Source organism: Epinephelus fuscoguttatus, linkage group LG18, assembly GCF_011397635.1.
Source record: "Epinephelus fuscoguttatus linkage group LG18, E.fuscoguttatus.final_Chr_v1".
NCBI lineage: Eukaryota > Metazoa > Chordata > Actinopteri > Perciformes > Serranidae > Epinephelus > Epinephelus fuscoguttatus.
In genome coordinates, this window is record NC_064769.1 from 36,596,350 (window position 1) to 36,724,512 (window position 128,163).

The 128,163-nt window shown below is 41.9% G+C and overlaps 4 protein-coding genes across 9 annotated transcripts; 2 read left to right on the forward strand and 2 right to left on the reverse strand.

Moving 5' to 3' along the window:
- Positions 1 to 27,801: 27,801 nt before the first annotated feature.
- Positions 27,802 to 54,298, reverse strand: mzt2b (mitotic spindle organizing protein 2B). Of its 5 annotated transcripts, none has more exons than XR_007447770.1 (6): positions 54,193 to 54,298; positions 53,761 to 53,949; positions 53,505 to 53,671; positions 50,308 to 50,445; positions 47,794 to 47,994; positions 27,802 to 32,056 (listed from the first exon to the last, which is right to left on the reverse strand). XR_007447770.1 is itself a non-coding variant. In XM_049560098.1 (6 exons), the coding sequence occupies exons 2-5, from the start codon at positions 53,934 to 53,936 to the stop codon at positions 47,849 to 47,851; spliced, it is 627 nt and encodes a 208-aa protein (XP_049416055.1). In that variant the 5' UTR covers positions 53,937 to 53,949; positions 54,193 to 54,298; the 3' UTR covers positions 27,802 to 32,056; positions 47,841 to 47,848. The 5 variants fall into 5 exon arrangements, 4 of the variants coding, with proteins under 4 accessions (XP_049416055.1, XP_049416054.1, XP_049416056.1 ...); XM_049560098.1 differs by having other exon boundaries at positions 47,841 to 47,994; XM_049560097.1 differs by lacking the exon at positions 27,802 to 32,056 and having other exon boundaries at positions 46,077 to 47,994.
- Positions 54,299 to 56,059: 1,761 nt separating this feature from the next.
- On the forward strand, positions 56,060 to 63,880 carry trim23 (tripartite motif containing 23). 2 transcript variants are annotated; one of them, XM_049560071.1, is made up of 11 exons: positions 56,060 to 56,289; positions 56,973 to 57,135; positions 58,996 to 59,117; positions 59,199 to 59,477; positions 59,560 to 59,742; positions 59,826 to 60,041; positions 60,127 to 60,261; positions 60,358 to 60,487; positions 60,584 to 60,694; positions 61,965 to 62,089; positions 62,275 to 63,880. In XM_049560071.1, exons 1-11 carry the CDS (start codon positions 56,191 to 56,193, stop codon positions 62,452 to 62,454), a joined length of 1,743 nt encoding a protein of 580 aa, XP_049416028.1. In that variant the 5' UTR covers positions 56,060 to 56,190; the 3' UTR covers positions 62,455 to 63,880. The 2 variants fall into 2 exon arrangements, with proteins under 2 accessions (XP_049416028.1, XP_049416029.1); XM_049560072.1 differs by lacking the exons at positions 56,060 to 56,289; positions 56,973 to 57,135; positions 58,996 to 59,117 and having other exon boundaries at positions 59,215 to 59,322; positions 59,394 to 59,477.
- A 59-nt stretch (positions 63,881 to 63,939) lies between these two features.
- ppwd1 (peptidylprolyl isomerase domain and WD repeat containing 1) lies at positions 63,940 to 73,026 on the reverse strand. Its single transcript, XM_049560070.1, has 11 exons — positions 72,551 to 73,026; positions 72,323 to 72,425; positions 70,584 to 70,687; positions 70,285 to 70,405; positions 69,721 to 70,168; positions 69,448 to 69,638; positions 68,269 to 68,458; positions 68,003 to 68,184; positions 67,833 to 67,914; positions 67,561 to 67,743; positions 63,940 to 64,152 (listed from the first exon to the last, which is right to left on the reverse strand). Exons 1-11 carry the CDS (start codon positions 72,681 to 72,683, stop codon positions 64,009 to 64,011), a joined length of 1,881 nt encoding a protein of 626 aa, XP_049416027.1. The 5' UTR covers positions 72,684 to 73,026; the 3' UTR covers positions 63,940 to 64,008.
- A 203-nt stretch (positions 73,027 to 73,229) lies between these two features.
- Positions 73,230 to 118,074, forward strand: cwc27 (CWC27 spliceosome associated cyclophilin). Its single transcript, XM_049560074.1, has 14 exons — positions 73,230 to 73,538; positions 73,875 to 73,971; positions 74,938 to 75,050; positions 75,217 to 75,360; positions 75,510 to 75,608; positions 75,716 to 75,819; positions 76,049 to 76,118; positions 77,926 to 78,005; positions 78,085 to 78,121; positions 78,202 to 78,365; positions 96,656 to 96,759; positions 108,108 to 108,217; positions 108,332 to 108,438; positions 117,516 to 118,074. Exons 1-14 carry the CDS (start codon positions 73,497 to 73,499, stop codon positions 117,676 to 117,678), a joined length of 1,434 nt encoding a protein of 477 aa, XP_049416031.1. The 5' UTR covers positions 73,230 to 73,496; the 3' UTR covers positions 117,679 to 118,074.
- Positions 118,075 to 128,163: the final 10,089 nt, after the last annotated feature.

Genomic DNA, 128,163 nt, shown 5'->3' on the forward strand with positions numbered 1-128,163 from the left:
CGCTGCCTGTTTTGGCGATATATCGGTCGCGCTTTGGAAAGCAGAGCTAGATGGTAAACAAACATGGCAGCACACCGGTAAGGTAAGACAACACGTTTACATGTTGTTTTCTATATGTTCTCTGACATTTATCCTAACGATATGAGGCGGTCTTTGTGGAAAAAAAGCTTGTTTAGTGGACTAACTTTGCACTTGAAGGTTGCCCGTTCACTTACGTTTTAACAGGTCTGACGCTACTATGCGCCCCGGCTGTATCTAGGCTAACGGCTAACATGCTAACTATTATTTTTATGTCACTAGTCACTTGAAACAAATTTAGGATGATAGGAGACAGGTTGAAATAAACCGAAATTTCCCTTTAACTGAGACCAATCAGCTGGTGTACACCACAGCAACAGTAATCCTAGAGATGCATGGCTACAAGATGAACACCATGAGCCACAAAGAGCGTTACCCTGGAGGCCAAGATCAAGACGACACAGAGAGAAGTGTGGAGACGAAAGGGATAGTTCGGAAGTAGACGAAAGATACAAAGGGCTGAAAGAGAAGCTAGAAAAGATGAGCGGAGTAAAGGCAACAATGGTGCCGGTGGTGATTGGAGCACTCGGGTCCAGCAGATTCCAGGTGCAACATCCGAGGTGTCTGTCCAGATGAGTGCAGTCCTAGGAAGAGCTAAGATACTGAGCAGAACCCTCAGACTCCCAGGACTCTGGTAGAGGACCCGAGCTTGAGAAAGACACACCATCCCTCCCCTGTAGCTAACCCTGTTTAAGATGTTTACTCTGACCTTTATTAAATTAAATCAACTACAGCACAGATGCATATTCTACAGGTCTTGTGAATCATTTCATAGATTTTCAAGTAATTTACGCTTCACATATTTAGTGTCTTTAAAACTCTGAGGTCGTGATTGACTCATGCAAACATGCCCACGTGTGTTTGTGTTAATAAACTCACTGGTGGTTGTGGTGGCAGCAGAGTTTAAAGGACAGGTTGTGTTGAGGTGTCAGTGGTTTCACTTTCTGCTGGGTGCAGGTGTCACTGCCATTTGGGGTTTTGCTGCTAATAAATTCCTTTTCAAACTTTTCAGCTCAGATGAATACATCATGTAATATCTGACAAAGCGACGCCTCTCTGTTTGTCTGATCTCTGCCTCTCTGCAGAGCTTTTTTAGAGATGCAAGTCCACTCAAAGACGGGCCACACAGATTTTTGGTTGCCTGTGATATGCTCCCGTCACCTGTGCCGAGTCAAAACCCAAAGTGGGCCAACTTTTATTTAACTCCAGTGGGCCAGTAATCTTGACTCTTCATGTATCACGAACCCTGGTGATGCCAGAGCTACGTCTGCAGTTTGCATTCTTGCAATCATTTATCTTCAGATCTGTATTATAACCTTCATTTTCAATGCCTTGCTTTATAATATGCACAGTTTCTGCTGCTATGTGGCTCCATGTGATGTTTTCCATAAACATTTATACAAAATACCGCTCAGTCCAGACAAATGTTGAACTGTAAATCCTTACTTTGCATCGAAGGCGGCCAACATGACAGGACAGTAAAGAACTCTCCGCTGTTTCTCGTCATCTCGTGTGAGAGATTAGAGAACTAAATCGACTGGCTGCTCATTTCAGTTGACTTGTGTTGCATAAAGCTGAAAAACGATGACAACAGCATCATTGTGGCGCTTCACAAGTAGCACGTACTGTCTAAATTAAAAATGTGCGGCGCTCGTGCCACATATCAAATGTGCAGCATTGTGTGGCTGTTTAAAAATGAACATATTTAACATTGTGTAATACCATTACTGCTTTGCTGACATGCAGAAATGAGTGTGCGGCCTCACAGCGACTGCAGCATGCTCAGTCAGTAACAGACACTGTGGCCTCTTGACTGAGGTTCAAACTAAACTAAAACTTTCCTCGACATGTCACAACTGGAATCATTAAAGGACCTTACAGACAGTTTAAAGGATATTCTATATTTTACTTACTGACAGCAAATCAGATTAAAAGTCTAAAATAAACAATGAATTGATATGACAATTATGTCTCTGTGCCATAACCCAAAAACTACTAAAATCACACCAGTGAGCCGAACTGTTGCCCAGGGTGACGTGTTCTTTCATCACCATGACCACACACATACACCGTCCTGCTGACATAAACACTCACTAATGCACCAAATCCACGACTGAAAATAGTCCCCAACAGAAGCACAGATTACTGATTTTGATTCTTTAAATGAATTTTGTGTCACAATTTTCCCTAACCCCAGTATTGTCATTTATAAGCTGTATTTAAACGCTTGATAAATGGTTTATAACACTCCATAAGGCAATTGTAAGCAGATATAAGTGCGTATTCATTTTAATACTTTTTATTTATGAACATTTTTTACATTTTCAACGGGAATAAACACAGAAACAAAAAATAACATAAAGAGCAGTAAACATCTCTCTCCATTAGGGATTCACCGATCTGATATCTCGATTGAATATTGGCCCCGATATCATCAAAATAGATGGATCGAATATCGGAAAATGCAACCTATATGTAGCCTGGTCAAATTTAAAATAACCCAGGACACAAACTAATTTACGGGATCTTTATTTCTCCGAATACTCTTTAAAAAAACAAGAGAGTAGTATTAAATTATCTTGGAGAGTTCAATTTGGTTTAGGTTTAACAAAGATTTCATTCCCAAACAAAAAATGGACATCTTCAGGCATGAAGAGCCTCACTTCAAGTAATATCTTACTTCTCAAAACTCAAAGGATTTCACCTATCTCGGTAAACAACGTTTCTGACTCAAAGTGCACTAATGCCAGTGCATTAACAACTCATGAACAACTTTATGTAAATACACGAAAATACATGAGAATGCATGAAAATGCATGAACAACTGTAGCGGTAGCTCTTCTGCTAAACAAAATAAAAGAAATAAACAAAATTCACATAGTTATTTCCACAGAACATGAAACATTAGTACATTAATATGAAATGAAATCATACAGCCCATTAATACACTTACAACACTTTATCTCTGTACTAACTCAGATACACATTATGTGGCGACAGGCCGTCAAACTCATGCAGCTCTACACACGAAAATAAACATCATTTTCAGTAAAAATGCACAACTAGTGAAAGTTTCCCAGCATGAACAATAGCAAAATGTAACTCTGTAAACTGAATTAACAATACTTTCAGCATGTATTAACCTTGTTGACATCTTAATTACTTACTCCGCGACCGAGCACATGTACTCAAAATCTGTAAACATCCGAACGACTACGTCGCTATCTGCGGTAAATATTACATGTTACACTTCTATACGATCTCAAAAGTGACCATCTGTCAAGCGTTTCATACAGAAAGTAACATTTTAAACATATTTACCCACTCGAAAAACAACAAATATCCCTTCTGGTGAACAGGTGAGTCTCTCTCTCCAAGCGGACGCTGCTCATCACTTCCTATTTCTGGTCCGCGATTCTCACTCTCTCACGCGATCTCCTATAGAACACCTCACAGTCTGGGGCACAGTGCCATCTAGTGGCTTTAGTGTGAACTCTTATTTCCACTTGGCTACATATACCTGAGGGGATCCTTTCCCTTTAAATCTATTGCGACGCAAGCTACGCCATACGTAGGGTTGGGATCCGGATCCAGTTCTTCTTTGGAACCGGGTCCAAAGTTCTGGTTCCGGAACCGGTTTCATCACATTTGGAGTAACGGTTCCTGCAAACGGTTCCTAGATTGTAAAAAAAAAAGAAGTCACGTGCATTTCCATTAGAGTGCCGCACGGGTTGCATATTTCTGTCCAAATCTGATCGAGCCCGACATTATCTAATGACTGAAGCACTGAGTTTGTGTCACACAGTTGTCATGGTTACAGGCTATTTAACAGACCAGGCATGCGCCGTGGGTGCTCAGCGGAGAAGGAGATCTCCGTGTTTGAGACGGGAGCAGGCGGCAGGAGGTCCGAGGCTTCCAGCGAGAGGAGAGGTAGAAACAAACAGCCAATGTGTCTGTGTGTTGTGTTCAGGTGTTGTCACGTAAATGACAGTGCCCAAGCATGAATGCATATAAGTATTTTTTTTATTACATTGCTGTGGTTAATGTGAGGTAACAGTGTTACTGTAGAAATCAGAGAATCACTTTTTGTTGTTATATATTCTCAGGGAGATGATACAAGCTCTAAATCTGAAATACACACCACACACAAATGTGTATTTTCATCTAATTGTACTGTGCAACAGTTAGAATAAAGTTTTTGTATTTGTATGATTGCATTTGTGTTTATTATATACTTGTTTAAGTACAGCAAGTATAATGAATATAATGTAGGAATCGGTAAGAGGAATCGGACCGTTAAGAAGGAATCGGTAAGGAACCCTAGTCATACGTCATGGAGCGAAGGAGAGAATCTGCTGTGTGGAGGTATTTCACACTATTTCAACTGCTGTTGCACAATTGTTTATTTTTGTTAAATATAAATAGTTCATTGTTGCATTAATCTGTCATTAATAGTCATCAATGCCTGGTGCCTCTAGTCTTTTCTGTTCTACATGTAAAGGTATATAGCTTTTTAGGTCAACCATGGTATCGGATCGGCATCGGGTTTTGGCTGATACTCAAAGCCACAGCATGGGGATCGGGATCCAAACTGAAAAAGCTGGATCGGTGCATCTCTACTCTCCATCTTTGTTAGCTACTACAACCCACAAACAGCTAAGTGCTGTTTTATGTAACCAGTGTGGTTAGCTAGTTGACGAAAGTCTCAAGTGATTGGAAGAACTTTTGTAAATGTGTACGGGATGAGTCAAACTTTTTTAAACTGTTTTATCTGTTTTTACAGAAATAGAATAAACAAGGATTTTGATGTAAAAAATACTCTGATTCTGATTTTTGACATTTATTTGGATTGGATTTAAACTGGGAAAACGTATTCCTCATTTCATGGTGACTTTCAGCCCAAACATTAGATTTTACAAACCATAACCAAGTGGCTTTTGAGCCTAAACCTAACCGAATGTTAACCACAGGATTGTTGAGACGTAAAGTTTTAACGTATCACGCAAAATGTAACGGTTGGTGATAATATAAAATATGTCTTTATAGGAGAAGCTTCAATGTCTGACAAATATTAAACATTAATAAACACACACATGACATGACACAATGACAACAAATATAACAGGTCTCAAGTTTAAAATAAGAAACATTTATCGAACAGTAAAAAATACTAAAACAAGATGGAAAGTTGAGGTAGAACAGGTAGAATATTATTATTATTATACATTCATGCATTCATATATCGGCCAGCCGATGTATCGGTCTATCCTTAAAATATACCTGTATCATGATGAGTGAGACGACATGGCACATCCCTAATTTACATACATTTCTGCATCCTAACATCATGTCACCTCCTACATCTGAGCCAACAGATGAATTAAGTAAACAGCGAGCAGCACAGTGACGCCTTCCCGCCGACATTGAGCGCACACTGTTTGTTTTCTGTGGCCTGAATCAAGCCCCAGTGCTTCTTAAGGTAAACACAGCCATTGAAAACCCTCGAGAGGCGCGTGTCCATCCGGAGCCGCCTCCTATAGAGCCTTCCTGCCGTCGACCACATACAGCACATCACATTCCTGCCCTCTCACGGATGGCGGCGTGCGTCACCACAGGCTTTTCTCTGCCCTGCTCAAATGATTGGGCTTCTAATCAAACGTAATTTAACTCACTATCTCGGCCCTCTTCGCAGCCCCTCTCGCCCGCACTCACTCTCACCCTCACCCACCCTCACCCCTTCCCCACTAGCCCCTAGCCCAGGGCCTGTTGCCAAGGCAACCGGCATCTCATTTCTAAAGTGTCAGTTTGCATTATTGTCTTCACGCTTTCCAGCAATAACCTCTCCCTCTCTCCCTCTCTGTCTGTCTGTCCTTCTGCCTGTTTGTCTGTCCCTCTCTCGCAAATAGACACAAATACTTATACACACACACACACACACACACACACACACACACACCAACCCCCTCCTTTCTCTGTCTCTCCCTCTCTCTCATTGTACACTGTGTATCCCTGCACTTTACCCTTTATATATATTTTCAATGCAATCCACTTGAATTTCCCGTCTCTCCCGCTCGCACACGCACGTAAACACATATAATATCATGCATATAGTAACTGTGTGAAATACATAACCTCTCCTGCTGAAGACAGAACACACTGCACATGTTTTCAAAATAACGGGTTAAATAAAAAAACACATAACGCCGAAGATAACGGAAAATCAAAGCAGTTTTGTTTGCAGAGGTGGAAGCAACATTTACAAATACTGAGCAGGGAAGTAAAGCAATAAATCTTAAATCATATATATTACACAAATACAATACAGTGCCTTAATTTTCTCTGGTCTGGATCACTGTAATGTTCTGTATCTGGGAATAAACCACTCCTCTTTATCTCCGTGCAGTTGGTTCAGAACGCTGCTGCTCGACCTCTAACTGGTGCACAGAAACCAGACCACATCACACCTGTGCTGGCATCCTTACACTGGTTGCCACTCAAGTATCGGTCTGAGTTTAAGGTCCGACTGTCTCTCGCTGAGCTCCTCTGACCCCTCTCCAACACCAGCGACCCTCAGACCAGTTCCTCCTGGCAGTCCCGCCATCCAGATTAACTCACTTGCTCCATTACAGCTCACAAGGTTCACTGACAAAACAACTGTCTTATACTAAACACGTTTTCCAAACAAATACACCATGCTAACGTTATTAGCACAAGCCTATGGCATTTTACATTGTATAAATTAGCCTAGCAGCTAGCAGAGATTTCCTCTGCTCATATGAAGCCAGGATAAATCACACACAGGACTTAAAATGCTATTTTTGTGGAGGCTTTATTGTCTTCATAATTTATTGTTTCTTATCTGTGAAATTAAAGTAAATCAAAGCTTTGTTTCCACTGAGGGAAATGGTTTCAGCTCACAGAAACAGACAGGAGGTCTGCGTCACTGTGACGTGTAGTTACATTTCTGGGGAGGTGCACGTCAGGCTGCGGCGTAGGCTCTACGTCGACATGGAGCTTACACTGTAACTACGGCATCGATTCAAAGCAGACGTATAAGTTCCACGTGAGGGGGAAGGGCGATGGTGCATTTGCAGTAGTCGCCACAAAGCTTTGGAACAGTGGACCCTTTTTTCTGTCGACACGTTTAAATCTAGGCTGAAGATCCACGTGTTGTCTCAGGCCTTTGATCATCCTTCAGGTTTCTGTTTTATCGTTCATTATTTCATTTTCAGGTCGTATTATTCTGTGCTGTGTTTGTTATTTCTCTCACACTTTGCTTTTACTATGTCGTGTTATTCTACTTATTTTATTTTACTGTACAGCACTTTGTTCAACTCTGGTTATTTTTAAACGTGCTTTAAAAATAAATTTGATTTGATTTGATTAAATAAACACAGGTTAAGAAGAATAAAGAGCCCATTCTATTCTTTATGGCGATTAATGAAGGATTATTTTGTTTTTGCCCTCGTAGTTCACTGACAAGGTTTGTACTGTAAATAAGCTCAACTATCAAAGCTGGGAAATTGTTTCTAATGAAAGAGTGCAGATCTTAACTTTGATTAACTTTTTTCTTGAATCTTTTTCATACTGTATAGATATTGTAAATTCTTGTGTCATTGAGAGTGTTGGACGCGTTACTAGTGACCTCCGCGACCACGGAGGGCTCGTCTTTGGTGGGGTGTATTTCCTGGAGCTTCATGTTGTATTGTCGTAGTAGCCGAGGTGTTTCAGAAGGGAGGTTTGAGGATGTGTTTTTTGCAGTGGAAAGAGTTTTAGTCCGACCACCTGCAGCAACATTGTTCTTGTCATCTTCTCTCCCAACAAAATCAAAGTAATGGGAATATTTCCAGCCGGAATTACACATCTCGTCTGGCCTGGGAACGCCTCAGGATCCTCCGGAGCTGGAAAGCGTTGCTGGGGAGAGGGGTGTTTGGAATACTCTGCTTGGCCTTCTGCCCCTGTGACCTGGCTTCTGATAAGCGGTTGAAAATGGATGGATGGATGGAAAAAAGAAATCACCGACATGGGCAGGATTATGTCAGTTAGAGGTTCTGAATGTCAGTGTCGCGTAATTCAAATGAAATCAAATGTTCAGTTTATGTCCCGGTTCATCACAAGCGATTTATCTTGATGTGATAAATTTGACAATTCAAAAACGTCTATGCTAAACCATTCCGTAGCTTCAAGTGGCCAGATTTCTTTTGATTTGAATACCCGCATACTTGAAATAGCAGAGATTTAAGAGCATCTTAGAGTTCTACAATAAATGGCCTTTAATTTATTTTTAAACCAATTCTGAAATGAGTCGAGAACCAAAGCAGCCAAAACACAATAATAAAAGTAGACTATCGTCTCTTAATTAGCTATTGCATTAATTATTCCATTCATATTTTAGGATTAGGATGCTGTAAAGATGACTGACTTACATCATGCAAGGTTTACCTGCTTTACAACAATATTAAACTCATGTAAAGTAGTTATTGTACAAAAGTGAAATGCACCCTGAATAAACACTGCCTTACATTTTTTAAAAAGGCACCACAGTTGAATTAAACACCATCTTAAGCCTACTTAATAAACTGCAGTAAATGTCAGTGTGTACACACAGTAGTGGAACAACATGATGCTGCAGAGTCCTTACGTCCACACAAACAATAAATCCCTCAGTTTCTATAAACAGCACTTTGCAGCCGGCGCATGCAGCTACATCAATCAACAGAAATACACTGTGCAGCTTCACTACAGTAACCAGACAAGAGGACAAAACTCAGACAATTAAACAAAAATAACCCACAATAAATAAAAGGTGTGTGGACACCGCGGCGGGTGCAACAAGCAGCCACATACATTAAACAGCCTGACACTTGTTATGGAAACAACAGCAGAATAAAACATCAGCAAAGCAACAACACAGAGATGTTTGAACAATATAAACTGCACAGCGGCTGCAGACACATGCACACTTCTTGCACATGTGCTGGGGAAGCTGTGATGAGAGCAAAGCTGAGGAAGAAGGTGATCTACAGCAAAGCTGCTCAGGAGAAATCTAGCGTGGTTGACGCAAGCTGCTCAGAAAAAGTAGCTCACAAACTACTTTGTGAGGTCGTAAACTAAAAAATTACCCCAGTGCAAAGAATGTCTGCTTTGGTTTGTGTACAGTGTCTATCAGTCAGACACCTGCCTTCTCTGAACATTGATTAATAAACAATAATAATCAATACTTCTAATTAAATTACACTTAAAGGTCCAGTGTGCAGGATTTAGGGGGCATACTGACAGATAATAATAATCACCTGAAAATAAAAATCATTGTGTTTTTGTTACCTTAAAATGAGCTGTTTATATCTACACAGGGAGCAGACCTTTGTCTATGGAGATCACCATGTTGCACCGCCATGTTTCCAAACACTTGCTGCTTCTCGAAGTAAAGGAAGGATCGGCTGAAGTTCAAGGAAGCTACGTCACTGAATCTCGCTGAAGGACTGTTCCAATGTCAAGGATCCTTTGAACTCTACTGAGTGCAGAGTCCTTCCTTCAGAGAATCTCCAAGGATGCATGTGTGCGCATACATGAAGTGCCCACAATTCTTTGCTCATGATTTGCCAGGACTGAAAGCAGGGCCTCTCCAGTGACGCACACCTGGGCCTTCCCTAGCCTGCTCCAATGTGTGTTCCTCGAGTACTGGGATGTAGTAATGCCTGACTTGGAAGGACCCGTCCCACAGAGTAAGCATCCTTGACTTTGAAAAGCACTGCGTGGCTTTAGATAGGGCCGTTTGCGTTTTCGCCAGAGTAGTTAGCAGCCAATCTGCAACAAGCAGTGTTGGAAAAACAGAGTTTTTGACATGGAACTGTTTCATTGACAGTTTTTACTAGTTTAAATCACCTGTTTCCACAGCAGCCCAGAACAGACAAACCACTCGGCCATAGTGATTTGCACAGGGAGCATTGATTAACCGAGACGGCCCGCTTTAGATTATTTCCTGTATCTGTAACGTGGGTTTTCAGGAGACTAGCAGCTCCCCTGAGTCTGTTCATTTCAATAAGAAAAGTAAAAGTACAGATTATGACCGTCTCCTTCGCCCCATAGTCACTGAAGTACATACTGGACCCATTTCTCACGAGCCCCAACCCCTCTAAACATTATTTTTCAGGCAGACATAACAGGAGAAACTTTACTTTGCTCAAGACATGTCTCTGTTCTAGCAACACACTCTGACAAGATCTGGCAACAACTGACGTGATCTGACACTCAGTTGATATCAGACATTAAGCTAGCAGATAAAAACCAGTGTCAAAATACAGAACATTATTTTGTACTGTATATAGTGTTGTATTGTTTTCAGTCTGATTTCATCGATCCACGCGACATTTGCTACACTTCCAAACGACATGGGGAGACATGGGGGAGAGACGACCACGCCCACTTAGGAGACCAGAAGAGTATACCATTCAGCCGTTTGGCTGCACCGAGTAGTGTCAGCTTTTTTAACGTTTAACTGCTTTATTTAGTGTTTTTACTGGCTTTATTCACCTGGTTCATTTGTTTTGGAGAGGAAGAGACCTCTGAGGACAGTTTGGATCCCTCTGTAAACCTCCTGAACATCTGGAACTTAAAGCCTCAGGGTGTAAAAATGGAGAGTAACAGTGACGGTAACAGCGGTCAAATTCTAGATTGCAGGGTTCACTCGTGCTCACTCGCTCACCCCTCCCGTCGGGTAAGTGACGGTGGCCTCGTAGGACAGAAAGCCTTGTGCAGACAGAGATGGCATCATCCACAAGTTTTTCGAGTTTTTCAGGAGTAGGCCTATCTGGCGATGAGGTGAGTATTTATTTAGGAATCTAAACCATGTTACGATGTTGTAGCAACCCTGCAGTAAATGTTCTGTTATAATGTCAGTGTTCTGTGAGTTAATGGCATGTTTGGGATTGAATGAGTATAGGTAGGGGGGCGGGGTGCGAGTGTGACGGGGATGAGAGCTGTGTGAGTGCGCGTGCTGGTGTGTGTGTGAGCGAGCTGGAGGAGAGAGCAGGAGTGCACAGTTGGAGTTACAGCTAAGTTCTTGTTTGTTGGTTGTTTTGGCGTAGTTACGGCCAACAGTAATCTGTACTATTCAGTAATAAACGGTGGTTTGCCGAATAACTGCGTCATCCTTTCCACACGTCCTGGCGGACGCTACAATGTGTTATAGCTTACCAGTGAGATATAGGTTATCTGTGAGATATAACGTTATGTTAGGAGTGTTTTATCTCTAATTGTTTTGGTAACACGAGCAAGCATTAGCACAGTAATGCTAAAATAACACGTTTATATGATCGTCACGGCACAGTGCGGCAAATATAGGTTGGTACGATTATAATATATGCGTCTCCAGAGTGTTCTTCCACAGGAGTTCTTTCCACCTGGAATAAGCAACGCTGATATTCACTCGCGTTTTGTCCCGTCCTCGCTTATCTGATCTTTTTCTTTTATTTGCTGGCGTGGTTTCCCTCTTACGGGGCAAAACATATGTGTGGTCCTCCATTTAAAGTGCGACAGAATCATAAAAGTACAAAGCAGGTTCACGTAGAAGCGCCCCAGATTGATCTTCACCTTAACCGTCTCCAGTGACGGCAAGTTCTAGGTAAACGCGAAAGGCGAAGCGCGTATATCCCTTTCAGCCACTGAATTCAACAGCCTCCAGCAGACCGCGCCCTGCCTGTGTATAGATAGAGAAATCATTCTAAGCCTATGAGAAAGCTTCCATTTGTATGTGAATTGCATTACACTTTAGCAAATATATATTTATGAAAGCAGTAGTTGATATTTGCTAATAAACAACCATGTAAATTACACATTGCAACTTTAAGTGATCAGAGAAAAAGGTGAGCACAGATCAGCAGGTGCTGGGCTAGCGACCTGTCTCAAACAAGCCAAACAGTGTCAGAGAAACACAAATTTGTAACATGAAACTGCATTATTCAGTGTTTTAACCAGTTTAAATCGCCATGCTCCTGTTTGGGAGAGGAAGAGACCTCTGTAAATGATTTGGCTCCCAGCAAAAACCTGCTGAATGTCTCAATCAAAATTAAGGTGAGCACAAATTAAGTTATCAAAGAAAAGGGATGAGCACACATTAGCAAGTGACATACAAAACAGTGTCAAAGAAGCACTGATTTGTAATGTGAAACTGCTTTATTCTGTGTTTTTTACTAGTTTTAATCACCTGGTCTGTTTGTTTTAGAGAGGAAGAGACCTCTGTGGATAATCCAGCTCCTGATAAAAACCTCCTGAACAAAGAACACTGAAGGAATATTAACTGGGAGAAGTTTCAGCTGGTTGCAATCTGCAGTTGTCACCGCTAGATGCCACTAAATCCCCCTAAATCTTACACACTGGACCTTTAATATATTCAAGTTTAGTTTGACAAGTTCTGCCTGATGAATGCATTCACAGCGATCAGGATGAAGCAGTGGCAAATAATCATTTTATGGCACAAGACTGTTTGTAGTTTCAGTAGTTAACCACCCAAAAACAGCAGAAAGGTCATTTTAACTACTTGAATCACTTTGCAAGTATGAATGTAGTTAAACTACCAACATCCTGCTGCAATATGCAGGCTAGCTACACTGGGCTACTGCTTTAATTACATGTGACGTCAGTCCCCAACACTGGTGGCGACAACAGTTGAACAAGTGTTGTTGTTACTCACCTGTCTGAACGCCATCCTGTGAGTCCTGTGCGCCATGACATCCTCCACAGTCTGCTCCAGGTGCAACCTCTCTGCCCAGTGCAAAACATAACCAGTCCCCTGCGCCTCTCTGTCCCAGTGTAACCAGTCCCCTGCGCCTCTCTGTCCCAGTGTAACCAGTCCACACGCGGCACAAAGGCCTCACTTAAGGCAAAACTTCTCCAGTAACCGCAGGAGTCATCACGCACATTACGCGCCAAACCAAACTCACCTGTTCGTTACGCAACGCCGTGGGTGTGTTTAATTTGTGTCACATTGCGTGCCAGCCGGGCGGGGTTTGGCATTAACACTGCTTAATTAAGGTGAACGCAACCCTTCTGATCACAACCACACTCCACACTGAACACCAGTCCTTCATTGTATTGCTTTAATGTGTGTATTATTTGAACTGTTCATCACAGGCAGCTCCACCCAGGCCAAACAATACAGTTAGTGCAGGTTTAATCTTCCTCTCAGTGGAACTGTATTTTCTTATTTTTGCCACCATCACACACATTACAAGAGGAGAAGAAAAGCATTCTTGATTTGAAAGAAAATACTGATTTTTAATTCCAGGATGAAAGTTCAAGGTGTTGGTGCTTGTGGATGTCAACGCTCAGGCTCATGGTATTCACCACTTAATGCATTAGACAGAGAGAAAGAAAAGAAAGCATGAATATATTTGAGCTTCTTACAGATTTCGTACACGTTTCAGATTCATCGCAGACAAAACATGCTATTTTTTAGCACTTGCATTTTCTCATAAAGACCAGTTCACTCTTCCTGTTAAATCTTGTGTCAGTAAATTGTGATTTTATCTCTCATGTGATGGAAATCTCTTTAATCCTGTGTGATTCATGAGGGGAATGATTTGCTGTAGGCTTATTACAGTACGACTGTTTCTGCGGCTGTATTCTCCCAAATGTGTCTTACACGTAAACACAAACAGCTGTTTTATTTAAAACCCACTTCACTCCATTTAACATACAGACGCTTTAAAGGTGTCGCTCCTTGGTGGCCTTCTTTAAAACAACTTTTTCCTCTATTTAAAGTTTTTATTTTCCTCATGCCGTACAGATTTTAAATCCACTTGAAGCAAATTTGTGATTATGTTCTGTGTAAAGTGACCAGCTCATCCTGAAAGCTGCAGATCTTCAGTGTCCCTAGATCACGGGTTGGCAGCATGCAACTCTGGAGCCACATCTAGCTCCTCTCCAGCTGCTCTGACAAAAATGACATGGAAGTGAATTTAACATTTATTTTTAATTAATCTAAGCTGTAGGCCTAAGGTGATCCTGACAATCTCCATTTGGAAAACTGTGTCGCCTATACACTTTATTTTTTAACATTTTGTAAACTAAAGTGTGTGTCATACGTCACACAGCCTGGCGCTTTTTCCTGTAGATTTTGCGGGACTTCTGTAGCTGTGGTTAGTCTTGAGTCTCTCTCGCCAGGCTAGCTGTTGGATTTCAAATCGAAAAAGGAAATTTAATTGTGCTTTGACAAATTTGACATCATAAAATGTGTCGTATTGTAGCAAGGCAAAAAGGAACATTTAATTGAAGCCATTTTTTAACCACACTCACGCCGTAGAACCACAGCAACACTTCAAAGATTTTCAGATGGGTTTAAAACAGTAAAAATGAGCTATATGGCTTATGGAAATAAGGAACTCTGGACGGCACTCTGTCAGAAGACTCCAGAATTCCTCCAATCATCATGCATACACCGAGCGTCCTCTCCCGCCTACCACTCCATTAGGTCCCAGGGAAGCTGAGCCTCCCTGTAAGTGACGTCACATTTATCCAATGACCGTCTCGCTTTGCTGCATGAAAAAAACCCACTCAGCGCTGTCTCATAGGAATGCCTGGAGGCTCCGCGTCCACTGTGCTGACATGAGAATGTATGACAGGGAGGTCGAGTTTGAAAACTGGTGATAAACAGCTGATGTTTGAACATCATAGTCATGATGTGAAACGCATCCTAGCGCACGTTTAATGCAATGTAAATTCTTATTTTAATGTAAATTCAATAGTGCATATTTGACCATTTCTTCTATGAAATTTTAGGGGAGGTTCAGCCTCCCTTGTTGTCTCAGAGCAATCACCCCTGGTTGATACGCATATTAAGGCCCTGACACACCAAACCATCATCAAAGAACTAGCGGCAACGAAGCCAACTGTTGTGTCGTCTACATCGCCTCACGTTGCCTCACGTCGCCCTGTGTCGGTGCATTTGAACACACTACACAGACTACATCCGACGCCCAACCAGCACGTACGTTCTGCGCCTGCGTGAGAGGAAATATCTCGGGAAACGGAAGTCTGAGGAATGCATGAGATAAACTAAAGGAGCTAGCAGTTGCCTAGCATTTTCACGCCACCCTCGCTCGCCACACATGGTTTCGTATAGCTGATAAAATGTCTGATAAGTTGCAAATGGCACTGGCATTGTCAGCCCTTCTTTTGCTTGTGTGCCCTGTGGACTTTATTGTTTGCTTTCTTTCGTCATTTCCGTTTCTCTTCTCGTGCACTGATTTGCTTAGCTGAACAGCCAGTCAGAGTGATCTCTCTCACTCACTAGCTCCGCCGCTGATTCAACATGCTCAATCAGCCGAAAAGCCGCTGACACCGACACGGGAGTGCCGACGGTGCGGGACACACCGCAAAAACTAGGCCAACAGACACTCACCAACGGCCCAGCTTTGGTCAACAGCCGGCCGTCGGCTTGGTGTGTCAGGGCCTTAAAGATTGCCGACCCCTGCCCTAGATTATGCACGACCTGGGCTGCGATCAGCCGAGACAAAAGGCTGCAGAACATTTACTTAAACAGACGTTGAACATCCTGTTGTGTTACGCAAACACACTGCCTTTCACTAAGATGGAGCTTAATTCAGTTCAATATAAAGGAGCTTTATTGGCAAAGGAAACATACTCTCACACTGACAAAGCAAGCGTGAAATAAAAAATTGTACGTACACTCCAGCAAAGCCCGTTGCACACTGTGTTGAGGAAGCATGTATGTGATGGCCGGGCCCACAGAAACACCAAAAGTTGGAGTTCATGTCAACATTTCTCCCGGCAACTGAGCTGACATGCTCTGACCTTACACCCTTGCTTTGGAGAAAGACAAACTCCCCAAAAAATCCTTAAATGGGGAAAAACAATGGAAGAAACCTCAGAGGGAGCACCAGAGGAGGATCCCTCTCCCAGGACGGACAGACATGCAAGACATGCCGTGTGTATAGACCGTCCAAACAACAAAAATTATACATAGAATATGAAGAAAGTGTATTTGAGAGGATGTCATGCAGCGTCCAGCTGTCACCTGACAAAAGGTAAAGCCATACTCCTTAATATGCACAATGTTTGAGGCTTTCATCGACATTAATGCCAGAAGAAAAGGGAGAAAGAAATCTTTTTAATGCTCCGTCTTACAGTCATTCCTCTGTGGTGTTAAAATGTTGACAATTTCAAACTGATGAATGCAGTAAAGAGGCTCAAGGCAGAAAAATGCCAAAAATGTAGTGTGATGTAAAAAAGAAAAGGAAAGGTAATGCAGGCATTGTGTGTGAGAGTGTCACCAAACGTAATGAACAAGTGCTCCCCGGGTGGATGCTTGAACGTGGTGAGGTGCTTCCACAAAGTGAGCACCGCTTCATAAAACAGTTATGTAAAGTGTGTTTTTGAAGGTCTTAAGTGAACATTACCTGTGATCTCATTCTCATTAGAAACTGAGAACATTCTGAAGTGTTGATAGACTCCGCCGTCTGAAGATGTGTGTGTATGAACATGTGAGAACGCGTCTGATGTCAGAGAAGAAGAAGAAGAAGAAGAAGAAGAAGAAAACCCTGTTCCTCCTCCTCCTCCTCCCCCTCCGCCGCCGCTCACTGTCAGCTCCCAGCATCAGCTGGAGGCAGGCAGACAGGAGATGAAGGATGCAGGAACAGAGGAACTCTGATTTCTGCTGGATGTGTGAAGAGTGCAGCCACAAGTGAGAACACAGAGGAGATGTTCACTGAACGCCACGCTGTGACATGTCACATGCTCATAAAGGCCTGTGGAAATTAAGTATAGCCTATTTACACCTTTGAGTGATCTTTATATTGTTTGAGTATTGACGCTTTTAAAGCTGTGGTGGCAGCAGGTGTCTGAATATATTACATGAAGACACGTTGTAATTGTTGTAGTGAAAGAAAATATAACAAAAAGTTGCCTCAGTTTGGAGGAAAGAGAGAAGTGCAGTTGCTCAAGTACAAATATGACGTATTTGTACTTTTGTAATTTCTGTTGTATGCAACTCAATAATTCTACTGCCAATATTGCACTTATTACTGCACTACTGCTTCTGCTTTAGTTACTTTTCAGGTTCAACCCAGTCGGCGAAATACCTGTGGGTATTATATGTTTCTGCAAACCATGGACATGTTACATTTGTAGGTTACTGTGTAATGGATGCATCTCAACAACACTGTCCAAATCACATGACCAATTTATAATGACGTAGCACCAAGATGCAGCCTCACTCAGTCTCTGTTTCAACTTCAAACTATATGCCACTTTTAAATTGTGTCTGTTCGCAAGCAGAAAAAAACATGACACCCCCTTTCCTATTGGTGTTTTCAGAGTGATTTTAGGTCCAATGTGTTAATACAGTATGTCATAATTTAAAAATTACTGTACAGTCACACAGGCGAGGTTGTGCTGAAAAACATGACACCAAACACGGCAAGCAGAACAGTTTTTAAGGTGAAATTTAAAGGTAAAATCAAAAGTATAAGAAAACGGCCAGTTATACCCTTGACCCCAAAGAGTTAAGCACAGAAGTTGCTTGGTTATGGTTGGGTTTTGTTTTGGCTTCAAATAGCTGCTTTCTGTGGCACTATGCTGGCAGGAAACGCAGCGATGTCGTAGTAAAATAACTGCTGCTTTCGTGGCACTATTCCTGGTTGAAAAACAGCGATGGATGATTTTAATGTTTCTGATGTGTTGAGAAAATTCTCCAACTTGGTAAGCTACATAAACTCTTCGCAGAGATTTGTGCCAGCCCAGGCGCCAGAAGAAAAATGGACGTTTCTGCAAACCACAAATACGTGATATTTGCACTTTTCATACGTATCATATTAACGTGACGGCGTACATGAGCGGATTTTGTCATTGGGAAGTCGAGGGGATGCAGGATGGCGCGTCACCTTGGCGAGACAGCTGCCAAGATGCAGTCCACTGTTTGAGATTAACTAATAACTCAACAGGCTGTTTTTAGCAACTCTTCACTGAGTTTCCTGCCGGGATAGTTCCATGAACAGCAGTTGTTTTTTACCAAGGCATCGTTGCGTCCACGTGTGTTTCAGCGACTCATTGCTGTTTCCAGCAGCTTTTTCAGCGCTAAACATGGATGTTATTTAGCGACCTGTTACTGTTTTTCCAACGGGGATAGTGTCGCAACATTGGGTTGTTTTTAACTGAGACATCTCTGCATTTCCATTAGGGACTGTGTCTCCAAAATCAGGTATTTTAAGCCAAAACAAGATCTTTTCCCACCCATACCCAAGTGGCTTTTGTGCCTGAACCTAATCTCACATTAAAGATATATTATAGGGGATGTTTTTAAAACAATGTATGGACTCATACAGACTCATGCTAAACACACTTAGGAGCCACTCTCACTGTGTGGTGGTGTGTTATTCTGCAGAGACTCTGCCCTCTGCCTGTATTTTCTTCTTATTTTCTGTGCAGGGCAGGGCAGGGCGTTTATGGCCGTGTTCCCCCACTGCTCTCAGGTGAGGTCAGGCCTTCATAAAAATGTAGCGACCAGGTGCCAGACCATAGACGCAGGCATCCAGGACACATGGAGCCAAAAAGTGCAAATATAGCGAGGCAAAACACTAAACAAGATTAAATCTGGGGTTTGTTTCTACTTTACTGGCGAATGTGTTACCAGACACTATCCAACAATCCTGCATTGAATACCTTCAAAGTTTCAACACATCAGCTACATAATAAAGTGCAAATGTTTTGTATCTGTGGTTTGCAGAAACGTACAATGCTAACATTTATTCTTGCAACTGGGTCGTACGTGGTTCTCACAGGACAGCAGCGCCTATAGAATATGGTGCATCGCTGTAGATTAAATTAACCAGCAGTGTATAAAGGAGTTAAACTGAGCACAGCCTTAAACATCTACAGCAGTAACATGACACATACACATTAATGCAGCTGTAATATTAATCCAAAAACATATCAGACAGAAGAGGAACATTTTACTACAATGAATACTTTTACCTTTCATACTTTAAGGTTTCAAATGCAGGACTTTAACTTGTAATAGAGTGTTTTCACAGTGTGGTGTTCGTACGTATACATAACTAAAGGATCTGAATATTTCTTCCATCACTGTCCTGTTTGCACCTTTGTTCTTTTACTCTGCTCCATTTCAGAGGAGTTAATTTCCTCCACTGTTCTGATAGATGCAGGTGCTAGTGCTGAATCCCAGTAATGGATTAATAATTTAAAGGGGCGCTCCAGCACATTGACACATAAACATCAGTTCACTGTACATAAGGTAGCTAAAATAAATGTCACCTCAACTGGAGTAAAAATCTACTGACACACTTTGAGAGGAGCTATTCTGCACGATAAGCAGTGATACAGTGGAGGGGATACACAGGTATTCGGGGTGTACCCACCCTTTTTATTTAATCTACAGTATACCCACCTATCAGCCAAAAAGCCACTGGAATATCTAGGAGAGTAAACCCACTTCCTCCTCGGTAACCTGCCAATCTACACAGTAGTACACCCACCTCATCGGCTACCACAACACCACTGATAATAAGCACTTTAATTTAATATTTCAAGTATAATTGTTGATAATATCTCTGTGTTTAAGTTAGTTTTTTTTAAAGAAGGTATTTTTATTGATACTTCAATAAGATAAGACAAACACAGAACCAGCAAGGACAGAAATCAACCCAGAAACAATCAGAGAAAGCCAGATGTTGTTTATTAAATAGCGATGATGTCAAGGTGATGAAGGAGACTCCGCTGACACTGTCTTGCTTGTATATAGAAAGGTTTATTACAAGAAGTCCAGCGTCAAATCAAGCACCTAGGATGCCTGAGAGAGGGTTCGAAGCCAATATGAACTGCTCTGAATAACAGCTCCAGCTACCCTGCCTATACAGGTTGGCTGTTCTTGTGAGACAAAATGAGACAGGTGACAAAGAGACAGTCAAGATGGAATCCAACCTTTCAACCTAGCTTATCCGTCCTTGACCTGGGCCCCTGACTGATCATATCAGACCCAGGACATCAAAGAGGGTGAATTCACCTCATGTGGGACATTTTTTGCAATTCAGACTTCTGGTCTATATTGCGATATGAAGCAAACACTTTCAATATACATCCAGTACCATTCTGAAATCCCCAGGTTGTGATCTAATAAAATCAAAAGAAAAAATACTGATATTACATTCCTCAAAGAAATGCTATACATATCAAAATTCTGATTGCCAAGTTGTCTCGGGCAGTCAGCATTTCCTAATGTGGGACACTGAAAGGTCTGTTTAAAAGTCACCTTAACTCACATCATAAATGCTAATTTTCAAACGTGTCTGTTTACTAAAATAACCTTTAATGTTATTGCTGTTAATGGCAAATCAAACAACAGAAAATAAAACAGATTGGGTTGTAATAGTGCTCCATGTTTTATTCCATAGCCGTCTACATGCCTACACACCTTTAACCGTGCGTTGTAGCATGGATTTTGGGACATTCCAGGCCCTGCAACCTCAGCTGTGGGACTCCACCAGCCCCAGCAATCTCTCTGACCTCTGCTATGGCTCCCCTCATTCTGTCTTCCCTCCAGTGGTTGAGCTTTCTTTCCCTTCTTTCCCTTGTTTCATCTCCCTGCCTTACTCGCCTTTGCCATTGTGACCTGAAATACATTCCATTTAATTAATCAGTAATGTGATATCCTGTGCTAACTTCTGAATTTAAACATTTATCATGAACATTATTAAAAAAAAGTCTGAAGTTAGAAACAAAAAAATCCTAAACCATTTTAGCATTTGATACAACGATACAGCAACTCCCAGTTATTGAAAAACGTTTGCTCTTTATTTAAAATATCCCAAATAATGCATTATAACAATAAAATCATGTAAACAACCATTGCTATTGCTCAGTATATTCAACTACACACAGTTTGTTTGGAGCTGTCCCACATTAGGCAAACCATGCTGTCCCACTTTAGGGACACATGTTCCCTGAAGTTGGACAGTAGGAATTTTGATTGAAATTCTAAATATTAAGAATATTTACACCACATTAGGATATTTTGTGATGCATAAACATGTTACAAACACATTCTGATCAACAATTAGCAATATTGTTGTTTTTTAAAGAAATGTATGCCCTTAATATCAGCTTTGTCTGAACACTATGTCACTAACCTCTTGGTGGTCTTTACACAGAGTGCTTCCTGTCTGAGGGCTGCCCCGCCCCAACAAACGATTGGACATTTCAGATGTCATGTAATTTTGATCATGTGATATCACAGCCTGTGTGAGCCCACAGTTACATTAACCTTCTTTTGCTAGGGGAAGACCTGTCCCTGCTTTAGCTTAAGTGTCCCACATTAGGCCAATTCACCCTACCATGTAGAACTTCAGACACTACACAGACCAGCGAAAGGAAATAAAAGACAAAAAATTAATTAATTAATGAAAAATCATTTAAGAAATATATACACATAAATATAAAAAAAATAATTTTAAAAATATACATACATAAAAAAAATCAATAAAATAAAAAATAAAATAAAAAAAGGACGACAAATTAATTAACTTTAGGGGAGTATTACATGTTTCATCACAATTTTTCAACGTCCATATTTGCTGTATATATTACCGTCACTTGTAATGGAGTATTTTTGCATTCTATTTGACACTGATGTGCTCCTGTATACACAAACTGCGTATTTGCTGTGACAAATAATTGATGCACATGTCAGAGTAAAGACGTCCTGTAAGGAAACCTGACACTCTGAGACTCTGTTTAACGTCCTGACGTGAATGACTGTATTTCCTCTACGAGCTCGTCTCTGCCGTCCCGTCCAGGCCATCCAGCCCACAGAGCAGGGCTGAGCTGTCCGAGGCCTCCCAGGACCTGGAAGGTTAATATTTGAAGGAAGGATGGCCCATAAATATGAGCAAAGGGACTTTTAATTAAATAAGCACTTCTTAAATATTCTCCTGGGCCTGCTGCTTTTGTTTAAAGATGATTGATTGACTACTATCTCTCCAGGCAGGACCATTAGTTTCGCCACTCCCCGCCATACTCCATCCCTCCCCATCTTCCCTCTATTTTTCCAGCTCTGCCAACATCTCTCCTCCCTTTCTCTCTCAATTACCTTCCTTCTCCTTTTCCTCCCTCCTTTTTTCCTCATTCATCCCACCTCCTGCCTCCCTTTTTTGTGTGTGAGCGTTCTCCGTGCGTCTGCTGTCACCTCCCCTTCCTTTTCTCTTTTCATCAGTCCTCGTCCCTGAGCCTCTCTCAGGAGGCCCATATTTCTCCAAACTCATGACAAGGTAATGAGGCCATGCTAAATCCTACCACGCCCTGGAGCAACATCAGAAGGTGGAGGGGGCAGGTCGGCCCCTGCCCGGCCCCGGCTGCCTCCTCGTCTGCCTCAGCCACTCTGCCAGGCATCTGTCGCCGCCTGTACTCTAAATAAAACTTTCTGATCTGCAGAACACACACACACAAAAAGATTCCACCTCTTCATCCTGCTCCTCTCTTTCTATTTGTCTTTATCTCCTTCAGCTCTTTCTGTCTCTCCCTTCCCTCCTTCCTCTGGAGCTGTGCTGTAGCAGCAGTCTGCCATGCTCTGCTGATTTCTAGCTGGAAGATGGGGATCGGCGGGGGAGCTCAGTCTGGCTGTGGGCAGCTGAGCCATGGACAACACACACACACAGAAACACACACACACACACACACACACACACACACAGAAACACACACAAAGAAACAGGTAGAAGCTCAACGCGAGGCCCAGGTATGAGAGGAATTGTGGGTGTTATGTGTCTGTGGACATTTTCACGTTGTCATGCTGCAATAATTACAACTTACACTGGAGGTTCTCGGTGTGTTTGCTGTGTGTGCGTGGAAAGACCTTGATCCTTCCCTATAGGTGACACGGCTGCATGTGGGAGGACATAGAGTACATCACAATGTTGTATAATTCTTTGCAATCTTCAGTGTAATTCTACATTTTTCCACAACTTTATATGCATTTTCTCTTGACAAAGGGTCCATCAGGGTGTCATGCTTTCCTTCTCGTCGTCACCTTGAGGTAAAATAATGGCTTTGAGATTCTGTGGACTTTTATACAACAGAATTTCACATCTGTTTTATATATATATATGTGTATATTATACGTAAGGAAAGTGCTGCAAACAGACATCAGTTACACCCAAATAGAAACTGTGCATTGTAGTGAAATTAATTAGAATTAAATCCAGTATTTTCTGATTTCTTGCTATAGCTGCGTTCACACACAACAGTAGATGTTTGAGATGTTTTGCAAGCAATAAAGCACCTTTATGTGATGAGAATATGACAACATAACGATTATTTAAACATGTCAGGCAGGAAAATCTTCAAATCTGCCGTCCTGCAGCAGCTCAGAAACCAGCCTGCACTCATCAGCGCGTATCGATCATGTGAACTGAACAACATGTTTACCAAACACTTAAATGATACCACTGCAAACTGAAATGCAAACAGAGAGATTGACACGGATTGGTCGGTGTGTGGGATGGAGTGACACTCCACAGAGAGGAGGAGAGCGGAGAGAGGAGGCAGGAGAGGTGATGGTGTGATAATGGAGGCGGTGGAGAGAAAACACTTGGAGGGTGCACGGTAGGATATAGAGACGATGGCTGCACTCCAAGTATTGGACAGAGAAGCAGGTAAAGTAGGCTGCAGGTGAATGGAAGAGGGGGATTGTGTGTGTGTGTGTGTGTGTGTGTGTGAGTGTGTGAGAGGGAAGGGGGGTAGGCAGGCATATTAAAAATGCAGCAGTGGGGAGCAGGCCGGGGATTCACAGTAATTAGATGACAAAACGGCGGCGGGCTGGAGATGAGAGAGAGGGGTCACACACAATGCCACTGCCGCCGGGTAATTTGTAAGTGTCAATCACTAGCCTGCCAGGGGAAAAGCGAGAGGGAGAGAGGGAGTGGGAGGGTGAGGAGAGGAGAGGAGAGGAGGGGGGGTTAGTGTATAGAGGCAGGAGGAGGCGAGGAGGAGGAGGGCAGAGATAGAGGGAGTGAGACAGAATATGAGGGTGCTGGCGGGCTGCAAGAGACAGGAGGGAAGGAGGTTTAAAAAAAAAAGAAAGTCAGAGGAGACAAGAGGAGAAAGCGAAAATTTAAAGATAGAGAGAACAGTGTGAGAGCTGAGGAGACAAAGAGAAGAGGTGACATCCTTTTTTTTTTAGTATCTGAGATTCAGCTTAAAATAATAAAGTCCTGAAACGTGGTCTGTTGTTCTGTCGTTACAGACTGAAGTCAAATATTCTGTAACAGCGGTGTTACACTGTGTCATCAGACAGTCAAACATTACTCTGCAGACTAACACACACACAAACACAGTCACACCAACCAAGAGAATAAGTACTGGCAGTGTGTGTTACATGTGTACGTTATTACGAAGTGGAAACACTGAAACGTAACACTGTGGTTAGCATGTGGTTAGGTTCAGGCGCAGAAAGACACTTCATTATGGTGTGGAGAAGATCATATCTTGGTTTAAGATACCAAGGTTTGAGGACAGAAAACGCAGCAATGTCTCTGTAAAAAAAACCATCCGCTCTCACTGTGCTATCCCCGCTGGAAAAACAGCAACAGGTCGCTAAAAAACAGCCACATTTGGCGGCTAAAAATCAGCTGGAAACGCAGTGATGAGTCACTGAAACACAACCGGTTTTGTTGTGGTCTGCCCGAATGTCACGCCATCCACCATCCCCTGCACTGCCTGGTGACAATGTGAGCTCATACACTACGTCACTTTAGAAACGTATGAAACGTGCAAGCGTAACGTATCCTTGCTTTACAGGAATGTACTGTGCCAACGTTTTTGTCTGATGACTAGACAGTTTTTCACTCCTTTCCTGTCCAGATAAAACCATGAATCTCAAAATTAAAAATCAAAACAAATATATTTTCTACCGGATACGCTGAAACTTTACATTTCAATAAAGCTGCGGTTAACATGTGGTTTGATTTAGGCACACAACCACTTAGTTATGGTTGGGAAAAGATCATGTTTGGCTTCAAATACAAGGTTTTTGTGGCGCTATCCCGGCACAGAGACGGTGGCAAACAACCACTTTTTGTGGGACAACCCCGCTGGAAACGCAGGAATGTCTTTATCAAAAAACAGCAGCTTTTTCTTGTCACTATCCCAGCAGGAAAGGCAGTGATATCTGATTTAAAAACAACCACTATTCATGACCCTATCCTGGCTGGAAACTTAGCAATGTCTCCGTAAAAAACGTCTTTTTTTGTGGCAATATCTCGGCAGGAAATGCAGCAATACCTTGGTTAAAAAAAAATCTTTTTGTGGCACTATCTCACCATAAAGGCAGAGATGTCTCACCAAAAAAAACCTCACTTTTCATGGCACTACCTCAGCAGGAAATGCAGCAATGTCTCTGGGAAAACGTCTTTTTTGTGGCAATATCTCGGCTTGAAATGCAGCAATGTCTTGTTGAGCTACAACCACTTTTTGTGGGACAACCCCACTGGAAACGAAGGAATGTCTTTATCAAAAAATAATAGCTATTTCTTGTCACTATCCCAGCAGGAAAGGCAGTGATATCTGATTTAAAAACAACCACTTTTCATGGCCCTATCCCGGCTGGAAACTCAGCAATGTCTCTGTAAAAAATGTCTTTTTCTTTTCTTTTCTTTTTTGTGGCAATGTCTCGGCAGGAAATGCAGCAATACCTTGGTTAAAAAAAAAATCTTCTGTGACACTATCTCACCATAAAGGCAGAGATGTCTCACTAAAAAACAACCACCTTTTCTTGTCACTATCCCGGCAGGAAATGCAGCAGTGTTTTAGTAAAAAATGTCTTTTTTTGTGGCAATATCTCGGCTTGAAATGCAGCAATGTCTCATTGACAAACAACCACTTTTTGTGGGACAACCCCGCTAGAAACGAAGGAGGGTCTTTATCAAAAAACAGCAGCTTTTTCTTGTCACTATCCCAGCAGGAAAGGCAGTGATATCTGATTTAAAAACAACCACTTTTCATGGCCCTATCCCGGCTGGAAACTCAGCAATGTCTCCGTAAAAAATGTCTTTTTTATGGCAATATCTCGGCAGGAAATGCAGCAATACCTTGGTTAAAAAAAAATCTTTTTGTGCCACTATCTCACCATAAAGGCAGAGATGTCTCACTAAAAAACAACCACCTTTTCTTGTCACTATCCCGGCAGGAAATGCAGCAATGGTTCTTCACCCCCATCACTTCATACAAACCTCACACAAACAATCCAGAAATATTAACCCTTTATTCTAGATGTGACTCAGATGACTCTCTGGGTAACTGAGTCCAGCCTTAAAAATAATTGTGCCATAAGGCTCAAATCAAATCAAATCAACTTTATTTATATGGCACTTTTCATACAACAGTAACACAAAGTGCCTCACAGAGGTTAAAAACAGTAAAGATCCAAAACAGAAAACAAAAAGAAAAGAGAAAACCCAACCCTCCCACCCCACATAGAGATACGTAAATATACATATACGCACACACACACACACACAAGCTATCACTAAAGAGACATGGCCTAGCACCGAGACCCGAGGCAAGGAAAAAGCCACCTCTGGGGGCCGTCCGCACCGAGAGGGCCCATGGTCCACGGCCACAGGGAGCGCCGCCATAGAGACACCCCGACCCGGGCAGACATGAGGCCCCACACCGAGGTGCAGTGCCCTGCAGCCACCCAGGTCAGAGCGGTCTCCTGACGGCACCCCCATCGGGAGACCAGGAACAACTCTCAGTGTGGTAGGCCCCCATGAGGAAACACTGGAGCTAAAAGCTGAGGGACTAAAACAGTAAGATAGGATAAAAGGTATAAAAAGAACCAAAAAAACAAAAAGCTATTTAGCTCATAAAATTGAGTTAGTAGCTAGGTAAGAATGATCTAAAACAGAGACATAAAATGCATCCAAACTAAAGCCTATAGGCTAACTAAAATAACAAAAGATAAAGGTTAAATGAGATAAGAACGTAAAAAGAGGAAGGGTAAGAATATAAAAAATAAATAAAAAACACAAAATTTGTGCACAAAATTCGCTGGCCATTGCTATAAAATATATTGTGTTGAAATGGAATCCAAATGTTCCCCTCCCAACTGGAATGCAGCTTTGTGAAATTAACAGCTGTATATTTTACATTTTACAAGTCACGGCAGCCCTTTGTGGTTTATATAGGAAACCTTTCATTGCACCAACATGCCTGTGTCTCTGTGTAGCTGTGCTGTACTGAGCATGTGATGATCCTTGATGTAGACGTCGTCTCAATGTTTGTTCAGTCAGATTATTTTGTCATTCTGCATTTTATTTATTGGATTTTAATTTGAATTTGTTTAGTGTTAACTGTCTTGTTTATTGTTATATTTTGGTTATTAATGTGTTCGGCCTCAAAATTTGACAAAAAAAAGAAGAAAGGAAACGCAGAGATGTGTCACTGAAAACAACTGCTTTTGTTGGCACTATTTCCTGTGGGAACATGACAGGTCGCTAAAAAACAACTGGTTTTGTTGTTTGTTGGTCTCCAACAGTGGTCTGCAGCTTGGCAGGCGTCACACCATCCACCGTCTCCTCCACCTCCTGATGACAGTCAGCTCATACACTACGTCACTTTGGGAATGTTGATATGAAACACGTGAAATGTACAAATTCAACATTTCTGTGGTTTGCAGAAATGTACAGTGTACATATGTACATACTGTCTGACATGTCTCTGGTGATATCTGGCCATCCAGATAATGTTTGGTTTTATATCTTCAGTTTTCAAGATTTCTGCTTCTGCCTAGGACAGTGGAGAGAAGGGATTTTTTTGTGTGGCGCTCACAGCATTGAAAATCAAAATATTTCATGTAGGAATGTAAAATTCAGCAACATGTTTTTCCTGAAACGGTTTCCCACTCAGTCAGGACGATCCACTATTAACAGTTTTCATACAGGGACTAATGTTGTCACGATACTGGAATTCAACTTCAATACAATTCTTTGAAAAATATCACTATTCGATACCGTGTTTGATATCAGAGGGAAAACTGACATTCAGGGGAAACAATTTGAAATTTATTTTACAAGATAAAAAAATAACAAGGCTATAATGACAGCGATGACTTTTCTTTTCTTGGTTGGCAGAGAGCAGGAAATATGAACAATAAGAGAGAGCCAGGGGAGCGAATATAGACAGGGCAGGCAGAGTGGTTGTACTGGGGCCCATGTGGTGAGGGGGCCCATAGAGACAGTGGGCCCTCAGACTATGTGTCAGGCACAGAATGGGGCCTTATGTGTGACTGCCACCTTAGAAATACGCCTGTGTTCAGAGAAGAACTCTCATTAAATTAGGAACGCAAAATATCATTTGAAACAGCTCACAGCATCTATAACAAAATTAAATGCTTATTCCAAATAAACCACAAATAAATTTTAAATTAAAATGAATAATTTCTTATTTTCGGAGGTTCTTTTTGTCACGTACAGATATGCAGTGATGTTATCCAGTGTCATATGATGAGATGATATAGCGTGCACTGGGGCCTCCTGCACGGGTCCACCCTTTCATAAAAGTCCCGCGTCACATAATAGCTAGTTCTCTGTTCTTGAATCCCAAATCCAGCGGAGGAGACGTCTCTTTGACTGGATGGTGAAAACATTCAATCACGGCCAGGTTAGGAAACATGTTAGCATGCTCCTTAAAGGATCCGAACTCCATGTAGGCTGCACCTCATCCTCGGGCTGCAAGGTTTCATGGCTGGAGTCCTCCACGTCGGTGACCAATGAGACCACGGGGTCAAAGGTTCCACTTGTGTCACTGACTTTAACAATAAAAGGAACTGTGGCTTGATAATAGTGATTTCGATGTTAGAATATTACACACATACTGCACATCTTTTTTTATTCGTTTTATTCTCAGAAATAAATAAGAAATACAGTTGTGTTCTCACCACCTCATCACACCTCGGGCAAAGCACAGCTCCTGAGTTGTGACCCACTTGTGACCCAGTGGACAGGGGAACAGAAGAGGTTGAGGAAGTCCTGTATTTTTTTCCTTTATTTACTTTATGAGCAATTAATACACTTGTGTTTTGTCCTGTTTACATGTTCATGTTCATGTTTTCTTGCGTCTGTGAACTTATCATTTCCAAACTCTTTCCTGTAAAATGAAATGAACGTTGACACTGCAACATGATATATGTCATTTCATCTTTGGGCAGTTATTGAGAATCTATATGCATTGATTAATCGATATTTCGATACTAATAGGAAGTACTTTTTTTATATCCAAGAACAACATCTAAAAACAAGTAAGGTAGGAAATAAAACATGAACAATAAGGCATCATCTTATTAACACCTACAGAAGCATATTGCATTCACTTGACAAACAAAAAAAAGCCCTGTTTTTTATTGTAATTTTTTTCTGTTTTTCGGAGTAATTTATTTATTTTTCTGTTTTTTTGGTGTAATTTTTTCTGTTTTTCGGAGTAATTTATTTATTTTTCTGTTTTTTGTTGTAATTTTTCTGTTGTTCTGAGTAATTTATTTATTTTTCTGTTTTTTGGGTGTTTTTTTCTGTTTTTTTGTGGTATTTTTTTTCTGTTGTTCTGAGTAATTTATTTATTTTTCTGTTTTTTTGCTGTATTTTTTTCTGTTTTTCAGAGTAATTTATTTATTTTTCTGTTTTTTTGTGGTATTTTTTTTCTGTTGTTCTGAGTAATTTATTTATTTTTCTGTTTTTTTGCTGTATTTTTTTCTGTTTTTCAGAGTAATTTATTTATTTTTCTGTTTTTTGTGGTATTTTTTTCTGTTTTTCGGAGTAATTTATTTATTTTTCTGTTTTTTGTTGTAATTTTTCTGTTTTTATGAGTAATTTATTTATTTTTCTGTTTTTTGGGTGTTTTTTTCTGTTTTTTTGTGGTATTTTTTTCTGTTGTTCTGAGTAATTTATTTATTTTTCTGTTTTTTGTTGTAATTTTTCTGTTTTTATGAGTAATTTATTTATTTTTCTGTTTTCTGGTGTAATTTTTTCAGTTTTTTGTGGTAATTTTTTTTCCTGAACGAGGAGACGAAATACTTCAAAATCTGGCGAGAAGCTCCCACCTGGCACCTGCAAGTGACCCCTGCATCCATGGTGACTCCCGCTCATGGATGTATTTTGCATCTGTGCTCCTGCTCCTAGACACTTTCAACTACGGGATCAATAAGGGTAAGGCACGTAGTTAGGAGATTCAGGAGATGAAGACATGTCGATGTCTGTAGCCTTCTCTTCCTCTAGAAATGTCATCAAACGACCCCATATCTTATCATAAGTAGAATATTTAATTGTAAAGGTTTTCTAGGACAACAGAGTGAGACAGTCCAAGAAGCCAGGTTTGTAAACTTGGTCTCATGGTGGATTTCCAGCATCTGGCTATAGTGTGTTTTGCTTGTAAGCAGTCGAGTGTGATTTTCTTATCTGCCTTGCTTAGTTCACAATTCACGGGATAAGATTCAAGGACAGTTTGGGGCGTACAGACAACCTGACACCAAATATCCAAAAGCTCTATCCAGAATGCCTGGGCTATTTTGATTACATTTATTTTACATGGTTGGAGCTACAAACATTCTCACTGTCCACTTATACTGGAGTAATTTAAAGTGGTGGTTTATGGATTGTGTTTGAGCTTTCAACACATTAAGCCAGTCTTCCAATGAGATTTCGCTATTTAAATCCTCGCACCATGCAAGTCTCTTCATTTCTGAGGAGCTCTGGGAGCCGCCCATGATTGATTTGTACGGTAGAGTCGTGAAATCAGGTCCATCAGGAACTACTTTTTTAGTTGAGTAGAGTTCTGTGGAGCATTCGGACATTGTTTCCAAGAAAGGCATGTTTTTGTTTTGTTTTTGTTTGTTTAATCTTCCTTTGACGAGCAAAAAAAATCTGGTCACCTCCATTGTGTTGGAGTAGGTTTGATTTATTAATTGATTTATTATTGTCTCATGTATAAATAATATGCCTGGCCAAAGGGGCTTACAAGACACCGCATCCATAGCAACATAAATGACTAAACAAATAAACCATCTGATGTTTTTTCCAAGCTTCAGAAACATTTAAACTAAACCATTCTGTCATCAGTGCGTCAGCAGGAATCTCAGAACGTGGGCAAATTAAAACACCTGTTTAACGTTTAAATGAAAAGTTGGTAGAAGATGAGAGGACGGCTGACGTCAGGAGTCCCAGGCCCGGTTCAAAAACCACAACACTGCAGTCACGTTGTTCCTCCAGCAGCCGACTGAGACACCAGGAAGCCCCTGCCTTCATTAATAAACTGTCAGGTCTCAAATTAATTGCAAACTTCTAAATTCAGGTGCGACGGCGTGGACACGTTCAAATCACCCAGGCACAAAAGGAGCTGAGTGAAAATGGCATTAACCTTAACAGGATCAGCAGTGTATGTAAATATTCATCATGTTATAGGGTAATTGTATGGCTTTTGCCATGTGGTTTGACAGACAGGTGAATGTGCGTGTGCGTGTGTGTGTGTGTGTGTGTGTGTGTGTGTGTGTGTCTGAGAGAGAGCTCTTTCAGGCTTTTCAGAGTGGGTACAATGGGGGGAGTTGTTGGCATTATTCCAGAGAACCAGTGTGTGAGGAGCCAACACAATGGGCAAGCAGCACAGCAGACTGTCGGGGTGCACGGCCAACACATGAACAGGACGCTATACGGTGCAACCCTACACACACACACACACACACAGACGAACCACGATAAAAGCATGTGGCAAAAAATGCACATAATCTGCCTTTACACATGCAGAATGCTCAGGTTGGTATTGTGTCGGCGAGTCAAGGCCGTGACATGACGTGACATAACAGCACTGACATATGACGGATTCCTCAGGGGGATGCTGTCCTGCACAAGCACTGCGTCCTTCAGCTGCAGCCACACGCACACCATCAGGTGAATACACACAGGCAAGGCTGAAATATAGTAACAGAGAAACAAAGTTTGAATCTTTCTGGGCCAACTCTCATTAAACAGAAATTAAAACAAAGTCAAAATAAAACTTCCACGTAAAAAAATAAACTCAGACAAAGCTCTTAATTGCTGCTTGCTCCTCTGCTGCATCCATTTGCATTTAACAAGCAAACAATCGTGCGACAGAAAAAGAAAGACAGAAAATGATTCAACAGGTTTTAAAGTTCCTAAACTGTAAACTGAAGGTGTATTAATTAAAAATGCATAATTAAAGGCAATTAAAATTTTCACAGTTTAAACACAAAGAATAGGAAAATTCACGCAATACAGCTGAGACAAAGATAGACTGGTAACCTCTGCTTCTGCCTTAATTAAAAGGAATCCGTAACATGCACACAAAACACCTTTGGAAGTGTCTTAATTGGGAAATGATTAAACTCCTCTTTTCTTCCCTGTTTATTCTTTAACCGACAATTAGCAGCTCATAATCCACAGCGCGGTTATTGTTACCTCTCCTTCTTTTAACAGCTCTCACACTTATTCTTCCCCGAGTAACAGCACACTTCAGATGGACTTCATCATGCGTGACACAAACCCCTGAACACCACGAGGAGAGTGGTTTGGAAATACTGAGCTAGAGAGCTTCTTAGTTTCCTGTTGAGGGTTTTGGACCTCTCTAGAAGCAGAACTTAAAGGGACAGTTCACCTAAACATCGTAAAAACATATTTCTCCACTCACCTGTAGTGCTGTTTATCAGTCTAGATTGTTTGTGGTGTGAGTTGTGAGTTGTGAGTGAGATGTCTGCCTTCTCTCCACTATAATGGCCCTTCTCAGCAGGCTTGGTTTGGTTTGCAGGGATTTGCATTTCCATTACAGCAGGGCTACCTTCTTGAAGGTGTGTCTTTAACTGATGACGTTTAAAAGCAGAGGGCTGATCGACAAGTCCCCTGTTATTTTAGCTGCATGTGTTTTTCCACAGCAGAGCACGTAGAAGAAGTTCACCTGTTGGAGGTGAGCTGTTTGCAGAGGTGCAGTAAGAGCCTGTTGTCTGCAGCTCTTCATCAACATCTCACTGTGGCCCCTTTTAAACAGGAATTGTGCAAATTTGCAGGAAAGCCCAATCAGTCTTCTTTCAGCATTGGCAGTATAAAAACAAAATCGGGGAGTGCAGCAAAATGGCACCTACCTACTTTTGTTTATACAGAACGTGCCTTTTTCGGGGCAATGGGGGGCGTGAGCAAGTAACAAAACATGTAGCTCAGCGTGTGACGTAAACAGTGACGTGGGAGGGACCAGCCGCGGCTGGTCAGTCCTTCAGTGATTCTCTCATAAGTCGGCCCGTCCTTCACCGTCCCCGTCATCTGACGGTTAATGGCCTCTTCGTTTGCGAGGGCAAGGAGGGCGCGCAATTCCTTGTCTCCCCAGTTGCTCATCTTTACAGTGTCTGTCAGGTTTGTGTTTCCCTCTTGCTACTAGCTGCTCGCTAATTCCTGCTATCAGCTGTTTCCTGTTTATCCACCGCCAGTGGCTCGCACGTGCGGCGTCATCAACAGCTCCTCCCACAAGTCTTCAACAGCCCCTCCCGTTGTGGAAGGCCGCCTCGGTCTGTTTAAACTAAAAAGGTTCCGCCAATATGTCTCGAGGCGGAAAATTCGCTGGCAGTGTGAAAGAGGCTACTGTGGCTGTTTCTGCTTTCACTCTTCCTCCCTGCTGTATTATTAGACTTGTCTTAGACTCACAAGTCAGTCTTTAGACGCTTTGCTTAACTACAGACTGATGACTTTCTCCCTGATTTTGTGTTTAGATGGGCGGATACAATTTCAGAGTTTAAAAAAACTCCCTACGTTGCAGAACCAATAGTAAATCCGCAGGGCGGTCCTTCGGTGGCTCACTGAACTCTTGTGCTCGTAAACATAGTCCCACTGCGTTAAAAGTTTTAAACAAAGTCACTGTAAGTCCTTCGTTTCCACAATCTTGTGGACTGAGCACACGTTTGATAAAATGGAGGTAAATCTCTCGGCATCCATTTTCAAGCTGGGACGAGAAAAGGGCGAGCGCACATTTCCAGGAGGGCGTGTCCTTTTCAAAAATGCAAGAGGCGTTGCTTTGTTGCCGGCCGTTTTCTCCGGTGTGTTAAACACACTTTAGAAAGGAGTGTCCCCAGACTATCAGAAGGCGGAGATCTCTGATTGTCTGGTGGCGAGACTAGACTTGTTTTAATTGAAGAAAAGCAGCTGACCAAGCTCTGCTAATTCAGTGATAAACACATTTCATTTCCTGTAGTTTCTTCACAATAAATGCCCCCAGTCATTTTGTTATGTAAAAACTTTTATTGTGAAGCAGCAAAATAAGGAAATGTTGAGTTTTCGAGCAGCAACTTCACACAACTTCTGACACGGCTGACAGCGAACATGAAACAGTAAAATAAATCACATATCTAAAGTAAAAACAGGACGCAGGAGAGAAACTTTAAAAAAGCCTGGCTTTTGGACCTACTCTGCAGAAGGTCCATCTCTCAACATCAATGTCTCTTTCCAGAAATCATGACCTGGTTACTCAAGATAATCCACAGACCTTGTTGAGAGCAGTTTCATGTAGGAACTATCTTCTTTCTACCGAGCTACACCCACCAAACGGATTGCTACGCAGAAAGAAGGGCTCTCGTAACAGTGCAGGATGTAAACGTTAATGGCGTCCTCCTCGGCTGAGCTGTAACGTTAGCTAGCTCAATGGTGCTAGGTGAGCTAGCAGTAGATGTACTCTTCCTTCTGCGCAGTGATACAGTTGGCAGGTGTAGTTCGGTAGAAAGAAAATAGTTCCTACATGAAACTGCTCACAACAAGGTCTGTGGATTATCTTGAGTAACCAGGTCATGATTTCTGGAAAGAGACACTGATGTTGAGTTTTTCAAATGTATTTTTTTGGCACTTTGAGCACCACAAGCTGAGAGAAGGCAGACGTCTCTACGGCTGATACCTCCAACACTCTGCTACTCACAATAAAACAATCTAGACTGATAAACAGCACTACAGGTAAGAGGAGAAATGCGAATTTTTTTATTTTGGGTTGCGCTGTTCCTTTAATACATCATCCATGGTTGGAACTGAAGCCATGTTACAAACTATTTTTGGAGCCTGCTCGCTCAAACAGAAGGTTGAGGTTAAACTTCTTCTGTTCCACAACCTCAATCAAAATCCCATTTCCATTAATAACTACACTAATAACTAAAAGTTCAGCCTTGAAACAGCAACAGTATGTTGTGTGGCTCGCTTTATGTTAAGATAAGGACAGTGGTTTTTTTAAAAAAGGATCTAGAATAACTGTTTGTACACTCAACTCACACCAGAACAATCTAGGTTTATAAAAACACTACAGCTAAGAGGAAAAATATGGATTATTGATTACTGTCTATATAATGTATAAGCATTTTACTGTTGCATTACAGTTGAGTAAGTTCATTATATGTGCTATATGTAAGATAATACTTTGTAAAGTACCCAGCTGTCAATAGAGTAAAAAGTACAATATTTCCTAGAAAGGTCAGGGCTAAGCTGATGTCCTCAGATTCTAAAAACACCCCTGGCTGACCTGCACGAACTAAATTTCCTTCACCTCCAAGGCGCTGGGCTAAAAAGCAGAAACCCCAGAAACAAATATTTCAAAATGTCGGCCTGTATTTTTTATAGTTTCGCTGTACCGACCCTTCGAAGAGGAGCCAGCTGAGATCTTATGACTTGCTACAAAAGGTCCCACTTTGTGCTGGAATGGGGAAACAGGTACCTACTGAAGGTAACATAAACAAATGAACCTAAATCTGACAGTTGATGTGGAGTCACTGAGTCAAACAGCTGTGTCACACCTCATACAGTCACTACAGACGAACCGGACTACAGTGATTTCAGAAAACAATTAATCTAAGACACACCTCGCAGGCAGCTGTGACGAGTGTCTCGCCTTTTGTGTATGAGTGTTTACGTGTGTTCAGCTGTGTGTGTGTGTGTGTGTGTGTGTGTGTGTGTGTGTGTGTAACCTGACAGCCTGCCACACAATAGGGGTCCAAGTGAGTGTGAACTCTATTCGCTTCCACAGCTGCCATTAACAGACGGAATGAACAGCCTCTTGCTAATAAAGTGAATAAATAAATAACGCTTAAGAGGCCGTGTTTACCTCCTCAGTCTCTGTCGATTAGTGCTACTTAAAAAAAAAAAAAAAAAAAAAAAAAAAAAAAGGCAGGAAGAGCTTTGGGTGGATTAACTCCTGTCAACACAGTTTACATTTACCTTGGTAATTACAGTCACTCTGGTGGATTGTTGTCAGATTATGGTACGCTCAGTGTTAAAGGCCGAGGCTGGTGATATTCTGTATACTTGTTCTTGTGAACAAATACAATAAGATCAAAACCAACAATGTGTCCGCTTCCACTGATAGTTCGGCTCGTTTGGAGCGGTGTGAACTCTCATTCGAATTCTGGTGCGGATCAAACCAGCGAACCCTGGTCCGCTTGAAAACTAGGGGGTCTCTGTTCACTTGCAAGTGAACCCTGGTGCGGTTTGCTTACAGTGGGAAATGCAAATGGACTATCCAGCGAACCAAAGAGAGGAAGTGACGTAAGTGCATTTTGGGTAGGAAAAAACAAAACAAAAGGCTTTCAGGTTTCTCAATACCAAGTACGGATGGAGTTCGGACTTGCGCACATGGGGGTTCGGACTTGGCAAGTTCGACTTGTGAGTACAAACTCCCAAGGATGGCTGCCATTGCCGCTGGTCTGTGAGAAATGCATCCTGGGATACCTGGCTGTCAAAAGTCCACACAAGTCACCTCCCGATGCATCCCCGATGGAACGGGCAGAGCAAGTTCACATCTGGGCATTTGGACTGTACTTGGTTGGATGCAGGCTTTGAACTAGACCAGTACTTGGGCTGCGACTGATGACGTTTCACAAGTCCACAAGAACACAATTACAGGCAAGAACGCAGATTGAGAAAAGCCGAAAGCCAACAGCACGAACTGGGAGAAGCAGAGGTAAAAAAAAAAAAAGGAGACGTTGGAAAATGTCTCGTGGGCAGACGCGGAGCAGTGAGGAGGTGCAGGCACTTACTGATGTATGGTCAGAGGACTGTATATCACAGTTGCTTGTGGCTACCCACAATGGATTTCCGTTTTCAGTCCTGGCCAATCGATGAGGCAGCTTTTCTTCCTCCTCGTGCTTTTCTTCTTCCTGGTCAGTGGTCGTTTCGGGCAACACCGCCCCCAAACGAGCAGCTGCTGCAACTGCGTGATGAAGTCCAGAAGGTTTGGTCTGCTTTAAAAAGTGCAGTGTGAAAGTGAACCAAACCAAAAGGTGTGAATTTTTCTGGCATTCCCCGTCCAATCAAACCGAGTCCCCCAGGGTGTGAATGCGCCCTTAGTCCGTCTCTCAATACTTTCTGACTTCCTGTCTGTGGCCCATTCATTCCCAATGAAGGTTAGGCATCAGGTCTCTTGTAGACGCAATCTTGGAGTTCAGGCAAACAACTTTTAGGTTAGATTTGCTGGCAAACCAATGCACACTAACAAAAATGTGTTCAGGGCACACAATACTCTTACCGCTTTTCTACCAACATGGAACTGGTTCTGTTCTGGGCTCTGGTTCCTGCCCCTAATTTTGAACCGCTCAGAGCATTTCATCCAAAAATAAATTGGTTCGGAACCTAAAAAGTTGGTTCTCAACTAGCACCAAAAAAAATAGCAGGTTTTCCTTGACCTAAGGTGCAAACTGTGACGACATCAGTGGGCATGCCATATTCTACAGGTTGGACACAGAGGATTGAGACGTCAAGTGAGAAACTGAAAAAAAAAAAAAAGCACGCAGTGGTCTCATTAGTTTGTCCATGCTTGTTTTTTGGGTAACAACAAATATTCGTAATAACAGAAGGTAATCAATGCGATCCGCCATCTTGCTACTACTGTTTACTTCCATTGTACATTGTGCGACACCCTCCATTGATGATACATCCTTGATTACAGTGGTTCTCCTCAAAACTGGTAGCCTGGTTCCAGACCATAGACCCCGCCCACTCAACTGAGTAGGCTCGCATTAATGGTCTGGCATACTTCAATGAAGTTGCGATTTATCTCGTCCTAACGATGGACGGACCAATGAACGCCGGGGGTCTAGCAATTAGCCAATCAGCGCCACGCTGATGTCAAGCTGTATGCCGGTGGGTAACTGGTGAGCATAGCAACAATGGCGACTGCTACAGATCCTACAGACCACATTAACGATGCTATCGAGGTATTTAACCACTACTTGCGTTAATGGAGGACCGAATTAAGGAAGCTGCTAAACTGGATTTAACGGCGATGCAGCTGGGCGTGCACGACGACAGGCAATGCTCGCTTGTTTTCGGCACCCCCGAGGCATGGATACTAATGACATCAGATTCTGGGTGAGTCGTTGATCTCTACTGATTGGTTAGGGAAAAATCAAATTCCCTCCCCCTTGTAAATCGCCTTCAACGGAGGCAATGTCAGACTGAAGGTTCTGGGAGCTTCAGTCTGACACTCAGGCTACAAAACTGGTGGAAACATAAGCTGGTTCTCTACTGTAGGTAGCACCAAGACTCCAAGAGTCCTGAATTAAACTGGTGCAAGAACCAGAGCTGATTTAATGGAAAGGGGTCTGTGTGTGACGCAGGATGTAAGACACCACCTCTGGGAGTAAGACTAAGTTTTTAGGGAGTCCCTGGGATACAGAGATAATAGCAGTTACAAAAATATCACCAGAGTTCACTTTCAGTTTTTCAAGCTGTCGTTAAAAGTGTTGTTAAACAAACACTTTATAAAGGTCCAGTGTGTAGGATTTAGGGGTACTTATTGTATACAATATTAATATCTGTGTTTCCAGTAGTTAATAATCACCTGAAAAGAAGAATTGTTGTGCCTTTGTTACCTCAGAATGAGCTGTTTCTATCTACATAGGGAGCAGGTCCTCTTCCACAGAGCCATGTTTCTACAGTAGCCCAGAGCGGACAAACCAAACTCTGGCTCTAAAAAACAGTAAGTCTCCAACATGCTTGGTACACAGGAGAGGTTTTGTTTCTGCAAACTCACGGCTATAACACTAAATCCTTCACACTGGACCTTTAAGTGTTTGTCAGCCGATGCAGGTGATTCTAAGACGACTGGGCAGATGTTGGTGTACAGTGGATGGAGGAGGTGTGGAATGAGGGGATGAAGAGGATCCATCTAAGCTCAACTCATGCCAGACTGCAGCTGATTCAGTTTGGTTCATTATTCCAGTGCTATCTGTGAATAGATGTAACTTCACAAAAGGTGCTCTTGGTCATACTTTCTGGTTTTGTCCTAAGATTGATCCTTTTCGGCAGGATGTCTTCTCTTGGTATTGTAATAGTTACGACATTCAGATTGAACTTGACCTGTTCATTGCTCTGCTTGGTTGTTCTGAAGCTTCTCCTGCTCTGTCACATTCTGTACAGACGTCCCTGATGGTTGGCATGTCAGTAGCAAAGAGGATTGTTCTTAAGGAATGGAAGGTTACCAGCGCTCCCTGTTTCTCTATATACGACACACTGAGTCTGTATGATAAATCTGAGAGTATTTGCTGCCCAATAATGAGGCACCTTACCATCTAATAGCTGACATCCCTGCTAAGAGTCACCATGTTTTCTTATTCTTGGCCATTTTTCCTTTCTGTTTAATAGGCTAAACACTGTACTTATTTCAGTCAAGTCTGTTTTTTTAGTTTAGCTTACTATAGAGGCAGTTGTGCAAGTGAGTATTTAAAGGTATACTGCGTAGAAAACAGTCTATAGACTCTAGAATCTGTGTGTCAGAGCCACTTATGCACGTACTTATATTTGGTAAAAATATCTGTGTTGATTTGATACATTACAGCTTATGATGGTATTTAAGTTACACAACAGTTTCTGTACACAAATAGTTTAAAGTCGTGGGCTGCCAAGGTTACATGTATATTTACTTCACTTATGTGAGAAGTATAATAACTGGTACTATGTGATGATGTATAGAAACAGGACATTGAGTCTGTAGCTGACAGTACGACATGTAATTTTCGAAGGACTTAGCCTGCTGTTTTGTTTCCTTTTTTGTGTTCTCACTAAACCTCGTTCAGTTTTTTCCCTGCCTCATGTGAGAACAGAAAAGGAACGGAAACACAAGTCAAACTGAGACACCTCACAAACTAAGTGGCTCAGGAACTGTGGTTGGCTTTTAGTTTTATTTCTGCTGGCGAGCGTGTTCGTGAACAATAACGAAAATCCTGCGTAGTACACCTTTAAAGGAACGGTTCAGCCGAATGACAAAAAACACTTAGCACTCATCTCCTGTGGTATCTAACCACGCAGATACTTGTGTGTCTGAGATATCCACATCGGATTCCTCACCTCATGCCAATAGAGGCGAATTTGTTTGAGAGAGCGCCGTATCTAAGGTCACTGATGTGATGCATTATATCTGGAAATTTGGGGTTTCAGAGAGCCTCAAATTTAAATTCTACAGGTGACATTTACACATACTTTAGGCAGATGTCAGTTTTTTAACAGCAACAACATAAGTAAGTAAATGCAGGATATTTCACTCCAGTATATTCAGTGTGGTTTTCCTTTTCGTTCAGCCTTATGTGTTAGAAATCTTTTCTCAGCATCTCACGTTTAACTCAAGGCTGCAAATTCCTCGTAATTTCGTAGTTAGTTTACTGGAGAGAATTACGTCATGTGCTAATGACATTAATTACAGGTGAAACAGACAAAGCTATCTGTTATGCTGGTTTGATTTGTAACGTTAGTTGTGTTATAAGCTGCTCCAGTGATTTTTCCCCTCAAAGACCTGCACCATTTAAATACAACCCGCGGAAAATATAATTGAACACCGCTCTGAATAAATGAAAAGGTGAAAAAATTCAAGTAATTAAAACATTTTGGGGACTTTCTTTGTGGGGATTCTGACTCACGACCTCAGTATTTATAAAATGCCGGCTATGGCCCTCTTTCAAAAGGGTACATTTTGAAAATTAAACAGCAACATTTGTGTCCCTGTTGCTCTGAATAATCCACCGAACATGCTGAAAACACTTTTAAAAAAGCCACTGTTTCGTCTGTACCAAGTTGTTCAGGTTTAAACTGTGAACTGTGAGGTCTGTGGATGATCCAGACTCACGCAGACATTGTGTCTGGAAACAATTGTTGCTGGTGAGTTCTTCACAAATCATTCATCGGTAATGACGAACAAAAATGTGAATTCACCTCCATTGTGTCGAGCTGGCAGCTGAAACCTCAGAGATGGATATTTCAAAACCTCAGAGGATAAAACAGGGTTCTTATAGCTTAAGGCAAATTTGATTTAAGACTTTGTAAGACAATTTAATTTCACTCGGAATGAAATTTAAGACTAATTATACAGTAACCAAAATTAAAGGGGAAAAAAAAGAACTGCCATCGATTACTAAGAGTAAAGGAGAATTTTGCTCGAATGTTTATTGAGACATAAAACATAAATTTTCTGTCTCCTGGTGGTAAGGCTGTAGGTTTCATTTCAACACTGTGCAGGACATATGAAATGCAGCAGAAAATGTTGAGCATCACATCCTTAACTTCCTGCTTTCTGATGAATTTTTATGCACCAATTTCTCTTTTCTGCATCAGGTAATGGTGGTAAAGTCTTAAATTTGGTGAAAATAATAGTCCTCTGTGTCTTTCATATTCTTATTGGGGGAGACAAATGCACATGTCCCCTGCGTCCCCTGTAAATCTAGATCATGTGTAGCGGAGACAAGTGGAGAACAGAACCGGCGTTTGTTGCGTTCTCTTGGTGATTTTGTGTTTCTCACTTCACACGTGGGACTGAACTGCCTTGAGTCCTAAAAACCTTTTGCACAAAACACACCGAGCCTCACATGCATCGCCTTGGTTTCAGCCATGCACTAAAATCTTGGTTAAATAAGCCATTGTGATTGAATCTGCACTTCCTCATGTCGTCCAGGGGACAGTGACAGCTCGCTGGAGACAGTGGATCCTCTGCTCTGAGCATCCTGACCAAAACCAAAATATGAGTGTTGTTGCTTCCACTATGCTCATCTGCACAATGTTAATGTGAGCAGCATTCATAAAATTTATTTAAAAATAGATGCTGCCAATTATTTTAAGATTCATTTTGTGAATCCTACTTCTCATGTCTTCACATTTTTAAGACCTTTAAAAGATTGATTTAAGACATTTTATTACAAGTTAAGGCCTTATTTTTAGATGAATGAATTCAATGCCAGAAAAATGATTCCTCAAATCCTAAAGATTGATTTAAGACATCTTTTAACACCAATTAAAGGAACAGTGTGTAAAGTTTAGGAGGATTTAGTGGCATCTAGTGGTGAGGACTACAACTTGCAACCAGCTAAAACTTCTCCAGGTTCAGTGTATCCTCATAGAAGGGTTTATATGATATCCTACAAAAATGCACACACAACAGTTTGTATGATATCCTGTGAATTAGTCTCGCCACCAGACAATCAGAGATCTCCGCCTTCTGATAGTCTGGGGACACTCCTTTCTAAAGTGTGTTTAACACACCGGAGAAAACGGCCGGCAACAAAGCAACGCCTCTTGCATTTTTGAAAAGGACACGCCCTCCCGGAAATGTGCGCTCCCCCTTTTCTCGTCCGCAAGGAAACAAACACACAGAGAGCTTGAAAATGGATGCCGAGAGATTGAACTCTGTTTTATCAAACGTGTGCTCAGTCCACAAGATTGTGGAAACGAAGGACTTACAACGACTTTGTTTAAAACTTTTAACATAGTCGGACTATGTTTACGAGCACAAGAGTTCAGCGAGCCACCGAAGGACCGCCCTGCGGATTTACTACTGGTTCTGCAACGTAGGGAGTTTTTTTAAACTCTGAAATTGTATCCGCCCATCTAAACACAAAATCAGGGAGAAAGACATCAGTCTTTAGTTAAGCAAAGCGTCTAAAGACTGACTTGTGAGTCTACCTGTGAATTAGCACCCCACAAATGACGTTACATTCTTGACGTACAGTTACGTAATTAATGTAAAGTCTCAAGTTCACACTGTTACTAACACGCATCACCAGGAGAAAGTCCACGTTTGTGTGACCCATCCACCACCCCAACCTGCATCCTTCCTTGTTTACTGCCGTCAGCGCAGTGGTCACATGATCGCAGCCTTTCAAACACTTGGGTGCATTGCTCCTTATAGGAAAATGTACAAACAGTTTATAAGAGCAGGCTGCCTGGTTAGTATTCCTTCAGAGTTCTTTGTTCAGGAGGTTTTAATCGAGAGCCAAATTATCCGCAGAGGTCTCTTCTTCTCCAAAACAAACGGACCCGGTGATTTAAACTGGTAAAAACACTGAATAAAGCAGTTTCATGCTATGGCGGTGCAACATGGCAATCTTCATAAATGAGGACCCGCTCCCTGTGTAGACAAAAATGCTCATTCTAAAGTAATGAAAATTAAATGATTCTTATTTTTAGGTGATTATACACTACAGAAAACATATTATATTCCATTTCTGCCAATCTTAATCCAACACACTGGACCTTTAAGGCCTTATTTTTAGATTAAAGAATTCAATACCTTTTAAGACTCTGTCAGGATCTGCAGGACTCCAGATAAAACCCAAAATATCTGCATGGCTTCATACCAAAAACAGAAAAGTGGGGGAAAATCTGTGTTCTGTAATTTGGGTGAAGTGACCCGCGAGAGATGTCGGCTCCATTACTGCTTTTGGAGGAAATAACAAACAGTAAATAAAGTGATGTTTACGGTGTTGGAGGTGCTGATCCAGCTCCAAGAGGAAGAATGATGGAAGAGGAGGATCAGCGTGAAAGTGTTTAGCTGGTGGTTGAAAGACTATAGTGTGTAGCAGAGAGTATAGAGAGTGAATGGAGATAGAGACAGAGGATGGAGGGAGGTGGAGGGGGTGCTGCTGGCAGTGGTGGTGGGGGTGCAACAAGATGGAGAGAGACTGCCTGCACATACTGTCAAGGCAGTTAATATAAGGTGTGGAGATAAGGCCCCACAGACAAACATTGACCAAATCAGGCATTTCAGCAGCGCAGCCCGAACTGTCAGTCAGCCTGAGAGACAGACCAACAATCAGCACTTTACCTCTGATAAGGGCTCTACTGGGCGCGTGCAGGAAATAGCCAATCTGCAGCCAGCCTGGCAAGGAGGGTGATGGCGGGGAGCGGAGGGCGGTGTGATGATGGAGAGTGAAGGGGTTAGAGGAGGGGAGTGAATGTAGAGAGACAACAAGTGAGGGAAAGTGGCCTATAAATTTAGAGAGAAATGTGGACCAAGAGTTCACAGGAAAGGATAATACCCGAGAGAAAGAGGACGGACGGAGGGAAGGGAAAGAAAACAGGATGATATTCCTCCACACCCCACCCTGAGTGCTCTCACAGAGAAAGAGATTCAGGAGGGAATATAAGTGATGGGGGTAAAAAAAAAAAAAAAAAACAGAAAGAGAGAGGTGTGATATCGGCTCCTAAAATAGTGTCTCTCCCCAGTTTTTTGTCACCTGGGAACAGCTTGCACAGAGAGAGTGTGAGAACTTGGTTTAGACCAACACCTTACATTAATGATTTGCCAACAGCTTTGACTAGCTCATTATTCAATGTGCTGTGCGCCTTGCCTCGCACACAATAGCATCATTTCATCGTCTCTATTGATTAATGGTGCATACAGTGTGCACACGCGCGCAAATTCCTATGAGTGTGTGTGGTGCGCCTGAGTGAAGGATAACACTCCCTATTTAATGGAGGAGTCTGCACTAGCCATGAAATTCCCTCATAACAAAATAAACACATCCAAAATGCTGGAGTGGATGCCTATGGAAATCTGAGGTATAGACGAGGGCCACGCCGGAAGCTTGGATCCACACTGGCCCCTGTAGGCCCCGTCGTGTACTGCAGTCTGGGAGCAAGTTTGTGGAAATAAATTCCCAGCCGTTTACCTTTGTCAAACACATTTAGCTTCCTCCAAGCAAAACAGGGGAGAGCACCAACAGCTGGCGAGTATTTATTTTCGGAAGTGGAGTCAGAGGGGTGTCTGGGCTTCCTTGATCATGAACCAAACTGCCATTACCATGACCACTGATAACAGTAGGAATCGTAAACAAGCTAATCACCGAGGGCCCTATTTGTATTCTCATTTGTGTTTGCATGCACTGCTGTGCAGGGGGAGGGCGCAGGGAAGCGGGAGAACAGGCGAGGGGCGGCGGCGGAGGCGCGGATGGAGGGTGTGGTGCGAGCGAAAGGGTTAAGTTCCCTCCCTGGCTGCATGCTGCTTTCTCTTGCTCTGTCAAGCCCCATTAAACCTGCTACACCACAGCAATAAGGTGCCATCAATTACAGGCACGCTGCCATCAATGCAGAGCGCAGAGGAGAGGAGAGGCAGGAGCACATAAACAGGACAAACGGCCACATAAAAGACCTGCAGCTACATAAAGCCCTGCAGCCTGCCTCATAGACAGCTAAACACACAGCAGCTCCCCGCTCTGGCTCTCTGTGCATCGCCTGTGAGCTATAGCATCAGTCTGTTTGTGAATGAGAGGACGCTTTGTCTCTAATACACACAAAATGCATTCATTTTTAGATTCACTTTCATTCATGATAGCAGGCAGGAAAAAGATTTGGGCACAACTGGGTGACAACAGGAAGTGCAGTGTGCTTCTACTGCCCCCATGTGACGGCAGTGAAACACCTCAGAACAATACGAGCATGAGCATCACATTCCAGACTTGAAAATACTAAAAATCTATCCACCCTTTATAGTCAGACCCAACTCCATCTCACAACCAGAGGAGAAAAAAATCAATTAGCCCATCACAGCGAGAGCATGATCAATAGCCGTGAGCATTCTTGAAAGTGATGCTTACAAATCTGTTTCATCTCCATGGCAGAGTAACCTGCATTCCTCAAGGCTCTGACTGAATTATCAAGCATTCAGCGAGAGAAAGACGGAGCAGCTGTACTCATTCAGTGCCGGGCGATGAAGAAAGACAGACCACCACTATGCTGAGAAGATCTGTGCAGGTAATTGTTTGCAACCAGCAAAGAGAGAAAGAATCTTTCTTTGCCTTTTGCTGTCGTGGTGTCTTTAAGATTACCGAGTGGAGCAGCTTGACCAAGGTTCTCAATGCAAGTTGGAAAATTGCTTTTGGCCGTTTAGAAAAAGGAAAGTATGACAATACAAATACTGGAATGTCTTGTGTCCTGTGACAAAAAATGTTCATGTTCATAAATTGGGGATTTTTCCAATGACGGGTGGATGTTAAAGGGACTGTTCATCCTAAGATCAAAAAAATATTTTTCCTCTTACTTATAGTTTTATTTATCAGACTAGATTGTTTCGGTGTGAGTTGCCAGGTGTCCAAGATAACGGCCGTAGAGATGTCTGCGTTCTCTCAGCTTGTGGTGCTCAAAGCGCCAAAAATACATCTGGAAAAACTCAACATCAATGTCTCTCTGGTACTCAAGACAGGCATTGTTAGATGCAGCTTTATGTAGGAACTATTTTTTTTCAACTGAACTACACCTGCCGACTGTATCACTGCGCAGAAGGAAGCGCGCATCTACTGCTAACTCACCTAGCATCTCTGAGCTAGCTAATGATACAGCTCAACTGTGGAGGACGCCATTAATGTTTATATCTCGATGAGCCTCTTGTCCATGAGTAGGTGTGCAAATTTGTAGGTTTGATTTTGGGGTGAACCGTCCCTTTAAAGTTGGATTGATGCATCCTTGACAAAAACAAATCACCAAAAAGGATCAAATCTTGCAGGTATGTTGTTATCGGATTTATTAAACATGAATCATTATATAAAAAGTTGCACACTGAACACAGGCATTTCAACATTTTTAGTAGAAAACCTAATTTTTTTTTCTGTCGTTCTCGTTAAAGTCACATGGCAACAAAAGCCTCTCCTCACTTACAGTAACATCGGCCAGGTGAGAGTGACGAGATGCTTTGGACTTTCTTACATCATGTTAGAACTTTAAAGGATTGGTTTACCAAGATTACAAAAAACATCTGTGGTATCTATCTAGTCATGCTGGTAGCTTTTATTATATTCTCTAAGGTTTAAAGTATCTGGTTTCATTGCAGACCTCACTGTGAACAGTTTTTATTGGAACTGTATGTTGAGCCAAAGAAACAGTCCCTACGAAGACTGCTCACAGTGATGTCTGTGGATTATCCAGAGTTGCCCATTAAGCCTGAGGTGAAAGGCAACTAAGGTACTTTAAAACCACAATTTGCGTAAAAATCATTCTTGTTTTCAGAGTGGTATCTCACGCAAATGTAAACACACAGATATGATTCACATATTTTTTAGATTCAGTGTGACTTTGACTCTCCGAGGATGTGATTAACTCTGAGATGTCTCCCGGATAAATGTCCATAAATCTACTTTGAAGTCAAAGAAAGATGCTCCTTATAACTCCCAAACTATCCAGCGATACTTAACTGTACACTCATGGGTACACTGCAAACAGGCATATTTTAATGGCGCCAATTTTCCAAAGAAAATTCAGCAGCAGTGTCAGACTTTGAAGATGTCATTTCAATGCTGATGCAACAATCAACTCAAAACCAAGGCAAATAAAGCCAAAGTTTCAATGTATTTGTTGTATCTGTTGTCTTTGTAATTTAGGTGAACTAACCCTTTAAAAAACGTCACACAGTAAAACATACAGTTACCTTAAATATAAAGACAGCTACATATTTACAGGTGGTGTCATATTGACCTGACGGCTCATGTGGAGTTTATCTGTGAGGACGAACTACTGCTGCCGGAGCTCTTGGTCTTCTGCCCTCTGGTGGCGCTGGGCTGCCGCTGCACTCGCTGGCTGGAGGCCTCCCTGCTCTTCTCACTGTGGCTCGCTCCAGCTTTACTGCGCACTGCTGACACAAAGTGAGAGAGAACACACAGCAAGTTAAAGGAGCAGACGGATGTTTGGTTACTGTGAGTGTTGGTTTGAACGCTCCAAACAATGTGAAAATGGAAATGGGCGATGACATGCAGTTCACACAGAGAAAAGGAAATGGTTCTGGTTTCTTACCTTCTTTTAAATACAGCTGACAGAACTGCACATTAACTAAAGCAGAGACCACAACGTGACCAGAAAGAAAAAGCAGATATGAACTGAGATAATTCAGTGTGTTTCCAAAGACTTTAGGCGAGACTATGAAAGTCCTGCTTCCCCTGAAGATCAAGCTGTTTGAATTCAGTTTTGCACCATCACCAGCAAACGTGGCGAAGAGGAACCATAACACTGACGCGCATGAAATTATTTTTGGAATTTGTGAATCAATTCGAAATCACAGAACTTATAACGTAATTTCTGATGTTATTTTATTTTTGGGGTCAGTTCAATGTTCCCTCAACATCATCAGAGTCAGCTCCTCCATAACTGGGTTAGGGTTAAAATCTGTCTCTAACTATTTGAGATATTGTGCTGATAATATTGATGAAAGACAGACAAACAAACAGGCAGGGGGGAAACATAACCTCAAAGGTGGAGGTATGTGGGAACTTAGGGACTGAGAGAACATAGGAATGAGAGAACATAGGTGTTGAGGGAACATAGGGCTGAGGAACATGGGAACATATGGACTAAGGGAACATATGGGTTGAAGAAACATGGGACTGAGGGAATGGGGATTGAGGGAACACAGGGCTGTAAGAACATAGGGGTTGAGGAAACATAGGCCTGAGGGAACATATGGATAGCAGAAAACAAGGCTGAGGGAACCTAGGGGTTGAGGTAACATCGGGCTGAGAGAACACAGGGATTGTAAGAAACATATGGCTGTAGGAACATGGTGGTTGATGGGACATTAGGGCTGAGGGAACTTGGGTGTGAGGGACCAACGGGCTAAAGGAAAATAGGGCTGAGGGAACACAGAACTGAGGGAACCTAGGGGTTGAGGGAACATATGGACTAAGGGAACATATGGGTTGAAGAAACATGGGACTGAGGGAATGGGGATTGAGGGAACATAGGGCTGGAAGAACATAGGGATTGAGGGAACATAAGGCAGAGGGAACAAAGGCTGAGGGAACCTAGGGGTTTAGGTAACATCGGGCTGAGAGAACACAGGGATTGTAAGAAACATATGGCTGTGGGAACATGGTGGTTGATGGGACATTAGGGCTGAGGGAACACAAAGCAGAGAGAACATTGGGTGTGAGGGACCAAAGGGCTGAAGGAAAACAGGGCTGAGGGAACACAGGACTGAGGGAAACCTAGGGGTTGAGGGAACAAAGGACTAAGAAAATGAGGATTGAGGGAACATAAGGCTGGAAGAACATACGGGTTGAGGGAACATAAGGCTGACAGAAGATAGGATTTACGGGAACATAGGACTGAAGGAACCTAGAGGTTGTGGGAACATAGGGATTGAAGGAAAATATGTCTGTGGGAACATGAGGGTTTGGGAAACATGGGACTGAGGGAACGTGGGGTTGAGGGAACACAGGGCTAAGAAAATGAGGATTCAGGGAACATAGGGCTGGAAGAGCATAGGGGTTGATGGAGCACAGTGCTGACAGAACATAGGGTTTAAGGGAACATAGGACTGAGGGAACCTAGAGGCTGGGGTAACATAGGAATTGAAGGAAAATATGGCTGTGGGAACATGGGGGTTCAGGAAACATACAGTTGAGAGAATATAGGGGTTGAGGGAACATAGGGGTGAGGAAACAGGGATTGAGGAAACATAAGGCTGTAAGAACATAGGGTTTAAGGGAACATAAGGCTGACAGAACATAGGGCTGAGGGAACAAAGGGTTGAGAGAAATTATGACTGCAGGAACATGGGGGTTGAGGGAACATAGGAGTGAAAGAATGAAGACGCACTCCTTTTTCTTTTTACCCCCTAATTGTGAAGCATTCTGTTTCAAATGAAAATTAATAACATTGTGCAGTGAGTATGTCCACTTAAGAGACAAAGAAAGAAAAATTCAAATTTAATTCAAAGAGGACATGTTCTATATTTTCCTAGTCCACACACACACATGCATGTGCACACACACACACATGCATACACACATTGTTTCCACCCAGCATCATTATGAAATGAGCACAGCATGTAGTTGAGGCACAGTCCTGCTCCACACACTGAAGTTAACATACACAACAGTTATAATAAAGAAAGGCAGGCAGGCGGGCGGGGAGATGGAGGTGGAGGACAAAGTGCAGCAGAGGGGACCTTGAGAGTGAGGAGAGCTAGCGTCTTGGGGGCCGTAGACCACAATCTTAGTGTTGACCCTTGTGGCTCTGGGGCCAGAGGCTGAGGGGGGAGCTGCAGGAGGCTTAGGGCTCTTTCCAGAGACCAAAGAGTCCTCTTCTTCAGTCAACAACAAAAAACAGAATTCAAGAAGGACAGAACAGAAATTAGAAAGCAGGGAGACATGCGCACAGTGAAGATCAGCTTGTGTTATGAGTGTCTACTGAACATCCTGGGTCTTCATGTAGTTAGTGAGGGGATTAGGTGGTGCAGAGTGCAGGACAACAACATCTACTACAGTGAGTGCAGCTACTTAAGTGAAGGTGTATGAATATTTCACACGATTGAAGAGGGGAGTGAGAAGCAAAGAGCACAAGAAGAATAAACAGAGCGAACTGAAAGGTAGAAAAACATTTGAAACAGTCTTAAAGTTGTGTCCTCCTCTACACTTTGATATGAAAAGCTTTGAGCCGGTGCTTTGAAGACTTCAAGCTCTTTTACTCTGCAGAAAGGGATCTGTGCACACACACATTTACCATTTACCACAGTTTGTTTTTTTCCTGCTCAAAGCTTCTATCTAAAAGTTTTGAGACGACCAAGACTGGTTATTTGATGGGGTGCTCGACAGGTGATTTGCAGCTGTACATGACAACTGCAAGACCAGCAATATTTTTCACATCTGACATTTTCCCCTACCACTGCAGAAACAGCACAGGTGTAACTAATAAAGCCCAGTTCAGAACAAAGATTCACGATGAGACAAGTTGAAGCAAGCAGCTACTTGTAACGCTCCGTTCTGCAGCGTTCTAAAAACCTGCTGGTTCACACCGATGTAACTAGATGAGACGGTGTATCATCTCTAGTCAACAACTCTCTGTCCTTCCGTTCTGATTTGCAGCTTTTCAGACTTATTTTGTGGCTGAATATAATTTGTAGCTTCTTAAAATCTGAATGAGGATAGTGATAGTGAGATACTGGCTACAGTGATGAAACAAAACCAGCATCAGATGGACTGTGTTCACAATCAGTATGCCACAATAATATAAATATCCAGCGCCAATTCATCAGTCAATAACAAGAGTGAGGGGGTCAGCAGCAGCGACCCACCGTCTGACACCGGCACACCATGAGGACGGAAACAGAGGGAGCACCTCAACACCTCAGAACACGCTGTCTGAGGTCATTTTGACTTGACCAGCAGACACTACGAGCTGATTGGCTGCTGAAACAGGTGACGTGCTTTAAAACCAGCCCCCAGCAAGTGACCAGCTGAGTTGCAGGTGACATCATCAGCCAGCTTGAGTCGAGCTCAGAGCGGCCAGTTCACACTGCTGCAACTCTTCTCTGCAACCTCGGAAAAGGTTTCATCTCTCTGTGAATCTTTGGTCTGAACTGAGCTTAACATGAATGAAGGTTCCATCCCATTTAGGTGTAAAAGTGAGCAAGCAGGAACTGGAATGCCTGAATGGAACACAGCCATTATTATCGTTATTATTAAACCTGTGCAGCAAAGTCAAAATGAGAGAGGTCATGTTACTTGTGTGCTACACCTGTAGCCTCCATACTAATTACAAAGGGGAAACACTATAATTTCAACGCTAAGTTTAGAGTTTTTTTAAACTAATGATTTTATATCACCTAGTTTAGGACCATTAGCACCCCTACTGTCTGCGTCCATGTTATGCGCAAAAATAATGGTAAATATATAAATATATTTTATATTCAAGGTCATGGAATATGACTTTATAAACTTCCCAAACACCGAATTTGAATAATTTCAAATTAAGTTTCATGACCTGTTACAAAATTTTCCACCTCTGTATTGCATGCAATAAAACCCAAAAACAAAAAACAAACAAAAAAAAAAAACACAGCCCTGTGCAGTCATTTACATCATGTGTCAAGAAATTACCAACATCCATGTCAACCGACAGAGAAGGCAGCACTTAAAAAGCAAATTTTGTGTTGGTGCACCATACTGAAAAAAGTTAGGCGCACCAGTGCAACCAGTTTAATTTAAAGTTAGTCAGGAGTGAATGCGAGGAAGTGTCGGTGAAGATTCTCAGTCACCCAGGTCATGGTAATCATAAGTGCTATACTGTAGGCAACTGGACTTGCTTGAGTTTCTTGAAGACGTTTCGCCTCTCATCCAAGAAGCTTCTTCAGATCTAAAGCACCAGTCTCTGCACCAGTCCGTTAAAACTGAAGAAGCTAAGGATGCACCGATCTGATATCTGGATCGAATATGAGCCCCGATATCATCATCATCATCCTTTCCCTTTAAATCTATTGTGATGCGAGCTACGTCATGGAGCGAAGGGGAGAATCTGCTGTGTGGAGGTATTTCACACTATTCCAACTGCTGCTGCACAATTGTTTATTTTTGTTAAACATAAATAGTTTCATTTTATCTTAGGAGAGAACTGTGTAGTCATCAATGCCTGATGCCTCTAGTCTTTTCTGTTCTACATGTAAAGGTATATAGCTTTTTAGGTCTACCATGGTATTGGATCAGTATCGGGTATCGGCTGATACTCAAAGCCACAGCATGGGGATCGGTATCCAAACTGAAAAAGCTGGATCGGTGCATCTCTAGAAGAAGCCTCCTGGGTGAGAGGTGAAATGCCTTCAAGAAACTCAAGCAAGTCCAGTTGCCTATGATAAAGCACTTATGAATGGGAGGGAGTGATTTCAAACACAATCAAAGGACAATGTGACATCATTGTTATTACACCAGGGCTTTCCAGCTACCGCTAGCCAAGCTGTGATGAAAAAGACCTGTTGTGCGCAGGTATACCAAGTCTAATGACACCTCACCCTCCTAACCTTCAACAAATGATGAAATGAATGCTGCAATTTGGCTGCTTCTGTTTAAAGGCCCCAGTATTATGCATACTGGCTCACTACGATGCTATCATGGCTTACTGGGACACCTGAAGAGAACGTCACTGATTTTAATGTTCTGATCTTTTCCTGTTAGATTTAGTTTGCTGTGAAAAAGGCCCATTAGACCTCTGTTCCTGACTGTATGGGCACAAACACATCTCCCTCACGTTTATGTTAGTTTTCCTGCACCTGTTAGAGCAGGGGTTACCTACACCTGACACTATTTATTAGCACATGGACAATAACGACTGTGACATCATGTAATTGTCAGTGTCCAGGCTGCACACACTCACCTCTGGGCTCTGTTGGTGCTGTGGTGATGCTAGTGGTGTGTGAGGCAGTTGAAGTCTCCCCGCCACCGCCGCAGCTGTCAGCTACCCTCTGACCTGCACACATGGCCTTCAGAGTCTGGAACACAGCCTGAGGAGCCACGTTCATCTTCAGCAGGTCCACTATGATCCTGAGTGGGGGGGCAAGAGGAGGATGTGAGAGCAGGACTCCTTCCTGTTCAGCACTACAGTCATGTGTCTGCTGCTATATGAGACTCACTTGAAGACCTCCTGGTCCACGGTGATGCCTGCAGCCTGGGTCAGCTCGAACAGCTCTGTCTCTTCAGCACTCAGGACCTTCTTCTTCTTGATGGCATATTTCTGCACGTTACTGGTGACCACCAGAGCAGGGGAGTCTGGGGCGGAGGGGACCGTCTGCTGCGGCTGTTGAGACATCAGTGAGGGGTACCTGACGGGACGTGGATGTGGAGGACGAGTGGGAATGAAAAAAGGTATATTTAAATAATAAACCTCGATCTATAGGGCTGTAACGTTAACGTTGAGTTAGCCGCCTGAAAGGAAAACATGGAGGAACTTGTTTCGACTTCCTCTCTAAAAATAAACAAATACACAACAAACAGACCTGAAAATTATTATAATAATTATTATAATAATTACCGAACAACTATTCATTAAAATGACAAACACCTACCGTTAAATTAGCGGTGATTAGTTAGCGGGTACCGTTAGCAACAACAGTTCCACTTCTAGAGCCAGGCGAGGCGCGCCAAATATACGTCATTACAACAAGACAAACCGTGTTGGCTTATGGGACTGGTAGTCGGTAGCCATTTATTTGTTAAAACAACACTTAAACATCTACAGAGCCTACACTTTACTATGTAATAATAATAATAATAATAATAATAATAATAATAATAATAATAATAATAATAATAATGACAATCATAAATAATAATTCATTTTACAATAATAATAATAAATCAATTAAATAACAATAATAAATAATTAATAATAAAAAATAAATAATGATAATATTTGATTATTATTTATTTATTTATTTATTTTGAGGGGGGCACATTTTCCTTATATCTCAAGTTATGTGTTATTTCTTTCATGTAATGGAGTAACCACAAGTGCTCTACCTACAACTGAAATGTTGGTACAGTGGGTTTAATAACAAACATATAATCAATCTCACTGTCTTAATCTAAATCTAAGCAGGCAATGTCTACATATGCATATACTAAAATACCCATTCAATCTTTATTCCAGCACTCTGTGTGTACCCTCGCATTATTTGTATCCCTGTTTGGCTGAAAATCACATATCAGCCTAGGCCTATTAAGAAAGTGTGTTTTAAAACAGGTAATTCTTTTATCAGAAGCTTCATCTAATTTTAGCATATGTTGTAACTCTGATATATCACAATGTTTATTATAGCTATGGATTTTATTCAGCTAAACAATTTAGTGTTGCTTACAAACTATTATTCTCAGAAATGTGGATATGGCAGCCATCAGTGGGCTCACTGTAAACTGGTTGGACGGACTGCACCAACATTCCAGGCATGAGTAGAGCACTTGTTATTCTATAATGTGGAAGAAATAACACATAACTAAAGACTCCAGAGGAAGAAACTCTGGAGAAGTTACAGCCCTGATTTGCTAGTTTTGATATGAAGATTTTTTTTTTCCTTTCTCCTCTCGCTCTGTTTTATTTTCTTTATTTATGTATTCATGTTGGACAGCGTACATTATATTGTTTGACAATTTGTATGTTGGTCTTGATTGAAATGTGCACATTGCAGCATCAGAATTAGAAATACTTTATTGATCCCTAAGGGCACACTGTGATTCGTTACAGCCGCTCTGATGTAAAGAATAGAGAATTATAAGAAGTAAGAATAAGAGTATGAAGTCGACGTATATAAATATAAAGTAATCAAATAAAATTAAATAGAATTAAATCAAAATGTGCATTATGCTACAATGTTTAACACTAGTACTTAAGTTATTAACAGTAAAATACATATATTCACAGTGCTGAGTCTGTGTGTAAAAATATAAATAAAAAAAAAATACAAATATGTGCATTGTGCTTTGAATCAATAAACATTTAGTAAAGAAACAAAAAACAAAAAAATGGACATTATAAAGTAACTCCTCTAACGAAAACCTTTAAAATGAATTTACTATCTTTCTGAAATGTTTAAATGTAGGCCCCATTGGTACTAAAATAACATTAAAACTATCTGTGTTTTAATTATTCCCAATCCCTCCTGTTTATGACGCGTTATTAAAAGATTATTTTTAACATATGAATCCATTCATTTGTGTGTTTTAATATACATATTCTGTCTGGACCTGAAAATTGCAGGTAACAAACCTGTACTGCGGTGCTCTTTTGTAAACAGTTTGCGTTAGCTACTGCGCATGCGCAACAAAGGAGAACTTCGATGACATCGCAATGTTTCTCGCTATGTGTAAGATATGACGCCTAAAATGTACGTTATATTATCGGCATCGTATTGAAAATAATAAATATTTTCATGTATAGATGTAAAAACATAAAACAAGGAACAGCACTGTTTGCCAATCGATGGTAACGGGGCTTACCGAGCGAAACCGGAAGTACCTGCGGGATTGTCCTCTCGCACCTGCTCAGTCCTCTGCGCTGTCGTCCAAGAATGGCCGCTGCTGCAGCAGGAATAAACAAGCAGGGCGCCGTAGCGACGATGGAGCCCTGCATCCGACACGGGAGGGGAGCTCATGGAAACACGGTGAAGGTCGTTATTCTGTCACTAAAATCCACAGACACGTAACTGTCGCGGCGATCGTGTCGTCCGGTTAGTTTACACGGAGCGCCGACAGCAGGCTCGTCTTCGTGGCTCCAGATTTTGGCTGCTGCGTTGGCGTTGCTGGCGGTGGATGGCGAACAGTCAGCTAGATTCAATAAGAGCTGCGTGTTAGAGTCGTTTCAGAGGAAGGTTACCGCTCAGATATTTCACCATGAGCCGGTGCAGTCAGCATCACAGCGGGATGTGTGTGTGTGTGTGTGTGTGTGTGCAGGGTGCTAACAGAGCTGGGTGGCCTCTGCATTAGCTGTGGGTGCCATTGAGGTTGGCTGCAGCTCCTCTGTGTGGCAGCACAGCTCAGGGACGTGATCGATTGTAAAGTGTCTGCAAAGTTGGGACCTGCTCCTCTTTGAATGTGTTCAGTAGATGTCAACATGGCGTTTGTTATTAGGGGGGGTTAACTATCTGATATGCTTAGAGTCAAGGTGACTGCACCTCACACTGTAATGACTCTCATATATTCTCTCTGGCTCCTTGTGCAGCATCCCTCAGCATGAAGTCACACATGAACTCAGTGCCAGCTGTTACACACTTCCTGTCTCTGCAGCAGTGACTGTCACAGTCTCACAGACGAGGCCTTCTGGAGGTTGATCACATTGTGTCTTCACTTACAGGTGCTGGAGTGTGGTGTGTGTGAGGACGTCTTCTCCCTCCAGGGAGACAAGGTCCCTCGTCTCCTGCTGTGCGGTCACACAGTGTGCCATGACTGTCTGACCCGGCTGCCCCTCCATGGCAGAGCGGTCCGCTGCCCCTTCGACAGACAGGTCACTGAGCTGGGTGAGTGAGAGGCTGGTTGTGTCAGTGCTTTGGTTACAGGTCAAACGACGAGTCATGAGCATCACGTCGCAGAGACACATCTGGCAATGATAGAAATGATTATATGAACCAGTTTCGACTGCTTCATGACTCCATGGGCGCTAAAGTCTGACACGTCTGTCCGCCTGGAGACAGTCTGGAAGATTTACAGTGTGTCTTACTTTGACTTGTCAAACCAACAAGCGCAAAAATCCCAGAACCAAAAGACAACCTTACAACAACATCCAGCGACCTTCAGGTTTTTTTTACTTTCAGTCCATGGCAGAAACTGTCAGAGGTGTGAACAAGTCATTGTTTTGCAAGTCACAAGTCTTTGCATTCAAGCCCAAAGTTAAGACAGGCCCAAGTCCTAAAGAGTTTGGAGTCTTAAACGAGTCATAATCATATATTAAATCCACAAAATCATGAGTGCTGTGTCTCTGTCTGTGATTTTTTTTAACGTTTTCGATACTGCAGTTTGTTTTTGTCGACCACCTCATAGTTTAATTATCTTTGGAATCATTTTTCCAACCTGTGCTCAGTAACAGAAAGTTAGTTCCTCATGTTTCTCACCTGCAACTTGCTAAGATGCTGATTGTTTGGTTCAAACAAAGTGGATCATCTGCAGAGAATTCAGAGTGTTAATATTGTCTGATTGAGGAGATGAACTGATTCACGGCACACGTTTTAAAATAACATAGTTTTTAATCTTTGGACTTGGGGAAAGTCAAAAGGCTCAAGTCCAAGTGCAGTCGCGAGAACGGTTGTATATGATTATGGTTGTACGTCCTGCCATCGTGAGGATCCATCCATCCATTTTCATCCACTTATCTGATGCTGGGTCTCGGGGCCAGAGCAAAGCACTCCAGACGTCCCTCTCCCCAGCAACGCTTTCCAGCTCCTCCTGGAGGACCCCAAGGTGTTCTCAGACCAGATGAGATATGTAATCCCTCCAATGGGTCTGCCCCGGGGCCTCCTACCAGTGGGACGCGCCTGAAACACCTCTAACAGGAGGCGCCCAGGAGGATCCTAATCAGATGCTGAACCACCTCAACTGACCCTTTTCGATGTGAAGGAACAGCGGCTCTACTCCGAGCTCCTCCCCCCATTTCTAAGGCTGAGCCCAGACACCCTACAGAGGAAACTCATGTCGGCTGCTTGCATCTGCGATCTCATTCTTTCGGTCACTACCCAGAACTCATGACCACAGGCGAGGGTTGGGACATAGATGGACCAGTAAATTAAAAGCTTCGCCTTCAGGCTCAGCTCCCTCTTCACCACGATGGACCGTGAGGAGAGCGGAAAAAATGCAAAGTGAACTTGCTCGACCAACCGATATTGTGTGGTGGGCCATACATACTTTGAACTCGCCAGGAGCCGTTTAAAAACCATTTTAAACTGATTTTTTGATCCATTTATCAGTTTTAAAGACCCTGAGGAAAGAAAACTCAAAGTTTTTTTTGTAAAACAAATCTCTAAACTATTTGAGAACAAGCACATCTAACCAAAGTTGGGTTGCAGCGGTCTGATATTTTCCCGTTACGATTACTGTCTCAGTTTCATGATATCACAGTATTACATAGTTATTATTATCAGCTATGATGACAATGAGAACAGAAGGTCCTACAGTTAGAGCTTGAAACGTATTTTTTAAATCGAAATATGTGTAAAAAGTCTGACATAGTTGAGGGGGAAAGGAGATACGTGAGCAGGTGGTATTCTGTGTACATTAACATTAGTCTTACAGTAAACATCTTTAGTGCTTAAGAAGTTTGAGTGTCCTGTTCTCTTCACTTTTCTCTGTCATTTTGTCTGATAGTGTTTTCTTTATTTGCTCTTCAGGGGACTCTGGAGTTTGGGGTCTGAAGAAGAACTTTGCTCTGCTTGAACTTCTGGAGCGACTCCAGAATGGAGCGACCAACCAGTCTGGGATGGCGGAGGACGCCCTGAAAGGAATGGGAGAAGTAAGACAACTTTGTATCAGATATATGATATCACCCTTCACACCTGCTGCACCTTTCTCTCACTGTTCTTCTCTTCGCTAGTGTATAATCCGCTGTGATGAGGACGAGAGCCACACGGCCTCCATGTACTGCACCGTGTGTGCCACCCACCTGTGTGCCGAGTGCTCCCAGCTCACCCACTCCACACGCACGCTGGCCAAACACCGCCGGGTGCCGCTGGCTGACAAGCCTCATGAGAAGACCCTGTGCCCGCAGCATCAGGTCCACGCCATCGAGTTTGTCTGCCTGGAAGAAGCCTGTCAGTCCGGGCCCCTCATGTGCTGCGTGTGTAAGGAGTACGGCAAGCACCAGGGACATAAGGTAGTTCACAACAAGCTACAGCCTCACGTTTGATATCATTTCAAGAAACAAGCTCATGTGTTCTCCCTTTTTATTTTTTCAGCACGCTGTTCTTGAGACTGAAGCCAATCAGATCCGTGCGTCCATCCTGGACATGGCCCACTGCATCCGCACCTTCACAGACGAAGTGTCCGAGTACTCGAGGAAGCTGGTGGGCATCGTGCAGCAAATAGAAGGCGGGGAGCAGATAGTGGAGGACGGAGTCGGCATGGCACACACTGAACATGTAAGATAGGATTTATCTTCATCTCAGACATCAGTGACTGTGCTTTACTTCTGACGTTAACATCTTCCCTGTGTCTTCGTCAGGTCCCCGGCACAGCAGAGAGCGCTCGCTCATGTGTCCGAGCTTACTTCGCAGACCTCCATGAGACTCTGTGTCGGCAGGAGGAGATGGCGCTGAGCGTGGTGGACGCTCACGTCAGGGAGAGGCTGATCTGGCTGAGGCAGCAGCAGGAGGACATGACCATCCTGCTGTCTCAGGTCTCCACAGCCTGCCTGCACTGTGAGAAAACTCTTCAGCAGGTACAAGACACGACAAACACTGTGATTAAAGAAATAAATATCTCATGCAACCCCACTTATGTATGTTGCCTGTGTCCCGCCGTAGGATGACTGCAGAGTCGTGCTGGCGAAGCAGGAGATCAACTGTTTGCTGGAGACGCTTCAGAAGCAGCAGCACCAGTTCACAGAGCTGGCAGATCACATTCAGCTGGATGCTGGCATCCCTGTCACCTTCACTAAGGTACACGCCGTCTCTACTCCTACAGTGGCTGCTCCTGGAGATCTGCACTGAGAGTTTGGGCTTGTTCCAATATGTAACAATGTGATTCTGTTTCAGGACAACCGGGTCCACATTGGTCCGAAGATGGAGATCCGTGTAGTAACTCTTGGGCTCGATGGAGCTGGGAAAACCACCATCCTCTTCAAGCTGAAACAAGACGAGTTCATGCAACCCATCCCAACCATCGGTAAATGCATTATATAGTGTACAATATATACATAGTTTAATCAGTTTATAATGAATCCACAATGATAAAAGGTCTTTTCAATTGTTTTTTTTAAAGGTTTCAACGTGGAGACAGTTGAATATAAGAATTTGAAATTCACCATCTGGGACGTGGGTGGAAAACATAAGCTGCGACCTCTCTGGAAACACTACTATCTCAACACTCAAGGTAATGTCTGTGTTCTGTGCACTTTAAATATGTTGTTTTGTGTTGTCTAAATGTCACAAAATCCTGATGACTTTTCATATTTTGTTGCACTGTAAGGACCTGATCACACAGAAAGGGTTTCAGCAGCTGGAGGTGCCTTTTTGTAATTGCTTTTAATGAGAATTAAGATTTTTGCTTGTGTTTTTTGCGTCGCAATGTGCCTCACATTTCTGCAATCTAGGCACCTGGCGTTTTTGCCTGGCGTTTTTGCTCTGAACTCCTCAAGTTGAAATACTTAAACCCAAAGCAGAAAAACGCCCCATGTCAGTTGGTAACACTGGAGGAGAAACTGGTGGTAGTGGTTACTGGATACCCAGAGCTATACGGCCTGATGATAGACAGCAGGTTGTCAAACTGCCCCTGAGTCATCCTAAAATCTGCCTGTAAACGTCCATGATGGAGGAGAAGCTCCTGGACCAACTGGTGGTACTCCCCATGATCCAGCCTCTTTTTTAGGGTCTCATGTACCCACACAGATCTCTGTTTATCTGCTGACAGCCTCTCACCCTCAACCAGAGCTACAGACAGCACCCTCTGCCTCAACATGTCAGCAGCTACACACTGATTACTGGGAAAAAAAACACTAGATTGATTACACAGAGGTTACTGTAAGGACATGTTGGTGTGGTATTTGAGCTCTGCACATTTTCCTTGTTTTTTAGCGAACTGAGCAAAATGCAGGTTCTGAGTGTGATCTCTCGGCTGCAGATTCAAATTCAAACACTGTAGGCAGACTTCCTTGTTTGGCTGCATTCATAGTGACTCAGTGATTCTGTATTTATTAAATAGCCATTGTACTCACCAAGGCTGTAACTTCTGATAAACCTGCATCATGTAATTCATTTAGACTTCAGACACTTTGTAGAAATCTGTTTTCACCCAGACAGTAAAGGGTCATTTGAAGTTGATTGAATGTTGAAACAAACATGAAAACTGAGGGGGTGAATATGTTTTTTAGTTTAGTAAGACAAACAAAAGCCCTTCCTTAATAACACAATGTCACACTGAACTCTTGTAGTAAACTATTTATATTAACTTTAACATGAACTTTACTGTAAAAAATTATAATTTGACAAGATGTTTGTTTCACAAGTGATTTTTTTCTTCTGTAACACGTGACGATTGTGCAGCATCATGTTTGAAAATTCAGCAGCTTAATGATTTCCAAAAGTTAATGGTGGATGTCAAAGCTGTACCTCTCTTCCCTGACTCTCGTTGTGTGTGTGTGCAGCGGTGGTGTTTGTGATTGACAGCTGCCACAGAGACAGACTCATGGAGGCTCACAGTGAGCTGGCCAAACTACTGACGGAGAAGGAGCTGAGGGACGCCTTGCTGCTCATCTTTGCAAACAAACAGGTACTGGAACAACACTCTGAGAATGGAGACTGATACACACAATACTATAATGCTCCCAAATATATCTCCTGGACTGAAAAAGCAGTTGATACCATGCTGTTGATTTTCCCCTCCACCACTAATAAATTATATACAGTACATGTTGTCGTAGCTCAGAGAGTTGCTGATGTGTTGCCTGTGTGCAGGACGTACCTGGCGTGGTGTCTGTGGAGGAGATGACGGAGCTGCTGAGCCTACACAAGCTGTGCTGTGGGAGGAGCTGGCACATTCAGGGCTGTGACGCCCGCAGCGGGATGGGCCTCCACGAGGGGCTGGATTGGCTCTCCAGGCAGCTGGTGGCTGCTGGCGTCCTGGATGTCGCCTAAACGTTACTTTGACTCTCCCCTAACGACTCGAACCCCGCATCCTCTGAGCCCTGCTCATCAGCTCCCCCTCCACTCCCCAATATTAACTTTGAAGACTGCGGCTCTAAGCCCGCCCTCCTCATCTTTCCTTCTTTGCGCACCAATGCGGGCAAAGAAAACAAGATGTAAATATGTTCTCTCGCTTCATGAAACTACAACCTCCAAGATATACACTCACCGGCCCCAGAACCTTGAGTTGCTTCTTTTCCAAGGCAGCTTACAGTCTAACATGTCGCTTGCTTTAGTTTCTCTTTGTTCTAACCTTTTCTTCCCAGAGACAAGCTGTTATCTGGCACCTATCGCTCGCTGACTCGGGTCCAGTAATATGTTAAAAATGCTCCTTGTGCCCTGGCAGAGTGAACTCTATCTGTATTTTCTATCCTCATCATAACCGCCTCCATATGTGACAGTAATCTTCAGTAAACGCAGAGTAGTCTGTACGGTAGTGATTTTCGTACCTTCTGTTGATTCAGTATACTCTGGCGACACATCGTATAATCCTGATAATTACTGCAACAACCTTTTAGCTGCGTATCTGCAGGTGAGACGGGACAGAGATGTTCACCGCGGACGACTTTAAACTTTCGGCTCTCCTCTCACTTTGCCTTCATCTGATGTAAGCAATAGCAGTGGGTGTTTCATGGGGTCTTTAAGTTATGTGTGTTCTTTTTTATAAGTGTACTCTGAACCTATTTAATGCCACAGCTGGTCTTGAGATGGCGCACCAGTGGGGTTTTGGTGGGGATGTTTTCTGTTACAGAACAGTGTTTACTGAACTTATTTATGAGCGGGAATGTTACTTTGATACCAGGCCGTAGTGTGACGAGTTTTTAACGCACCGATTCTGCCTCCGTTTTGTGGAGCCTCGCACGCAGGATTTGTGGAATGCACTTGTTTTGCTGCCTCACTACCAGTTTTCATTTGGGAGCAAATGAACTTTCTGCTGTTTCTTAGTAGACCGAGTATTAATCTCACTGCAAAAAAAATAAGACAAATATTCCTATTTAAACATCTCACACGTCCTGTTAATCTGTCTGGAGTGCTCACGAGATGGTACACCTGGAACAGACAGCCTTCAGTAATAATGTAATGTGAACATAGTGAAACCTAACACTGACACTTGTCTTGTTATTGAGGATCCATGGTTTGACTTTGAGTTAATCTTTATTCATTGCTATGTAATGTTTACTACATGTATCTATGTATAAAAATACAAATAAAAAAATGCACGTGTGAAAAGCCTTTCCACAGTCTGTGAAAACATTTCCATTTGTTTCTGAAATGTAGAAGCACAATGCGCATCCAAACCTTTGTTACCAGTGGACTTGATGATGGCTTTTGTAAATTATTCATAATGTGTTGCTGTAAAATAAACTAATTGACCTGATTTGTCGCCTGGAAGCTTCTTCTTTGGGGTCATTAACAACTTGGCACTAACACATAATCTTAGTACAGTCTCACTCTTTAATAACTGGTAAAAAACATCACTGTACACGACTGGATGAAGACGTACGATCACTTTATGGTGATGTTGATGATGCTGATGTCTTCATATGGTTTGTCCGTCTTGGGGTTGACTTTGACGTTGGAGATCCTCTGGACGGCCTCCATGCCCTTCGTACACCGTCCAAACACAGTGTGCTTGTTGTCGAGCCACGGCTGAGGGAAAACAGACGCACATTAAACAATCTGCATCACAAGGAAGATATTTTAAGGCCCTTTTTAGACGTAAGTCATGCTGTTAAATGTTGGAGCTGTACTCAGATGTGACTGAACCTTGGTAGATAATTATATATAGTATTTGGCATCTGATGTGAGCGAAACAGAGAGAGAGCAGCACTGCTGGAGAACAGAGATGAGCTGGAAAATAATGATCCAGGAGGGAAGCCAAGTGTCTTCTGTTCTCTCTCAGGCGGCGTCAGGGGACGATTTTTAAACTCAGCTCAAGCCTTTAATTAATGACTACTCTGAGCATGAGAGACACTCACCCCTGCCTCTAACTAATGGCACTCTTAATAAATTTCCTCATCAGTTTAACAATTAATTAGCATTAATACGACATTGTGATTATGGGAATGTCCTCAGGTTTCTCCCCTGTGTACGATCATATTGGTCAGTGGTCAGAATGTGAACGGCCCAGTTCGTAACGACGGAAAAAAGTCTCCTTGGTGACAAAACTAGCGCCGAATTTAAACAGATTCGTATTTATAATACTGAAAACTGGCCTTGTAACCTGTGCTGAGATGATTCTGAGGTGATGGAAGAGCCTCAGACTCCAACACTAAATATGTGGATAGTTCAAATGATGGAAACTACTGCATGTGGAAAGATTAAACTGAAAAAACAATATGGTTAATGAACAATGGGACAGTTTCAGCAGATATATGTCTGGAGGGAACTACTGATGATGCGGTATAGCACACCTGTAAATGACACGCTGGATCATGATTGGCTCACAGCTGCAACTGATTAATCCTTAATTCCTGTATTAATGTTTTCCTGCCTGTTTGTTTTTAAGTGTAGTTTTTTTGTTAATGATTTTCCTGTTAAAAATGTTACAAAAATTAAAATACAACAGTCCAACATTGCCCGAGCACAATTACAAATGACAAGATGTCAGTTTGGGACTCTAATATAACCCCTCAGTGTGCTTCTTTGCTCACATGCTGGTGGATACTGGTTCCCAACACGTGGGTCCTGAGCACCACTTATGCCCCATTTCCACCAAATCAGCTCTGGTTCTTGAACTGGTTACGTTCAGGATTCTTGGAATCTTGGCGCTCTCTAACAAACCAGCCCGTGTTTCCGACAGGTTTGTGTGGAACCATCAAAATCAAGGACGCGTCATGAACGGAGGGCGTTGCACAATGCTCAACGGAAGTTAACAGCAGTAGCAAGATGGCGGATCACGCTGATTACCTGCAAACTTTTGTTTTCTTATAACAGATATTTGTTTAATTTTAACTGTTTTTACTGGTGTTTTTATTTGACCTCTGTATTTATTTGTTTTTATCTGCACTCACTTGCACTTTGAGATAGGCCAGTGCAATACCTGTAGTTCCTTTTGATTGTAACCTTACATACAAGGCAAATGGCTGCATTACTCTTGCACCAGTAGTCCGTAACTGTAACACACTCAGTGCACTATGTTGGCAACTTGTCTGTGTTGATTGTATGTATGTATGTGAATATTGCAGCTGTTTACACTGTACTGCCCAAGACGAATTTCCCTTGCGGGACAATGAAGTTTATCTTATCTTATCTCGTATTCAAAAACAAGCATGTGCCTACGGACATACCTTGACAAATAAAAAAAAATCTGTTTTATTGAGTAATTTTTTCTGTTTTTCTGAGTATTTTTCTCTGAGTTAAGAGAGCAATAGAACAACAGACGCTTTCATTCCTTTCTTGAGAGCTCGATATAATAGAAGCAAACATGACCCGCTTATTTAGTTTAATCCAGTTTTACTTTGCTTTGGGTTATGTGTCCATCTGATTCTGGAGAAACACTGCAATGTCCAGCAGATCTGAATGGGCTTTTCATCTGAGCAAACGCAAAGTCTTAGGGTGCCTGCGTAAAGTCGACAAACTAATGGTAACGCCATCTATATGACTTAAAGACAAGAGTGTCTCCCAGTGTCTCAAACCCAAAACAAAGTAAAACTTGATTAAACTAAACAAGCGGGTCATGTTTGCTTCCATTATATCCAGCTCTCAAGAAAGGAATGAAAGCGTCTGTTGTTCTACTGCTCTCTTAACTGAGAAAAAAATTACTCAGAAAAACAGAAAAAATTACTCAACAGATTTTTTTATTTGTCAAGTGAATGCAATACGTTTCCTTATGTACCAACTAAGAATGAGTCTACTGTATGTTCATTTTTCCAATGATTTCTTGATTAATGTCTTAATTGTTGCGTTCTCCATCCTCGCTTCTCAACCTGTAGAATGTGACACGCCCACTGATGTCATGAGTCACTCCTCAGGTCAAGGAAAGCCTGCTGTGTTTCTGGTTCCAGGTGGGGACCAACTTCTCAGGTCCTGAACTGATTTGTTTTTGGTCAAAAAGCTCTGAATGGTTCGAAATTAGGTGCAGAAACCAACCAGAACTGGTTCCATGTTGGTAGAGAAGAGGTTTCACTCTTCTTTTGGTCGTAAGCTGGTTCCCAACATGGGAGTCCTGAACACCACTAGAGGCTGCCAGAGCTTTACATGGGGTCATCCTCTGGATTTTAAGAATTTTTTTTTTTAAATAAAAGTTAGTTTAAAAAAAGAACTGTGAATTTTATGATTTATTTAAAGTGTGTAAAGCATTTGGGTGGATATCAACACTATAAGCAGTTCACATGAAAGAGAGGTTTCTCTTCTTTTGCAACATTTTTATAGACTAATCTGACATGAAAACATTTTCCTCTACAACTTAAAACTGTCTCAGTCATCGTGTTTCAAAGTTTTATTTTCTTTGGGCATAATAGATGTTTAAATAGTATCTTGAGAAATAAGGTTCAGGTTAGACATTGTTTCTACACTTCACTTTTGCCCAGGTTTAACAAACAAGACGTAACATTTAAGTTGGTCAGCTCTAAAGACTTCTGCGGGCTAATTATTTTGAACTTTAACACAGAGCCAGGCTGTTCCCCCATTTCCAGTCTTGCTAAGCTGAGTGGCTGCAGCTTCATATGCACCATACAGACATGAGAGTTGCATCAATCTTCTCCTCCAACTCTCAACCAGAAAGCAAAGAAGCAAATTTACCAAGATGTCAAACGATTCCTCTGTGTGACACATATTTCACAGTGCTCTTAAAGACACACAGTGAGACATACATCTAAGCTCTCTGTGCATGTTTAATCTTTGGCTGCCGGAGCCTTTATGTGAATCTGATGGCATACAGTTTAGACTTGTCCGACCTAGTTGAACTGTCTTTGTGTCTTTTACTAAACGTAGCCCGAGGGCTAACCTGAACCTGAGACTGACATGTGCAATATAAAGCACATTAGTGAAGTGAACGTCTGAGGGGGGGCTTTATAGTAGGGTTTGCCATTGTGACTGATTAATGAGGAAACTTACAGTCGGTACAACAGTGATGAAAAACTGTGAGCCGTTGGTGCCGGGGCCTCCGTTCGCCATGCTGAGCGTGTACGGGCGGTCGTGTCTCAGCGTGGCGTGGAACTCATCCTCGAACTCTCCTCCCCAGATGCTCTCTCCACCCATGCCTGTGCCTGTAGGGTCTCCTGTCTGAATCATAAAACCCTGCACAAAACAAAGACAATGATTTACACACAGCTTGATGCAGAGTCACATTGCTGAGTATGTCTTTATAACCAGGTCAGAAATCTCACCTTGATGACTCTGTGGAATATGTGACCATTGTAGTAACCGTTCCTGCTGTGGACACAGAAGTTCTCCACAGTTTTGGGGCACCTAAAAACAACAGAGCACAGTAATGTTTATATCTAGTGAAGAGTAAAGGAGACTTCTGAACAAAGCTGTAATGTTCTCAGACACTTACTCTACAGGGAACAGCTTGATGTGGATGTCTCCCATGGTGGTGTGGATGATGGCGCTGTCAGACACTCTCTTGGGGCCCTCAGCCTGTGTGGCAGCCATCACCTCCTCCTTTGACGGCTTCTCGTTAAAGATGTCTCTGTCCGAGTCTGCACTCTTTGTATCCTCTGGTTCCCTCTTTGAGAACTGACGTTAAAAAAAAGAATGATCTAGTAAGAGCAATGGAACAATAACTGTATCATGTTAAATTTGAAGGTTTCGTTATCTCACCATGTAGAAGCGGTTCTTTTTAAACGCGGTGCAGAACACGGTGGGGTCGGGCTCCACATTCTCTAAGGCAGGGTTGTCAGACGCCTTCATCTCCACAGTGGGAGCCACGTGCATGGCCTTTGCGACCCCCTGGAACAGACTCAGCTGGACCACACGAATGTTCTCCAACTTCCCGAGGATCCGCACACATCTGAGGAACAACATCCAAAAACATTTAATCTAACATTCACCTAGACTATGTGGGATAGATGGCCCGATACCATTTCTTACTTTTACCCCCACCCCTCCTTTGCCCCTTTGGACAGAGTTAAGACGGGGCAGTGGATGAAATCTTCACCTATTAAACTGGACAACCCTTCAAAACCCAGATACGTCATCAGTAGTAGTTTTCATAAAGAGATGCAACGATGGCAATGATGGTGTTATCACAGTGACATTTGCCATTTATCTGATGGAGATAAAGAAGCATGAATGATCGCGACTCTTTCACAGCTTCAGTTTCACACTATCAATCAATCAAATGACTCATCAAACAAAAGAGAACACTGCTTCATCACCAGGCCACTAGCGTCGTTGTAGGCTAATGTTAGCAACCTCTGCTCCTAGCCTGCCAGTCTGCACTGATATTAGAGGGGCAGTAACATGTGCAGCAACTTCACTAATGGACTTCAGTCAAATTTTGGGCATCATAATACAATGAAAAGGGCAGGAATGCAACATGGAAATACATCAAAATGCAGGTCTTTAACTCACAAATCAGCAATAAGTATGTTACCTTGGCTAGCTAGTTAGCTACAGGGACATCAACACACTACTACCAATATTGTTATGCTTGATATAAAGACACGGTCCACAGAAACACATTAAAGGAAGATTATAGGATGGTTAACATGAGTTTTAAGTATCTATTGACAAAGAAAATACATTTGTGGGTTTCTGTTGTTGCTTGTACAGACGTTTACAACTTTCTGTTTGGAGGGCCAAGTGGCCCCTGACACTTTACCCCTCTATCTCACCAAGAATCGGGACACCCTACCTCTAAACGTGAACAAGTAAAACGAGGTGGTAAGGGCTAAATTGTTAGGGGCATGGGGTGTTTTGGGATGGAGCCTTCAAGGTTTAATTAAGCAACCAACACTTGAGTCACTTGAGGACGTTCTCCCCTCCATATAATCGCACCTGTTGGTTTCCACATTGATGACCTTGATGCCCAGCATGGTCCCATACAGCACAAAGTGTCCGGTTTCATCAAAGATGATATTTGTCAGTCGGATGCCGTCCACCTTCTCCAGCTCTCTCTCCACGGCCATCCGCCTCCCGAACTCCATGTCAGGCAGCTGCTGCCTCATCTGCTGCAACTCTGTGAACATCTAACACATGAAGCAGGTGGGATAAGCACGTGAGTTAGACGCACCTTTTAAGATCGGGGATAAACAGTGAGTGAGAACTTACAGTCAATGATTCATCGAACACTCTCATCAGTTTCCCCGTTAGGAAGCGAAATATCCGAACTTTCCTGTCAGAAGCGATGGTGGCCATTTTCTTCCCATCGGAAGAGAACGCGAGGCTGGTGGGATACGTTTTGTGTTTTGCAAATTCATACAAGTCTGTGTCTGTTTTGTATTCCCAGTGCACATGCTTGGGGAACTTGAATTCATTTGGGAGGCCGGTCCAGTATTCAAGCATTCCTGCTTTGTCAGCAGAGACGATGACTCTAAATTTGGGATTCAGGCGGATTTGAGACAGAGGCGACGAGTGCATCTTGTCGAAGACGTGTAGGGGCTGGTTGCTTCCCCGTCCATCGTAGACGAAGATCTTCCCTGTGGATTTTTCCGAGCAGGCCACCGTAGAGATCGCATCCCCGGGATTGTAGATCCACTCTGACTGGCCTGGATGGAAGCTGCACGGACGAGACGAAAAATGCATGTTACACTAAGAAAGAGGTGCCAGTGCAGGTTTGTAAGCATATTCTGTGCACACATACTACACCTGAAGTACAATGCCTTTATAACTCACCCCAGCTTCAGCATATTGATCATGTCAAAGTTGACAACATCAAAAACTTTCATGGCCTGATCGTCACCAACAGAACAGAAGAGGGCTCCTTCAGCACTGACTGCGATACTTTCTATCACACCTGCAGAAAATACAACAGTCATTCATCGAACTATAAGATACACGTTATATTTGAGTATACAAAACTAAAATGAAACGCAGGGAAGTCAGGATGCAATTCTATCTTGCCCTCTGCCATTAACCACAAATAAATAATCAGACAGACTGTCAAAGATTCAAGTGATAAAGTTAATACATACCGAGATGGCTTCTAAAGTGCTTGACAAACTCTATTCCCTCCTCCTCCTTCTTCTTCCAGAACTTGACATGGCCGTCCTGGCTGGCTGTGATAATGAAGTCTGTCCTGAAAAAAGTATGATTTACCTCATAAGAAAGAAAGCCATGAACAAGAGGATAAATGAAGTCAAATCAATGAATGTCAACTTCCTTGTATATATTAAGACATAGCCATCACTGTATAGGAAGAAATTTAGGTTTGAAGGATTCAGAGACATCACAAACCCCTGTTGCGTTGATGGGAGAGCCCTTCATCATCACAGGTGCATAAAGGCACTCACACTATTGTATAAAACACCAATTCGAAGTCTTATTTAGATTTGACATGGAACAGTCTTCTTTTGAAAGTGTATAACATTCTTTGGACGCAAGAACATTAATGATAACACTGTCTTAACGCACAGTAAATGCTGGTCTAAACTGTATAGTGGTTACAGTGATAATTAAAGGTCTAGTGTGCAGGATTATGGGGATATATTGACAGAAATGGAATATAATAAATATGTTTTCTTTAGTGTATAATCACCCGAAAAAAAGAGTGTTTTTGTTAAGTTAGAATGAGCCATTTCTATCTACGTAGGGAGCTGCAGAGCTTCATCTGTGAAGATCACCATGTTGCATCACTGTATTTCTACAGCAGCCCAGAATGGACAAACCAAACACTGACTCTAGAGAGGGACATTCATGTTTTTGCGTTCTTGCGTCAGCCACTGTTGATAGCAACCTTTAAAACACAGATGTTTTTTTTTTTTTGTTTTAAAACTGCTTTAGGGCGGCACGGTGGTGTGGTGGTTAGCACTCTCGCCTCACAGCAAGAGGGTTGCTGGTTCGATCCCGGGCGTGGGAGCCCTTCTGTGTGGAGTTTGCATGTTCTCCCCGTGTCAGCGTGGGTTCTCTCCGGGCACTCCGGCTTCCTCCCACAGTCCAAAGACATGCAGATTGGGGACTAGGTTAATTGGTGACTCTAAATTGTCCGTAGGTGTGAATGTGAGTGTGAATGGTTGTTTGTCTCTATGTGTCAGCCCTGCAATAGTCTGGCGACCTGTCCAGGGTGTACCCTGCCTCTCGCCCGATGTAGCTGGGATAGCTCCAGCCCCCCCGCGACCCTCAAGAGGATGAAGCGGTTAGAAGATGAATGAAAACTGCTTTATCTCTTGTTATTTTTTGATTAAATACCAGGTCCATTTATTTTGGAGAGGAAGAAACCTCTGCCCATAATTCAGCTCCCAGTAAAAACCTCCTGAATGTCTGGATCTTAAATTAGCAGGTGCTGGTCTAGCAGCCCGTCTGCAACAAGCCAAACCGTGTTGGAGAATCGCTGATTTGTAACATTGCACTGATTTATCCTGTGTTTTCATCGGTTTAATCTTCTGCTCTGTTTGTTTTGGAGAAGAAGAGACCTCTGTGGATAATTCGGCTCCTGATAAAACCCCCCTGACAATTAATAAATGGCACATTATGGGAGAAGTTTCAGCTGGTTGCAATCTGCAGTCCTCACGTCTAGATGCCACTAAGTCTCCCTAAATCTTTACCGTTGTAACTGCATGTAGGAAATACATAGAAGTTTGATCTCTGCAAACCTCCTCTATCATCTGAACATAATAATTAATCTTTGATAAAGTATATGTAACAGTAAATCTGTCCCATCAGGTTAGACTAAGCTGAACACAGTGTGTCATAAGTTTACTGCCAAATCACTTACTTGGAACAAACTATGTGTGTGATGACGTCTCTGTGCATGTAGCTCCGCTCATACATCGCAGCTGAGGGCAGGTTGTCCAGATAAACACGCTCATACTCGAGCACTGGAGGAGAAAACAAAACAAAAACACGCAGGAGTTAGCGGGAGTTTGGTTAGCATGGTTAGCATAGTTTAGCAGGAGTCGCAGATAAATCAAAAAATGTGGAGCGCTAACCGCCGGAAACGAACCTTTCCTTTTCTTAGCCTTGGTGGCTTCACTTGGCATGGGTCCGACCCATTCATCATCTTCTCCATCACCTTCTCCATCCTGGCTGTCATCTGCTTTTCGCTTGAGTTCCACATTGTTTTCTTCTGCCGCCATTGCTGCCGATCTTCCGTGTCCTTCCGGTATTACGGTACTTCCGCTCAACGACTACCACTTATGATATATCTATTACTAGTTTTACGTGTAACTCATTAATATTTTTGATATATTTTATCATAACTAATAAAGCATTTCATTGAAAAGTTTAGCTAAATTTTCGGACAATTTTCTGTACTATTTACGCGCTATAAAAAAGAAATACAGGAGCAACGACGTTCATCGCCTGAAATACTTATTTTAAAAGCTCCAACATACATTAGCGTCACTACATGGTGAGAAAAGTATAATTAGTGTTTTTAAAGATGTGAATATCAGGTTTTAACCCTTCAAATTTAAGTATTTTAACCGATTTTAACCGCGTTAGCTGCAGTGGAACAAAGTCTCTGTTGTTTCCGAGGATGTATTATCATGGAACACTTGGGTCAAACCAAAAGTAAAAAAACTGTAGGGGAGTCCCAAATATCGCATGGGATTGTTCCGTCACCTACACATCTGCAGATTGATACTCATGTTATTTTAATATTCACTTAGTGTAATATGAATATGTAGACACTAATTTAAATACTAACAGCCGAATAAATCACGAGATGAAAAATATTTAAACCGAGGACCCCCGCGTACTCGGAAGTAAACAATACGCTCACATGTATGGCCAATATGGCTGTGGTCTCAAAAATATAATATTTTTCAATTGTAAATCAAACTAGTTTAGCTAACATCACCGCTTTATGTGACGGTGTATTATATTTTTAAGTATAAGACAATTTAAAAAAGACATTTCTTGCGTTAACGACAAACCCCGGCGGCAGGATGAGCAATATTTACATCCAGGAGCCTCCGTCAAATGGGAAGGTGAGCGCCACTTTTTGCAGCTTTTACATCAAATTACCTTTTTATGCGCATTTCAATCAAAAGCCTGCTTTTATTACTTGCGTATTACAGTATGAGCGTTTAGCTACGTTGCGCGTGTCGACGAACACTGTTGAAATGCAGCAGTGTCATGTTATATTGAATTACAATAAAATAGTTTGAGCCTTCATTGTATGTCCCTGCAGCTGACGTTTAGTTGTGTCAGATGAAATGTTAGAGCTGTAGAATATATGATTTGCATTGTGACTGTGCAGGTAAACGTGGAAATGTGAGTATAGTGTCTAATTCAACTGTCTCCACTCTGTCATCTTTCCTTAGGTCCTGTTGAAGACCACAGCAGGAGACATTGACATTGAGCTGTGGTCCAAGGAGGCTCCTAAAGCATGCAGGAACTTTGTGCAGCTGTGCATGGAAAGTAAGAATCCAGAGCAAGTTAAACGACTGTATCACACACTGCAAAACTTCTAGAACCAAACCTGCTAAAGACCAGACATGACAGCAACATCAGTCAGTTTGTAGAGGCCTGCTTTTGTAGCCTACTTTAAAAACACATGCCAAGAGTTCTATCTTTAGAATTTTCTGGTATGATAGTGCAAGTGGCTTTAGATAATTGTATTACCACAATGTTTAAAATGTCAATAGCATATACATTTATCACCCTGACGTGATGGTGCAACAGTGAGGCCATCGTTCTTTGTTGAAGGAAAGTGCTCATAGTTTGAAATACAGGTGTTAAAATGGTATGTTTAATTATATTGAGATTGTGGTTATGTGTTTTACGCAACAGTGAGGAATTGATAATTAATTTTATGATAGTTTCAGACTGTCTTTGTATGTCTATGAGTTGAAACAGACTTGTCTGAGAGCACTGACTGGTTGCAGCTGGACACATCCCTGCTGTGATTATCTGTCCATTAATTTCATGACATAAAAATGTATCATGGATGAAATTAATAGATTCTGAATTCTCACAAAGGCAGCATTTGTTATTTCACTTTTGGCATTTATTGTCAGCAGTGCTTTATTTTATGGGTTCCTGGAATGAACCGTGTAATCTGGTACTTATTATAGGAGATAAAAAATAATGTTATTAAAGAAAAGCTCAACTTAAACCCAGCTGAACATTAATCTAACATTAATTTAATATTGGACACTTTATTATCTGCACATGTTGATTTTTATGTTTGCTTGGAGACAACTGACCCGCTGTGCACTGACTAAAAGACTCTAGTTTATGCCAGCAATTGGATGCTGGCCTTTCTTTGTAATTCTTACCAAATGATTTAGTCATTTCCAGAAAATCCCCAGGAAATGGTTCAGAAAATTACAGACCAATAAAATAAAGCGTTACTTTCCTGTCTTGTATTTCTCCGTCCTCTAGGTTACTACGATGGCACAGTGTTTCACCGAGTGGTGCCTGAGTTTATTGTTCAAGGGGGAGATCCCACTGGGACGGGGACAGGTGGAGAGTCCATCTACGGACGGCCATTCAAGGTCAGACTGTTTCTCTGCTGATTTAATTACTGTTCTGCGTTTATAATGTTTAAACTAACTGAATCATTCGTAGGACATGATAACACACTAACCATTACGCCTAATCAAACACTGAGAGAATGTAGCTGACATTAAAATCCTCTCTGTGTCTTTTTTAAACTTGTAGGATGAATTTCACTCCAGATTGCGCTTCAATCGGAGAGGTTTGGTTGCCATGGCAAATGCCGGGGCACATGATAACGGCAGTCAGTTTTTCTTCACCCTGGGACGTGCAGATGAGCTCAATAATAAACACACCATATTCGGCAAGGTGAGTCTGAACAACTGTAGTCAGTTAGTCTGACAGAGGACATTAAAAGCTTCCTACATGCATGGATTCAGATCAACGTAATTTTCCAGAACTGCGTATGTTAACGAGAACTCAAAGTCGTGCTTTTTTCCCAACAATGCTCGGTGCAGGTGACCGGAGACACAGTCTATAACATGCTCAGACTGGCAGAAGTTGAATGTGACAACGATGAAAGACCTTTGAAGCCCCACAAGATAAAAGCTACGGAGGTATTTTCCTCTACTTTTTTTTTTTTTTTTTTTTACTTGCTCGACAAGTCCTTAGTATTTTGTGCCTGTGATTTAAATATTGATGTAAAACATTTTGTCTCTTACAGGTGCTTCACTGCCCTTTTGATGACATCATACCTCGTGAGACAAAGAAAGCCAAAAAGGACAAAGACAAAGAGGAGGGGAAGAAATCACAGTCAAAAGCCACAAAGTGAGCTCAGGCTTCATCTGTCTCTCACAAACCTAATCACCTACCCAGTTAGCAACGTGATCAGACTGAAAACACATATTGTGATCTTATGTCCTTTTGTTCGTCTCTTTGCTCCTGATTCGTCTTATCTTCAGTCTCAGTGGGTCACGGTGCTTAAACTCATGTTCAGCTGATATATGTGTTGTTCTTTTTATACGCTTCAGTGCCAACAGTGTGTTGTTTTTTGTAGGAACTTTAGTCTGTTATCATTCGGAGAGGAAGCTGAAGAGGAAGAGGAGATGGTGAATCAAGTGAGCCAGGTACTGAAGCACAAAACTACACTCTCTGCTGGCTGCTGAAATTATTGAAAATATTTACGAGTTTAGAGTCGATTTAATGTGAGACAGACCATTAAAACTGATCATATCTGCCACTGACACTTAAAATGTTAAAATGTGTCAATCATTATTATTTTAATAGCTCAGTATTGAATGCACCACAAAAATGTTGTCCTCCCTACATGTTACTGTAGGCCCACTTTAATATTTCACTCATTGTTTTGTTTTGTTTTTTTGTTTGTTTTTGTTTTGTTTTGTTTTTTACAATATATTTGGTACAGGGTCCCTGCTTTCTCCATGTTTTAGCTATGGTGTTCTCGGCATGAAAAACATTGAAGACCTCCGTTCAAATCATAAACTGATCAGGATAAACCCTGTCATCTAGACTTATACAACCGAGGAAAGCCACATATTGGATTTAATTTCTATAATATAAAACATCTAAACTCTCTGATTCATTCATTCATTCATCTTCTAACCGCTTCATCCTCTTGAGGGTCGCGGGGGGGCTGGAGCCTATCCCAGCTACATTGGGTGAGAGGCAGGGTTCACCCTGGACAGGTCGCCAGACTATCGCAGGGCTGACACATAGAGACAGACAACCATTCACACTCACATTCACACCTACAGACAATTTAGAGTTACCAATTAACCTAGTCCCCAATCTGCATGTTTTTGGACTGTGGGAGGAAGCCGGAGTGCCCGGAGAGAACCCACGCTGACACTCTCTGATTCATCTTATTTAAATTGTTTTAATATTTTGTTGTTTTGGATTTGGCCACAGACAGTAAAAATCAGAGCGATCAGAGCAAACAGGATTTAAGTAGTTATAAAGTTTAGTTGTTATTTAAGCCTCAGCTCATCAATTTTCCCCAGGTCATAAGATCTTAAATTTAATTCATCCCAGATAATGGCATAATGGTGACTGATGCCATCTGTTAATTTTAAAAATAACTTAAACAAGAAGAACGTTTAAAACATTGTTCCCTCAGTTATGAAATTAATGGGAAACTTACTAATTAGCAAAACAGTTTATCAGGCCGGGAAGTGATTTGGGATTAACAAAATGTTTCGGAAAAGTTTTGAATTTTCATTTTTCTGTTTAATTACAGTCATAAAAAATCCCAAAGCATGATCAACATTATGTGAAAGATGGTCCTAGTATTAGCAAAATACAAGCTAGTGCTGCGCTGTGTGACTGTTCAAACCTCACCAGTATCACATACACGTAGACCAGACCAGCATCGTGTCTTCGCCATGGCCACGCCCCCCTTTGGGGGTAAGAATCCTGCTGTCACGTGAGGAGAGAAACAGGAAAATAGAGGAAAACTGTTGTGTATCAGTTTCACACTGAGATTTGTTGCACATAAGGCACTTTTATCAAAACTTAATATTAACTGTCAGTCTCTGAATGATGCCGGTGACAGTTAGCTGGGAAGTGCGCGTTTAATAATGCATGGCTGTATCATTATATAGGCCTACACATTTTAAACCACTTAAATAAAGTTGTGAAAATGGGATAAAATATTATGGAAAAGTTTTGAAAATTTGTGGGAACCCCGTTAAAAGTGTGTGCCAACTAGTGTGTTTGACAAACCTTTATTTGGAGTTTGAAAATATATATTTGTGTGTTTCTAAATTAAAAATATTTGCAATATTGCTGATTTAAAATGATTTTCTGTTCAAATGAAATGGAAGTTTCAGGAGTTGAGGTTGTGTTGAAATTAGAAAATGATGCAAAATGTGTAAAAACAAAATCAGTTTCTTTCCTTTTTTTATGTTTCTTCAGACAATGAAGGGAAAAAGCAAAAGCAGCCACGACCTTCTGAAAGATGATCCCAGACTGAGCTCTGTTCCTGCAGTTGATAAGTACGTACAATTACTCATTTAACAATAATTATACAATAAGCATCTTCTCTTACCTTCATAACTCTTGGCCTCTTTCAAGGAAAAAGAAGAAGGGGGCATCAGGAGATACCGCCGAGGTAGGTCGGACACTGTAGGGATAAAAAATAAAATTGTTGTTTTTCTCTGATTGTAAATTTCTTTGTGTTCTGTCTTCCAGACTGACGACGATGATGATGATGACGAGGATGCAGATGATGACTATGACTCTGATGAGAGAGAGAAGAGGAGACAGCTCATCAGTAACAAGTTAAAGAAAGACAAAGCTGCAGAGAAAGCGACAGAGCCTGGTGAGGAGGAGCGGGAGAAAAAGACCAGCCGCAGGTACGACTGCATGTTTCTGACCCGTGTCGTCTGACCTTGACTAGAAACAGTGTGCGTGATTTAGTCGGCATCATTTATACTTTTGGTCACAAACAGCTCCGGCAGTGTCAGAATGTGGCTTCACTTGTAATGCTGCGTAACAATCTGGTGGGGGAGCTGTTGTACAGCTGTTGTATGGAGCGGCAGCGATGAACCACTGTGAGCAACCTTCTGTTTAATGTATACTATGATCAGAAGAGATCATTTAAACTTTATTTTTCTGACATCAGGGTGTTCAGTAAATCTACATAAGGGGAGAGGAGCTGGGTTTTAAATATTTTTAATAATAACTGAGTTAGTGCTGCAGTGAATGGTTATTAATGATTAACCTGACCGTTATTTTCTTGATTAATCAAGTTTGAGAAGCTGGAGCATGGGAAATTTTTTGTTTGAAAAATATCTTAAGGCATTAATCAATCAACAAAACAGTTACCAGATGATTTTCTGTTGATCGGCTAATTGTTTCAGCTCTACACTGAGTTTACCTTAAAGCATCATGAACACAAAAACAGATCCAGAAGAGATTAGAATGATTCATGTCATATTTAGACCCTCCTGGAGCCAAGACACACCGAAAACAATCATTAGGACGCATTAATTACTGACTCTCTGCAACAGTAAATCCCTCCAAACAGTTACGTTTTGTCTGCTGGTTACTGTGATTAGGTCATGGTTGGATTCCAAAGCAGTTTGACCGTTTAAAAATGGTGTTATTTAAAACATGTGCTTCACTCATATCGAGCACATTTTGCTAAATACAAAGAGTCACACTGTGAAATTTAAATGGTCAGATTCAAAATCCTCAAAAGAAGCTTGTTGACTAAGTTGGTTGGTCAGATATCACACACAACATTTCTGATACTGAATCTCATAGTTACTCCCGAAATATTATGTTAAAGGGGCCTGATTTAGCTTTGCACTTTAGAACTGGGGGGCTCACGAGAGACATACTTTTAAGAAGAACATTCAAAATCGAAGAAGCAGAAGCAAAGAAGTCCCGACTTTTAGCTTCTAGTAGAGGCCAGGCTCCAAAAACACTGGATCCTACTATTCATGATGCAATTCAAGTCAGCTGCATCTTTAATAAGATGCCTAAATGGACACTTCTTTCAAGCCTCACAGCTCCAGTTACTAGGCTGATGGAGGCTGAGTATTGTTCTGTCTGATGAGTAATGCCAGGTCCGCACTACATGAGAATCGAGCCGACTTCGGCCTGATTCCCCCTTCTTGACAATCGTCAGCAAAGCCCGATTCGTCTTGCCAGATTTTCCTGTGGTATGAGGTATTTTAGGAGTGTTTTTTACACTACCAATCTGCTTGAAAGTTCATTCTAGCCCCGCTGATTTCAAATTGGAAATATTACATGTCAAATATTTACGATCTGATACCCTGTTGTGTGGAGGGAACCACAAGGATCGCCAGTGGTCCCGCAGGTCTCAGAGGGTTTTAATGCATGGTTTACTCATGTCCAGCTTGGGCTATAACATGTACAGTCCATGTTCTCGCTGTGGTCCATGACCTTATCCAAATTTCTTTCTTTTTTCTTCATTAATTTTCTGTAGTACAAAAACTAAAGCTAGTTCTTTCTGCCCATCCTCCACCATTGAGAGTCGTGACCCTGGCTGTTCACGAGTGCAGTCTGTTAAGGCTCAGACACACCAAACCTTCAAAGAACTAGTTGCGACAAAGGCCGACTGTTGTGCCGCCTCATGGTGCTTGCGTCCTGGCCAAAAAGTTCCACAGGAACACACCGCAAACACTACAACCGATGGCCAACCAGCATGAACACTCTGCACCTGGGTGAGAGGCAATAACTCTCCATATCAGCAGGTGGCAGTAGTCTGTTCTCATCATTCAGTGAAACCAAAAGACCAACAGGATGGATTCAAGATGCTAGTTAGCCAGTTAGCACATTAACAACACAACCCAGTGTTCAAAGGACAAATGATGTTTACTGTGCACTTGTGAACAATAACGCAAATAATTATGAACAGTTTCAGTTTAAGAGCTTAATGACTAAAAAAATAATCTGACCTTATTTATCAAGTTTGTCTTGATCTTACTCCCTTTTGACTTTAGCCATTTGTTTACTTTCCTCACATCTGTTTCTTTTCTCGTGCACTGAGCTGAACTGAATCTGAGTGATTTCATTCACCGATGGTCTTCGCCGTCTCGGACACCAATTCGACATGCTGAATCGGCTGATAAAAAGCTGACAAAGGACGACTAGTACCAATGATAAAGGACACACTACAAAATCTAGGGTGACAGACGTGCACCGACGGCCCGATATTGACCGAAAGCTTACTGTCAGCTTGGTGTGTTGGGCCCAAGATTTAAAACTCTTTTAGTGTGGGCCAACCTTAAACTGAACTTTACATGTGAGATTGGTGGACTGACCCTCTAAGGAGCATTTGAAAAATGTCGGTGTCAAGATGTATATCCTATTTTCCTATTTGATCCCCAAATACGATATAATTAATAGCAGCACTTTTATTTTGAACAGAATTTAATAATAGAAGTATTGAATAATAAGTATGGTGCTCTTGAACGTGGCTCTAGTGTCTCCCCAGCTGTCTCTTATCCTGGTGTCATTGACATCCACCTATCTCCCAGCTCTGTTTTCTACACACTTTCACACACACACACACACACACACTCACACACATATCTCAGTTGTAGCTCACTGGACCAACATCAGTGGACCTGCTATTTGAAACAGGAATGTTGGCACTCAGACCAAATTACTTACTGTGCTGAAGTAGAAGCAAACAGTGAGTCCGTCTGAGCCAACAGTGTGAGTGAAATGAAGGTGAGAGTGGAAGGTGATGGTGTGTGAGACAACATTAGTATGAAAATGAGCTGAGGAGAGAACAGAGTGAGAGAGGGATTTATCTTTCATCTCCCTTTTGATGCTGCTGGTTGGCCGGTTATCTCTCCTCCATATCCTCTTAACAGGTAGCCCTCAACACACATAATCAACATACCCTTCTCTCATTAGTGCTAATGGGATAAGGAGCAGGGCCCCACTCATTTGTGTGTGTGTGTGTGTGTGTGTGTGTGTGTGTGTGTGTCCTGACTGACAGCCAGCTCAATGCAGGCAGACTGTAGTATATTAAACACAAGCGCAGATTGTTTTGCTACAAGAACTGTAACCCAACACAGTGGTTTGTCTTGGCAGGGAATCAAAGAGCAGGCTGGTAGGTACAGTGTTAGTCCGGGACAAAGGGGGCATTGTTGCAGGGTGAGCTCCGCTCTCCCACCGTTGCTTTTGCTTTGAGCTTTCAGCTGCTCTGTGAGCAACCAGGAACACCAACTGGTATCTAGTCACCTGGGAAAAAAAGGGAGAGAGGATGTTAAAAGCAGCCACTTTTCTCAGTTCTGTCTGACTGAGTTCACTGCTGCAGGACTTGTGTTGTGTGCATTTAAAGGTCCCACATTTCATGTCTTTTTTCATTATAGAAGTATAGGTGCTTTTAAAATACTGTTAAAGTGTCAAAATGCTGTATCAAGAGAGAAATGCACACAGTACGTATTCAGAAACTGTGCCTCTAAATGAGTTTTTGGGACTTCGGTGATGTCAACTAGGGATGTTGCTTTCACTTAACTTTGCTTTCAATAGCCCGACATCTATTAACTGGCAACTAACTGGTTAATTTTTAAGAGGAAAAAAAGGTGGTGATATTTAAATGTTCTGTGTTATAAATGTTTAGCCTTTTATTTTATTTATGTCGGCTTTGCTGACAGACAAACGGCTAGAAATTGGCTGCAAAGCTGAGCAGCGTTCCTGGAGTCCTGATGTCGGTCTAAAGGTTAATTTTGCTACTCTTATGCTTACTACACTGCACACCACCCTGATTTGGTGGGAGATAGATAGCCAGCTAGCCACGTTAAAATGTGGAAACATAGTGCCCCGTGCCCACACTTTGGTCTAGCTAACATTAGCCATGGCTGCTCTGCATTGTGCACTAGCCAAGTTGGGTGGGACCTAGCTAGGGGTGCAACGCATGCTCAATTATGCTGTTTACGCCATCCCAGTGGTGGTACTATGTTGCTTCGGGAACATGGTGGCCACCCTCCGATCTTCCTTCAGGTAGCCCAAATTAGTAAGCAGCTTCATTTGAGCCACAAAAAAACCCTTTAACTATGTTAGCACCGCCAGCAGTGCTGACATTGCTAATGGTGCTAACAGAGCTAACAACAATGCTAAAGGGCCTGTGCAGCTCAAAATTTAGCTGCTTATTCAGGGGAGCGACCTGGGAGAGACTGAAGGGTGGGCACAATGTTTCCACACCAATGTTGTTGGGTCATGACAGCGTTACTAGCATGAATTGCCAAATAAGTGGCGCCGCTAGTTAGCTACCATCCAGCCTGGCTGGTGCACAACGCAGAGTGGCCAAGGCTAACGTTAGCTAACTGGTGGAGACTGAAGGATGGGCAGTAGGCACTGTGTTTCACATGTTAACACGGCTAGCTGGCTGTGTGTCTCCCACCAGACTGGGGCAGTGCACAGTGCAGTAAACTGAACAGTAGCAAAATTAACCTGACGACCGACATGCGTAATCAGTCAAAAATATTCTCAGCAGTTAACCTTTGACATCTTTAAGTTGAGACATACAATGTAAAAGGTAGAAAGTGCCGCCACAGTGTCGTTACAGTTATTCCCTGGCTGAGATGCAGAGAGCACAGATGTGGAAGACCTGGAAACACTGACCAATCAGAGCAGACTGGTCTTTGGGAGGGGGGGCTTAAAGAAACAGGCACTAAAACAGAGCGTCTTAGACTCAGGCAGACAGTATGAGAAAAACTTGTTTTTTGAAAATGAAAGCATGTAACCATGTTCTAGTAGAAACCGAAAATACAAGCATGAACCTGAAAATTAATAAAATATGGGACCTTTAACACTGAGATGTGCAGTGCGTGTGTGAAGGAGTGGTGTCTGCAGCAGACTCAGGCCTCAGTTTGGGGGGAAATTTACAACAGTGATTGTGTCTTTTGTCTCAGAGTCAAGGCTGCTGAGACAACCTTGAAATTAGGAGTCTCCCTGAAACCAAAATAGTTTCTACATCAGGTCAAAACTATCTTACGTTGCTATCCAGCAGCCAGATGATATTCCACTGCAGCGCTCCATGATTGCAAAATGCTTGGACTTGTTCACATTCACGAGCACGCTGCCAAATAATGGCGTACTGTACCTGGACCAAGAAAATGTAAAAGATGAGTCACAATCAATCAAAAGGGATCCTATTTATACAAAGTTTGTCTCAACGTGCTGTGATGTTTGATGTTGCTGGTATGACTGGCTGAGCTTTTATGCTCACAGTTTGACACTTCTTTTATGTTACTATTGATCAAGTCTGGTTTTGCTGTGTTTGAAGTGGGCCTCTTTAAGGGGGGTTGCTTTATAAAAGACACTACTGAATGAAGTCCCAAAAGCAGTGTATGTGGTAGTCGCCACTTTTGTTAAACCCGACGGGGCATGACTGGGGAAGCAAAATGCTTCCATATGCTGCGGAACACAGTGTGAGCTGCTTCTGCCAGCAGGGCCGGGCTCCCTCTGCTGTCTCAGTTACTGCAGCCTGAAGATAACACAACTGCACTTCCTGTTATTTATATCACTTGTTATCACATACTTATGTTTAGTGTATACTGTATGTGGCAGCAGGCTTTAATAATACTGACTTTTACAGAGTCTTTTAAAATCAAGGGGTCATCAACATTACCACATCACCTACCTGACAATTTGTCAAACAAACATTTGCTGTATAAAATCTCAGAAAATATTGAACCATTCCCATCACAGTTTCCTGCTCAACATATTTAAATGAATTGGCACGTCTAAACAAACAGTTAAAAACCCAAAGATCTTCACTTTAATATCATTAAAGACTAAGAAAACCAGCAAATATTCACATTTGAGAAGGTGGAACTAGTGAATTTGTGACGAAAATTCAAGGGTTAACGGGTTATCGAAAAGCTGTAGACTAATTTTCTGTTGACCAACATATTATTTATTTGTACAATAAACACATCACAAAAGACTGTAACATTGCACTGAGGGGTTTTTTGAGTTTTTTGAAAGTAGGGCTGCAACGATTAGTCGACTAATCGATGACTAGTCGACTATTAAAATAATCGGTGACTATTTTAGTAGTTGACTAATCGGTTTAAGTCATTTTTCATAGAAAAGTACTATAAAGTACCCAACATACTCTTATTGCAGCTTCTTGCGTTCAAATATTGGCAGCTTTACACACTCTCCCATGACGGTGAACTAAAACCCTTTGGCGTGGGTACGAAACAAGACATTAGATGACATCATTTTGGGGTTTGGGAGAGACAGACCGACATTTTTCAACATCTTAACACATTTTTTGATAAAATGATTAGTCGACTAATCGAAGAAATAATCAACAGATTAGTCGACAATGAAAATAATCATTAGTTGCAGCCCTATTTGAAAGAGAATATCAGTGGAAAACTGCACTTTAAAATTTAACTCACTCTTTATTTATCAGTGCATTTTGTGTTTAGTTCGATGTTAAATGTGTTCAATAAAAGAATGTTGGAATACAACCCAGTCACCAGAAAAAATGTTGGCATTGTACGTTTTGAGTAGCCATGGATACGTTACGCTTTATGTAGCGGGTATGTTGAAACTTTACCTTTTAACGACACTGTGGTTAAAGTGTGAGGTTTAGGTACAAAAACCACTTGGTTATAATTAGGAAAACATCATGTTTTGGCTTAAAATACCTGGTTTTGGTGGGGAAAGACCTGCTGGAAATGCAGCGATGTCTCTAAAAAATAACCAGTTTTCTTGGTACTATCCCTGCTGGGTTGCTAAAAAACACCCAGGTTCAGTGTCTAAAAGGGCACTGGAAACACAGTGATGACTCTGTAAATACAACTGGCACTGTTGTTTTTTGGTCTTGAACAGTTGTCTGCAGCTTGGCAGGTTTAGGTGTCGAGCAGAATTTCACTGACCCTTTGATGAATAGGTCTAGGTATCGGTGCTCAATACCTTTTAAGGTGTTGACCAAATTAACCCAGTACCAAGTAGCATTTAAGTGTCTCAAATCAAACAATACATGCATTAGATTAGTTTTGCGCTGGGGGTCTGATACCGGACTGTCCTGAATTCTTATTGGATCAGCAAACTTTGTTTCTGCAGGCAAACCGTCAGTTCAGTGCTGCTTGGTTAGCACAAGTTAACACATCTGCAGCGGCTAATATCCAACACCAAGCCATTAAACAAACCCAACAAACGGACACAGACAACAAAACTGTTAGCTAACATTAGTCATGCAATACTAACAGTTAGCCCTGTCACAGTGCGTGTGTGAACAGGTTCCCCAGTGCAGAGCTCACACTCCTGCAGCAACAGCTACTGTTACATGGCTATACACTACATGCAATCGTAATTTTTTATACGATACCTAATCTAAAGATGACATTTTGTTTTGTCCGTCCAACAGTTTTAAAAAAAAGAAATTTAGTTCACAGTGACATAAAACAGAGAAAAGTAGTAGATCCTCACTTTAACGAAACTGCAAACAAAGAATGCAAAATAAATCCGAATCGGCTACTTGATTATTTGACTAATCCTTGCAGTTCTAGTCTTCATCTTACTATTTCTGGATTTGGTCTTCTGCCACCGTGCTCTGTAAGAAAGCATATCCTCTAGCCTTGTGGACAGTGTAACTTAAATGGGACACCATCAGACACTAATTATCCAGCGTCACTCTCCATTAATTGGCTGCACCTGTCTCTTGTCATCGGTCATAACCCAACGCGTTCTCAGGGAAAGGTTGCAGAGATCAAGAAAGCATTCGCCGCTGCTGTTGTGCAGAAAACTGCTTGAGATAATCCAGTTCTTGGCAGCCAGATTGTGTATGTTTTGGAACTGCCAGGTTTACACATCTCTGGCCCACTGTAGCATGTCTGCCCCATATGGGGCACTTGCTCGCTGGAAACAGTTCCAGACAGCGATGCATGTCTAGGACGAGGGGGTTAAGACTTTTTCTGAAAGTGAATAAAAACCCAGCAGAACGCCACTTGGACTGTGATCAATGTCAACATTTGAGAATCTGCAGGTTTGCTGTGTCTTTTACTCTCAAAAGGAAGCAAAGTATTTAAGAGGAATAGAAAATTCACGACTAAACCTAACCTATAAATGACAAGAAATATTCCACAAGATTCATTACTTTCTTCCATCACTACTTTCTAACAAAAGGATCTAGTCGAGGCAGATGAAGCGTTCTGAAAGAGGAACCTTGGTCTGCTGCATGGGTAATGTGTTGGTCCAGATCACTCTGCAAAGTCATGCAAATTCCTGTGTTGAGGTTGGATTCCTCCACTCCAGCTCACAGTTCTCCTTGGCTTTTGACCAAGCCATGGAGTGCCCCCTGAGGGGAGTTCACCCAGCCATCTTGTTATTCTAGCACATTCATCCACATCACTTGCTCAGTCGTTAGACTGGTCTGAGTCCACCATAGCGGGGAGAAGCTGCTGCTGCCATCCAATGGTGTTAAATTTTCTACTTTAAATATACATTTGAATTGTTGCAATCACACTACAGAGATGTTTTAACCTAAAACAGTTTGACTTTATCAGTGATTACATTTCTTAAAGTTTCTTGAAGGCTACAAACTGAGAATCCAGAGAAATCCAAAAAAGGCAACTACGCCTGTTTGTACATTTTGGAAACCAGTTGAATTTCTGATGAACCATACAGTCATCACTGTAGTATTTTTAAGGTTGTCGAATTCCTGTGTCAGCCTCAGATTCCTGCCAGACACTGAGCATTAAATGCAAGGTTCTGAATCATGAGAGAGTTTCTTGGTCTTCTGCCAATCACTTCATATGCTTTCTTTATGAAAAGTTAATCATCCACAGCTCTCTGGGTTTCACTTTTTGTGAATTTTGTTAAAGAGTGACAGTAACTGGCAGCCCCCAAGTAGAGCCAGGCCGCTGGGACAAGATGGGATACACTAAAAGGATCCATGATGTATCGAGTTTTGCCCATTAAGGTCTGTTTATTATTGCTTGGCCTCATGCTATGACCATCAGAGTCTCCTCTGCTGCTGGCAGATGAAGAGTCCTGTTGGATGGATAGATGTGTCCTCTCTGTAGCTTCCAGCCTTCCTTTCATCCTTCAGGTGTTACTAATCACCTGTACTGAATATTGTTCTTCACTGAAGCTTAATTATAATGCTCCCTGCACGTGGGCTGGATTGCACCAGCTTTTGGTAAACCCATTACTTCATTTGTGTTACTAAATGTTTAATAACTAGTAGCTTTGACTTTGTTCCATGAAAACTTGGTTGGTAGGAAACAGCTGTAGTGTCATCCAATCAATAGTAATCAACTGTGTAACCAGGAAGTCACTGTACCATCACAAGCTGTATCTGCGTGTTACCATTAACAAATCCCCAATGCTGCTGTAAATAACAACCTCCAAACTAACAACCTGCACGCTGAAGATGGCAAGTTTTGTCAAAGATTTGGATCCAGTAATAAGGCATGCCTGCTTTGTACTTTCTGTGAATTGTTGCAAAGATCTACCACGAAGAAAACAACTTGTGACGTACCTCGAAACAGTCCAAACTCCATCTCTTTCATGCTCTATGTTATGTTTTCTGAAACGATCAGTTGGGGTCGTTTTGCCACATCTTTTTACCCTGGCAGCAGCGTACACTATTGATATTGACTTCACCAATGTCCTGATCCATTTCACATCACCCAAGCTTCTGTGATATCATCATTTTGGAGTGACCATATTTGGGCGAGAGGGTGACCCTGTGGAGGACACTATTGGCAGACAGCTTGTCACTCAAAGCGGCCCCACCCTTAATTGACCTATGGCTAAGCCACACCCCCTTCCATTTATTCAGACAAACTATCAACATTCAGTGAGCGGCGCTATGGCAGGTGTCACAGTACACGGCATTTCACAGGAGGCAATTGATGATTTTTGGAGACATAACGATCAGATGTCATTGAGAAGTAACCAAAAGGGCCTAAACTACGCATTGGAGGGATATATTCATCATTTTATTGTTGAGAAGGTTGATGAAAAGCTTAAATTACAAGCCAAAATTTACAGGTCACAGTGTACGCTTGTGAACCGCATCTGGTTGCCGTCACCATCAAAGACAACAAGTTAAAGTGCCACTGAAGTTAAGGTTTTTGGCTCAGAATATGAGAAAAGGATAACGGCCTTTTTACCATCTTTACCAAGAGTGTCTCTCCGTTAGTTTGGTGCTACAGTATTTACACTGAATCATTCAGCATAACGTTTGCCAACCTTTGTTATCTCTGCCATTACAGATAAGTTAATGAAGCTAAGCTCCAGAAGTTAACGTTAGCTTAACTAGAGCCCTTTGGACAACAGCTAACAATGATGTACCATCACCAAAGTACAAAACTAGAACAAAATAGGCTAATGAACTCCCAGCAAACAAGGTGACATGATGAACAACGCAGCTAGGAGCTAACGTTAGGCTAACTTTAGCTAACGTTTGCTAGAGATGTTAAAGATAACTTTATATTTCTTTCCAGCAAAGTGACAACATGTTGCCTCAAACACAATGTTGACTTACCTTAGAACAGATGTAGACATCATTGTTAATCTTATTCACGTTGAGTTGATGTTGTGGTCCAACGTTACCACACAACTTTATCCAAAGGAGACACTTTTCTCGGTTGAGATGTGGTTTAAAGTGTAAAAAATACACCTGGTCGCCCAGCCTCTCAGGATACCTTGTGTCAGAGTTGCATGTACCCCATGCACACCGTTTGACCATTTTTAAACTTCAAATCTCCGAAAAAGCTCATAAAACCGAACAAACTGACTTTCTGTAATGCATTTCAATGGACGTCCAGGCAGAGAATGTCTGAGTGCATGGGAATGGCTATACGCACTGTGATTGGCTCATCATGTTTGAGGGCGGGACTTAGCCATAGGTCAATTATGTATGCTCTTGGAGTCAGCCTCAAGTGGCCATTAAGAGGAACTGCAGTTGTTGACTCTTCCGTGTTGGTAGTGTCAATAGTCAGACTTACAATATTGTCGTAATAACGACATCTTGATATGTGTTAACAAAAATAGTGATGTTTTTCTTCTTATCGCCTTTCTCTGCGTGAGTCTGCAATGAAGGATTAATTTTTTTTAATCCATTCATCTGACAGTTATTTCCCTGATTGATTAATTGCTTGATCTGCTTTTGTTGGACCAATGTCCAAAACTCAAAGATATTCAGTTTACAACAAGATAAAATGAAGGACAGATCCTCTCATTTGTAAAGCTGGAACCAGTGAATGTTAAAAATTGATCAACTGTAGAAATAGTTGCCGATTAATTTTCTGTTATTTGACTCATCATTTAGTGGACTAATCATTTTCGTTTAACTACATCAGGACGTATTTAAATGAGCCTGATTTGAATTTATCACAGATGTCAGTATTGTGTACATGCTGTCCCATGATTAACTATTAAAATACGTTGAAGACTATTTAAAAATAACATTTTATCCACCAGAGAGCACTGACAGGTTTGTCTTTAACGAAATCTAAGGTGTCCTTATCAATTTTTTTTTTACGTTAAACAATGATTGTCCAGTGTGTCATAATTAGATTTTTTAAAATCTCAAATCTTTAAAGCAGTGTCAGCCGCAATCAAAACCTTAAAAATACTCTGCAGAAAATACTCAGTACCTTTACCTATAATACTTTATCCAGCCTCATTAAAAATGTGTTCTCACATTATTCCTAACTGTGCAGGAGCAAAAATAATTTGTAGTGTTGTGATGTGAGGGTCTTGAGAGGAATTTGCTGAGCCCCAAGGTGTGTCCTAACAGGTGTTGTTGGGGCTTTTCCTGTCCTCTCTGGCCTCCTTCTCTTTATTGGCACCGGGGCTGTGGAGCCGATTGTTTGGCTGTTGCCCTGGATACGTCTCTTGTTTTCCGAATGGCAGCGTGTCAAGGCAGGCAGAAAATGATCACTCAGTCCAAAGTGTTCCTCACTGCAGAATATATGTATGAAACCTGGAGAAGAGGCTGGACTGTGTTCAGCTAAGAGCCTTTACGTCATTCTTGACTCATAGTTAATTTCACTAAAACATAGGAGTCATGTCAAGGAGGCCTCTCTGAAGTGGACAAAATGATGCATCCAACAACGTGAATATATACTGTATATATAAAACATAAACACAGTATATATACAACGTAATGCAACAGGTTCAGGTTATTTTAGAGATCACAGTTTGTGAGCAATAACCCAGTGAGCAATCTACTTTTCCGTCTTTGCTAATGCAGGTTTTGTCCTGTCTTTGCCCGCATGATTTTTAAGAATTTGTCCTGTGTCATGTTAGATATAGGTATCTTGCCTTGTAATTTCCTTTCTGTTGCTCTGAAAACTCACCTAAAGGAGAACTCTACCAATTTGAACACACAAAGATCAGTTTACCAGTCATAATTTGCACGATACAGCCTGTGAAAACAGTTGTATATTCTCAACCATGGCTCTGTCAAGTCAGAAAAAATAACCCTGCAGGCTACAAGCTTTGAGACTACAAATCTTTACCAGAAAGCTGCATTATGAAAAGTGTAGGATCCAGCATTTTTGGAGCTTGACTCATTCTAAAATTCAGAGTATCTCAGCCTCTGCTGCTTTGAATTTCACTTAATGGAAGTGTAATACAAAATTGCTGGTGTAGTCAAGGCTTGGGCAGTATCTGCTTTTTCATATCTTCCTGATGTTTCACTGGGGTATATGGTATATGACTGTTTTTGTGTAGGAACAACCCCTGCCATAGTTTTCAGCAGCGAGTTTGCTACGTTCCACAAGTTCTCATAGCTTTTTGAGTCACACAAAATGTCAAGAAAGGAAATATTCTTACACCTTTTATCCTTATTAAACACAAATATAACAAATACAGATATACACCCTCTGAATTCAAGTTTCTCATCATCACTGAAGTAAGAACTGAACTAAGTCTTAAAACACATTTCACTCACACTTTAGACAGAAACAAAATAAAAAGCACCACAACTGAACCGCCTAGTGCTGCACGATTAATCTAATCACAATCACAATCGCGATGTCAGGCTGTGCGATTACATAACTGCATAAAAGGCTGCGATAATGTAATGTAAATAAACGTTGACGTGTGTGCCTGTGAACGTGACTGCCTCTCCTGTAGTGCGTGGAGTTTGTTGACAATACGCCCACAAGGTATCCTGGTGTGTGCAGCACGTATGGTCAGGTGACCACCCGGCGTGCAGCAGTAACCCACATAGACGCTGAAGAAGAGCATGAGCACGACCATGAACAGGCTGAGTTGGTGGCGAAAAAAACGCAACGTCTATTAAATGGCGATACTTTGGATTCAGGTACGGCGACGTTGAACAGAAAGACATGCTGTGTAAAAGTTTAAAAGTTAAAGTCACCACATCCCACGGCAACATGACCAATCTGTATCAGCACTTGAGACAGCACAGGGAAAAGTAGGAAGAGTGCATGTGAGAGATAGCCAAGCCGTGTAACGTTAAAGACAAACAGACAACTGAAAGCCGCCAGATCCTCATAAAACAACATCCAAGCACAGTTACGCAAACATCTGTAAGTGTCACGGGGAAGTCACGGACTCCGTAACAAATTATAAAACAAATGAAAAAAATGAGCAATTTTGCTCAGTTTCGGCCCACTTGACATGCTTTTGTGTTGTGCTATGGTGTGCTGGAATTTGTCATTTATGTGACAACGCCTGAACGCAACACAGGCTGTGGTGTGTACAGGTGTGTACAGTTCCGTGCTGCGCTGCTGTGTGAGCAGCTGTTTGACTGTTGATGGTCATTTACACACTGTCCATAACAATAACTATGTCAGGTTTGGTCAGTGCCCCCTAATATGATGTAGGGGAAACACTGAATCAAGCAAAAAAACTAATGATACCATTTTTTTAAATTATTATTATTATTATATTGTAATCGCAATCGCAAATTGCGATATTGTCCACTCAAATTGCAATCGCACATTTTTATCAAATCGTGCAGCACTAGAACCGCCTTTCAACTATTACAACAATCAACAGCTCTGGTTTAAATAAATAAACTAAATCTAAATAAGCTTTCAGTTCAATGAGTTCGGTGTGAAGTTTGTTTCTCCTCACTGCTTCTCTCTGCTACATTATCCCCACTACTTGCAGTCGCCATTTTTCCAGGCTCAGCTGCCTGTATCACCAGAGGACTGAACTCTGGTGGCATGTGCTGTGCACTATGTAACGGTACAATACAACATATTGCAATACTCAATACAGCATCTTCTTGGTAGTTAATAAAGCGAAGAGTGTCTGTATTTGACGGTATTGACAATCACGCCGTTGGGAAATCTCAATACCACCCAAGCCTAGTGTAGCCCTTCCAGAACTCTGACAGATAGACCATTAGTCCTGTCTTCTACGATATGCATATCTGCAAGCACAACCACTACGTACGTCTGGATATATTTCCCAAACTATTAGCATTATGGCACACAAACGCTCCATCAGGACTGCTTTCTGTATGACGTTTGAGCAGCTACATGTGTACTGAGAAATGCAACTCTTTTATATGAGCTAGTGTTAGTCTCCTGTGTTTGATGATTGCATTTGCCCGTCTGCTGTTTTTTATTCCTATTCAAACTGTAACTGGTGTGCTGTCTTGGCTAGGTCTCTCTCGGAAAAGAGATTTCTATCTCAAGGGACTTCCCGGCTAAATAAAGATTTAATAAAATACATAAAAAATGTAATGGGTTCTTCCTTGGTCCATGCAATGTCCTTCCACCAAGTTTCATGAAAATTGGGCCAGTAGTTTTTCTGAAACCTGCCAAAAAACAAACAAACCAAACCGAGTACATTATCTTCTTGGCAGAGGTAAACATTCTGTTTCAAGTATGTGACAGCAGTTACAGAAGTGGCTGAACACAAGTCACATTCAGTCATACTTACTTAAGTTATTACACGTTTTAAGCAGAGGATAAATTGGCTGTATTTACGTTTGTTGGCTGTCAATATGCTTTCTTCAATTGAGGTGTACTAGCCCAAAAGAATCATAAATTTAGCCAGATTTACAAGGCTTTACCTCTTGCATGAAATGTGAAATTGTGAATGGCAGCTTTAGTCTTTGAATAATATTATTTTGCCCACCTGTGGTTTGTCACATCTGAGTCTGTGTCTCTGGAAAGAGGTTTGTTGTCATTGCTCCTAGACGAAGCTGAGCAGGCGACTTCCTCACGCAGGCCAAGTCTGACTCTGCCAACCAGTTCTGCTCTTGGCAACTCAGTCTGGACTCAGCTGCAACATTTTTTCTTCTGGGAACAGAGACGACTAACAACTGTATGTCTGACCAATTCCTCATGTGTATCCTCGGGAGCAGCAGGGAAACTAACGAGGAAGAGACATGACATCAAGTCAGACACAGCTGTTAATATTTGCTGAGGCACTTACAGTTAAAATATCACTGCGTTTGATGCCTCGATGCTTTGCCACAGTCAGAGATTTAAACAAAGATAACATGAGTGTTGGACAGCCAGAAACAGAAGAATGAAATAAAAAGGTAAGAAAAGGATCTAAATGAATGTGGCCCAGAGAAGCAGATGTAAGAAACAAAGGCAGCCATTGTTTGGTCTGGAGATGCCTCACATGTTTCTAGGCCAGGGGCCCAGAATGTGCAGCTTACCTGTGCTTTGTGGCTCCGCAAGAGAATAGGACAAAAACAGGGCTGTCAGGCAGTACAAAAATATTATCATTTCCTAACATAACATATCTGCTCTACAACTGGCAGTGGTCTCAATCATGTGAAAGGGAACAATAATCAGCATTTGCTGGCCCTGGTTCAGACTCCTAGCATTCAGCCTTGCATGAGCTGGGCGTTGGGCCACCTGCCAGAGGGGACGCTACCTTGAGTCAAGGAAACAAGGATGTGCCTTGGCCTGCCTCTGTGATCCAGTTAAAGATTTAATAGGGGTGGCTGGACATGAGCAGTGCCTGTAATACTTCATGTTGTGCCACTTGAGGGAAGGAAGTATAAAGTCTTTCATTACTTCTGCCACTAACAGCCTTTGACAGCTGTGTATTTCATGTATCACAGGACGTTTATGTAGTTTATCACAGACAACATGCAGTAGTGTCACATGGCTTCCATCCAAACTGTTGTGCTCTGCTTTACATGCACACTCACTGTGTTAGTATGCTTATGCAGAGGTGTAAACTCGAGTCACATGACTTGGACTGGAATCAGACTCAAGTAACGAATCTGATAGCTTCAGACTTGACCTGACATGACCAGAGAGACTTGCAGCTTGACTTTGACTTTACCACCAATGGCATTTGATTTTGTGAAGGGCACATCATGACTTGTTAAGGACTCGAAACACAACGTTTTGGACTTGGACTTCAAATGGGACTTTTGGTGTTGATTTGGGAGTTGCCTGTATTGACTGGGAATTTGAGCTCTGGCTTGTTGGTCTTTCCTAAAGACTTGAATAGGAAGTTACTGGTCTTGAGTTGGTTCTTGCTGCTTTTGATTTGGGACCTGTTGGTCTTGACTTGGGACTTGATTTGGTCCCTGATTGCCGAAATTTTACACCTTCTTGTGACTTGCAAAACAGTACCATTTTCAGTACTAGGGATTTCATGAGAAAAAATACTTCAGTACCAAGTCAATGCCAAAGTTCTGAAGACAGGACTTGTTATTCTCCAGTATCGTAGGTACTGCGGATGCAATTTTTCCGAGCCTGATGTGGCAGCATGTACGCCGACAAGTGTTCTGGTCTGCCGTCAAATGCCACAGGAAGAAGAACACCGACAACATGTGGAAGACGGTGACGAGTGCAGCGACAGCTCCACCTTGTCTTGTTGAAATGAAAAGCGTTTTTCCGAAGGCCAGCATATTTGGTTAATTCTTCGCAATGAAAGCGCTGCATATATACACAATGCTACTAACACCAGCAGCGCGACGAGCTGCTGGGCGTCCATTCTGCAATGAGCGTCTCTTCTGCACTGAGCGCTGTACGTTTGGCTTTTTGTTTCTGGTTACTGAGAGTTGACATGTTTAGCTTTGAGTAAAACGCTGCACTTGTCACTGTCGTTCAGTCGCAGTGGAGGAAGGGCAGGACAAACAGCCCATCACAAAGACCAACTGTCACATCTTACATGTACGAGTGCTGAACAACAACAACAATGGAGGAGAAATATGTTAATTTGTAGGATAAATATTCCACAAAATCTTTTGAACCCAGAAAGACTAGTACTTTGCGATTAAGGGTGGAGCGTCAGGGATTAATAATAAAATTCAAATTAAATGTAAATGTTATTAATAAATGAGTGTGTGTGTTTAAGCACATGGAACTTATTGTCTTTTTTTTTTTTAACCATGGTTTCACAATGGGTATCAAGAATCGTGGAATTTTATTGGTATTAAACTATTACATTTCTAAGTATAGCGAAATGCCTGTTCCCATCTTGAACCTTTTGTACAGCTAATCTAAGTTAGTCAAACCCAGAAACTCATTTTAAAGCCTCATTTTGCAGCATATTAGATTTGAAACATTACAGTTAGGTTGTGCAATATATGAAGGTTTTGGGTGCATTTTTTCTCACATGCCTCAATTTTAAAAATATCTAGCTCCACACCAGATTTGTATTCATTACCACTGCTGAGTGTTAGCATTTGAAAAAACTTTAATGAGTCCGGCTACAATGACAATAACTCATCTCAGAATAAGAAACACATTGACATTTTTCTCTCTCGCTCAACCTCAACACCCCTCCTGGTGCTTTCCAGGAGCCTGGAGGGGAGAACAATTATTTTATTAAGGCTCCATCAAATTTATTGTACTAACACAAGATTTTAATGTACATTCTTCATCCTGACACTCGCACACAGTGTTTTATGTTTGTTTTATGTACCCACATAATTAGCCACAACTATTACATTTTGAGGGGCAGAACAATTGATGTTTGTTTGTGAAGACCAGAAACATTTAGGGTTCTGATGTAATTTTCTTTAATGGTGAATATACTTCTGTAACAGCAGGAGCCAGTGGAGCCAGAAGTCTGCTTTAACTGCTCACTATACATTTGTCATGACCGACTTTTGTCTGTGAACCTGTTGCTCTGTCATGGTTCTTGTCTGCTGCAGGTGTAATCCTTTTCTAAAAGTTATATATGTTGAGTTTAAACTCTTAACTTCATTTCTCCCCTCACACAGTGATGAATTACGGAAAGAGGCGCGGCAGCTGAAGAAGGAACTACAGGCCATAAAGCAAAGGAGAGAAGAAAGCTCAAAACCTGCAGTAGATGAAGCCAAGGAGGGTATGTGAGCACATTTTATTCCCCTACATTACTCACGTTTACTTACGTTACTCATTATTCTGTGGATTTATTGGATGCAGCGATTTATCACTCCAACATCGGTATCAGCTGATAATCACCTTGTTGACTGCCATAGACTTATCGGCAAATAAGAGGACATTCACAGATGGCAGTGGCTGATATATTTCTGTTTTGTCACATCAGTTCTGCGCAGGCTAAAAAGCAGGGCTTGAGGCTAACATCATACAAGGGAATGACCTCTTTTTTTCCCTGATAATGCTGCATTGTGAACAGCAAATCTGTGTTGAAATTGACAGGAGGAGAGCTAGTTAACATTAGCTTTTAGCAAACAATCTAAGCAGCTGGTGGCTGGAACTAAAAACTAACAGAGGTTGCCTTGAGTTCCATTATGATGCGTTCAAGCTCTGTTCTGTAAAAATGGGTATTGGGTAAAGGTAAATTATAACGCTGCATTGTGTTAAAATGTAATCTTAGTGGCTCATTTGGATATGGCATCATACATCAGTGCACTGTCCAGATGGAGGGCAGGAAACTGGAGGCAAAGACCACCAGCGCTGCACAGATGCCTGTGATTTGTGCTGGTTATGGCTGTTCCTACCAGTCCGTCTGGGGAAAAGCAAAGGCCAAGATCAGTCCCAGAAATAGTAGGATGAAATTAAAAAAACAATTAAACAAACAAAAAGCGACCACCACGCCCCTTTAGGAGACTAACAGCAGGTCCTGAGTCCATTGACTTCAGTGGGAGAAATGAACGTGATTACAGATTATGGCCGATTCTTTCGCCCCATAGTCACGAAAGCAGATATTAGACCCATTTTTCACAAGCCACGTATCTTCAGAACATTCCGACATCAAAATGGCAAATTTCAGACGGACAAATCAGGAGAAATTTACTTTGATCAAGACCAGTCTCTGTCTCAACAACACATTCTCGCGAGATCTGGCAACAGATATCTCATCACTGGTGCTGAAATCAGTGCAGTTTCACCAAAGATACTGGATTACTAGAAATATTTTTTTTCCAGCGGATATCTTAGTTACAACATGATTGAGCTAACTGGAGTAGTTTCATGTCGTATCCGACAACGGGAGGCTTTTAACAGATGACGTCCTGATGTTAGCTTTGCTGCTGCTGTTAGCTGTCCCTGTCAGCTGCAGCCACTGATGTTTTCTAGACATCGTGATTTCCCAAAACTGAATAAATACCACACATAGCAACACAAAACTGCTTTGCTAGCTCAATCATGTTGTAACTAAGATATCCGCTGGAAAAAAATTTTTTTTCGCGGATCGTTTATTGAGTTACTGAGTTATTACAGACATCACTAACGGTTAGCCCAACTAATCTACGATAACCAAGCGAGGTTGGGGATACTCGTCTTTGATTGGCGGTTCTCCATCGTCTTAGATTGGGCTACGGGGGACAACGTCTACTTAAGAGACTGTAAATGTATATTACTTCATACAATGGGGATATATTGTAGGTGGGCCATCTTGTAGTAATCTAGTATCTTTGCTAAAAACAACCCCACAAAAAATAGTTACAGTTCTCCAGGCTGTTTTACGCTTTCTTTGGCTCACTGTGTAATATTAGTAACGTTAGGAGGTCTGGAGGACAAGGAATTTTATAACAGCTAATCACTACATTCATTTTCTTTGTTTTTTGTGCGGATTACATCCAACATGAGCTTCCGTTTTCTGATGACACCTGCTGTTCATCCAACACTTTTACGTAGTCAGGTTCTAATTCACACAATATATGGACTTATAACTTTCTGGGGCCTAGTGTAGTGGTTAGAGCACTCGTCTTCTGTGCGGAAAGGTCCAGGGTTTCAAATCCTGCTGGGGTCAACGTCGGCAAAGGCATACGGTTGCAAGAGGTTCCCACCGCTGAATCAAACGGCATCAGATTCCTTAAGGAGGCTTCAGTACAAGAAGTAACTCTGGAATCTGAGCAAAGTCCTCAACATGGGCGCGTCTCAAGCCTGTTGTCGACGGGAGGTTCCAGATGTAAAAGCGGATTCATTCATTCATGGACTTATCACTTTCTGCCCTCCAGCTGAATTTCACGCCTTATAATAGTCACAGGATTGCAAACAAGCTGTTTAGTTTTTGGCGAGCAACTTTGAAGAAGAAAATTGCTGATGTTTTCACAGCAATATAAAATTATATATATAGTAAAAAGGTGTTTGAAGCAGTTTTTATTCAAAGATGCTTTTCATGTGAATGTGGTTATATCAAAGGTTGGTTTATAAAACTGTATGATTGAATTTATGTTCATTCAAAGATTGTGTAATGAAGGGCTTAATGACTTTAAAACAGTTCAGTTATTTTGACCAAATTGTTATTTTAAACATCAGTATCGACCCCAGATTCACAATAGCTGCATCCCTGCTGTCCATGTATCTGACCATAACTAGGTGCTTGATAAAGAACTCTTTCAGCACAGAGCTGTGAGTGTGAACAGAGTCTCTAAGAGGGTGGTCCGCGCTACATTCTCTGCTAATGGACACTAAGACAGGCAACCCTCTGATTTTGTCAATTAGTTGCAGACGTCTATGTTTCTCCCCCCCTCGAGGGTCTGCATTTTTGTGTTAAAGCTCATAGAAAATTGCGTGGGTGAAAATTGTTGAGTGGCCGCCATAGTTGCACATCAAACCCCTGTGTGTTTGTTAGTTTGGCCGATGCGAGTCTGTAAAAATCTGCCCCCCTCCGAAACCTCCTCGAGGTCTTCACCACACTGCAGTCTGTCATAATGCCGTCAATCTTCGGATTTTTTGCTGATGCTGAAACACATTTTTGAAAATTACAAAAACCGCTTGAGGTTGTGTGTATATTGTTGTGCAACAAAACAAAATAGTTCGTGGGGGGTTCTGCAGGGACCGGTCGAACTGTGGGATTACCACCAGCCAAAATTTACTGAAGACCATGATGGGATTTTGTTGCTCAAACATTGTTTTTGTCTCCACAAACACTGATGGTTTTATTTTTTTTTAAACACAGACACTGAGCTCTTGACTCGCTGCTGATTGGTTCAAGATTTTAGGTGAAAGAGTACAAAATACAATCATGACATTGTCCTTTAATACAGAGATTAACTAAGATTGTGTTGGTGTATCTGACTTAATGTGTTGCTCTTAGTGATATGTGCACAGAGTTAAGCTGTTTCTATAAACACACTAAGCAGAAAGAGGCCTTCTCCTAATAGATCCAGTTATAAACTCAAGTGTTGAGTCAGTAACAGCCCTGCATTGTTACACCGAGTGGCAGCTAGCCTAAGCTCCTCCATTATCTAACAAGGTATTTCAGCTCTGCCAGGGACCTTTTGTTTTGTGCTTCTCTGGCAGCTTAGCCAGAGGCAGGAGTTTCTTTTAAGAGTTCCTCATTACATTTCTGTGTTGGAAGCAAAAGTTAATTCCATTAGATGGAATTCTTAGATGTCATGGGCCAATGGCCACTGCAGGGGAGACGGATGTCTGCTCAAATGCTGTAAATCTTGAAACCTAGCTCAGCCACAGAAGAACACTGTGGTGAGGGCTCGTTTTATCTCATCCCGCCGGAGAAGCCGTGCAGCAGTTAGAGCCGTGCGCGCGCGCACACACACACACACACACACACACACACACACATACATGTTAAGGCTCACATTGACACTGCCATCCCTGAAAGCTTAAATCATCCTCCTGGTTCTGCTCTGACCTCTCTGTGAAGGTCAGCCTCTGGTCTCATTTCACTCTCATGCTTCTCAGACTGGTCTGTGTGGCTTCAGCGGGGGTACACATGATGAAGGATTGAGCTACAAGATTTGAGGGCTGCAACTAACTTTTTTTATGTTGTCGATTAATATATCAATCATTCCATTTATAAAATATCAGAAAAGCCGTTGGTGAAATCTCCAAACTGTTGAACCAACAGATATTCAGTTTACTCTCACATGACACAAAGAAAATCTGCAAATCTAATTCAGATGCTGGAACCAGTAGGGATAGGTGGCCAGAACTGGTACTAAATTGGTACTTGTGTCTTGACTGGTTAGTGCCAAATATCAATAAGCTCCCGGAGGTTTTCTGATACAGATAACAGTATCAGATATGCCTTTGATAATACCCAAAATGCTAGATCAGGTGTCAGCGAGTATGCGAGTTTATGCACTGATCTGATCCATGTAATTTATTAAAAAAACATTGCTGCTTTTAAAACAGTAATTTACATGGCAAGTTGTGATTTGCAGCTGCTGTTTTAGAGTGGTGAAGAAGAATTGATTTCCAGTAAACAGTGTAACGTTAGCCGTTAGCAATGTGTCAGCAAATTAGATGATAAAAGAAAGTTCTGTAACATTTATTCTCTGTATGTTCTGTATTTGCTTATGTTTCAAAAAGGGTTTAACCTGAGCTACATCATACAATAATAGCAATTATTTCCCACCTGTGCAGGTTAAGTAGGATAAAGCAGTATCAACTGATATTCAAAGGGATGAAAATTAAAGAGCAATAACCACATTAATTCCTACCGGCTACAATATACTTTCATACAGTTTTGTCCCAGCTCTGCACTCTCACAGTTGAGTGTTTTTGCTTTCCTGCCCTGAACTGGCCCCTTACATTACTTTTTTCGCAGTAAGATTACCTTAATTCTAGGGTGTGTTTTTCCCTACATTCTCATCATGAAATGGACTGGAAATCAATATTTGAAAGCTGATAGTTAAAAAGAATTTCTTCAGGGGTGGTGGAGGGGCATGCACCCGGACCTCCCTTAAGGGTTTAAGTCTTTGTTACCTCTCTGAACACCTCTATAAGCTCCTGGACAAATGCCACTGCTATCTGTATTTATGTAATGTTAATTTGTTCTAACAAAGCCAGCAATTCAAATTCCTACCCACCTCGTAATGATGACAAAGCTACAAGCTTCAGGCGATTATATTTGACGTTGTGTAACTGTGTTTACATTCTGTGCTCTCCAGTCATGATTGACAGGGTGAAATGTTCAAAAGTGTGGGCTCACGTTATGGACGATTCTGAGAAGCTCAAGGACTAATAGTTCTTTGGTAATTTGGTAATTGATATTGCTTAAGTTCAGCTTCTGGTAGTGAAGCAGCATTAAGGCTCATCACACTAGACATCTGTAGCAGCTGTTCCTCCCTCGTTATACTTACAGGAACTCGTTATTTCTGCAAAAGTATTGAGAAAATAACAGTTTAATCTTTTTACATCTTTTCATGCCATGTCTCTACTTTTTGCACCAAAGTCTGGATAGTAGTTCCAGTAATAGTATCAATAAGCGTATGTATTGATAAGCAGTATCAGTATCAATAAAATCGTAATGATGCCCCTCCCAAAGAACTAGAGAAGACTGGATATTTTCATTTGAAAAATTAGCAAAATTATGTTTGTGGATTTTGCTAATTTGATTGATTTTCTTTTGACTGATCATTCATCAACAAGCTTTAAAAGATTTAGTAGAAAATTTTTAACAAATTTCAACAAATACTATTTAAAAAACAAAACGATTTTCTTATGCATTAGATATGAAGTGTCGGACAACACCAGTAGGACTTGTATTGCGCAAATGAAAGGCATATTTGTGTGGGATTTTAGATTTTAGATTTACTGTTTAACAATGAATGCAGAATATGTGACTAAAATGTTGACGCTTTTTTAATTAAATCAATGTCAAGTGTCTGCAGGAATTCACTTTTTGCTTTTAAATTCTTTACCATCCCTTTACAGTTCTGGATGAAGTCAGTCAGTACCCACTCCTCCTCCTCCTCCCCCACCAGCCGCCACCCATGCGGCTGCTGGCATGCACGCTTGACGTTGATTGGACTGAAAAGCAAATTGTCTCTTTAGAATTCACCTTTTTTCTCCTTCAGTTTTCATCATATAAATTATAGCATGTTCCTGTAGTCTGGTTTTCTCTTTCTTGGCGTGACCGCTGGGTGCCGGAGCCAAAAATAAGAGAGCCATTCTGAAACCACTGTCCATTCAATACCCACCCCCTTAAATGATGTGGCAGCAGACTTTATCCCACTTCGATATTACACAGGTTATGCCTGTGTGCCCTTGGTGTTTTATTACACTGGTGCCTGTTGCATACTGTGTAGCAATACTGCAGCAGAGTGATATTTGAAACAACAATTACCTGAGATCAAGATTAGCGTGTGATGTTGTCTCCCTGGTATATCGCTTGACAGCTTTTGAGTTTTTTCTTCTGTAATATCTTCTTATGTAAACAGTCTTTAGTTGTATAATCAAAGATGGATTGTTGGGGTTGACCTCCAAACACTGACATAATCATGTTTGATGTGCTTCTGATTGATGGTCAGCAATAACGTTGCCTCACAGCTTTAAAAAGTGCTGATTGTTGAACAGAGAGGGCGAAGCTTTTATCCCACAGAAGAGGGCGTTTGTCATCCACAACAGCCTTCGGTTGCTACAACATCAGCAGCGTGATTTGTAGCTTTCTGGAGCCCAGGTGACAGGAGAGGGGAGGAATGTAGTTAGAAAGGCCATCAAACTCAAAGATAGTAGTTAGCGACAACAGCTGGAGAAGGTGATGTGTGCTGCTCATGTAGGACCTCGGGGCGTCATCAGTCAGCATCCAGCATGTCACAGGCTGCAGCAGGGAGGCAGAGCAGGAGAGGTGACTGGGGGAGAGATGGAGGGAGATCACTTGCTCGTCTCATAAATCAAAAGAAAAAGGTTTTGCCCCTCGAGCAGCGGAGCAGACTTCCATGTTGACACCGGGGAAAGTGTTGCACGGAGATTTCCAAGGCTGCGTTTGGAAATTCCAGTGATTGCTCAGTATTTACAGCATTCACAGCCTGAAAGCCAGAGAAACAAGAATAATTGCCGTTTTCTTGAGTGATTGTTGACCGAAACTCCCTCTGGGACCGAAGCCTCCTGTTGTTACGTTTCCACTGTGAACTTATTTTATAAACACAACACTTAAAACCTCGATAAGAAAATTAAAATGCCAAAGAATTTATAACACGAAGGAAATTTATTTTTGAATTTCTTTATTTGTATTGCTGAAACAATGCCTTTTAATACATTTTCACTTGTTCCTCTCCTCTATGTTCAACCTAATCACCAGAAAAACTGTTTGCATTACACGTTTATGCAAACCTCGCATATGTTACATTTGCATGTTATTATGTGAAGTATACACTGAAACTTACCATCTCAACACGCTGTGGTTACCTCCAGTGGAAAAGCTGTGATGTCTCAGTGGTTAAAGAGCCACGGGTCTCTAAAAACACTCATGTTTGGTCTCTGAAAAGCAGGAAACGCAGCAATGACACGCTAAAAACAACCCGTGTTGTTGTTTGTTGGTCCCGAGCAGTAGTCTGCAGCTTGGGCTTCATCTCTGTTGCATTACTTCTGTAATTTAGTGTTTATTAGCAGATCTTTGTCAGCACTTGACAGCTATACAGATAGATAAATAAATAAATACACATTTACTGAAACATAACATAGCAGGTCTTATATTTGTAACGACAAGCAGTGGACTTCAGTGTTTTCTCTGTTACATCATTTATTTGGTGCGGCTGAATGTGTCACAGCATCCAGCCCAAAAGTGGCCCAGCTTGTCCAGCGAGGTGACGCTGTCCCGGGGTCGGCGGCATGTGTGACATCACATTTTGTTGTGGAAAGCGAGCGCTCCAGCAGCCAGCAGACTTGTGCTCACTGTCTGCCACTCTGTGACTTCACAGCCTGTGCGTCTGAGCTGGGAGATTTACAGAAGCACATTAACTGCATGAGACACCAATGTCAGCACGCTGATTGTCTCTGCGTTCAGTCGTGATGAGAGACTACTTCACACGTACTGCAGAGGAGGACAGTTGGGTGGAGAATTATTCCCAGGGTTCCCGTCAGCGAAATGACTTGTACTCTCTCGACCGGTCTGCTGTAGTGTCCACTTTTACATTTTAGCTGCACCTAATAATCATTTCACTATTTATTAGTCCGGTGATTGTTTTCTCCGATTGATATTTTTATTCATAAAATGGCTGAAAAGAATGAAAACTATCGATCACAGTTTCCCAGAGCCCAAGGTGACGTCCACAGATCAGATCAGCTACGCCTTTATTGAGACTGACAACCTCTCACATTCACACCTACTGGCAATTTTGAGTCACCAGTTAACCTAAGTACGAGTACCCGGAGAAAACCTACGCTGTCACAGGGAGAAAATGCGAACTCCATATGGAAGGGCCCCAAGCCTAAGTTTGAACACCCTTTAGCTGTGTGGTGAGGTACGTTTCATTAAAATGCAGTGTTCTACTTGGAAGTTTTTGGTCCTGGCATTCACGTGGATGCCTCTTTATGCACTCCACCCACCTAAACATTGTCATAGACCAAGTACCCCCGCTCACTCCAACAGTATCCCCAATGGCAGTAGCCACCCAGCAAGTCAGTGCACCATGCCACACCGTAAAAACTGCTTAGTAATTTTCCAAGGAACGTGACAAAGAGCTCAAGGCATTGACCGAACTTTCAAATTCCCCAAATCCCAATCTGATCGAGCATCTGTGCCCAAGAGGTCCTTTGTCCAGGCCTCAACAGGTCAGAGCCAAGTCCGATCTATGAAGGGGCCTCTGCCTTGTCGAGGCATTGAGGAAGGATCTCTGGGTGTGTCCTGTGTTGTCTGGCACCAAGGCGTTGTTGATGGATCCTTTGAGTCCCGTGGGTCGTGAGGTAAGGTACCGGCGATGTTCAATCGAAATCGGATCTGGAGAATTTGGTGGCCAGGTTGACGCCTTGAGCTTTTCGTCACTTCCCTCAGGCCATTCCTGAACAGTTTTCGTGGTGTGGCATCAGGGTGTTGCCGTGAGGGGGTTTGTTGGTCTGTATTGGTGTTTGAGTGGGTGGTGCATGTCAAGTGGCATCTACATGAATGCCAGGACCCAAGGTTCCTCAGAAGAACCCTGCATTGTTACAATTAATGTTGTTCACTTCACCAGCTGGTGGTTTTCATGTTTTGGCTGATCGGTGTGTATAAAGATATCAAAATAAGTACATTTCAAATGAAAATACTTGAACTATGTGATAACTAAAATGTCATTTCCGATATGTTTCGATATCAGCCTGCTACATAGTCACGTTCATGAACTAAGCGCGCCTATACGTCCATAATTCGTTACATGCTAAACTGATGGCAAGATAGTATGCTTGGGGTGTATGAAAGAGTTTTAGTGCCAGTTCTGGTGCTAACCTATCGTACGGCACGTCTGTTCCTAATCTTCTGATTGGGAATAAACCTGCCTCCTGTGTCAACTGTGCGTAGCTGAATAGGGTCGGCCTGCACTACTGTACTTAAACATTAGTCATAGCGGCGGTACAAGGACAATATTTTCTAATATTTTCTGAGGTAGTACGTGGTGTAAAAAGTTGGAAAACCACTGACTTAAACGATTAATTAATTAATTATCAATAAAGTTTCAGGTTAATTCTCAAAAAGAAGGGTTTTCCTTCTTTTATAGTTTAATTTATTCAATTTTAAAAATGTACTGTATTCCCATTTAGTTTATAACCTAAACACATATTTATAAAAAGATGACCCCTTGCTAATATTTCAGGAACACCAGTCTATTAACTTGTGTTTTTGCATTCCTCCAACCAAGTGGATGAAGTGCACATGTGCTAATGTGTCCTGTCTCTGGTTAGGATTAAAGGGGTCTTTCCTTCCCCAGGAGGGATCAGTTACATAAGGTGTGGGGTATAAGGTAGCAGGCGGAATTTAGGTCATCTCTGAGAAAGATAAAGTGAGAGGTTACTAGGTTGTGCCTTTGGATCACTACATCTTTGTGAGGGCTGGCAGCAGTATGGTTTCATGCAGAGCACGTCAATCTGAGATGAGAGAGCTGCCCCGTGTTGCTTCATCTCTTCACCTCTCTTATTATCATGTTCTCAGATCATGTACGGCTGCAACTGTTGCACACACAGCTTGACAAGCATTATGTGCTTTTATCTTTTCTCTCTGATCATGTTCTGCATATTTTTTAAGCCCCTCATCTGTTAAGTGCCAGAGAGCATGTGAAGCGGCGGTATTTCTTCTCGCCAAATGTTGTCAACGCGTAACATCGGGGAACCTCTAACTGTCCTACTTCGGTATTTCATTTTTAGCTTTTGTAGGAAGACTGCATTTCTGTGGGCCCAAGATGACTGAGGGCCAATTGTCTTATCTCGTAATGTTAAGAAAAGTGAAAAAATAATTTGTGTATCCAGTAACATTTAATGGGTTCTTCCTTGGCCAACGCTACAACCTTCCACCAAGTTTCATGAAAATTCGGCCAGTAGATTTTATGTAATCCTGCTGAGAAACAGAGAATTGAACTAAAAACATAGCCTCCTTGGCGCAGGTAATAATAGGGAAAACTGTGCATGGACAAACTTTATGGTTAGTAAAATATATATTCAAGCTAGCTGCTCTTCTGAAACCAAACATCTGAATGATGTTGTACATTTAATTTTTTATGTCTGTTTGCAGGGGTAAAATCTTTTCACAGAAAGTGTGTGTTCATTTGTTAAATGTTGTCTGAGTACCTGAAGCAACATTATTAAAAGATATAAGAGATCTTATGGTAAAATAATTTACTATTTATCATTTTATCTGATTATGTGTCATTAACTTTCAGCTGGGTGTTCCAGGTTAGTGTATTGTTTTGTTGAGAGACTGACTGATTGCCCAACAAAATCATTAAACTTTCAATGACATAGAAGATAGTTTTATTACTGTTTTTCCATAGAGTATAACAATAATAGACGTAGCCCCCATGACATCAGCCACTGGTTTGGGGACTCGTGTTCTGAAGCCTTAAGCTTGGCATTTTCGTCATCGCCTTCTTGGATTTGTGAAGCTCTAAATGACCATACTTGAACAAGAAGCTGGAGCTGTGGAGGAGTGTGAAGTGGATGTGACTCAAAGACTGCCAGTCACTTGATGTCATGCATAACTTTAAGCCTTACTAACATTTTAACGGTTGAGTTATAAAAAATTCACCCCCTGTACAGTTGTCATAAATGTTGAAATTAGCTACAGAGACCAAAACTGTTTTTTGTACCAGGCTATTCTGCTGTAAAGTTGGGCATTTTAACACGAGGGTCGATGGAGATTGACTCACTTCTGTAGCCAGCCTCAAGTGGCCATTTGAGGAACTGCAATTTTTCTGACTCCCAAGTTTGCTTCATTTTTTAACCCAGGAGGGTGCAGCTTGGGTTTTTCAGAAGGTGGCTCCCAAGAAGAACGAATCAAGGCCATGTAAGATTTAGAGAGAGTAAACTAAGTGTTAATAGTAATCACAAGTGTTGTCTCTCTTGTCTCTGCAGTGGATGAAAAGCCAACCAGTCAAGCGGTGGCTGAGTATCTGGAGGGACGGAAGAAGTACGAAGAGCAGAGGAAGCAAAAACTGAAGAAAGGCTCAACCAGAGAACAACAGGTAAAAGAACTCAACTGAACATGAAATACAAATCAGTTCAGGAGACAGGGTGGATACTAGTTCATCTTGCCCCTTGTACTATATATATTAAATTATGTCTGATGTTTTTGATAGACACTGGACCTCCTCAATCGTTTCAAGTCCAAACTGTCTTCAGCCATCACTGAGGACGCCCCAGAGGAGGACGTGGAGGAGCTGGCAGAGGACGATGACAAAGGATGGTCAGTGAACCTGATTCCATTTAACATATATAGGTCATCTATCATTGTGGAGGCGAAACATTTTTAAGCTTGTTTGAATCTGTTTGTCAGTTGATCATACTAAGTTAAATGCTGGATATACATCAGTTTCCAATAGTATCTGAAGTTGGTTCTGGGTGTCATTTTGCACAGCAGCACTCTGGGTACCATCAGTCTTGCTAATACTTGCTAAACCAAGGTAATAATTCCGTACCAGCTACACACTCCATTTGCTTGGCTGTCATTGGTCCTATTTTCAAACAAATTCTGGAACTGTCTTCTCCAAAACCAGCCAAACTGAAAATTGGCACTACAGTTGCACAACAAAGTTTTGCATCTACACTCACAGGTCACATCATGACCTAAATACTTCTCACAGTTTCACTGATGGGTCCATGAGGCCCAGTTGATTCTCAGTTGATGCTGTTCACACTTGAAGCACTTGAAAAAAAAATTCTTATCATATTTTCTGTAACTGTCACTATATTCACACAGCATGAAATGAGACAGATAGTCTGTGGAAGGCTCTTCCTACTGCTTTGAAAAGAATTTGCTAAAATCTACTGTGGCTGAAGAGAAACAACCAGTCAGAGCCGAGAAGTCTCTAACACAGCTGTCAATCATGTCACTGCTCGAGAAGTGCCGTCAAAGTAGGCAGCGCTGATCAAATATAAATCAAGATTCTGTTACTGCATTGTCTATTTCTCACCTCAGATGTTTTCAGAAACATATTTTAGTGTACTGTTAAGCTGTAACTTGAGAAAGTTTGCTCCGGCTAGTGGGCAGTGCTTCATTTAAGCGTGACTAGGGGTGTAACGGTACACAAAAATCTCGGTTCGGTACGTACCTCGGTACACAAGTCACGGTTCGTTTTTTTTCGGTACAGTAATGAAAAAAATAGACAACTGTTAAATATCTTTTACTTATTGGTAACCTTATTAAAACATACCACCACAGCAGTTAACCCTTTTTACACAATTTTTGAATGAAACAAATATATATAAAATCCTGCTTTTTCACATTGTTTGAATGAAAATAGAAATATAAAAGTGAAAAATAAAATCCTGCTGCTGCTGTGTCCTGCACATTTTTTTGAATGAAAAATATAAACATAAATTTCTGCTTTAACAGTTTTACTCAATTAAAATAAAAAGTATAGTGCAGCTGGTCAGCTTTAAAGCCTGCTCAGATTCAGTTTTACTAGGAACTTACTCAGCTTTCCCACTTTGTTAAAGTGCAGTAAACAAAACATGCTTATATCTAAAGTGCAGCTTAAACAATTTCACTCAACTCCAATGGCGTTGGTTATTTCTTTAGCGCGATGGTCAGGGAAACGCTCTTTCTTTTTAAACGACGACGATATCGTAGTTTGCACCAGATTGCTTTTTCTGGTCGTGCCGGTTAACGTTCAAACTCGGGTGGTGTCGCTTTAGATGCGTTAGCACGTTAGATGTGTTTCCAAGTGCATACCCGACCACTGTTCTGCAGTGTCGGCACACTGCTTTTGTCTTGTCCACTTGTTTATTTCCATCTTCGTATTTTACCCTGAAACCAAAGTGTTTCCAAACGGAGGACTTAAGGTTTGCGGGTGGGTCTTCAGGTTCGTCAGGCTCACTTGCCATGGCGTCCGTGTCATTGGTTCGACATCCCATTAGTCCCACTGTCCGCGGTGCTGAACGGCTCGCAGCGGGCGTATGGTGCGCCGCGACCGGCTTGAGGCGGAGCAGGCTCACGGCTTATGTGTTTGTCACTTTCTTTTTCATTTTAACCCACACCATGCACAAAGTGAAAACGAGATTTACGGGACTTGGTGCGTCACTCAATTATGTCCGTCGGGGAACTAGATATTTTAAATGGTTCGGCTCGCAAAAACGGAATTAAAATAAAACAAAATAAAATAATATCCTGCACCCAATAATTTGGTACAGGGTTGTGCCGAACCGAAAGTCGCGTACCAAACGGTTCGACACAAATACATGTACCGTTACGGCCCTAAGCGTGACTATTTCAACATGGCGGCCACGTCACAAGCCTTCTCAACGGAGCATTTTAGCATCTTCCAGATCATCATTTTGGTTTTACTCGACTGTTTTGGTTCGGCCTCAAAATCCTTTTTTTGCGTTTACTTGTCTTACAGCAACTGATACAGTGGCAGAAAAAATTCTTAAAGGTATACTATTCAGGAATTGTTACTCTTTATGAACATTATCACCAGCAACCCCTGATTGGTGTTTCGCCTTGATATATTTGGGGCTTTTTTTCTGTGCCTTGTCCGCAGTGTTCATAGCTTCCTCCTGGATGCGTGCAGCTTATGGTCTGGCATCTGGTCACTAACATTTTATAAAGTCCTGACCTCACCTGCACTCTGTGTCCAGGAATGTCCCAAACACTGCAAAATAAGGAAATCCAGGCAGAGGCCAGAGTCTGCAGATAAATACACCGCCACACACTTCTAGTCAAATCATAAATCTACTCACTAATAAAATAACGCCAAGTCATACAGATATGGCATGTCACAAAATGGTTAAATGATCTGAATGTAAAATGGTTACACTTATACACTCACGTATCAGGTTATATATATGGGCAAGTTGTCTGTTACTGCCTTTTTTACGTTTTTCTAGTATTTGTTGCCTAATCTGCAGCTGTTACAACTTCATACCAACCTCAGTAAGGAGGAAAGTTGTGTCAGTATTTCATGATAAACTGTATGAATTCTTCTGCCTCTGAAAAAAAAAAGAATACTGGACGAGACAGAATGAAATAGCTGCCGCGTAAGTAGTCTGTGCTCAGCTTTAAATCACTGACACTATTCACCGCAGCAGATATTAACAGCAGCACTGAGCAGCTTGTGAGTCCTGAGTGCTCCCGGAGAGTTCAAGAAGCAGTTTGGCAAACGCACTGCTTTTTGGACGCTGAAGTTAGAGCATGACAAGTTGGCACGGAGAGGCCTTTTTCATTAGCCTCCACTGCTTGTGCTGTTCCTATTGATGCCCTCGTGGTGGATTGTAAGAGATTGCAAAAAGAAACCATTTATTATAATAGTGAGCTCAGCCTTAATGAGAAAACTAAAATGGTCAAATGCTGCAGAAAATCCTTCTTTGTAGCAGGAATGATGAAGCCGACCAGATCCAAAGCTCGCTTCGGGGTTCTGATAAATGTGTGTGAAAGTTCAAGTTGTATGCATGTGTGTGTGCGTCAAGTTGGGATTTCAACCCGCAGCCACCAGATTGGCCATCAGGAAATCAGCCCTGACGCTGTGTTTTCCTCTCATATTCTGTTTTTCACCAAAGATCTCAAAGTCTAACTACACAGAGTACAGGGTTTGAAATGAATACCATGTGTTTGAATTTGAGCAAAGTGTCTGTGTGTGAGAGATTTAGAATAACAAAATCTGTAGTTGCTATTAGTCTCGAGAAAGCCCCCTTGAAGTGCAGTCTGTCTGTCTGTGTGTGTGTGTGAGTGGGGGGGCCCTAATGAATTTGAGAGAAGCCTTGGCTGGCGTTTGGAGCCTCTCCCGGCTGTAGACACCTCACTGTGCCGCCCCCGCCAGGTATGGGCGAGGAGGGAGGGAGGGACAGGGGCAGTAGCATAGCAGTCCTAGAAAAACACCAGTGGGAAGTCTGTGCCACTCTAGGAGCGCTGCGAACAGAATGTGGGTTACAACAGGTCAGACATTGGAAGTCAAGTCTGGGCCAGAGGAGGTAAACTATTCCATCTGTGTCTGTGTCTACAAATTCTGACTCTCCCTCTTCAGCCCCCTCCTCCTCCTCCTCCTCTCGGTCTCCGCTAACACACACAAGCTCACATTGAGAGTCCACAATGCAAAGAGTTGCTCCCACCATCCCTCCTGTACTCCTTAATTCCCACCCCCTAAAAAAAAAACAAAAAAAGGCAAAAAAAAAAAAAAAATCAAGAAAAGGCTTCTGTAGCGTCGCATCACGGCAGCACAGAGCGGTTTTGGTAACGCCGGGTTTCTACCTCACGTCTCGGAGCCGTGTGACTCCGAGGAGCGTACGGCCGGCGGGCTGTCATCACTGAGACTGCTAGACAAATTATCAGAGGCGGCCCGCTCACACAGCAGGAGTCCTCAGGGTCTGCCAGAGTCTAGCCATGACATTCTAGATGAGCTGTCACAACTCCTGCCGATTTCAAATGAACACCGGAGAGAGTGCAGAGTGAACACACACACACTCACACACACACTAACTGTGAGCGCTCAGACACATACCACATGCTATGCACAGTAGACAAGGCATCAAAGTATTTCAAAATATACAACAGAGAATACACAGTTTCTTTATGTAGTGCATGAGCACAGTATACACACCCAGACATACACAACACAAGGTCATGTAAATATTTTTTCTCTAGCTGGATAAGACGGACCTGTTGATCATCAACTTTAAAGGGAAAGTTCAGAGATTGTGACGTTAAGGCGATGTGAGTGAACCCACTGATGCTAACGTAGATGCATTATAGTTGAGTCTACTGACGTCAACAGGATGTCTGATGGACAGCAGTAAATTGAGTCAGATAACAACTAATGATCAGCGTCCCGGTGGCCTGGCGTCTAAGACCTATGTTCCATGTCCCCCTCTTTCTCCTCATTTTCTGTAGCACCTCCTCTGTTTACTATCTAAAGGCAAAAAGTACCCTGAAAAAAAAAACATGACTGAGAGTCAGGTTATGCTAGAAAAGAAGTCATGTGAATGACTTGTTTTTTCAAAATCAAATGTGTCTTTCTTCCGTGAAAACATTTTTTCATGGCCACACTGGACGGTAGAGTGAAAAGCTGGCCATCTAAAGCCCTTTTAAGGCCTGAACATACTCGGGCGGAACATACGCGGAACGGACTCAAAGCGGACGTCCGCAAGCCCTGTGCATGCAAAGCTCAGATTTTACGACCGCGCGGACTCCACGCCGCACACCAGTGACTGCTCGGTGTGTATTTTTCACATCGTGGGGATTTTTTACGGACATTTTTACAGGAAACTACAACGCGGAAGTGCGCTCGACTATGAAAGCTCGAATGACTGCGGACATTCCTTGTGGAGTCTGTTCCGCATACGTTCCGCCCGAGTATGTTCGGGCCTTTACACTGCCTTTTCAAGGCATGAATATCAAGATGCATGTATATAAGGTACGATCGCAGAATCAGGGGACTGAGTTGTCTTGCCATTAATCTGCCACGGGAGATAGTAACAGCGCCAAAACCATGTCTGTATAAATGGGCCCGCCGGCAGGACGGGACCATGGGCAGGATGAATGTAAAATTTTTAAGACCTGCTATGTGTGCGACCCACCCTGGGAGATTTAATAAGCAGCTATTAGCAGTTAGCAGCTAACTCAAAGAAGAACAGTAGTTTTAGGAAACCACTGTGATTTGGGAGCTCCTTACCCTCTGAGCAGAGGACGAGATCAGCTGCCATATAACAGAGACCGTACATGATTGCTATTGCCATATTATGTTTATAAAGTGCTGCCGACACAAATGTTATATGTCAAACGAGAAGCTGATACTATTATGTTAATTGTCATGCCCGATTGATTTGGCGAAGTAGGGATACCATTTAAAATTACACACTGGAGCGGAATCATGCCGCCATTGTTTGGTTCTGTGTAAAAATGCAAAGGAGGGATAAAGAAGGGACTTATTAGTGGCTCTATAGCACCATCTTTGTGTAAAAAGAGCTTAAAAGTCCATTCTCACTGAGGGCGAATATCCGCACGGATTATTCTCGCAGAAAAATATAAAAGGTGATTTCATGGGTTCTTATGGAAGTTTGCACACCGTGGCAGAACTTTCATGCGGTGAAAAAAGTTTCTGCCCAGACTTTGACCCCCCACGGAATTCGCTGGCAGAACTGCACAGCTGGGCCAGTAAAATTGTTTGTTTATAGTCGCGCAGACCCGGGAGAGTCCAAAATCCAGCCAGTCAGGACAGTATTGGAGAAAGGTTGATAAACCTTGTTTCACAGCACCCCGTCCTTTTTGATAAAAGACAGGATGATTCTATGAACAGTGAATTAAAGGACAACGTCTGGCAGTCCATTGTCCAGCTTAGTGGCTGCAGTGAGAGTGGTAAGTGCTAAAGAAAGTTGATGTTGACGTTTGTTAAACGTTAGCTTGCTAGCTCGCTGCTGCTACTCTCGTCCATGTTCACCCACACCCGTTAACACTGCGTGGAATTGGAACACAACAACGCCAAATTCCGCACCGCGTCCCTACCGCGCCTGTGTATATGATTTGAACGCAGAAAAGCGTTGTGCGAATATTCCGCAAATCTGTCCCGCATTTCCACATTGCGGCAGTTAGAATGAACCTTAAGAGAGGGGGGAGAATATCATTGAAAAACGGGAATAACAGTGCACTTTTTCAGACAGTCTACCTTGTTTTTATCGTGTTCATTTGACAATCAACGTAAAATGGTTGCAATACCAATAAATATTTTTAGTGTTGCACTTCCTGGCTCACATGCGAAGTGACAGAGATAGCTGCGTAACCATTTTACTCAGAAAAACGACCTCCGACACAAAGAAATACAATGTAATGGTCATTCAAGTCAGAAACTTGGGCAAGATCAATCTGGCCTAAGTTCCCCAACATGAACACACCTAACGTCACAGCATCCTGGCAACACAAAAAAATGAACCATTAGCAGAATAAAATTTTCATCAATTTTTACTTTATTTAATGTTTTATGTAGCTTTTATGTTTTGCTGTAACAACGTTGTAGCTGCCATTTTCATTCAGTTGATTTGTGCTTGATAGATGTCTCTGCAAGCTATGGTACTAGCCTACTCCTCTCTCTTTTAAGAGGGTTCTTTAAAATGTCAAATTTCTTTAAAGGTGTATTTTTAGTTACAGTAGGTCTTAAAGTCTGAGGCAATGCCAAGTTGCATGAGGAATATCTCATATATCTCAATATATTAGACGGTTTGGTCTTCTGCTGCAACTCAGTCCAGCTCTTTGTTTTCCTGTTCTGGTAATGTTTCGATTGGTTCTCCACACGCCAACTGCAAAAATTAGCCTGCTGCGGGGATCTATGTTTTCCTGAGCAGATGCTCTGGGATGCGTTGAGGTCAGAGGTCGGGAATATTATCAACTCCTAAATTGGAAGGGTTTGCAGCTTAACAAACAAAAGCAGAGAGCTTGACAGAGAAGTTTGATCCCTGGCTCCTTTCTCATCTCCACACAGCCAATCATGGCGTAAATTGAGTGTGAACATCAGATTGTCAATATTGGAAACTTACAGAAATTGTCAGACAAAATCCCCTCTAATCCGACATCAGAATGTGTGGAAGGAGGGGGATTACAAAGATCTTTGACCCTGCAACCAGCAGCTCTGATGGAATTTACTGACATCCCAACAGTCGACAGTCATGCTAGCAGCTCTGTGAGGCTGTACTGAAGCACAGCGGGCTTCGAGCTCAAAGATAACAGCATGCTGATGTTTAGCTGGTATAATGTTCACCACGTTTACCATTTTAGTTTTCCATGTTAGCATGCTAACATTTGCTAATTAGCACTACAAAAGAGGTACAGCTTTGGCTAACAGGAATGCCATTTAGTTTTGCAGTTATTTGGTTATAAACCAAAGTATCAGACAAATTTAAAGTTTGATATGATGATGGCACTAGATGAAAAGTCATCAGGATGCATCCTCTGGGGATCACGAATGTCTGTAAAAGATTTCATGGCAATCCATCCAATCTTTGTTGAGATATTTCAGTCTGGATTTAGGTTAACATCCTTGGAGCCATGCAGCAGTTAGCATGACTAAAAAGTTTTCCCTGAACCGAACCAACACTTTTTTAGTTATTTCAGTTTTCCACTCAAACATGAACGCAGGAGGATGTAGCAGATTGACAACATGACGGGGTTACGTGGCCAAAAATGGGTCCACACAATTGATTAGTCACTCCTGCTTTGTTGTTTAGATTTACTGATAGCATTCGCACAGCAGCTGAGGAGATCGTGTCAGTGAGAGAAAATGTGTTTTATCTGTGAAGTGCCTGACACTGATATCTCCTGTGAGGAATGTCCTGATTCTTTAATCTGTCTTTGGGGGAAGAGAAACTGACTGGGGAAATGAAAGACACATGAGCGTCCGTTCTCTGGGGACCAGGGCTTTCTTTCTGGATTTCTGAACTGCTAAGAAGTCTCAAAAATATGAGCCCTAATACTGTATCTCTCACTTTGTACCAAGACAAACTCTTCAGATACCTGTTGCTCCTCTGCCACAGGAAGTGGTCTTCTTTTTTGTGCGATTCCTTTAGTAGTTTTGCTATAATTTGAATACAAGTATTGCAGTTTTCCGCATTGCACTGTCAAAAACTATAGCTCAAATTCTTAAAACGCAAAACATAAAACTGAAAAGAGTAATCGACTTTGTCTGTTTGTAAAGGTTTTGCAATTTTTTCTTCTTCCCCTTTTTTGAAAGTTTAGGATTTTTGTCCCAAAATATGCTGCATTTTTTGGTAAATACAGACTGTTGCCATTTTGTGATAATAATATATCATAATGTTTAATTCAAAGTATGTTAATACATGATGACACCTCACTGATCCTCTACAACAGCCTACTTTTTATTCTTTCTTACTTTTAATGTTTAGTTTTCATCTCTGTGTTTCTGAATGTATCACCTTTATCTGCTTGTTTGAATGTTTTGTCCTCATCTTTTTGAAAAGAAATTGAGTTTATTATCATTATTACTGTATCAAAATCAGTATGTTTTTTTGCCAAGTAGGTTTTCACATACAAGGAATTTGTCTTGGTGTTTTTTGCTTACAATAAACAGCAAAATTATAAAATACATGTACAATGTGTTTTATACATCCATGATGACTTGAGCTTGAAACAATAGCAGCGATCAGAATAATAGAAACAGCAAATTCAAATTCACGTTTTTCCCATTTTTGATGCTGACATTGTGATCAAACTTGCCCACAGCAGAGAGAGACTAGCCTCTGGGTAAAAGCTCTACAGATCTGTGATTTAGTGGATCATCTGCCACTCTTCTTTGAACTCTCTCCACCTCTCTCTGTCTGATTTAGGATGGCCCATGTTCTGCAGTTTGATGAGCAAACCAGAAAAGTCAAGGATGCCAACATGCAGGACGAAGACACCTTCGAGATCTACGACCCACGCAACCCCGTCAATAAACGGCGGAGAGAGGAGAGCAAGAAGATCATGAAGGAGAAGAAGGCCAAGAGGTGAGGCGGCGAGGTCGTGAGGTCGGTAGGTCAGGTCCTGCCCGAGCCATGTGACTGAAAAACTGATCATACAGCATCCCGCCTGTCCACTTTTCCAACACTTCAAACCCCGCTTTGTTGAACGGTCTCTTGGCTCGAACATCTGGATTGAGGACCTGAGCAGAAACGATCCCTGTAATCTGTGATGGAAAGGCTCCTTCACTTGGGAACAGCTGCAGCCGGACTCTACGCTCAGTTACTCATCTGGATTAAGACTGTGGTCGTAATACTGATTAAGGTCATGGTTTGATTACCTGTAATGTTGTTCACTTTTTTATGCTGTTCTCCTTCTGCTTATGTTGTCTCGAGCCTAAGTGTGACCGTTAGACTTTGCCAGAAAAATAAATGACATTAGTTTCCAGTCTTTGATGATTTGACTCTGTTATGATTTAACGATTTATCTAAACTCATAATGTTCATCTTAGCTAAACTTTGCGTAAAGACTGGAAACAGCTAGCCTGGCGGTCCCCTACAAGCATCTCTGAAGCTCGCTAACACATTACAAAGTTGTGATTTCACTTGTGGAACCATTTTGTGGTCATGATTGAGCTTTAGAGGAGCAGATCTTTCTTTACCTTTGGACAGAGCCAGGCTAGCTGTTTCCCTGTGTTTACAGTCTTTATGCTAAGCTAAGCTAAGCTAATCATTTTGAGGTTGTAGCTTTATAATTAACACACAGTCTTTTAAAGACCTTTGCACTTGGTGTGCAAAGGTCTTTAAAAGACCTTTGCACACCAAGTATGTATTTTTTTTAAACATTTTTTAATCTGTAATCCGCATGGAAACCTTGGACTCTGAGTTCTTTTTATTGCCAAACTTTGCAAAATGAGGCAAAATCTAAAGACACATTTCCTCCTTTACTTCTCTCCAGTGGAAGTACCTCCCTGGCTGTCGCCACCCCACCCATGTCTTGCATTTGGCACATCGGCTAAAAGCCCTGAGCTGTCCTCCCTCTCTGTCAGCACACTGTCTCTCCGTTTTACAGTCTGTGTGCGCTCCTCATCCTCTATAACATCCTCTTCCTTGTCATCATCATCCATCTGAATATTACTATCTGACCTGTTGAAAATAAGCTGTCTGACTTGTGATGCACCCTTTTCCTCTCTCTTGAAGAAAACACCACATTTTTTGCTGCTTCTTGGACAAAAAAATACTCTAAAGGCTTTTGACAGAGGTGCAAAAACAGAAAATCAGACCTGTTCCGAAAATTTTAACAAAGGACAAAAGTATGAGAGCTGAATGTGAATGACAAAACATGAGGTTGTATTCATTTTTAAAATATGCAATCATTTTGGACAAATAATACTAGCAGGAAATGTCTTTAGACTTTGCCGCAATTTTGCCAGAGAACATCAAAACATATCAGATTCAGTGTCCAAGGTTTCTGTGTCAGGCTGTACCCGACTCAAAATTATGTCAGTCGAATAAGATTTGAAAACAAATGTTCAACCATGTGTTCCTTTTTCTTCCATAGAGTCTGAGTGTTTGGCCAGGGTTAAGTTCAGTTTGTTAGTGACACTTACATAATATAGCAGACAAGCTAACTGCGCTAACAACGGACTGTTAATGTGCACTGACTGTGTCAGCGTGGGTTTCCTCCAGGTGCTCCAGCTTCCTCCCACAGTCCAAAGACATGCAGGTTAATTGGTGACTCTAAATTGTCCGTAGGTGTGAATGTGAGTGTGAATGGTTGTCTGTCTCTATGTGTCAGCCCTGTGATAGTCTGGTGACCTGTCCAGGGTGTACCCTGCCTCTCGCCCGATGTCAGCTGGGACAGGCTCCAGCCCCCCCCGCGACCCTCAAGAGGATGAAGCGGTTAGAAGATGAATGAACTTTTTGTGACAACACTAGATGTCAAACAAAAGCCAGAGACTGCGTCGTATGAAGTTGCTGTAAGATGTGAATTCGCCCTTCTGAGCAGAAGGCAGACGATGACGTTACCTGAGAGCCTGACCGGGCAAAACCTTCCCAAAAGTAGACTGCACACAGCTCGACTTAAAGGAATTTCAATTGACTAAGGGGTCTCCGACTGATGATTTCAGTCCCTGACTGTCAGGTGTTAGCCCTATTTCTGCGTAATGATTTTTATCAGATGATAGATTTTAAGAACTGTGTACAAAGAATACTTGGTGTGCAAAGGCCTTAACTCTCAGTGAGTAAGAGTATTTCCCAAAATGTTAACCTCTTCCTTTAGAGCTGAGGCGGCACCGGTGATGGCCTAACCACCCTGCTGCATTTTATATATATCTGCCACACTGTCCTGCTCAGGTCACCACTGGAGCAGCCAGAGCTTGTAAAAAGGAACTGTTTAAAACCAAAGACTTTACCTCACTTTGGTGGTTTTTCAGGGGTAAATGATCTGCCACTGCCGTGTGTGTGTGTGTGTGTGTGTGTGTGTGTGTGTGTGTGTGTGTGTGTGTGTATGTGTGTGTGAGACCAGGAGCTGCATTTGGCCAGCACGCTATTTTTTAACTGCACTTCTGGGATTATGCTTAAATTTTCATATGGAACAGGAAGGAGAGTTAATGTTACATTATGAGCCCGGCTCGGCCCGAGCTGCCGCAAATCTAAAACAGGTGATACAGTGATCTAACTGACTGGATGTGCTCCTGGGTCCAGGTCAGGTTGAAATGTGCCACTGATGTATTACTGAGAGAAAAAAGCTTTTCATGAAGATGCAAAGAAAAGCTCCAATAAATTAGCTTTTTATAAGGACACTGCTTGCCACATAAATCAGTAATTTATGTTTAAAGAGGACAAGACGGTATAATTCCTCTGCAGCACCACCAGGAGAATACTTAACGCTCTGCGGTGTCACCGTGCCCAGCTCAGGGCAGGAAATACCACTCTTTGCTGCTGATCATGTGACTGCCAGCGATGAGATGGAATGGTAATAGCATTATCATGCTATACTACAACTACTATCTCCCTCTGCCCTTGTGGGTAAGAGCTAAATATAGCCCGATAATCCTTCTCATCTCTTAGAAATTCAACCAACACTCCTTATGTGAGGGGGACTCTCTTCTCCTCTCTTCTTTTTTTCCATCGACGTTTACACAAAAGCATCCACATTTGCATTTAACTTTTAACTCCTCATTCACACGCTGCAGTTTTAAGTGGTCCTTTGGTGCTGTAACTTATGTGTGAGCAGCAGAGATGGCCCACGTGTCTGACCCCCTGAACCATGAGTCCCCCCCCCTCCACGGCTAATTCCCCAGGGTGTGATGGACAGAATGTGCAGAAGAAGTGAGAGCTCGGTAAGTTAAGGTGCGTTGGTCGGAGAGATATTGATGAGTTTGTGAGATCAAAGAGAGGAGATGATTTGGACAGGCACGGCAGATTTTCATGGTTAATGGTTGGTCACTCACACACACATCCCGGAACAGAGCAGAGAGTTCATTTGTCTGTTTCGCAGGTGTCTTAACAGCTTTTTGTCTTTACTTAAGTGTTTAAAGGAAATGTTCAGAATTTTTCAAGTCTATGTCAAAACAACATTCACATGCCCATTTGCACATTGAAAGAGTTACTGGTTGCTGAAACTGTTCCTCCTGTCTACATTGGCCATGGTTTCAATATAGGTGATGGAGGACAAACTCCAAATACATTTTAACTGAAGCTGAAGCTAATATGAGGCTTTAGCAATCTGAGTTAGTTAAATCAAGTTGATTGCTGCAAAGATTAAGATCTTTTTAGCACTACTTTCCCACGTTGTTTTTCCTCAGAGTGTTCCTTTACTGAGCTGCAGTAGTAGGGTAGTATCAGAATCAGATTTATTGCCAAGTAGGTTTTAGCATAATGAAAAATTTGTCTTGGTGTTCTGGTGTATAACAATAAACATGGGAAGAGAAAATACAAGATAAAGGCAAGTACTGCAAAAGTACAACAAAAATGTATTGACCAGAAAATTTAACGAACACATATTTTAAAAAATACTATTAAAATATGCACATTATACTATATGTTTTGAAATGAGAGAGCTGTGCAAAAGATGTGCAAAATATTGTTCAAGGAGTATGCAAAAGTTTACAGTATGAAGTACAGGGGTACTACCAGCAATCCTGAAGATGTGCATTAAAGGAGCTGTATACAATATTCAAAACATACCACTATTTGCTATGTAAAGATGTAGAGCTTCTCTGTTATTTGTTGTGGTAGATGGTCTGGCTACTTAAGCATGTGAATCCCTGTGTGTGTATCCCTATGGCTAGCTAACTGCCGACGCTCTGCACTGCGCTCATACAGCAGTTATCACCGATAATGCTGTCCAGATCCATGGCATCATTGTCGAAGCTTAACGCCCACCATTCGGTTTCCCTACGCTGGTCAAAATTCATCTCGACAGATGTGTGACATCAAATAACATAAGGAGGAAATGTTCTACTAAATAAACTATAATTTTGGGAGATAGCCTACCTTCTAAATTTCTCTGACTGATTAAGCCTCACATTAACTTCAGTTGTATTTTCAAGCATTTTTAGACACAATAAGGACTGTAAATTACATCCCATGTCATTTAGTGGGCGCTTAGACTGAAATCAGCCCTCAGGGCCTAGTGACTGTTGAAAGTTGTCACTGCTCCAATTACTTTATCTTTTGTCAGGTCAATTAAGAGTTCAACATTAGAAATACGGCTTTTTATGTTTCAAGGTGATCCACCAGATGTGTACAATTGCATTGTGGCAAAATTTGAGCTTGTTTCAGGTCATTTTTACAGGAAGGTGTCTTTTCACAGCCAGTCTGGTCAGGAGAAAGACTTACTCTCTCCAAAAACTCTTTTAATGTACATCTGGGCATGTTAGTTTTGTTTTAAGATATCCTTTAACATGAGCTGAATCAGGGCCTCCTTCTCCTTTAATATGCTTTACTTGGATAAATGTCCTCATGTCACTGATCATATTTCACAGCTACTTTATAAGCTTATTTTTCACACAGGCCAAGTCTTTCTCTTCCCCATTACACCACTCCGTTCCCTCTGTGAATGATATTCTCCAAAAGCACTTCTTTTATTACACCAGAGCAAAATTAGCATGCACACTTACTAGAACACACTAAAAATAAGCAATACAAAGCAGTCTTTGTCAGGCAGCGCTGCTACTCTCCTTTGTTGCTCTTGTGTTTGTGGATCACAGTTAAGGCAACTCGGACACACCTTGAAAATGACATGTCAGAGCAGAGGAGCAGGAGCCAGAGAGATGCCAGCCAGAGGAAGAGAACGGGACAGAGCTGCGGACCTTAACAATCACATATTCATTCCTCTACACCTTGCCAAACATGAGGTCCAAGCAAGGCCTGCCCGAGAAATTTCCAATACCACAGCAATTGGACAGGGCTGATGGGGAATGTATGCTATTTCTCTTCACACAGAAGGAAACTAGTGTAAACAATAAATTAAGCCCAGGACTACAACTAAGAGCAAGGTTAGACTCAAAAAAGCAAACCTCAGAAATACTTCACCTCAGACTGAAAGAATATTTAGCGTTAAGTTACATGGAAGGCAGTTGTTATCTAACCTCCTAGTTGGACTTTATAAAATATTTCCATTTAAGGTTCTGGGTGAATTTATTCCATACTGTGAGAGATTATTAGTCTAATATTGAATTTTGGTGAGAGCTCAGCCAGAGCCAGAAAGTGGCTTGGTTGAAATGTGGACATCATCGTCATAGTATGCATGTGTTCATATTAATAAAATAATGTCTGAATTATCGTTTGAAAATTTTCCATTGTTACAGGTAGGAGATTGATCATAATGGTTTGATCAGTCAGAATGTTCACATGACATTAGAGAAAATCGATTTAATGTGTTAGTCTGACTAAAACCAGACTTTTAAAATACATGTAAACATGTTCATCCGACTGAAATTGTACTAAATCAACTTTCTAAAAGTCGGACTAACACACCCAGATCATGTGACTGGCTGAGGCGCTCTGAGCATGCTCCACAGTTTCCACCCCGGGCTTTGACCCAGAAGTCCAATAGCATTAAATGCGTAACAGAAGAAAAAGCCGGTAACAACATGGAGAAATCTACATCCATAGTTGTGCATTTTTGAACGGATGAGGAGACAGTTCATGCTGTAACAGCTGAAAGAGTTAAATTTTTAAAGTACATGGATGGGAGGAAAATACGGAATGGTGACCTGTTCAAAAAAGTGGCGTAACAGCTGGACGATGCACGATAGTTTGGTCTGTGACGTAATAGGTCAACCGCAAAAAGGTCAAATACCAACAAGCTGAAAGGGGGCATATCTCCACCTGTCGTAGAGTAGAGCTTTGATCGGGCCCAAATAGCCCAGGCCCCCTGGAGCCCGTGCATGTTCTGTACGAGACTGGCCCAGCCCGGCCCGTCCCTTTAACTGTAATTACGAGTCCGAGCCCGGTTTAAACACGACTTTTTTTTTAAGGATACGAACGTGGACATTGAAGGCTGACTCTCGTCTTTCTTCCCGTGGCAAGCCTTCATCATGTGCCTCTTAAGTGTCGAGGTCCCCATCTTTTTGTTGTCATATACCAGCATCGTGCTGCACTTGGTACACTCGACAAAGCCGACACATGTCGTCATCGTCGACAACTTACATGTGCGTGGCCAGTGGTGCTGTCAAGGGGGGGCCGCGGCCCCACCCCCCAGGTGTGATAAGTAGTTGGTTCCATAGCCTAGGTCTATTATGAGGAACCCGACCCGTCTAAGCCCGAGGATAGTGGCGGGAAATTATGGCCGGGTCAGGTTCAGGCTCGGGCAGAGAATCTAAGCTCTATCGTAGAGGAGTCAGACATACTTTGGTCAATAAATGGATTCCCCTCCCGTGCTTGTATACTGGGACAAGGACAGTAGTCCAATTAAATGTCCTAGTCGAGCTATGATCATAGGTTGACCTGCCTGTGCATATAAACGTACTGAGTGATGTTTTAAGCCACACTAGCCATGAGACTCTAGGGATGACGATGTCCGTCTGTCGGTCAATCCACCACGTCAGTCCACACTAAAATATTTTAACAACTACTGGATGCAATAAAATAAAATTTTACAAATAACGATAGTATTCATGGTGCCCAGAGGATAAATCCTCCTGATTCTGGTAATCCCATGATTTTTAATCTAGAACCACTAGCGAGTCAAACTTTTCAATTATCCAGTGAAATACCTCTACATCTGCAAGATGGATTGGCACAAAAGTTTGTACTGACAACCATTGTTCCAAGAAGATGAACCCTAATTAGTTCCTCCTCTCCTCTCCTTTTTTTTCTCCTTTGAGTTTTAGCATACGTTCCTAATAAATAGCCAGTTATGACCTACACTGACTATTGTGGCCTCTTCACTGAAGCTCCTATGTCTCATTTATTTCAGCTTTTACCACTCCTGGGTGTTACATTAGCAAATATCTACGTGCAAACATGCTGACATTAGATGGTGACGATCATACTTAATATACCTGCTAAACATCAGCATGTTCCCTTTGTCATTGTGGGTGTGTTGACATTAGGATTCGGATCAAAGGACCACTGTGCCCAAGTACAACCTCACAGAGCTGCTAGCATGGCTGTAGACTCTCAGGTACCTGTGTTACACCCACAGCGCAGATTCTGCTGTCTAGAAATGGACAACACTTGAGGTCTTGACTGAAGCACTGACTTGATCCTCAGGCAAAGTCAGAAACATTTTAACTGGTTCAGACAGGATACCACTCATGACGATGGCTTTTAAAGACACCACCCCAAGGCGCAGGCCAATCTCCTGCAGAGTAGGGATACTGTATGTGATGGATGAAGGTTTTGTCCTTTAACAGTAAAACCTGGATTAGCTGCTGTCACTTATTCACAAACATCCTGTTGAGTTGATTTCAGTGGCTCTTTCTGGCAATTTGTTTGACATGTTTTAGTTGAACATGTTTAATCACTTTTATGTGATAACTGGTTGTTGAAGATGAATTTACATCCTCAAGTAACCATCATGGATATAGAATAATCACTGTCCCATGTTTCCATGCATCACACAAGTAGACAAATAATCCTCAAGACCCACACAGCACTTTATCAGATCTGATCTCTGCTCCAGGGGTGTTTGCACACTGCAAACCCATGACGCACTCTCTGACCTTCTGGAGTATTTGTGACTCGACAGGTTAGTCCACGATGCAAATGTGTTTTCAATGAACTTCTCTGGGTGCAAAGGGCATACATTTGGAATCATTACTTCTACTGCTCTGCGGTCCACAGTTGCATTTGAGGTATGTAACCTCAAAGCCCCAGGTAAAGAAGATCAAAGGGATCCATTGCCAAGAAACAAGTGGCTAGCTATCCGTCATTGATTACCCAAGAATAGACTTGGGCAACAGTTGCTTGTAAGCGAGCTCTGTTCCATAATCATGCTTTCATCTTCCATGGTTTGGAGTTGGCGCAGTTCTCCATCTTTTCCCCTTCTTTGAATACTTTTCTAATATTTGGCTGTTGGAGCATCCCACCAAAATACTCTGCCAATCAAAGACTTCTTTAAACCTGCTGATGTATTTCATACTAACAATCAAATGAGTGATAATGCTGAAATTACAAAGTTAACAGCCAATATTTTAGCCTCTACCTGCTCATTGTGTTCGTTTTTCACCCATCATTGCAAAAGTGTTTGGAAAAGGTCAGGCACTCTGAAAAAAATATTTTGCAGGTTAATTGGATGAACAATCCATCTATTATCGTCCGTCACAGAAGCCAAAGCCCCTCAGATCGACATCTTATTCACCAAGTAAAGCCTTCAGTGCCGTTCTTTGCTCTTCTTTCAATGAAGAAATACTCTCTAGTTCTGATGTAACTTGTGCCATTGTAGCATCTACGCTAAACTCTGTAGTAGCTGCCAGTGTTGTTGTGAACCAACAGTCTCCTCTCAGTCGTCGAACACATACAAACCAGGTCCAGGGCTGCCAGTAGCTCCTCACAGGACGCTGATTGGTCCAAACCACTGTGGTTCGGACACAAACGCATTACTGGAAGCCTGACGTAATGTATTTTTATGTGATCTTGGGATCCCGCAAGTTTTGCCTGATCTCATGATATCACAAGGATCCAGCTGCTGTGCAAGGTCACCAACTCCCAAGGGCCAGTACACATGCAGCATTTTTTAACCCCTTTAATCCTTTGTTTTCAATGTAGATGTGCAGAAGGCGTGCTCAAAAGCAAGAGCAACGTCTTTAAAGCACACAAGCATTCCCAAACATTTGTTTTCAGGGCATGAAGGCTGTGCCCTGGCATAAACAAAGCTCGACTTTCGGAATGCAGCAACGTGCACCGCATGTCATGTGAGAAGGAACAACAAATCACAGCAGGTAGGTATTTACCCTTTCTTCTGTAAACACCAGTCTATGATAAATATTGAGAAGAAGATGATCTCTTTTTTTTCAGGCTACTCAGAGCTTCACATTTGTCCCACGGACAGCATTTTAGGCTTAATACAATGCCTAAAACAATGCCTGAAAGATCAACTCCGAATGTAGGATCTTTGGTAAGTAAGCTAGATTATGATACGGTGCTGGTTACGGTCGCTTAGGAACACCAGCCGCAACCTCCCTTTGCGTCCCTAAAAGTTGGCACAAGAGTAGCACTAAGCACTCAACCTTGCATTTTGCAGGCAGCAATAACTCAGCATGTGTCCCGACCTGAAGGCAGCAAAAAACACTACCTGCCCCAAACCAAATGGTGGACAAAATTAGTGACTCGCTGGTGAAGAAAGTAGCAGCTAGCTAATATTTCTCTGAGGAGCTGGGGAAGAGCTAAAAAGAAAGTAAATAATGGAGATTCGTACTTTTCAGGTGGCCAGAAACACAACTCCAAATGAATGCTAATATTTCTTCATGTCTGCTGACGTGCGGTAGTTGTGTTTTTCTGTCCCCTCGTGGCCAAAAATCAAATAAAAGCTTTAACAAAACTGTATATTGATAGTGAGTCTTGTTGGCCGTTTGATGGCCCTTCTTGTGCATTTCTATTTTATAATCAAATATAAAAATAAACAGAGTTATGACGAGACATGACGTAGAGAGTTCTTAGAAAAGGAAAAAGTATTTTTCTTTATTTCAATGCGACCCCAAAACCAAAAGGTATCATTTACTTGTTATCTTGACTGCTGAATGCTACTTCCATCTTAAAGACAAGGACAACTCTATCATTTGACCTACAATTAAAATATCACTGTTCTCTTAATAATACGACTGATTGATGAATCGCCAGTCGATTAATAAAATTGCTTGCAAGCAGATCATTGAGTCTTTACAGCCACTTTTTCACTGTAATGACAGTGTGAAGAGATCACTTTAAGGACAACTAACACACATTATAAAAAAGAATGACTTATTCCTCCATAAAAAATATTGTTACAGCAGAACATAATTACAATTACAAGCTACTAAAAGAATAGACTTAAAGAGGGTTCACATTACAGCGGACCATCAAGGTCGCTGTCAGACCTTCAGCG

Bases quoted from the DNA above. Each gene is read 5' to 3' on its own strand.
- mzt2b (XM_049560098.1), bottom strand. From the start codon at position 53,936: ATGTCTCAACAGCCGCAGCAGACGGTCCCCTCCGCCCCAGACTCCCCT. The intron at 50,446-53,504 runs GTGAGTGTGTGC...TGTTGACTGAAG, and splicing joins AGCACCAACAGAGCCCAGAG to AAGAGGACTCTTTGGTCTCT. The intron at 47,995-50,307 runs GTCCCCTCTGCT...TTGTGTCAGCAG, and splicing joins TAGCTCTCCTCACTCTCAAG to TGCGCAGTAAAGCTGGAGCG.
- trim23 (XM_049560071.1), top strand. From the start codon at position 56,191: ATGGCCGCTGCTGCAGCAGGAATAAACAAGCAGGGCGCCGTAGCGACG. The intron at 57,136-58,995 runs GTGAGTGAGAGG...TTTGCTCTTCAG, and splicing joins CAGACAGGTCACTGAGCTGG to GGGACTCTGGAGTTTGGGGT. The intron at 60,262-60,357 runs GTACACGCCGTC...ATTCTGTTTCAG, and splicing joins TCCCTGTCACCTTCACTAAG to GACAACCGGGTCCACATTGG.
- ppwd1 (XM_049560070.1), bottom strand. From the start codon at position 72,683: ATGGCGGCAGAAGAAAACAATGTGGAACTCAAGCGAAAAGCAGATGAC. The intron at 70,406-70,583 runs GTATGTATTAAC...TATTTTCTGCAG, and splicing joins GCACTTTAGAAGCCATCTCG to GTGTGATAGAAAGTATCGCA. The intron at 67,744-67,832 runs GTGAGATTTCTG...TGTTTTGTGCAG, and splicing joins TATTCCACAGAGTCATCAAG to GGTTTTATGATTCAGACAGG.
- cwc27 (XM_049560074.1), top strand. From the start codon at position 73,497: ATGAGCAATATTTACATCCAGGAGCCTCCGTCAAATGGGAAG. The intron at 73,539-73,874 runs GTGAGCGCCACT...ATCTTTCCTTAG, and splicing joins AGCCTCCGTCAAATGGGAAG to GTCCTGTTGAAGACCACAGC. The intron at 75,361-75,509 runs GTGAGTCTGAAC...TGCTCGGTGCAG, and splicing joins AACACACCATATTCGGCAAG to GTGACCGGAGACACAGTCTA.